This window comes from Vipera berus (assembly GCF_964194415.1).
Source record: "Vipera berus genome assembly, chromosome: 3".
Classification (NCBI taxonomy): Eukaryota; Metazoa; Chordata; class Lepidosauria; order Squamata; family Viperidae; genus Vipera; species Vipera berus.
Window position 1 is genome coordinate 175,416,356 of NC_138204.1, and position 144,179 is coordinate 175,560,534.

Here is a 144,179-nt window from a genome sequence, read left to right on the forward strand (position 1 = left end):
TTATAATGAATTAAAGAAAGTTTTGAAAAAACACATTCATTAAGAAACCAGAAGCCTTCTTATTGGGTATAGTCGGAAAAGAAATTCCCCAAAAAGATGTTACTTTCTTTCTGTATGCCACAACAGCGGCGAGAATTTTGATAGCCAAGAATTGGAAGACACAAGAAATACCAACGGTGGAAGAATGGCAGATGAAAATGATGGACTATATGGAACTCGCTGAGCTGACTGGGAGAATCCGTGACCAGGGAGAAGAGTTGGTGGAAGAAGATTGGAAGAAATTCAAGGACTATTTGAAGAAATATTGTCATATTAACTAGTTTGAAATGGACTTGGCAGTGTTTATAGGTTATAGTTTTAGAGTTTAATGTTTAGTATTAAGGATAATATGAAACAATGATTGTTAAATGATAAGAAATTAAATATAGATAGATATTAAATATGATTTAAAATTATGAAATAGAAATTGCTAATGATGATTTACGATGAAACGCAGATAGGGGGGGACTTGAGAAAGTCACCTGAAAATGATTAGAAAGATTAGGAATAACGGAAGTTAAGTATTCTTTTTGTATTTTTGTTGATTGTATTGTTTATGTTATGTCTTGTTTTTTATATGCATTTTTTTTGTTTAAATATATGTTTTCATAAAAGCAATAAAAAAAGAAGAAGCTTCTTCAATTCTGAATGAGCTTCTTGGATGAGAAGTGAAATGTTTTCAAAGAAAAAACGAAGAAAGTCCAGCTGCCTTTTGAAAAACATCTTTGGGACAAACATGACCTGGAATATTGAGAATAGGCATTTAGCGAGTATTTAATGAATAACTATTGGGATACCTCAAATTTGGGCATCTTTCACCTTTGCTATTTTTTTTCTGTAATGAAATATCTTTTTTCCCTTCTTTTAGACAATTATCTCTTGGTGCCATAGCACATGGATTTCAGGACTGCGTGTGAAGAGGTAGTGCAATTTTTTCTAACTTAAGTATGCACAAATGTGCTTATTTTGTTTATTCTCATGATGAATATTGTGTGGATTATATGAATTATTAAATGGAGGTTTGCATATTTAAAGATAAAGCAAAACTTTATCAGCTTCACAGCCAGGGCAAGGACAGGCGGCTTCTTCCTTTCTTCAAATGTTTTTGTGTTTACAAAACAAGCTTCACACAAATGTAAAGATGATTTTAATAGGGAAATACTTCACTTAATATCATAACTACCGCTATAAACATGCATATATAAGAAAACAATGAACCATAAAAAACTGTTTATGTGTTCATGGACACATTTATGCATGCATTCTTTTTATCCCTTTTAATTCCATGCTGACCATTGGACTATGAATGTGGTATGCAAAGCCTTTATTTTTCATTTTATTTACCTAGCTTTTTCTACATTTGTCTCCTAATCTTCCACTTCCTTCATTTTCCATAATCTAGCATCATTAAGCACTAATTATAAATAATGCTAGAAAATAAAAAAGTGTTAAGTATAATAATGAATTTATTAGCATTAACCCCAAACAAAAGAATATAAGCTTTAATTTATATGAGGCTCATCTGTCAGTTCCCTCTATGGGGAATTGAACTCATGGGTCATTGCTCTGTTCATGTGATTATATACAGTGCATTAGTTTTAGATGGTCTGTATGCTCTGGAGCTCAGGGGTGTTAGTGGAAGAAACATATAGAGGCCACTTTTAAAATATTCTACATAGCATACTTTTTTCCCTTAAACTTTCAGACCAGAGGTACAGGTATTAGGTCATGCTCTTATGTATGAGGTACGTGTAGAGAGAAATCCATTTTGATCTCCCATAAAGAACAGAACTCATAAAACCTTATACATGAGGACATGATGTAATACAACTTCCATATCTCTCTACTTTAAGAGTGTAAGAAAAAGGAAGTGTTATAATGGATAAATTTGAATAAGAATGGAATAAGATGATTAGAAACTATTCAGATAATTGCAAACAGTTTTGAATAAGCAAGCTACCATAAAAGGTGAAAAGAGACAAAAGCCCTGGATGTGTTCTTCTAAACATCTCTGAAGTAGTGTGTATTGCAATGTTTGAAAAGCCAAAGTGGGATCAGAAATTGATGCTACTGATAATTAAATGTCAAGGTCAAACTTCATGATAATATATATCACCATGAATTATTGTAGATCTGAAATAAATTAGAATTCTATTCATTCTAAAAGCGAAAAGCTCTTATTTATATACCGTACTTCACTGCTTTTTAAAGTCAAAACTGGAATAATAGTTTAAGGATGTATTGTATAGCTGCAACTATTGTACTGTGAAATATACTACAGGGGTTCCTATCACTGAATTGTGTTTGTGTGCTTGCTGGGATGTGTTTCATTTTTGCTTTTCTCATGCTTGATTTCCTTATTCATTCTGAATAAGTTTTGCCTGTTTGCATCCCACTGCTCACTCTTATTTTAATTTCACTGTGGTGCTTAATTAGGCCTACTGTATAGTTAGATGTTATTTAATTCTTGCCCTTAGCTTTTTTCATCCAGCTTTTTAGGAGATTTTATAAGGTAATTAGCCAGGAGCGGAATATAGTCAAATAACACAACATAACTATATACATTTTTTCCCCAAGAAATGTTATCCCAGGAAACCATCAAATGAATTAGGAACTGTTCTTCCAGAATACAGATCAACACATGTGTGCTATCCAGCTAACCTTATTTGGTGGAGATTAATAGAATTAAAATGTCACTCTGTATTTGTTTTTCATCATTCCTGTTTTTCCTTTCTCCTGAAAACCATATTTATTCTCTAGATTGAAAACATAGCATTGATTCCAGGTCTGCACACAATGCTCAGATATGAGCTTGCTGGAATTGATGAAATTTAATACTTATTCTTAATATTTAATATTTATTTGCTAACATAATGACTGCATATTTCATAACAGCCCTCCTGTGGTATTGGACTACTTTTCCTAGTATTTAAAGCCAGACTGAAGGCTGGTCTGGTTGAGAAAGGGTACTAGAATATAGAATTAACTTAAAAGGCTTACAAAATTTGTTCCTTGTTTCAAGAAACAGTTAGTTTCCAATGGGATTTCCATAACTGGATGTGTATGCACTTGGCAATCCCCCAAAGAGGTTGTAGGATGTTGGGTATCTCTGTCTTGGATAATAAAATTTGGGGAATAACTGAACTAGAATAACTATCCATGTGTTAATACTACTTCAGAGATTCCAGAAAGGAAAAGGGGAATGAAGCCAGAGATCATTGCACCCTCCAAACATATAAATTGCCCATCTAGAAAATCTAACGTGTCTTTAAATTCCAATGAAAGGAAGGTAAACATCAGCAAAATAATTAGTCAACTTATTTTGGGGGAAAGTGATAGAAAAGTTTTGAAGTAAAAAGTCTATAACCTGTTGTAGGTTATACAACATTTCTAATAGCCATAGTGGCCTTGGTCTTTCCAGAATAGCTGTGGATTGATTTTAATTTATCAATAAATTCACAAATATAGGCTACAGGCTGAAGAGCACTTGTATTGAATTTGTTTCTGTACATTGAAGAGTTATTTACTGGATTATAATAATAAAACAGAATTATCATGACTGGAACCTTTAGTGTTTCTGTGATCCTAGTTAAGGTCTTGGTTGTTGAGTAATCCTAATATTGTTGATTAGATAAATCAAATGCTGTTACTTTAACGTAAAATTATCAGTTGAGTACTCTACCAAATAATGTGCAAGTTGTATTGTAATGTGCATATGTAGGATACTGAAACATTAGCCCTGCTATTTCAAAAGAGCTTTTTAGTTTATGATCACATTTTAGACATTTTAGTCCGTAATCCATTTACAAAGCCCAGATACATACAATATTTAAATGTTACTTAATGTCTGAGTTTCCAAATTTCTGTTAGTAATGTTTGCTATGCATGTTTCAGTATTTTTAGTTACTTCTGATAATTGGTGGAATTTTAATGGGTACATTTGAGGATCATTTGAGATCATTTATTTTATTGGTTTTCCTGAATATTCCAATTAAAAACTAAGGAAACTATTTTTGATCTTTTAGAATAAATAGTCTATAAACAATTTGAGAACTAAAAACTTTTTTTCTTCTGCCTTTTAAAGTCAAAGACAGGGATTTGTTTGCTACAGGATGGTAATCAGGAGCCTTTCAAAGTGCGGCTGCACTTAGCCAAAGACATTTTGACAATTCAAGAACAAGATGTCATCTGTGTGTCTGGTGAACCATTTTATTCTGGAGTAAGTAGCATGCTTTATAGTAGCTTCCAGATTAAATCTGTTATATATTTTGAACTTTCAGAGTTGTTTTTCCACAGAGAAATATCAAATGAAGTTATATGTGTGGAATTCAGAATGAATATTTTGTCTTAAAAAACAACAACACTCAGGGAGATAAATTAGGAAGACTTCATGTTTCTTTCTTCTGGAATAAGATCCCTTGATCTTTGGTTTCAGGCTTGCATCTGGCTTCCATTTTCAGTTCTGATTAACATCTTGTTCCATGACTTCTTCTTAATTTTATATTGTTCCCCCACAATCTGATGATTGCAGATAGTTAGTATAAAAATATATTCTTAGCATAGTGTCATTCAAAATAAGCCGTCATTTTAAGCACCTTTTGTAAGAATGAAATGGAGTAATTTTATTTTTTATTTATTTATTTTAATTCCATTTATATCCCGCCCTTCTCCGAAGACTCAGGGCGGCTTACAAGCTTAGCAGTAGCCTTCATTCTATGTATATGCCTGCTTATTAGGGCTTTCACACACACCCCCAAGCGGCATTATTACAAAGTCAGCTTAATTGCCCCCAACAATCTGGGTCCTCATTTTACCTACCTCGGAAGGATGGAAGGCTGAGTCAACCTTGAGCCTGGTGGGATGCGAACCTGCACTAATTGCAGGCAGCTGGTGTTACTTAAGGAGGCATTAGCCCACTGCTCCACCAAGGCAGTGGGATAATAGTTAATAATAACTTTGCTTTAAGGTTAAGAAGTCAGGGAAAATATTTTCTTAAGAATACACTGAACAGCACTAGATGATTGATTAAAATGTTGATTAAGCAAGTAAAGATAAATAAGGAGAATTTAGGAAGAGAATTCATGTCTTCTCAAGAATTATCCTATTAAATATATCAATAGAAGCCTTTTACCAAATTATATCTGATTTTACACATTAAAAGTTCCACAATTTTCTCTAATAAGCTAGAACATCTACTGGATATATTCTGTTGAACATTTATGAACACATTAACATTATGTGCAATTCATTACCTAATTTATATCCCTTAGATAATGGAATTTACTATTTTTATCAGAGAAATAGCTCTAGGATTTTCTTCCTCTGAAGCTTTTTTATATGTCCAAGGTAGGGGGAATAATTTTAAACTTCACCAATATACCTCTTCCAATGGCTTCCCAGTTTTGTTTTGTTTTGTTTTGTTTTGCTTTGCTTTTTTAAAAAATGAAGATAGGCTGGCACTACTCTCCAGCTGGAAAGTTCTTCATCATTCCATAAAGGACCAGTCTCTTAAGGAAAATCAGAAAAGGTGCTTTGGGTTCCCTTATCTAAAACAGAGAAATAAATACTATAACAAACTTGAAATACCAGGGATAGCACTCCCACCATGTAGCTTTTAATTTTGAAGGAGAAATTTCCTTAAAATAACACTCTGGATAGAAATGTATTGGGATATAAGAAGAACTGGAGAAAAGAACCAGCACACACAGAATTCCAAACAAAATCTACAATTTCAGTCTAACTAAACAAGTTACACAGATGCCAATAAGATCTTGGACCCAAAAATATAGGCAAACCTCACTGCAGTCAGGATGGTTCCAAATGAACCTTTTGCAGGAAGATGCTTAATTCAGCTAGTTTCCCCTTGTTTCTTCTTTAACTTTGTTTTCCTGTTGAGCTATAATGTAAAGGATGTGTAGAAATCCTGGCCTTTTGGGGGGGGGACATATTATTGTTTGAACAAATTGATCAAAACACTCAGTTTCGAATGTCTGAAAAAATAAACAAAACAAATCATGAATAATAAATAATAAACCTTTATTGTCAAAGTACATGTGTACATTGAGATTAGCTGACCCTCCCCCCGTGCTCTCTCCCCCCAACACACAGTGACAACAAACCCTCCATCCTACCACACCATGTGAACCAACTACATCACACACCGGCCTCCCAAGTCAATTCTGCATAGGTTCACAGAGATTATGTCCCATTTAAAAGCCTAACAGCCCATGGATAAAAGCTATTTTTCAGCCTGTTGGTACGGCTGGCTATACTCCTATATCTCCTACCGGATGGTAGGAGAGTAAAGAGATACCGTCCAGGGTGTGAGTCATCCCTGAGAATCTTCCTCACCCTTCCAAGGCAGCGAGCCCTGGCAATGTCATCCAGTGGTGTCAGGGAACAGCCCACAATGTCTTGTGCTGTGCTCACTACCCTCTGTAATACTTTCCTGTCTGCGGCTGTCAGACCAGCATACCAAACCACAATACCATACGAGTGTATGAAATAGGCTGTTGTGCCAAATCAAAATATTGAATTTGTCACATCTCTTTATAATATTTCTTTTCTTTAGCATAAGGTAAAGGTAAAGGTTCCCCCGCACATGCGTGTTAGTCGTTTCCGACTCTAGGGGCCGGTGCTCATCTCCGTTTCAAAGCCAAAGAGCCAGCGCTTGTCCGAGGACGTCTCCGTGGTCATGTGGCCGGCATGACTAGCACGGAACACTGTTACCTTCCCACCTTAGTGGTCCCTATTTTTCTACTTGCATTTTTATGTGCTTTCGAACTGCTAGGTGGGCAGAAGCTGGGACGAGTAACAGGCGCTCACTCTGCTACGCGGCACTCGGGATTTGATCCACCAAACTGCCGACCTTCTGATCGACAAGCTCAGTGTCCTAACCCACTGAGCAACCGCGTCTTTAGCATAGGATCCTAAAAAAACACAATATTCACCCTTATTCATCTTTGTTACCTACGCAACCCCTGCCATTTGACAACAGATTATTACCAAATACCAAATTATTCAGTAGAGTGAAAGCTAAAAAGTAACTGTGAAGAGTTCCTGAAAGACTTTTAACTGGGTGCATGGTCAACCAAATAACATTATCTATGACTGTTTAAATAAGTCTAAAGTGATACATGTTGGGGTATAAATCTTGACTTTATATATGCACTTCATATTTGTCTCTAACTATCCATGAAAAATAATATAATTCTGATGTGAAAAAATCCCTTTTGAATCATGGTGGAGAGGTCATTGAAGATATGATCTAAATGTATGACAAGTACAAAAAAGGCAAATCCATGCTAAGGATTATTAAGATTCAGACTGAAAATAGAACTGCCAGCATTGTATTGCCTCAATACAAGTCTCTAGATACACTCTGGTTGCTATGTTTGAAAAAAGGATATATAAGTGGAAGAAATACAGAACAGAAAAAAGGATATGTAAGTGGAAGAAATTCAGAACAGGAAAACAAAATGGTTAGGAAGCTTGAACCCTCATTATGAAAGCATTTGGGTCTCTTAACACAGAAAATTGTAGAAATAGTCAAAGCTATATAATACCATGGATACTATGAAGACAGTGAACAGATCCCTCAAAATGTTAGGAAGTGTGATTCAAGGAAGCTGCTGGCAAGATTTTAAAAAGATGTTTTACATTGTTCTCCATACAGAATATAATTAATCGGTGGTGATGGGTATTAATTTGGATAACTTTAAAGAGGATTATCTAAATTCACAGAATGCAGGTCTATCATCTTGAAGTGTATTATACTTGGACAGTGGCAAATTGTCTACAAATGCCTGCTACATGGGAACAATGTTAAAATGTAAGAGCTACTTTCTGTGATTTTGTTCAATTTCCTTTTAAAGCTTTCAATATTAATGGCCTCAAGTTAATTAATCCTGTATACAACTGATTGGCTCCTATAAGAAACAAAATGCTGAATTTATGCAGATTTTGGCCCAATGCAGCAAGGCTATTCATGGACTTTAATGCTGATTTTAAAAGAGATTGCCTTACATTGGTCAACTGAACATTTGAGAAGACCTAATGCCTAATCACGGAGATTTAGATATTGAAAAATGACTGCATATATATATTTGTGTTATGCTTTTATAGTTGAATCACTTAGAATTACAGAAAATAAAAAAAAATATCACTTAAGTACAGTAGTTCTCAGTTAATGAAACTGGAATTTCCATTGCTAAATGATGCAGTAGTAAAGCATGACATGATGTGACCACATTGCTTAGGGATGGTAATTCTGGTGCTTCCCATTGCTGCTGTTAAGCAAGGATCAGAGGTTATTTAGTGGGTATCTCCTGGCAAATTCCTGCTGCTTCCAACAGGCAAAGTCAGTGGGAAGCTGGTAGGAAATTAAAACTCCCAGACTGCTCACAAGCAGGCTGGTGGGCAGGTAAGTGGCTGCTGCTGCCTACAGGAGGGTATGAGAATGGCCAAGTGCTACAGTACAAGCATAGTGAAGCTTGGGGTGGCTGCTGTAACGTGTAGGGTGAGGGAGAGCCCAGCGGGTCACATGTGGGTGAGATAGGGTTGGTTGCTGCAGGGTGCAAGATGCTGGCATAGTGCAAGCATGGCAGGACTTGTGGCTACTGCAGAGTACATGAGAGTGCACAATGGGCCAGCGAGGCATGATGCAAGTGTGGCAGGACTCTGGGTGGCTGCTGCAGTATAGAGGAGGCTTATCCACATGATTCACAACCTTCTATGGTAGCTTCCCCATTGACTTTGCTTGTGGAAAACTAGCAGGGAAGATTTCTAATGGCAGTCACATGTCTGTGGAAACCTATGGGAACAAACTCACTGCAACTGTATGAGTGTAAGCTGGTTGCCAAGCACCCAGCTCTTCATCATATGAGAGAAGCTGGGATGGCTGGAACTTTGAGGGCAAGTCACAAGTATTACACTACCACACTGTCATAATTTCGAACTGTCACTGAAAAAGTGGCCATTAAACCGAGGACTACCTATCACCACTTTAGGTAAATATGTTTTGCAATATTATATGTGACAATACATATTTGAAATTCAAAACTCCAGAATGGTTATATAGCACAAAGCCAAAAAAAGTCAATGCAGTGTGATTGTGGTTGTTTTTAAGGAAATGTTTAAATCTGATTTATTTTTCAGGAAAGAACTGTAACAATTAGAAGACAAACTGTAGGAGGATTTGGATTAAGTATAAAGGTAGTATAATATTCTTCCTATTGCTATATATATATGTGTGTGTCTGTGTGTGTATCAAGTATGGATTTTATCTTTTAAGGTAAAGGTAAAGGTTCCCCCGCACGTGCGTGCTAGTCGTTCCCGACTCTAGGGGCCGGTGCTCATCTCCGTTTCAAAGCCGAAGAGCCAGCGCTTGTCCGAGGACGTCTCCGTGATCATGTGGCCGGCATGACTAGACGCCAAAGGCGCACGGAACGCTGTTACCTTCCCACCGTAGCGGTCCCTATTTTTCTACTTGCATTTTTACGTGCTTTCGAACTGCTAGGTTGGCAGAAGCTGGGACGAGTAACAGGCGCTCACTCTGCTACGCGGCACTCGGGATTCGACCCGCCAAACTGCCGACCTTCCGATCGACAAGCTCAGCATCCTAACCCACTGAGCCACCGCGTCCCTTCACCGCGTCCCTTATCTTTTAGGGAATATATTTAATAAGATCAGTGGGTTGCCATTGTATTGTATTCTTTGTCCATTTATTGAATCATGAAAGCTTTTATTAGAGATTTATTTACTTTTACAATTCTGTAGACAGTCACTCAAACTGTGATCTTAAGTGGCACTTAAAATGGGTATTAATAGAATATGAATTAAAATAGCTGTCACATTACAGCCAATGAATAAATCTACAATTTTGCATTATTCCAAATTTGTTTGCTAATAAGACTGAAAATGTTATTTTGGTATTATCAATTTTGCTATAAGTAGATATGTTAAATTATCCAATTATCTTAGAAATGATAAGATAGAAAATATGTTGAGAATACCATACTGAAATATGAGGCAATGGGCATTCCCTTATTCCATTATTATATTAAAAAATGTATGTTATAGAGTGCTGCCCAAAATTGCATTTTACTGTCCTTTCATGCAGTGAGAGATAAATAAAAATCATGAATATATTGTCCCCTGAAATAATTGCATAAAGCCTGAAATAGAAAATATATAAACAGTTTGCTCTCAAATGCTTTTGATATCCATCTTACTTTACTAAAAAGTTGCAATCAAAACATCAATATTTACTGATGGTTTTTTTTAGCAAATTAGGAAATTAACTTTTGTAGTTTCTGCTTCTTGAGTTCTTCTAATCATTTTCCTCTATTATATTTTTCAAACCTAAATGTGTGATATGAATGGCCGACTATCACAAAATGGAAGCTAAGGGTCCGAGATGCAAAAGATTTGTCTTACCTTTGTCACTTTTTGGAACTGGCCATGATTCTGAAGCCTTATTTTTTAGGGGTTACCTTTGTTTGTTTAATCCAGCAACAAGAAATGGCAAGCAACTCCTCTTTTGTCTGCATTCCATGTCAGACAATCACACTGGTGACATCACAAAGAGCTGGTCTCCATGCATTCAGGGTAATTCTCTGCAGCAGGGAGCTTTGTGTATGGATGAGTGCTTTTACCATCAGAGTTCCAATTCACATTGTAATAATAAGGCTACTCCATGCAGATGACAGCATAAGGTTGTATCTGCATTTATACCATTACTATAATCAGAAGTAGGGAAGAGCTGTTTTCAGATCTTTTCATGTCACATCGAATGTACAAAGACAATGACCAAATGGGCTTATCTCATTAGCTTCTCCATTCTTCTTCCTCTCACGCTTCAGAATAACATTCCTCAACCCCCAGAAATGCATTATCTTCTTCCTGGCTTTAGAATTAACCTCAGTGACCCATTCTCTGAAGGCCTCCATCAAAATCTACCTTTTTTAAATTTAGAAACAGTTCATTTATTGCTGTCTTGATTGTTGCTTTGAGCTTCCGCTTAACTCACACTATCATTTTAAGATTCCATGTTATCAAAATTGGTTCAATCAAACTGTACCAGCACTAAATCTGTTTTTCTAAAGAGGTAAATAATGTTCATTTTCAGAGCCATCTCTAACACAAATTCCCATGAATATTTATTGTAGGTTTGATTGTATATTGCATACAATGCACACAGAATAATTTTATTTTTACACATTAAAAATCTCAAACAGCCAATCAATATTTAAATAAAAATATTTTTTAAAAAAATAACCCCCAAAGTTCTGATGCTTGAATAGTGAATTTTGGTGTAGAAAAGCCAAAGAAGACTGTTTAAAAAAATAAATTAATTTATACTTTCAAAGCCTTCTTCCTTCTTTCCCTCCTGGCAACATAAACCAATGGACTGTTTAAAAAGTAGAGAAATGTGCCTTCAGATTATTTTGCTTTTCCTTTGTTTTTTTACCCCTCAGTGTGAAACAGTCATTTGTTAACTATCTTTGAATTCTTATTTTATTTTATGCCAGATTTTCTTTTCATTTTCTTACTAACCTTTGTGCATATAAGAATGGAAAACAGAAAATCAAAAGTAACCAGGGAATTAGGCCCATTTGCTTTTCACGAAGTGGGTTTGATGGCATAATACTATGAGAAATATGGGAAAACGTGTAATGAATTTGTAATTCCTTTGTCAATAATTTGTTCTTTTTTATATATGCAGAACATCACGATATTGCCAGGATTTTTTTTCCTCCTTGACAAAAGGACTGATTGCATTCATGTGGTCATTAGCAAAAAGAATGATGAAACTGTTATTTTATTCATTTCACATTTTTTTAAAAAAAACCTAAAGCTAAAGAAATGTAGTATTTATAAGTGAAGTTTGATCTCTTTATTTGATAGGGAGGAGCAGAGCATAATATTCCTGTGGTTGTTTCCAAAATTTCCAAAGAACAACGAAGTAAGTTGTTACTCAGTTTGTTTAATAAAATTAACTGTGCGTTTCTTTTTTGGGGGGGAGGGAGAAATTTCATTACAAACGTGAGCACAATATACTTAATATTTACTATGCACCAAGTGACTCAGAATACTAACAAGGACTAAGAGCAGTAGAATTCAAAAAAGAAAACAGTAAAAGCATCTATATAATATGCTGGTTCAGCTCCTGGAAACGAACTAGATGAACACCTGAATCCCATCAGATCAGACATTATTTAATTGCTGGGATGTGGGGCATCTGAAGTCTTTGCAGATTTGTAGGTTAGACAGAGATAATTGGAGACAGTCCCCTTTTTTTTCTTTGTGAACCTATACGCTAAGATTTTTCTTTTAGATTTTTAGAGAAACCAATTAAGGCACTCTGGCAGTGGTGGGATTCAGCTAGTTCACACCACTTCGGCAGAACCGGTAGCTAATTTTTTTGTTGCCCAGGCCCAGAATGGACTTCCAGAAGCAGCATCCACACAGAGAACCAGTTGTTCACATGTTTGAATCCCACCACTGCACTCTGGGTATGGGATAAACCTGCAGTTTATTTTTCAATTATTTTTTATTGTTCTATTTATGTATTGCCCCACTGATACTGCTAGTGGAAAATTATAGAGAAGGCTGAAATGAAAAACGCCCTTCCTTCCTTCCTTCCCTCCCTCCCTCCCTCCCACCCTCCCTCGTCCTTTCTTTCTTTCAGCGGAACTCTCAGGCCTACTGTTCATAGGAGATGCAATTCTACAGGTAGGTAAACAAGTTCTCTTTTAGTCACATCCTATACATTTATTTTTCCTGCATGAAAAGTCGAAGACCCTTTCCTCAAATTATTATTTCTTCCTCAACAGATTAATGGAATTAACGTAAGAAAATGCAGGCATGAAGAAGTGGTGAGCTTTTATAACCTTTTATAACCCATTCCGGTTTCTAATGTAAATTGACGTCGCTGCACTTTTATTAGTTGTTCATTATGCTCCCACATAATTTAACTCTATTTTACTCTGAAGTTGTTAAATGATTATATCTGGATAGTGTACCTTCTTCATTGATGTGACATCACTCATATTGTATTAGGATTTTGTGATTCAATTTTTTTCTGGAGTTATTTTGTATGCACAAAGTTTTGGGGAAACACTGACTTTTGCAAAGTGTGTTCTCCCCCATTAAAAAAATATAGAAATGGAAATAGTTTGTTGAACATATTTTATTTTCAATCCTCTAGGAAGAGGGGGGAAATGGCATTTTTCTGTCACCTGTAACAGTTGAGACTACTTCCTTTTGCCTACTTTGAGAATCTCTTTATGTAGGCCTGGAATATTGTAAGACAAAACTAGACTTTCTCATATAGGTCTCGCTTTAATAAAACAAATGAAGTGTCACTTGCAGGATAGCAATTTATTTTGAAGGATTTTTTAGATGTTATTTTAAACCTTCAGGCTTTACAAGGACATTTAAAATATTTTCTCATGCTTTATCTTCAGAAGATACAAGATAAAAGGGTCAGAGAGACAAGACAAAATCAAGATGAAGAATACACAGTTTTCAACAGATAAAATACATATAAAATCACAAGCTTGGTGTGAAGATTTTGTTTGTGCATCTCATTATAACTATTATTTGAACTGGAAGTAAAATTCTCACTTGTGTCAATAGGAATTTTACTTCAATGTAAATAGTTGGTATGGAAGTCTGGGTCTGGTCTAGTTTGGTACCATAATGGGAGATAAAATGTTAAAGTCTCTCTTATCCCACCAAATTACTGATTCAGGTCAGATTACCGTATATACTGGGGTATAAGCCGAATTTTTCAGCCCACTTTTTGGGCTGAAAAATTCCACTTCGGCTTATACTCCAGTCAACAAAAAAACTTACCGAGGACTTGTGCGCGGCCGAGGCTTTGGTGCTTCCGGGATCGCGCACACCTCTCCCAAGCCACCGCCGTCCGGAGACCTGCCGAAGTTTGGGGAGGTTTGGGGAGGTGCGCGCGCACCTCCCCAAACCTCCCCAAACGTCGGCAGGTCTCCGGACCTCCGCGCCCTGCCTGCCTGCTTCTTTCCGCTGCAGAAAGAAGCAGGCAGGCAGGGCGCGGAGGTCCGGAGAACTGCCGACGTTTGGGGAGGTTTGGGCACCTCCCCAAACCTCCCCAAACGTCGGCAGGTCTCCGGACCTCCGTGCCCTGCCTGCCTGCTTCTTTCCGCTGTGGAAAGAAGCAGGCAGGCAGGGCGCGGAGGTCTGCTTCTTTCCGCTGCGGAAAGAAGCAGGCAGGCAGGGCGCGGAGGTCTGCTTCTTTCCGCTGCGGAAAGAAGCAGGCAGGCAGGGCGCGGAGGTCTGCTTCTTTCCTCTGCGGAAAGAAGCAGGCAGGCAGGGCGCGGAGGTCTGCTTCTTTCCTCTGCGGAAAGAAGCAGGCAGGCAGGGCGCGGAGGTCTGCTTCTTTCCGCAGCGGAAAGAAGCAGGCAGGCAGGGCGCGGAGGTCTGCTTCTTTCCGCAGCGGAAAGAAGCAGGCAGGCAGGGCGCGGAGGTCTGCTTCTTTCCGCTGCGGAAAGAAGCAGGCAGGCAGGGCGCGGAGGTCTGCTTCTTTCCGCAGCGGAAAGAAGCAGGCAGGCAGGGCGCGGAGGTCTGTTTCTTTCCGCTGCGGAAAGAAGCAGGCAGGCAGGGCGCGGAGGTCTGCTTCTTTCCGCTGTGGAAAGAAGCAGGCAGGCAGGGCGCGGAGGTCTGCTTCTTTCCGCAGCGGAAAGAAGCAGGCAGGCAGGGCGCGGAGTTCCAGAGACCTGCCGACGTTTGGGGAGGTTTGGGGAGGTGCGCGCGCACCTCCCCAAACCTCCCCAAACTTCGGCAGGTCTCCGGACGGCGGCAGCTTGGGAGAGGTGCGCACGATCCTGGAAGCACCGAAGCCTCGGCCGCGTGCAAGTCCTCGGTAAGCTCCGGGCGGTCACTTGCTTCGCGTCTCCTGAGGGAAGGGGGGTGACTGGAGCGGGCGTGTTTCCTCGCCTGCTGGGCGCCACGATTTGCCCGGGGTACGCGCGGGCCCCGAATGGCAGCGTGGAGCGAGGAAGCGGACAGCCAGGGCTTCCCCGAGAGCCGCGGCCACACAGGGTATTCCTGTGTATTCAGGCTTGCAAAATGGCGGATCGAGCCTCTGCTGGCGGCAGAGGCTTGCAAAGCACGGATCCAGCCTCCGCCGGTGGCGGAGGCTTGCAGAGCGCGGATCCAGCCTCCGCCGGCGGCGGAGGCTTGCAGAACGGCGGATCGGCTTATACTCGAGTCAACAACTTTTTCCAGTTTTTGGGGGTGAAATTGGGGGTCTCGGCTTATACTCGAGTCGGCTTATACTCAAGTATATACGGTACTTGTTCTTGTTAAGGTCTCATTGCCTGCTTGGCTCTATTTTAGTTAGCTATTTTTAATAAATGGGGGGGGGAGTTTATAACCAAGGAATTTAAGAATGTATTAAGGAGGTTCAAGCTGAGAATCAGTCAGGCTGAGAACCTCAAGTTTGAGATTCTTGAGTGGATTTTAAATTTTCCTGAACCCATTGAGAGAAAATTGTTATTTTTTTTCCATCCATTCTAATATATATTCATTTAAATTCTTAGAAAGAAAGCAGTTTAGTATAAGAATGTAAACAAGCATGCACACACAAATACACATGTATAAACACGGATATATGTATGTTATTTGGTTACAAAGTCAATTCTATTGCCTTCAGTTCTATTAACTCACCCTTCGTTTACCACATCTAGAATACCATGAGGTCACCTACCATATAGTCGAAATGGACTGTATTATGTGTAGATGCTTGGGTTAGTTCTCTAATCAGTACAATACCCAAGTGTCCTAGGATTTATGATTTTGCCCAGCATATTTGTTTAGCATTTCTTTTGATGTCTGATTCATTTGTTCAGTAAAACCATTATTTGATAATGATATGCAGCACTGTGGGAAATAATTTTTTAAAACAAACATCTACAACCTAACATTTCAATCTTTCAAAAATTTTTTTTATGGGGATGCATTTATTTTCTTTCAACTGCTTTGAATATATTACTCAGCTTATATATGAATTATGGTTGTAAGTCATTAAATTATACGTTGAGGCATCACATGATAAGAGCTGATTTTTGACATTTTTTGCAGAAGTTATTAAGCAAATGCTATGGTTGTTAAGCAAATCTATTTTGTCCAGTGGCAGGGGTTTTTCCTCTGCAAACCAGAAATAAATGCCAGAAATTGGCAAAAAAAATGTCAAAAATTACAGTCATGCGACTGTGGAATGCTGAAAACGGCCATAAAGGTAAGCTGATTGCCAAGCATCCAAAATGCAATCACATGACCACTCTTGTGGGTGTGGGTGTGGGTGTGCAACCATTGTAATTTCAAAATCCAGTCATACATAAATAGATTTTGGGGGGGTCTGCTGTAACTCTGAATGGCTGTTAAGCAACTGTTGTAATATGAGAGTCATTAAATAAGAAATTCTTTCTTCTATGAGACAAACAATATGTAACTTAACATACGTTATAGATACAGATAACTATAGGTTATTGTTGCTTGTTCCCCTGGTAGAGGATTGAGTTAATTTTTAAAATATAATTTGTAAGAATTTGAGAGCATTCTAGTGTAGGAATCTAAATAAGAGTACATGGGAAGAAAATAAAGTTCTAATTGTAAAGCAGTTTGATGGCTTACAGATTTGATATCCCTGAGGAATGTAATTTTATTCTCTACTTTAATTTTCTTGATCAATAAAGGTTTGATTCTATTAATATGTATCTTTTAAATGACAGCTGTTGGATATGAGAACGAGATACTGTTTTCATCAAATTTTTTAAACTGAACATATTCTTTACGGTATCATATTGGTAAATTAGTATCATATTGTAGTTTTCTTTCAGTACCATCTATAAAACTTGTTAAATATCTCATTTTAATAATTTCAAAATTCCTGATGGATTTTCATGATGGAGCAATCCATTTTTAATTAGTTGACAAAAGCTATTTTTAAAGCCAGAGTAATTTGAAAGTCTTTAGGGGTATATCCCATAATTTTTATTTTAAATATTAGATTTAGGATGTAGTTTACCAGCATGTAAAGTATATTTTTGTATCCAGCAAAGTTTCAATCTATTTCCCTTTCACATTTTTCCCCACCCCCCCAATAAAATTAAAGTTAACCATAAAGATGCTTATCCTGGGAGAAAGTGATGAGAAGATCTATTGAAAACCTCTCAAAAGACACCTTTTCCAATCTTCAAGGCTCCATATATACTTTAAATTTTTAAATGCAAAAATCATATTTTTGCTGGAGGCTAAAACATGTGATGAATGATTGCAGGAATTGAGTATGTTTAGTTTGATGAAAAGAAGGACTAGGGTGACATGATAGCAGTGTTCCAATATCTAAAGGGTTGCCACAGAGAAGAGGGAGTCAACCTATTCTCCAATGCACTTGAAGGCAGGACAAGAAGCAATAGATGTAAAACAATCAAAGAGAGAAGCAACCTAGAACTAAGGAGAAATTTCCTGGCAGAACAATTAATCAGAAGTTGTAGGTGCTCCTATACTGGAAGTTTTTAAGAAGAGATTGAACAACCATTTTTCTGAAATGGTATAGGGTTTCTGGCCTGAGAAGGGGGTAGGATTTCCAAGATCCCTTCCAAATCTGTTATTCTATTATTCTGTTATATCTACTTGTGTCTTTTTCTAAAGCTTTTCTTTGATAACAGAAAGAAGCAAGCTTTGATTTAGAGTCCTCTGAGAAGATACCCTATTCAAAGAAACATAAATTCTGTTTTTAAAGTACACTTGTTATATTTTAAGTGGAGGAAATGGCATAAATGTTGACAGATGACTTCTTAAGTATTTGGATTAATTTTCAAATCTTGGCTAAGTTTTCAGAAAGTTCTGAAAACCTTTGTTCAGGCCAATTAAAAGAGCATAATGTTTGGAGATATCTTAATTCAATTCTGGAATAAAGTACAACTGTCAGATGGAATCATCACGTCATAAATAAGAAAGGCTTTGCTTGTTGTTCCACAGAGATAGGATTCACCCACACCTTCATGAAAACCATCCTGTAGCTTTTTTCATGCCTACACTATTTCCTAAAGAATGTGACAAATGCATACAGCCTCCAAGTGACCTAGCAGCATGGAGTAGTGTTTTATCAATTTTGTAGAATTGTTTCATTTTACTAAGGATCTATTTTTTAAAGGTAGCATTGCTTGTTTTTGAAGGAAATGGCCAAGGAAACTTTTAGAAGAATATAAAGAAGTTTTAATTGCTTACCATTTATGTCAGCTGTGATTTGAAAATGTTTGACCAGTTATCTTCTGAAACTGATGTGAAATAATTTCAGTGTTGTCACTTCATAGTGTCAGCAACATTCTGTTTTCCTTGTGACCTAAATTTAATTGCTGCAGTTAAATATTTGTTTATGTTTATTATGCAGTAATGTAATAATTTTAAATGTAGACAGAGTATGTAATGGAATGCAACCAACAACCAACACTTTCCTCTGTAAAGTCTAAGTGCTATTGTTACTGCTACTATACTCAATCCTGTATAGGGATACAGTTAATTTAAGAGTAACCCCCCCAATAAAATAAATTATTTCATTGGAAATAGATTCAGTAGAAAAATATTTATAATGGATTCCTCAAATTTTAACTTATAATGGATCACTCACAAGGTGCTCATGTTCTGATTCTGGAATTCTGACGGTTACCACCACCCCATGTTCATGTGGCCTTTTGCAGCATCTCACTGTCATGTAACCGTGATTTATGTTTTTGATGAAAAACAGTGTTTATTTACAGTTTTCAGCAAAAAATGTCCCATAGTGAACAATGCATTTGCTTAATGACTGTGCCTTCACTTAACAACCATGATGGTTCACTTAAGAACTGTTGCAAAACCCTAATAAAATCAGGCTGTTCCCATAATAACCAGTTTTATGACCATCATAACCTACAACCATAATAAGTAGGGTCTAGTTTGGTCGTAAGTCAAGGACTACCTGTACTTTAATCTATATGTCAAATAAACTATGATATAATTTTATAACTTTATAAAGTAAAATCATTTCATTAGAAATAAGCAAAAGGAAAACAATAACATTTAAAGCCATATATTTAATTAGAAGTATAAGCCTGCTTACTTTTATGAAATTCTTAAATTTGACATTCACTTTGAAGGTAATCTTATTCTAGTAAATCAGGAAAAAATGGTATTTGTTTGGCTTAAATCAGCTTTTGTTAAAATGCTGCAACTTGCAGAACAATGGCAGGATGTAAATTGCTTGTGACTTTTCTTTCAGCATACCGAATTAATCAACATAGCCTATTTTCTTTCCATCTGTTCTTTTTTCTCCATCCATTGTCATTTTTTCTGGGTAGTGAATGTTAGGTCAGATGGTTAGAGCTTTGCATAAACGCATCAGGCATGATTGTTCTTTCTTTGAGAAAAATGTAGTTTTCTGGAAAAAAACAACACTTGGGTTTCATATAGAATTTTGGAACCATTGGATGCTTTGCATTTATACTTTGTCAATTAAACTGCTCAAAAATACATGTAAGGAAGGCATTTCCTGGGTCTTCTTGCAAGAGATTGTGGTCCACATTTTGAGAAATGTTAAGTATTGTTGTATTCTTTTGCTTTGGCTTTTCTATTGAGGGATTATTTTTTTTATTTAATCAGCAGAGTAAATAGGTTTGCGTGTTTTTCAGTACCTTTTTCTTGTTTCAATCTGATTTCCACATAGTTGCCTTGTTTTCAATTTCTGTATCAAACAAATACATAACTTTATTCTGATAAGCCATCTGTTACTTCTCCAATACAAAGCTAATATAACATAGTTCTGTTATTTTGATCCCTGTTTGTCAACAATAAGTTAAATATCTCGCACTAAAAAAGCATATGTATATTAAATCATTTGTCATTTCTGTCACATAAATTAATATAGTGATGGTTACATAAGAACAGTGAGTGGTTAATCCACCTTGAAAAACTAGCAAAATATAGAAAACTCTATTATGAATTACAGCTTGATATGTAAACAGGATTTTTTAAAATTAATCCAAGTCTCAAAAGAAAAATAGCTGTTTTGCAGACAAGATGTTGCATAAAGTGAACTTTACCTAAAAGAGAGCCAGTAGTTAAGGCACCAGACTAGAAAGCAGGAGACTTTGAGTTAATTCAACTGGATGGCCTTGGGCCAGTCACTCTCTGTCAGCCCAACTCATCTCACAGGGTTGTTGTTACAGAGAAAATAGGAGGAGGAAGATGTGTTGGATGTGTTCACCACCTTGAGTTATTTGTAAAAATAATAAAGGTATGATAAAAAATCTAAATAAATAAAAAATGAGGCTGCACAAAACCACTCAGAATGTTGCTTTGTTCTCTTTACAGAACAGCCTTCTATACATAATGTTTGAAGCATCAAAATACTACAAGTAGTCTTCACTTAACGACTGTTTGAAGGTACAACGTACTTTCCCAGAGCTACTTAAGTCTTGATTTTGAAGTTCCAATGGCCGCACATCACAGTTACATGATCATATTTTAGGCACTTAGCAACTCTCTCACATTTACAGCTGTTTGCAGCATCCCATAGTCACATGACCACTATTTTTGATTTCCAGCAAAAACACCCATTGAACAAATTGGGTTTGCTTAACAACCAGAGTGTTTAACAGAGGTGCTTTGCTTAATGACTGCAGTGTCTGGTTAACTACTGCCAAAAAAAATCCTTGTAGAATTGGGCTTGGTCATGTAACCCATTTAATGACTGGGGTCAGTTATGGTCATAAGTCAAAGTCTACCTATATACATTCATTTCCAATTAGGATCATATGTAGGAGATGACCAAGCTGACCCAAGGGAGGGATTAAACATGTCATCAGTCTTAAGCCCCTTTGTACCCACAAGAGATCTAAGTACAGCTCACCTTGAATTCCATTGACTCCAATTTGCTTGGATTGTTAGTAGGTCAGATTCTTGTAGAGAACTTAAGCTTGCAATAAAACTTTATATTCATTTGAACTGCCTGGGATTTCATGATTTCTCACACTTGACATCATATTTTTTATTCCATGCTAGGCAGTCAATTTCTACATGGAATAAAGATGAATTTCACAGTGCAAAAAAATCTCAAAAAAAATCCCATTAAATGTGGGTTTGGGGCCTGGTTTCTTTCATATAAACTTTAAAAATGATTGACCATTGCTGTGGTTCCAAATTCTGTCCTATCCTACATATCCTGTAACAATGTCTTTAAATAAGACTATTCTAAATATGTTGATGTAGCCAAAAAAGGGGAAAATGGCATAGAACTGGTCATATTAACCAAAAATGTGCTGAAATCCATTTGGATATAATAATAATCCTTAACTTTAATACACTTGTGTAAAATATATATTTCAAGATACTTTGAATAAGAAGAAATTCACTATCAACTGTCCTTTATAGATTCTCAAATGTTCATAATAGTCTGATTTTATAATTCAAATATTAATACCAACTATTTTATGTAAAACTTGTTGATAAAGTGTTAAAAAATAAGCTGGGTTAGCTATATTTGAGCAATCTAAAATAATTAACAAGCAATTTTTAAATAAATGAACAGCTGGGTGCTTTTATAATTTAATGTAAACTTTATAAGCCATGATTCATTAATATATTGAATGAAAGTCTTTAGTGCTGCAGAATAATGCAGATAGTAGAAATGTTATCCATCTGTCCATCCATATGTGCACTCACACATGTGTACGCACAAATACACAGACATATTTGAGCATGACTGCAAAATGTATAGTTAATTAAAGCTACTGCATTGTAAACTGCCCAGAGTCACTTGAGATAGTGAGATGGGCAGCAAATAGATTTAATAATAAATAAAGTTATAGATAGTTCCAACTGGTTTTGAAAGATGTGCACAGCATTGTTTTTATATACTGCTCAAAAAAATAAAGGGAACACAAGATAAGACATCCTACTATTAAATACAGTACATTGTGTTGTTTAAGTGTTCCCTTTATTTTTTTGAGCAGTACATATTCTGTTTCAGCATAAAATATTTCTATATTGATGAGTACTTTTGCATTTTTTTCCAAGGAAAACAATCCTTATAATATATTTAGAATTTATAGACAGTTTACACAAAAGGGTTTACCTGGACATTTGTAATGTTTCTTTTTATAGTTAATGAGATATTTTTAGTCTCTCATAAACTAATGACTATTCTGATAAAATTGTTAAGTAGATAAGTATTCTGAGATGCTAGACTCCAGATACACCTAGATCCTGAGAGTGCAGCTCCTAAACCTGGCTTCTGACCTTGCTTGCTGAAGAATTTTGGAACTAATTTCATAATGCATGTAAAGAGTATCAAGGCATCTTGAGCTGGTCTATGGAATCATTTGTCAATTATTGCAATGGTGCTTCAAATATCATGCTAGCAATTTTTGTACTACTGAAACCATAGAATCTTGTCTAGGGGAAAATGATAGCTGAAATGATTCTCTCTGCCTCCAATAGAAATCATAGCCTGAATATTAATTAAGTGCTGTCAAGGGTATCTTTTACTAAGAATATTTTCTAATTAGGAATATGAAATGGTAGTAAAAGAAAAGCCGCAATGGGACAAAATTAAAGATAAATTCTAAGAAAAAAACTATAATATGGTTGGTTTTGGTTTTTAATTACCCTGTAAACCGCCCTGAGTCCTTTGGGAAAGGGCGGTATATAAATGTAATAAAATAAATAAAATAAATAAATAAATATCCAAAGAGTGCAGTGGCCATGCAAATGTCTTCATATGTTCTGCTTTATCTTCAAATGGTTTGATCAATAAAAGCTAGTTAGATTTAGGACTTTTTAAAATAATACTATAATGCTGATCTAATAGCTTGCGTTTTTATAATTATTTGTCAATCTTCAAATCTATTTGTCAATCTGTGCTCTATGCAGGATAATGCTCATATCCCCAGATTACAATAGTTTTTGAATTACAGCTCCCATCGTTCTGTTAAACATGATTATGGGCATTATAATCTATAAATATTACCAGTTAGGATTAATCCTGCACATACAAAAGAAAAGTGATTCTTCTTTTAGATAAATAAACAGGTTGATTGAAAGATGACATAAGTTTCACTCTAGATACAAGTTAGTAGAAAGTATTTCAACATCACAGTTGCTTTTCCTTGATATGCATTAAATGTTTTAAACTGCAGTTCAGTTCATCTTTAATGTTTTTCCTAATAGAAATGGAGCTAAAAATAAATTTATGAGATTCAATGTGTTGCTGATATAACTGCTTACAAATGTGCAAAACGTATGTGAGAGGAAGCAAAAACTACTTTCAAGAGTCTTACCATTCATGCACCACAAATGCAGTGCAATTATTCATCTGTATATGAAAGGTATCATGATGTGGATGGATTTAAATAATCAGGAAAGCAAATTTCATATGGTTTGCAAGTGATACACTATTTTTTTACTGCAGTACAGAAGTATCTTTCTCAACAGATACTAAAGGCTGAACAGCTTCTACTATAAACCAAGATAGCTTCAAGTATTTATTAGAAGGATTACTTCAGAAAAAGATCTGTCAAAGGATTTGAGTTTATGCCATTGTCAAGTTTTGAAGAACTAAGCTGGGGATGAGGTGAAAGTTCATTGACGTTCTATAAGAACTTTTTGAATTTGCAAAACTGAATTTCAAGATTAGTTTAGGAAGTGGCTTATAAGTAAAGCTGACTAATATATGTTAATCCAAACAATCCCATTTTGAAAACAGTGATAGCCAATATTTGGCTGTATTCAGATTCATGGTTGACATCTTTATTAAATGTTTTAAATGTATTCATATTCGGTTCAGTGTCCAAAGAATAAGAAAACTATTTCCAATAGTTTGAGAGCAGCTTCATAACTAGGACCTCTATTCTCTACAGGAAATCCCAGATAACTATTTTATGCTGGAGAAATAATCTGGTGGAAAGTATGATAGTGATTTTTTGCTTCTTTTGTCTGACCAGGGATATATTCTCTTGAGTTTTTCAATTTTATGTTTCCATAGGTACCATCCATCTTTTCTTGTGATTGAGGAAGTGTGTGCATATGTTTGTGTGTGTTCTATGAAAGCTGTCATGGTGATTTCTCACTTACAGCCAGGATGGAGTTTACTCTAAGATAGGGATATATTGCACCCTGTCTCCGAGCTGATGAAAAATCTGTACAGTATGGTTGTTTGTGAAAGTACCAGTTATTAGATTCTTTGACCCAGAAAGTGCAAGTACTGATTTCAAAGGAGCAAGTGAAAAAAAGAGCAAGCAAAAACTTAACCAGGGTTATAAGTCAGCTTCAAAACAAGCAGAGTAAATTTATTAGAAGGAAACATTAGAATGCAAAGATCATCTGTGAGACTAGGGAGCACATTTAAGTTCATTCTAGATGCTCCTTGAGACACTGTATTTCCAGCTTATGAGGAAAAAAAGAAAAGTTGCTGTTCTGTTCATGATAACTTGGAAAGCAAATTAAATATATCTAATTGCAGTGTTAGCCGAGAGAGGGGGGGGGATCCATCATCATCATTTTAGCCAATGTCTACCCACTGCAGGATGAAGGCTTCTTCCTCATGTTTCCAACCAATGCGATCCTGAGCTTTCTTTTTGCCAATTGGGCCCGCAATACATGCTGTTGTCATTGATCCATCTTGTTTTAGGTCTCTTTCGTGGATGCTTTTTATCAAGTGAGATCCATTCTAGGACTGCCTTGGTCTATCTGCCAACAGTTCTTCTTGCTATGTGATACAAGCACGCCTACAGACACACACAGAGGAGGGAGGGGGAGAGAGAGAGAGAGAGAGAGAGAGAGAGAGAGAGAGAGAGAGAGAGAGAGAGAGAGAGAGAGAGAGAGAGAGAGAGAGAGATTGAGATTAAATTAGAAAAATCTTCAACGTTCAGAACTTTCTATTTACTTTTTTATCTTTTATTTTCATTTCCAGGTTCCTGTGTTATGGAGTGAAATGGAATGCTGTGTTATGGAGTTGTATTGCTAATTAATCTTGATCCTTTCATTTTCCTGTGTGGTAGTATATACAGTATGCCTCTAACAGTATTTTGCTTTTTGTCATGGACACTCAACTGCAAAGGTTATTTCATTCATAATAATGAATGACTCATGTTTTTAATTTACTGCTTCCCAGAAAAATACAAGGAAAAATCTGGTATTCAATAGTTTGTGTAGGCAGTAACTACCTAGATCACAGATTGCTTTCTTTGCTTTAGTGTGATGTGTATTGTAAAACATTCAAGTTGTGAGCTTAATCAACTGAACAAAATTTGGCTTTTAAACTGTTATTTATGAGAGGGGAAGCTAAACTAGATAAAACATTAATTAGTAATGAACTTCTCATTTTACATTTTATAGAAGATATATGTGTATCTATTTCCAAAATGCATTTTGGTTGGTTGTAAAATATATGATGAAAAGTAATTGTTAATGAAATATATAGCAGCAGCAGAAATGTATCCTAGTTTTAAAGAAAAGTAGCAATTAATTCATAAATCATGTCCCGTTGATCTATCTTTCCTATCAGCCATTAAAAGCTTCTGTCAGCCAGTTTTGGAGATTGTCTTTTCACTAAGTCCCTTCCAATCAAACAGCAGAAATTCATACTGTGTGTCACTTTTCCAGTGTGGTTAGAATGCACATATCTCAGATAGAGGCGTTGATGTAATTGTAATGCTGCAGCTGCAAATAGTAGTAAGTAGAGAGTAGTAAGGCAACTACTGTCCACTGTGTGAATGGAAAATATAGCCATAGTCTCACAAAAAAATAAAAATTAAATGAGCTAAAAGGATTGTGCAAGTTATGCAATTAACAAAAAGAAGAAAACAATGATAAACCATAGAAGGTCAGGCCTAAGGTAAAATGAGACAGTGACAGAAGAGGGAGAACATTAATGAGAGCTATAACCACAGCCTCTGAAATGCTCTAGGAAGATGACAGTGAACTGATTTATTGTGGGATACAGATTTTGCAGGAGAGTCACATTAATCTATAGTGGCAAAAAAAATCAGAAGGAATCTGATAGCATCTTTTCTAACACATTTTAATAAAATATATTTTTGTGAGCTGCAGCTTACTCCATCAGAAGTAGCATAGCCAGACTGGTATAGGATTCTAAATTAGAGTAGTGGGGGCAAAAGGAAAGTGAGGATAGATTGGTTGTGTAGATACAGGATTACATGTGAGACAAATTACAAGTAACATACCACTTAACAATTATAATATGTTAAAGCCCATTGTTGAGACCTGAGATTGCCTGAAAGTATGCAAATTCAACAATTTCTCATCCAGTGGTGTTGTAAAGGTCCTGTGTTGCCAAAATACTCTCTTTGAGGTTTGCTTGTAGGGTCCTGAATGATTGAAATGCTCTGATATTGTTCTCATTTTGAGTCTTGGTGTCTCAGATTTGAGGTTTTGCAGACAAGATTTTTATTTTGCTTGGTGACAATTACAGGATCTAGCTTTCTGTAGATCTTATGGAGTTGTGTTGATATAAACTCCATTTTTTAAAATCACATTCTTTCCAAATTACCTACAGTAGTTCAAATCTCTGTGCAATGAAGGGTGGGATTTCTTTGATCAAGCAGAAATTTAGGTTGGACAAATGCTTTAAAAAAAAATTCATTGAAGAATTCAAAAGAAAATCTAAAGATTCAGTCTTACTGTATAGTTTTCTTCTTCAGCTAAATAAGCATGAAAGGAAAGCTAAATCCCAATATTGTGCCAGGAAGAATGTTATTTCAGTTCTTTTCATTTATTTCAGGTCCAAGTTCTTCGGAATGCTGGAGAAGAGGTAACCCTAACTGTGTCCTTTCTCAAAAGAGCACCTGCATTTCTGAAACTGCCCCTTAATGAAGATTGTGCATGTAAGCATATAAAAGGTTTTGAAACAAGAATCTGCTATTCTTAGGAACCCCTGTTTGCAATCATATTTTAAAGGCTGATTTCAATAGTCATTGGTACTTGTCAGTTGTACCAGTATAAAATTTATTAATTTCTTTGGAAAAGCAGGATAAACAAACAATTTAAAAAATGATCCTGTCTTTGGCCTTCTTTTGCTAGGTTTGACATCTATGCAGCCACAGCTATTCTCAGTAGATTTTTTTTTGTTCTCTCCTGAAAATATTATGGTTTCAGAAGGAGCTTTCTCTATCACTTACACTTTATTACAACATGAAATGGAATCTTTGCTTGGAATGTATGATGTTTTCTCATGTGACTAAAACTTGCTGTGAGGACAATTAGACTTTATCATTTGTCTAGAGTTCTTGCACTTTATATGCAAGAGCTATGGTGTTGCAGTGGGAGCCCTGGTGGCACAGTGGTTAGAATGCAGTATTGCTGGCTGACTCTGTATTCCCACTGCCAGGAGTTCAAGTTCAACAGGCTCAAGGTTGACTCAGCCCTCCATCCTTCTAAGGCCAGTAAAATGAGGACCCAGATTGTTGGGATACTGACAACAGCTGAGAATGCTGTAAAACACTATGAAGCAGTATATATGTCTAAGTACTATTGTTATTGCTATGGATATATTTTGATCAGCACTCACAGGGAAGTTGAACTGGTTCTTCTCCACTCTGCAACCAAGGCTATGCTGAATATGTTTCAATGTGAATAGTTGGGTACTTTAAGAGATAGTCCTGTTCACGTGAATTTTTTTCAGTTTTCTGGTACTTCTCTCACAACAATCAGAAAATTAGTGCCTTCTGTTTTATTGACAAATGCATGCTTCATATTTTCATGCCTTCGGGAAAATATTATAGGATCAGGAAATATTTGAAACAATAGGGTAAAGCAAAATGCCCCTTTTATCCTAGTTTGGGATAAACTCCAGAATACTGAGTATTTTATTCCAAACATAATAATACTCCAAATAGCATATCCAAGTTCAGAATCTTATTAATCCCTATTAGCATATCTGGACAATGGATTGGAAAAATATTCTTGATAAATAAAAAAATGGATAAGATGGTTGAAGGGGGTAACTAGAATATCATTCAAAGACTTACAGGTATTGCTAACATTGGTTAATACAGACATTTATCTAAACAATCTCCCAGTAGAACTTAATTAAATAACCAATTAGCATATATTGAATATCAAATTGTATTTAAGCTTAATTATGTTTGCTCATGCAAGCCAACTTTATAACCTACTAGACAACCCATAACCCACTGGGTCATTGTTTGAAAGGTAAGAAATATAATAGTTAAACAGAGAAAGATGACCAAGGACAAAAAACCAGTGGGAGTGGGAGCAACTTCTGACTTCCCTGCCAACTTGACCATGGCTGACCACCCTCTGGCACCTATGGAGGGACTGGTCTACTTTCACTGACCAAAGGAGAAGCTGGTCTACCAGCCTATGGAGGGTTGGGATCGGATCAATCTGCTGAACCTCTGGGTGCTAGTGTGGCAGCACAGCAGTACTGAAAATATCAACATTTGCCAAATTTCAATCCCATGGGAGTCATGGGTCCTGGATATTGGAAGCATTTTGAAGTTAGCCCATTTGAGATACCATGGCTCAAAAATTTTTGCCCTGTGATGCACTGTTTCTCCCAGCTAAGTCATAAGAATTTTGGTAGTATATACATGTCTTGGGTTATTTGAAGTTGGCAAGTATCAGCAAAACCTAGTTAACATGCTTTGTTAAATTTCATTCTAATTTTAACCTAGTCAAAATTAACCATATTTTGTTTGAGTTAGCTAGCATCTATCATCTATCTATCTATCTATCTATCTATCTATCTATCTATCTATCTATCTATCTATCTATCTATCTATCTATCTATCTATCCACATACACATATACATATGAAGGCTATAAGAAGGCTATACCAATCTTCATTCAGATTCCAACTATGCTATAACCAAATTATGTGTGGCTGAAAATGTGGCAATATTTAATGCAAATGTGATAAACTTTCCACTCTGGACTTATTTTATCAATTTTACTATCTTATTTATATATGGTAATACTAATTTAATTTTATTCTCCTTGTTCAAGTTCTTTTAACATTACTGATTGTGTCAACATAGGGACATTGAAGTTAATTATAACTAATGTAAAATGGAATCTCAACATTTCCAAATATTTTCCGGCAAGAGAAGAATGAAATTTAACACAGCACATTACTGCTGGTTGTTCTTACATACTAAATCAAATTTTGCTGCCCTTTACAAATAAAGCAACTCAGTTTTTATTACATATAACACAATAGTATACTAATCAAAATATGCCTTACATATAAAACAAATAAAGGTTGTCCTCAGGGTAGATATATGAGTACTTATATGGTTACTTCATGCTCTTAATGCATTTTACTTTCCTCAGTTGGTTATTTGGGGGAGGGGAAATTTAGCAGATCAGAGATTTTGTGAGCAGATAAAATCCTGGGCCTTCTAACATCATATAGTTGTAAATTATTTTTTTTAAAAAATAATGGTTAAAAGGTCAATGAATGTTGCAGTAGGTTACATTTAATTTTTTAATTTATTAATTTAATTTATTATCATTTCTATACCGCCCTTCTCCCGAAGGACTCAGGGCGGTGTACAGGGCAAGAATAAAACACAGAAATTTACAAAAATTAAAAGATAATTAAATACATGCCCGATTAAAATACAATAGATACATAGTAAAAACCCCAATAAGAATGATAAAAAACCCCACCAATCCCCACCAATCAAATTACATGAGTGTCTTACATGAAATTCTCACACCAAAGATTAGTATCGTTACAATACTTTGCAATGCTCCACAAAACAGAAAATACTCTACCTTCATCTGTTGCTGACTTCTAACCCTACTAGACAAATGTCAGTTTTGACTAGAAAGTCTTTATAACTCAGACATGTATTTAAATAGATTATATTTTTATTAGGTGTTCCTAGTGATCAAAGTAGTGGCACATCCTCACCTCTGTGTGACAGTGGTTTACATCTTAACTATCATCCCAATAATACGGTAAGAGAATGATTTATGAGACTGTCAAGAACTTGAAAATGTTTTTGATTAAGAAGTATGAACACAATCTAAGAGCATGTTAACATTTTACTTTACTTGAATTGAAATAAGGGTTGCTTAATATATACAGTAAATAAAATTGGAAATGTTTTTATCCCAGTGCTGGAAATATTCAGTAAAATAGTAAATAATGAGTAGTGTTTTTACTGTTGGTTAATATACAGTATGAAACTCTATAATTTGACAGCAAATATAAATAAGCCTTCCCCCTTAGCTGTGCTAATTGGTGGATGATGGGATCTGGAAAATTAAGACTGCGAGAGGTATCTACAATGTTTTTTCTCAAGGTTAATACATCATAGTACTGACTGACCCAGAGACTCAAGAAACAACAGCAATCAAAATTCTTTACAGCATTATTATTCAGCATGTTTCCAAAATAGGCTAGATGGGTTCAGTCGGGAATATCTTGACTTTTTTTTTTCTACAACAATTCACTAATGTAGCTTTTCCTGGGGCCTTTGCATTTTTTTCACACTTTGTGTCTTTGGGGCCTCAACACATCCTATTTTTTCCCCCTTTGAACACTAGAATGCATTGGTGTTAGAGGGTGTGCAAGTGTGTGTATGTGTTTCTTTCATGGTGAATACTCAGAATTTTGTTCTTTAAATAAGGAAGGACCTCTGACACTCAGACCTGATTATCATCCCATTGATTGAAACACTTGACCCTACTTTTCCCTTCAAATTAACTATAATCCTAGAAGTTCCCATGCTTTTTCCACACACAAACATTTAGCAAATGAACAAATAGATTTTCTTAACTTATTGAATTATTTTTATCTAGTTTTAGGACTTGTTTGGAGAAGAGATAATTTTAGATAGTTTATGTGGAAATATTGAAAATTTGAATGGATTCACAAACTTTTAAGCATCACTATATATAGTTAAGCTTAAGCTGAAAACAAAGTGTTTGATATGATCTGAAACTACAGTATGAGAATGTTGAGATTAGGCCAGAATGAGTTTTTGCTTCCATTAAAATATTCAACAACCAATTTATTTATTCATAATGAATGAAATGTTGATGGATTGATTGATTCTTGGTGTTGACTCTTGACAGCCATATAGATAGATTTCTCCATCATGTCCCTAATTTGGTCTTTCATGTGTTCCAATGGTGGATTCAAATCATTACTGCAACTGAGTCCATCTACCTTATTGGTTGTTATCTTCTCTTTCTTTCCAGCTTTATCAGCATTAGATCCTTCTCTTGAGGACTAGATTTTTGCACAATATGTCCAAAGTAGGATAATTTGAACCTGGTCATTTGTTCCTCAAGTGAGAATTCTGGGATGATTTGTGTGATGATACATTTGTTTGTTTTCTTGACTATCCACAGTATTCTCAGGAGTCTACTTTAAAATAGTAAAAATTGTTTACTATCAATAAGTTATGTGGTGGCAAAAAGTGCTAGATTTTAATTTATCAGGGTGTACTTAATTTCAATAGGGTACAATGAAACACAGGTTTGACTCTATAGAACTGTTGACAAAACCTAAGGATATTTCAGTTCAGTGGAAAATCTAATAGCCATGCAAGGGCAAGAACAATGAAACAGACTAAATATTTATTAATTGTAAATCCTTATTATAAAGTAATACATCAAAGGTATTTAACATCTGTTTTCAGGATACGCTTTCGTGTTCTTCATGGCCAACATCTTCAGGTCTTAGATGGGAAAAGAGGTGGTGTGACCTTCGATTAATTCCTCTTCTTCATTCAAGGTTTTCTCAGTATCTCCCAGGATCAGATATGTGCAGGTAAGTAGATATCACCTAGCGGTGATGGTGGTTGTTGATGATTATACATCTGCTATTTTGTGATCCAAATATTATGAATGGTGGGTTGATTTTGGATTAACAAGTGTTACATTTTTCATTTTTAGTCTATACATCAATTAAATTGTATGGATGGGCAAGTTGCAAAATTTCCAATTGGCAAACTCAAAGGTTGAGATCTTGAAACATGGTCTTCTTCTGATGCCTACTTAGATCCATTATATTTCTTTAGGCTAAGTGCCCAAAAGACTATTAGCTGAAAACTTTGCATTCATTTTGCTTCAGCATACATAGATTTTCTTTAGAATTCATAATTACTTATTACTTTGTGCCAATAAATCAGTCCACAGTGTATTCTAGCAGTCAGCATAGATGTGCCAGACATAGTGATATGGAACATTTAGATGGCTTCTCCATCCCCTTACATTAATGGATATGTCACAGGTTACCCTTTCATTTCACTTTGACCAAATATTGTAACATGGGAATCCTAAAATTATGGAGCTAAACTTCAAATCCTATAACTCTTTCCCTGATTATTTTTTGAAAAAAATCATCATCGTCGTCCTCATGAAATAAAATTCAGCTCTGCCAGCCAGCTTTAGTTGTTTTATATTATTCAAGCTGGATTGGGTAAGAGACAATTCTTGTGATTTATTTTATTAAGTACATTTTTTCATATAAAATGTGTTAATTGTTTTGTTTTTGCCATTGATGCATTACTATTTACCTGTTTTATTTATACTTGTACTGAATTTTGTAGTTATAAACTTACATACATGCTCATTACTTTATTTCTTTGAGGGTAAGCAATATTATATAGAATACAGATAATAAGTAAGGAACAATAAAAAATGGTAATGTTTCATCTCCCATAGATACGTGGGCTGGTAGCTTTTGCATACCTTGTTACCTTTTCCTTTGTATAGGGCAGAGGTGGTAAACGATGGCCCCTTTACTGCTTGTGGACTTCAAATCCCAGAACTCCTGAGCTGGCATGGTGGGCTCAGGAATTCTGTGAGTGGAACTCCATAAATCATAAAAGGGCCATTGTTTCCCATCCCTGGTATAGGGAAACAGCAATGGCATTCTTCCAAATGCCAGGTAGAGATGCAGTCGTTGCATATTTGTAAAACGTGTCACAGGTACTCCATAATTTATATTTGACATTTCACCGCTTACCCTCACTAATCCTGAAGCATTACCATTTTTCAACATTCTTACCTCATTTGTGATTTCTTTTTAATCATTTATTTTTCTAGGATACAAAGATTTTCAGCTTCCATTCCAATTTTACTGTTTGACACATTGAAATCATTCCCACATTAATTTTCTAAAATATTCCTTCCTGCATTTTCTCACTTAGGTCTCAGCCTAAAATATTTCATCAATTCTTTACAAATAAATATTCCCTTATTTAATATTAGCTTACTTTTGAGGAGGTAGATACGATAGAATGAACATGGAAGCACAATTGGGGTAAAGGCTATTATCAAAACACAAGTCAAGTGCTCTTCAAAGTTGAGAAATGAAAACTCCATTACTATATAAGGACCACAAAAGGAAAAGATAGATTTTAAACCCTGGAGCAATTATATATAGCTGGCTGAATAGCTGGGTTCTTCAGCAGCTGATCTTTATTATTGGGGTTTTTTGTGTCTTCAATAAAAGCACTATTTCTAAGCTGAACCTTGTTCTTGACCCTTTCCACTGTTAGCTCCTGAGTGCTGATTATGCTCTACAAAGAGATTTACTATTGTATCCAGGCTGAAGCTCAGACAATAGTAGTGATTTTAAAACTCTATTTGTATGGCCGCTACAGAATAAAATTAGAAAGCTAGAGAACAATAAGGGGCAACACTAAATTTGGTGCAACTTTTATTCACTGAGACATGTAATAGAATTTAATGTTATTTTTAGTTGCTTTCTACCACCAATTGCATTTTCAGTAATATTAGGTGAGTTATGTGTTTATCTTATTGAATGTCCTGAAGAGTTGGATCTTCCTGCAACATTGGGGCAAAATGAGGTTGAATCCCTACAAATGGAACACACAGCTAGAGGGATTTAAATTATTTGAAAGAAACAGACTAAACAAAAGAGGAGGTAGAGTTGCTCTCTATATAAGAAATAACTTTATCTCTACAGAAATAGAGCACAACAATGATGAAAACTGTAAACTTGAATGCATTTGGGTCAATATAAAAGGGGGAAAAATGACATTACCATAGGTGTATACTATAGACCGCCCAACCAAGCAGAGGAAATAGATGAACTTTTTGCTAGTCAGCTAACTAAGGTATGTAAGAAGCACATCACAATAGTAATGGGGGACTTTAATTACCCTGATATCAACTGGGAGACAAACTCTGCACCAAGTGGAAGATCAAACAGATTCCTGACAAACCTAGCAGACAACTTTCTCTCCCAAAAAGTAGAGAAGGGAACTAGGGGATTAGCCATATTGGATTTAATTCTCACTAACAGAGATGAAATGATAGAAGGTGTCAAAGCCACAGGAACCTTGGGGGGAAGTGATCATGCAATATTGGAATTCAACATTATGGAAGCACAAGCAATAGAACACAGCCAAACTAGAGTCTTGGACTTTAAAAGAGCTAATTTCAATAAACTAAGAGAGACCATGGGAAGAATTCCATGGATGAGAATCCTAAAGGGGAAAACAACTCAAGAAGCTTGGGAAATTTTGAAAAGTGAGATAATAAAGGCCCAGTCTAGCACAATACCAACAAAGAAGAAAAATAACAGCTCTCAAAAGAAACCAGCATGGCTGCATAAAGAACTCTCTGATAAATTGAAAGATAAAAAGGACAAGTATAAGAATTGGAAAGAGGGCACATAACTAAGTCAGAATATCAGCAAATAGCCCATGCCTGCAAAGATGAAGTGAGGAAAGCTAAGGCTCAAAATTAACTAAGGCTTGCGACCAAAGTCAAAAATAACAAAAAATGCTTCTTTCAACATATAAAAAACAAGAAAAAAGTTAAGGAAATGATTGGTCCATTAGTGGGGGAAAGTGGCAAGAAGGTGACAAGCAATAGGGAGAAAGCAGAACTATTTAACTCATTTTTTGCATCTGTCTTTACACAAAGGGAAAAAACCAGTCCAACCTACCAAAACCAGTGCCATAAAAAACAGAATAGAAATGCAAGTTAAGATAGGCAAAAAAAATAGTAAGTGAATACCTGTCCAGCCTAGATGAGTTCAAATCACCAGGACCAGATGGATTACACCCCAAAGTTCTCAAGGAACTGGCAGACGTGATCTCAGAATCACTGAACTATAATTTTCAAAGATCCTGGAGCACTGGGGAACTACCAGAGGACTGGAAGAGAGCTGATGTAGCTCCCATCTTCAAAAAAGGGAAAAAAATAGATCCAGGAAACTACAAACCTATCAGCCTGACCTCAATACCTAGGAAGATTCTGGAAAAGATAATCAAACAACAAATCAGCGAACACCTTGATGCAAACAAAGTCATCACTAAAAGTCAACATGGGTTTGTCAAAAACAGATCATGCCAGACAAATCTTATTACATTCTTTGACCAAGTGACAAAATTAGTGGACCAGAGGAATGCTGTAGATATAATTTACTTGGACTTCAGTAAGGCATTTGATAAAGTAGATCACAACCTACTACTTGATAATATAGAAAAATGTGGGTTAGATAGCATCACCACCACATAGATTCGTAGCTGGCTGACAGGCCGTACTCAGCGTGTGGTCCTCAATGGAACTGCATCTACATGGAAGGAAGTGTGTAGTGGGATGCCCCAGGGCTCTGTTCTGGGCCCAATGCTCTTCAACATCTTCATCAATGATTTGGATGAGGGGATAGATGGGGAACTCATCAAATTTGCAGACAACACCAAGCTGGCAGGAATAGCCAATACTCCAGAAGATAGGTTTAAAATACAGGATGATCTGGACAGACTCAAACACTGGGCGCTATCTAACAAAATGAAATTCAATTGTGAAAAAAGTAAGGTTCTACATTTAGGCAGGAAAAATCAAATGCACAGGTATAGTATAGGTGGTACCTTGCTCAATAGTAGTAACTGTGAGAGGGATCTCAGAGTCCTAGTAGACAATCACTTAAATATGAGCCAGCAGTGTGCTGCAGCTGCCAAAAAAGCCAACACAGTGCCAGGCTGCATTAACCGAGGGATAGAATCAAGATCAAGTGAAGTACTAATACCACTTAACAATGCTTTGATAAGGCCACACCTGGAATACTGCATCCAGTTTTTGTCACCACGATGTAAAAAAGATGTCGAGACTCTAGAAAGGGTACAGAGACGAGCAACAAAGATGATTAGGGGACTGGAGGCTAAAACATATAGGGAACAGTTGCTGGAATTGGGTATGTGTAGTTTAATGAAGAGAAGGGTGAGGGGTGACATGATAGCAGTGTTCCAATATCTCAGGGGCTACCACAAAGAAGAGGGAGTCAAGCTATTCTCCAAAGCACCTGAAAGCAGGACAAGAAGCAATGGATGGAAACTAGTCAAGGAGAGAAGCAACCTAGAACTAAGGAGAAACTTCCTGATAGTTAGAACAATTAACCAGTAGAACAACCTGCCTCCAGAAGTGATGAATGCTCCAACACTGGAAGTTTTTAAGAAGAGACTGGACAGCCATTTGCCTGAAATGGTATAGGGTTTCCTGCCTGAGCAGGGGGTTGGACTAGATGACCTCCAAGGTCCCTTCCAACTACTTCTTCTTCTTCTTCTTCTTCTTCTTCTTCTTCTTCTTCTTCTTCTTCTTCTTCTTCTTCTTCTTCTTCTTCTTCTTCTTCTTCTTCTTCTTCTTCTTCTATTATTATTATTATTATTATTATTATTATTATTATTATTATTATTATTATTATTAAACAAAACTATAATGTATGGGAGAATGTTGTCTCGGGGTGCCAATAGTTTTTATTGTGGTTATCCGTTTCTTAAAATGTTTTAATTGTTTTGTCATCTGGCCAGGTTATGGTTCATGTATGAGCCACTGTATGAGTTTTATAAATGAATCGATGGATTAATTGTACTTAGTGATTATAGATGGTTTGGCTTCCTTCAACTATAACAAAAGATAACACAAAGAATTAAAAAAGCCACATAATTGAAATGTAAATAGAAGAAAATAAATACAAATAAAATATAACTATTAATAAATATAACCAGGCTTACCAACCATACTTCATTCTTGCTTAAGAAGTAATTTGGTATGTTTTAATTTTAGAAATGCAAATTTGTTATTCAGAAATCTATGTAATATTTATGTAGAAAATTATGGTCTTAGTCATAATTAAGATCCTTGCACAAAGTATACCTCTTTACTTGTGGAGAAAGATATGCTGTATAGATCTATAAAATTCCCCCAAAATGCCACAGGTAACTCTGAGCCAGAATCAGTAGACTCAAACTATACCACAATGTCTGAAAAGCACCTTGTACTAGCCGTTACAGCTTCTACAATCTGCCAAACTCCTGCATTTTCCAGCTTTTTGTGTAAGAAAAGCAGCAGTAGAAGCAATTTGTATTCAGCTGATCCTACATGATTTGCCAAGTTTTATCTCATCATATGCCATGTAAAAGTGCTAAATATAGAGAGAATCATATGATAATAGTTTAAAAAAACAATATGTTTGGTGGGTAACGTGTATTATGAGAAGTATATAAGTGGGATGAATTTGTTCTGCAAATATTAATAAACTGGTAATATTAAATTGGCTGTGTTGGATTACATTCCAAGTTAATCTATTTCATGTTTACAGGCAAAATGCATTCCAAGTAGTTGCTGTGGATGGCATTTGCAGTGGAATAATTCAGTGTCTGTCTGCTGAAGACTGTATCGACTGGCTACAAGCAATAGCAATTAATATCTCCAATCTCACAAAGCACAATGCAAGTATATTTCTTAGAGGTTTATCATATTTTCCACATATATTTGATCCCAATTCTCATAAGTGCCTCGCAGGCCAAGTGCCAAATTTTGTGTGCATCAACTCTGCTTAAAGCTTTCCCAGAGAAGTCTACTCAAGTCTATTACCAACTCAAATTCTATGAAAATTTATTGAAAAAAATATCTTCATAATCTATTTTATGATTATTAGTATCGCTTTCTTTTTCACAATACCAAACTAGAGCTGAAAATAAAACTAGATCAAATTTTGCTTCTTTATTATGTAGTCATAGGAGACTGTCTCTGCTAGTAAAGTATAACGTTACATGAGATAGATAATTAGATTTATTTCCTTTACATTGTAAGTTCAGAATAATGCAATAAATTTAAAAACCAGATGAAAAAGTTCATGCTGTATAAACTTTTTCAGTCAATACTATGGAATTGTCAGTTAAAATCAAATGTTTACATTTGATCCATTAGATCCGATACATTATAATGTAAATGGGTAATCGGTAACTATTGGTCAAACTTATCTTGTTTTCTGTTTCTGCTCTCTGCATTGTCATCTCTATTTATTTTCTTTGATCCTTTTCAAGCCCTTCACTTCTCTAATCCACCACCTCTTTAGGTCTTGTTCAATATTCACAAACCAGAAATTTAGAATCTAAAGTAATTGAGTTTCAAACATTTATTTTTCTTAGTCTTTCTTGTTATAATCTTTTAAAAATTCAGCCTACTAATTCTATAAAGGGAAGTATTATTTTCTATATTTTACTTCATTTATTATCAAATGTTCTCTATTTGAAAGCATTTAAAATTAGGTTCAGCTGTAATGGAATCCATTGAGAAATTGTATATTTCATGGAAACATATATCCTTTTACAGAACACTTTATTAATACTGAAAATTTGATGTGTTGTAGAAACATGACAAACATATAATCTGTTTACCATATGCAAAGTTTTATGCTATGCAAGCCAATTACATTATTACTTATTCATCCATATAATGCTGCCTCTATGTATGACTATATATTTCTCTATAACCTTCACAAATGGGAATAATTCTAACCTTTATGCATATGCTAAATAATTTTATGTTATTAATTTTAACTTGTGTTCCAGGCTATTTTTGATATAATAATAACTTTCTCAGTTGTATCTAGCATTTTAAGCCAAATTACAATTGCCTCTGATTAACTCTGTAATTATAACTGCCAGCTGAAATAATGTTTATCACATTGGTCCTAGAGGGTTTATTTTTGCAAGAACATAACTTATTTAGTAAGCTAACATAAATTCAGTGTAAGTTCCCAGTATAGTCTCACTGGTTAAAAAAATGGAAAGAGAGAAGGGAGAAATTAACTTTTATACCATTGCACTAAGCATAGAAGTTTAACTGTTAAGAAACAAGTAATGATCATCTTCCTTACAATAAACCAGTAAAGATTTGTTGTTGTTAGCTGCGAAGTCATGTCTGACCCATTGCGACCCCATGGACAATGTTCTTCCAGGCCTTCCTGTTCTCTACCATCTTCTGGAGTCCATTTAGGCTCACACCTACCGCTTCAGTGACTCCATCCAGCCATCTCATTCTCTGTCGTCCCCTTCTTCTCTTGCCCTCAACCTTTCCCAGCATTAGGCTCTTCCCCAGTGAGTCCTTCCTTCTCATTAGGTGGCCAAAGTATTTGAGTTTCAACTTCAGGATCTGGCCTTCTAAAGAGCAGTCAGGGTTGATCTCCTCTAGGACTGACCGGTTTGATCGCCTTGCAGTCCAAGGGACTCGCAGTAAAGATACGATATAATAAATCCTATCTGTAGAAAAAATTAGGCAATTGGATTAGGTGATAAATGGTTCTTCTGAATTCCCTCTAACTTTTCTTCTCTGTTGAGATTCATGCCATAACATCTGTCCTGTGCACCCTACATTAACTTATTTTCTCAAATGTAATGGATAACACTATCCCAATTGTATCCTTGGGATTAAAGTATATGAAATGGGGAATTTCAATATCTTATTCTTTCTGGGGTAGCAACTTCTCTTTGGTCAGCCTTGGTGCAGGATTACCAGATTTGCACCACAAAAATAGTTCACCCTCACTAAAGGCCTTGGAGAAGAGCTAGGTCTTCAAGCTCTTTTGAAGCATGAGTGGAGTAAAGGCTGTCTAGATCTTGGGAAGAATTTCATGCCAGAGATCAGATGGTGCTACAGAGAAGGTGCACTTCCATCTTAAGGGTTCCTATAGATGGCATTGTTTAATCAAGGGAATTCAGAGTATATTAACCTGCCCAATTGAATTGGCCAGGCAGATACTACCAGAGACAAGTAGTCCCTCAAGTAACCAGGCCCAATTAATTAGCCTTAGAAGCAACTGGCACCTAATATAGCTTGTGAAACATAGATGTTACTTGGAGATACTGAGGCATGCACCTCACTGTCCATGCTGCTACATACCAGACAAGTTGAAGCTTTTGGGTGGTCTCTGATAAGTGACTTTCTGAAAGGCTACCCAATCATGGAAAGAGTGCATCAGATAAAGCTATGCAAACTGTCATTGAGCAGGAGCTTTGAACCCAGGAAGATACTAGAGACTGCATAGCACTCTTGAATAGAGAAGTGCAACCCAACCAAAGTCAGAAATGGATCATACCCACATCTGGAGAGACAAAACACCTGCAGCCACAACAATGATTGTGGATTACTACAGTGAAGAAAACCTAGCATATAAACAGATTAAAGTAATCATTAATTTAAAAAAATCTTAATTAATTTTGGTGAATTAAGAGAAATTGATCTCTAATCTACTTATCAATTTAAACATTAGATGGCAGTAGAAGTAGAGAGCTAATAGAATAATGGATTATATTTAAAGACAAAAGCAATTATTTAGCCACACAATTATAGAGAAAATGCCTAACAACAATTTGGATATGATTAGATATATTTGGTATTCATCTAACTTTCACACGGTAGTGTTAGCACTATTCAAGTTAACCATTTTTATATTTTTTGTTAGTATAAGATAACTCGGTTTAGGTCACTGATTGTGGTTTCACTTGATATGCAGTTTAGAAGTACTTCTGTAGCTATTCAAATAAGTTGAGGTACCAAACAGGATGAACTATATTTGAATCTCATCTTTATTTGCTGTTGGCAATAATGCCATTTTTCAGTATCTCAGAAGTAATAAACTCACCATAAATTTATGGATTCTTGTTCCATTGAAAATTTCAGAATAAATAGATCAAGCTTTTGTAGGATTGAATAATCTCAGCAAGTATGTTGCTCAAAAGCCGTGTCAACATATCAGTCTGGGGTAAAGTTTATAAATTACCACTTAGCTTGACTCAGTGAATATTTTAGCTTGCTGATGTACAGAGTCATGGTGAGATGATGCCAGTTGATGCTGTTTTACTTCATAGCATTTTGATTTGTAACGATGACCAAAAAATAATAGGATAAGAAAAGTTTGTCAAATATCGGGCAGAATTTCTTCTCTCTCTTTATTGCTCAGCTGCATGACTCCAGAAGCTCCTGTTATTTTTAAGAAATAAGCAACACAAAATCATAGTGGTCTGTCATCTAGACTGAATGGTAAATAATCTGAACAGCTGAATTTGAAGGAAGTGTAGAGTAGAGAGAAATCACTTCAGCCACCTTAGGGTAAGGACAGCAGAAACAGTGAAATATTAGATTGTGATGTCAGAGGGAGGTTGGTGGCTGTCAATCTCTGATTTTCTGTCTTCTGCATTATTTCATGGCCATACTCATTTCTAAGAAGCTTCCAAATTCCTGTGCAAGTATGATATGAATGCAAACCAAATGAGTTTATCTCAGTGCAGACTTCCAAATGTAGATACTACTGACATACTAGGTATTATTATGACTAGACATAGCAAGTATGTTGAGCATGATGTATGTGGAAATTGTTTCTCTACAATCTAGCTCCGATTAGTCTTGCAGCCCAGTAATGTATTCATATAAATTATGAAATGCCTTAAAAATATAAACCTAAAATGAGTGCCTTAAAAAATATAAACCTAAAATACCTTTAAGTTTGATCAGTTATTAATATGGGTAAAAGATTAAATGCTTGTTTTAAAGTGAAAATGAAAGTTATTTTAAAATATTACATTTAATCTGATGTATAGACATCTGTATATGCAGTCTAATAGATTTGTCTTAATTATTATTTCTCTTTGTGAAGAACAAACATTTTAGTGAAGCTTTTAATGACCCTCACAATTATTGCAATATAATCAATATCATCTGATATTAAAATGTAGGCATTTGTATGTTTCTCAATCATTAGTCTAAGGATTTTTCAGTTTGAAACAATTTTGGTACAAAATGTAGTTGCACGTTGTGGTGCTGAATGAAGCAGATAGATGTGCCCCACTGTCCTAGGCTTGCCATTTTAAATTAATTTCTACCTTCTTTTGATATCTCACCTCCTGTCAATGCCATGCTCTGAGGAAAGGATTCTTCACAGCAAGCTCTTCAACACTACATTTATCAATGTACCTGGAAGAACTACACAGAGACAGTGAGATTGAGAAAGGAAAGAAAAAAGGAGGTACCTGACGAAAGGCAACATTTCTCCCATCAAGGGAGGTCAAACAAACCACAGAGAGAATAGATTCTGTTGTGAATGTGGCAAGGTAGGAAACTTAGCTAAAGCTTTGCAAAGTTGCCTGTGCAAATAGAGGAATGTTAGAGGGAAGCAGAAAATAATGTTGCCTTTCTGAAAGTGTGGAGGCATGTGAGGGAAGGAAGCTATGTTGCTGTTTGCAGTTGAGAAAAGCAGCTGCAGCTGGGAAGAAATGCTTCCCACTCCCTCCTCCCCAAGGATATCTTCAGCTCATCGCTTCCCTCAAATGACAGTAAAAGTTTACAATCTCAGAAACTTGAGAGAAGATGAGCTCAGTCAGTCAGTCAGTCAGTCAGTCATTCCCTCCCCCACCTCACAGTTCAGTCACAAGCATGCATGGGGGTGTTGCAGGTGTCTGGCTAATGGAGCCATACCAGCATTTTGGGGAACCTGCTGATGTCCATTGGTAATCTCAACCCAACCAGGCCCTTAGCCTACAAAAGTGTGGGTATGTAGAAGAGAAAAGGAGGAACAAAACAAGAAGATGAGAAATCGGGAAGCAATGTCTGGAATGCACAACTACTGTGTTTCCCTGAAATTAAGACCTTGTCTTATATATATTTTTCCTCCAAAAGAGGCACTAAGTCTTACCTTAGGACCACTAGCCAGGCCTCCCACACCTGACACCTGTCACACTGCTGCTTGACTTCTTCTGCGGCCGCTTGCTGCCACTTGCGTCTGGACACCATGGCTTTGGGCCATTTCTGCTACTCACAGCAGGACGCCGGGTGGCTCTTTGGGCTGTGTCTGCTGCTCATGGCAAGAAACCACATGGCACTTTGGGCTGTTTCTGCTGCTCATGGCAGGACACCGCGTGGCTCTTCGGGCTGTTTCTGTATTGTGGCATCCTGCCATGAGCAGCAGAAATGGCCTGAAGAGCCACGCGGCGTCCTGCTGCAAGCAAAGGAAACAGCCCAAAGTGCTGTGCAACCTCCTGCCGGGAGCAGTGGCATTGGCATGATGAACCACATGGCTTGACAAGTGTCAGGGCATGGGAGGCCTGGCTGCGGCGGTCCTACCTGTAAGCTAAGTGAGTGCAGGACACATGGGGCAGCTTCACACTCTACCCCCACCCTAGCTTGATTTTTAGGCGTGTGCCTTTCCCCAGAACTAGGGCTTATTTTTGGAGTAAGGCTTATATTAGGCCCACCACCAAAAATCAAGCTAGGGCTTACTTTTGGGGAAACATGGTATTATAGAAAGCAAGAAGGGTATCAGTCAACTGCCAGGAACACAAGCTATGGACTAAGTATTTATGTAGCTATATCAACTTGCAAGGGTTAGGATTAGGAAGATTGAGTTAGCCCAAAACAACAACCAAATGTTGGGAAAGATGTGTGCCACAATAAAACATTGAGTACAGTTACCAGCTACAGTGTGATATGTCTAGTCTTTGGAAAACAAAGAATTCTCACAATGATGCACTAGTGGATCTTTTAAATAGTTAATTCAATTCAAGTAGATATGAGTAAAAATACATGAAATTCTGAGAAATTAATAGATCATACTTTAGATAAAGTTCAGACCTAGTACACTTGTACTTTACCAACACAGCAAGGAATGTAGATTGTTGTAACATTGTGGAAAGACACCATTATGGTTGACAAAGGACCAACATTTAATATAATGGTTTCCATTTCTATTTCCATCCAATAGGACACTGTTTTATATATATAGCAACATCACTTAGCCTTATACTTTATACCTTAGCCTCTGTAATGCTTTGCAGCACCTCAGGGCTGTTTACACTGCCAGCATATTGCTCCCAACAATCTGGGTCCTCATTTGATTGACTTCAGAAAAATGTAAGCCTGAGTCAACCTTGAGCCGGTCAGGATTGAACTCCTGGCTATGAGCAGAGTTAGCCTGCAATACTGATTCTAACCACTGCACCATATACAGTGTGTGTATGTGTGTGTACATATACTTATATATACACAAACACAAATATATATGCATGCACGCACACACCTATCGGAATGGGACAAGTCACCATGGCCAACTCGCTGCAACCAACTTGCTATAGCCAACTTGCCAGGGCCAAATTTCCACAGCCAACTCACCATACCCAACTCATCACAGGACAACTTGCCATGGTCCACTTGCTGTGGGACAACTTGCTGCAGGACAATATAACAATTCAATTTAACTATTTAAAATAAATTAAAAAATATTTTCAGTTTTGTCATTCACATTTCATTATGTCCCTGTTTTTGCATCCCTTTTTTAATGATTCTGTTCCACCATTTCTTTGACATTAGTGTAACTCTTGTCCCGCTGCGAGTTGTCCTTTGGTGAGTTGGCCGTGGCAAGTTGACTGTGGTAAGTTTTCCTGCAGTGAGTTGGCCATGGCGAATTGTCATAGACCCCACACACATACCTATAAACAAAGCATTTAAACAGAATAACCTGTGTTTTTGTTGTTTTTAATGTTTAGGTGTTTAGAAATAACATTCCTAAAGGAATATTCATGCTGGCCACTGCACAGTCTTTTTTTCTGGGAAAGAACTGTTACTTAACTTTAATTGTGGAAATAAATGTTTATGCCTAACCAATAAATAAATGACCATTTTTATAGTTGTCCTTGGAACATGAACATTCTTCCTCTAGCATTTATCAAGATCCGAAACTATATAAAGTCAAAGGAAAATCATAAATTTCTAGGAAAAAATCATTGTCTGGTGTTATATGATCTATTTTTAAAAGGTACATTCATAAATTGTTGCCAGATCAATGATACACTTGTAAACTTGTGTGTGTGTGTAAACTAAGAAGGTATGTAAATTAGAGGCAATCCTAAAAATTGTTTTCCATCTTTTATGCAATAAGGGGTTTCCAAGATTTGCAGAAGATACCAAAGTTATTTAGGGCACATTTTGCCTTTGTCCTTTTGGTCTATATCACAGAGAGATACCTGGTTTACCAATTGGGATTGCTCCATGTAAGAAACACACACCCCCTTCCATCTTTGTACAAAAGCTAGATAATTAGAAACAGGAAATCATCGAAAGATCTGTAGAGTTAGGTGGAGCTTAGTGTCTTTTACTTTTTTGTTATATATTTGAGTTGTTTACTTTGTATTCTTAGCTCTGTTTTGTTCTTATTGTGCCTTTCTCTGTATGTGCCTAAGGTGAAAGTACTTAGAAGTACATTTTGCTCCAAGAAGACAGTATATTTTTAACCAGAGAATAACGTGGAGTAGAATTGCATTGTGGAGCTTAACAGAGACAGTATCAGAAAATACATATTGACCTAGAATGAGTTCAGATCTATTTTTTATCTCGAATAACATCTTTTGGAGATTTGTTATTTTCTCTTTTTTAAATAGTTTCTGGAAATGTGAAGCTGAGTCACATCTGTTATGTGACAGTATTTTGTTAGCATTCATCTATTCAATATTTACCTCTCAATCTATTTTATTTTTTCTCTGAATAAAAATGTAATTTTTCTTCTAATTGATTATTGCCATACAGAATATGAGATGTTTAGAAAAAGATTATTTAAGAGACATTTACAGAATTAAATTTATATAAAATAAACTGAAATGATATTTTAGTAGAAGCCTGCTTTGCACAATAGCAGTGTTACATTTGATGAGAACATTTAAGTACAAAGTTCAAGAATGACACTTTATCAGCCCATCAAGATAGACCACAGTAGGAAACCAAGCATGTGCATCTTATTTTTTATTAAAAGATTATAGTAACGGAGTGCTGCAAGTCTGGATGAACTTCCCCCTTGCCTTCACGAGAACAGAGGGTGGTCTTGAGATATTTATTCAGGTTTCAGTCTTGGACCAGACTCAAATATCTTTTATCTCACTGTTGTCTTGGATGTAGTTCTTTCCCCTGTTCCCCAAGGTTATTCCTCCTGCCCTTTACACACCTTAAAAATTATTTTTAAAATGAACAACCTATTAATATGTATAAGTTTCACAGAGGAAGTATATAATAATGCCACTTTCTTTCATGTGACTGAATCATAATTGAATCAGTTAATTTCTTAATCTGTTTTTCCTTTTCCTTTTATAGATTAAAAAAATCAACAGGAATTTTCCCGTAAACCAGCAAGTAAGAGATGAATATATATTTTGACAACTTAATTCATAGTTATTCTATATCTGGTAAAATACAGGTAAACCTTAACTTACAACAGTTTATTTAGTGACCATTCAAAGTTAAAACAGCACTGAAAAAAGTTACTAGTGACCATTTTTCAGACTTACAATTGTTGCAGCATCTCCGTGGTCATGTGATCAAATCCAAATGCTTGGCAACTGACTCATACTTATGATGGTTACAGTGTCCTGGGGTCATGTGATCACTTTTTCTGACCTTCTGACAAGCAAAGTCAATGGGAAAAGCAGATTCACTTAACAATCATGTTACTAACTTAACCTCTACAGTTATTCACTTAACAACTGTGGCAAGCAAGGTCGCAAAATGGGGCAAAATTCATTTAACAAATATCTCATTTAGCAGCAGAAAATTTGGGTTGAATTGTGGTTGTAAGTTGAGGACCACCTGTAATATCACTGAATGTATTTTGGGATTAGTAGCATGATTTGTGTGTGAGAGAGTGTCTAAGTGTCATGATTTTCTTGTTATGAATTAATAGATTTGAGTAAACTGCTTATTTGCTATCATTAAACTCAGACTATCATTTATGTCTAACCTTCATAAGCACAATTTAATGTTTTCAGTTTAAGATGTTTTGATAAATGTAACCTTTGTATTAATTGTATGAAGGAAAGCAGCACAATGAATTTCTGTGCAAACACATCATCACAATACCTGTTGTTCTCAGTTCATATATACAGCCAAATATAAATGATGATTTAAATTTGTATACCTCCTGACTCCTAGCAATGCTGGATGATTTACAAAGTAAAGAAAACAGAAAAATAACAATAAAACAAATATAACAATAAAAGCAAAAGAGTAAACTGATGGCAACAAGCAAGTTATAATGAAAAACCTATGCATACTGTTTAGATGGGTCTTCAACCACACTAGCCTAAAGCATAGATCTTCAAGCTGAGGAAGAAGTCCAAACTGGTAGACTGAGGTTTATTTCTGAACATATGAAAATATTTCTACTGAAATCATTGCTACGTGTGAAGTTTACCAAGAAAACCTGAGACAGTCACCATTTGCAATCTATTTCGTGAAGCTGTTGTGAGAGTTAAAATGTCAACAAGAATTGCATATGGCACAAATAGCTCTTTACAGGAAACTGTAATGAAATTATTGAAAGCATATTTTTAAACCTTTGCAATCTGATTTGGAAAAACAAAAGTATTTAACCCCCAAAATTCTTTTCCAGAATTGTAAAATGATCACACTCCTTAGAAAGCTTATCACCTGCTTCTTATACATACTTTTGTAACTTGCACTAAAGTATGGATTTTCAAGGTCAATAATAGAAATTTACTTGAACAATACAAGGCAGATAAGTGGATTCTGCCAGGCAGGGAAGGAAGTGAGGGGGTGTGCTGGGATGCAAGTTAGGAATTGTACATGTGGATCAGTAAGGATGTGTGTGGGTAACAAGAGGGAAGACTCGCAGGGAAACAACAACAATCAGGAAAGTGTTTAGAGGGCAGCATGGAGGAGAAAAGGAACCCTCTCCATTCCTTTCTCCTACCCCTCTCCCCCTCCCCATCCTCTCCTCTCCTTTCCTTTCCAGCAGGCAGGTATGTGGCTGCTGTTGGGTAGAGAGTGGAAAGAGAAATTGAAAAACTGACTGGGATGTCATGGAACATTGAAAATGAAGATCACATGATCACAGCAGTGGCCCAGCAGTGAAACCTGTAACACTGAAGTAGCCTCAACTTTCCCAAAGTTCATTCTTTCGGGAGTCATGGTTCCCAGATTTTGGGTACATTCTTAAAAATACTCCATTTGAGGTACCTTGGTTCAAAAAAATAAAATACCTATGATGCACCATTTCACCCAGCTAAAAGTCATAATGATGAGATTGTGCATATGTGTGTCTGTGTGATATATATATATATATATATATATATATATATATATATATATATATATATATATATATATATATATATATATATATATATATACACACATACATATTCCCTTTGTGTGTATTGGAACACAACAAAAAAAGGGAGGAAAAAAAGCAAATTTGACATAATGTCAAACAAAACTCCAAAAATGGGCCGGACAAAATTATTGGCACCCTTAACTTAATATTTGGTTGCACACCCTTTGGAAAAAATAACTGAAATCAGTCGCTTCCTATAACCATCAATAAGCTTCTTACACCTCTCACCCGGAATTTTGGACCACTCTTCCTTTGCAAACTGCTCCAGGTTTCTCTTATTGGAAGGGCGCCTTTTCCCAACAGCAATTTTAAGATCTCTCCACAGGTGTTCAATGGGATTCAGATCTGGACTCATTGCTGGCCACTTCAGAACTCTCCAGCGCTTTCTTACCATCCATTTCTGGGTGCTTTTTGACATATGTTTGGGGTCATTGTCCTGCTGGAAGACCCAAGATCTCGGACGCAAACCCAGCTTTCTGACACTGGGCTCTACAGTGCGACCCAAAATCCTTTGGTAATCCTCAGATTTCATGATGCCTTGCACACATTAAAGGCACCAAGTGCCAGAGGCAGCAAAACAACTCCAAAACATAATTGAACCTCCACCATATTTCACTGTAGGTACTGTGTTCTTTTCTTTGTAGGCCTCATTTCGTTTTCGGTAAACAGTAGAATGATGTGCTTTACCAAAAAGCTCTATCTTGGTCTCATCTGTCCACAAGACGTTTTCCCACAAGGATTTTGGCTTACTCAAGTACATTTTGGCAAACTGTAATCTTGCTTTTTTATGTCTCTGTGTCAGCAGTGGGGTCCTCCTGGGTCTCCTGCCATAGCGTTTCATTTCAATGTCGACAGATAGTTTGCGCTGACACTGATGCTCCCTGAGCCTGCAGGACAGCTTGCATTTCTTTGGAACTTGTTTGGGGCTGCTTATCCACCATCCGGACTATCCTGCGTTGCAACCTTTCATTAATTTTTCTCTTCTGTCCACGACCAGGGAGATTCGCTACAGTGCCATGGGTTGCAAACATCTTGATAATGTTGTGCACTGTGGACAAAGGCAAATCTAGATCTCTGGAGATGAACTTGTAACCTTGAGATTGTTGATATTTGTCCACAATTTTGGTTCTCAAGTCCTCACACAGTTCTCTTCTCCTCTTTCTGTTGTCCATGCTTAGTGTGGCACACACAGACACACAATGCAAAGACTAAGTGAACTTCTCTCCTTTTTATCTGCTTTCAGGTGTGATTTTTATATTGCCCACACCTGTTACTTGCCCCAGGTGAGTTTAAAGGAGCATCACATGCTTGAAACAATCTTGTTTACCCACAATTTTGAAAGGGTGCCAATACTTTTGTCCAGCCCATTTTTGGAGTTTTGTTTGACATTATGTCCAATTTACTTTTTTTCCTCCCTTTTTTGTTGTGTTCCAATACACAGAAAGGGAATAAACCTGTGTATAGCAAAACATGTGTTCCTGCAATACTTTTCTGTGAGAAATACTGCTTGGTCCCAGACACGGGACAAATCTTATTTCCTGTTTCAGCCTAGCCCAAGGCCATCTACAGGCAGTAGCCACAGCAGTGACAGCTCATATTTGTGTAAAAAAAAATTTTTTGGCTTGCTAACAAAGAATAAAGGGAGCCAAAAAATTTACACAAATATGAGCTGCCACTGCTGTGGCTACTGCCTGTAGATGGCCTTGGGCTAGGCTGAAATAGGAAATAAGATTTGTCCCGTGTCTGGGACTAAGCAAGTGTATTCTGAATGCTTAACAAAAATTTCACACACACACACACACACACACACACACACACATATATAGATATATATATACATACATACATACATACATACATACACACACACACACACACACACACACACACAACCTGAAATGAAAGGCCAGTTAAAAAGGGAAATTTCTATTGTATTCAGAAGAAAAAAGGCTTTATTAGACAACATGAAGGTGACATATGAGGGCTTCTATATTTGGCTTGCCAAGTGAGGACAAAAAGCACAGGTGTGTTAGTTTATCAGTAACTAAAAAGGTCAGCACATGGGAGAAATGGAAGTAGTTGGAAAGGCAGTACATTTGAAAAATTGCCCAGATTTATGTAACAGGCCCTTCAGAATAGAGAGATTCACAACAGTATCAAGCCTAGGCTTCAAATTATCTCTGGCTAAAGTTCTTTTTTGCACTAAGTAGAGCTTCAAATAATGTTTATTACTCATCCACCATCTTGAAATTGATGATAAAGTTTTAACTTTAACCCTGATCAAAAGCCAGTCAATGTGTTTCCATCATTTAAATTTCAGTGTCTGAGATCTGAATGAAAAGTGTCTGTTCTCTTTCCTAACTTCATTTCTTGCTCTTAAAAAGAGAGAAAGAAAATAGAACTTCCGAATATCTTTTCTGAACTGAAAATTTTGTTTTTATAGGTTTTCACATCCTCACTATCAGAAGGTTTATGCTGATAATCTCAAAACATGTTTAAGAAACGGTTTGTCTTTAGAATAAAGCAGTGGCTTAATTATAACTACGGTGGGAACGTAACAGCGCTCCATGCGCCTTTGGCGTCTAGTCATGCCGGCCACATGACCACGGAGACGTCCTCGGACAAGCGCTGGCTCTTCGGCTTTGAAACGGAGATGAGCACCAGCCCCTAGAGTCGGAAACGACTAGCACGCATGTGCGGGGGAACTTTTACCTTTACCTTTACCTTAATTATAACAACTATAATAGCGCTTTCATTTTCCTGGTATTTATTTATGAAAGGAAAAACAGGTACACTGGAAAGCAACAGGAAAACTGAACAAGCAAACACACTAAAAGCTTATTCGCAGTGGCCAACCAACTGCACTAGTCTCCCAAAAGATGAGTCTGAGAAGGAGCCATCAAGGCTATTGATCACTCTGACTTCATGAATTGGTTCAACCCTTTTTTGAAGCTAATGAAGCTGGTATCAAACACTACAAGTCAATTAATTAATTAGGCCTGCAGCATCCAGAAGTGTTGGGGTGGAGAGGGGGATGTTTCAAAAGAGAATAGACTGAAAAAACAGAGGACACGTTCAAATTTTTTGTAAATGTTGATGTTCAAAATTCAAATTCTGCATTCCCAGACTGACATGTATTGAACATCTCCATCTAAAAATACATTTGTCCTGCAACCATCTGTTATCAAAGAACACAGTGATCAGCCTCATTATGAAGAGGAAGGCACAAAGCTGAAACAACAATGCTAAGTATGTATAAAAACACATAGGGGAGTTGGATTCTTGCTATTAAATTAAGCAGAAGTGCACACCAGTGTGTCAATTATGCAGTGATAATTCCTGCATATTGCATTGTCAGCTGTCTGCAACTAAACATTGATTGTTTTGCATAGATCAGAGCTTGGACTGCATTTGTTATAAAGGTTTTATTTATGAAACAGTAGGATTCCTGAAAGAGATTTGGGAGGGGAAAAATGGGAAAAATCATTACCAGTTTAGATTCTTTTGAGAAGCCATATGCCTTCAGTCTGTGGGATTTCTCTGGAGAATGGTTACCTATATTCTTGCTTTTCTAGACTAGTATCCTTTAGGCATTTCTGCACATTGCTGTCTCCTTTATTCTTATTAACATTGATAGTTTCTTAATTGGACATTTATAAACATACTTGGGAAATAGGTTCTCCCCAACTGCAGATTTCAGTACTGGAACATAAAAATGTTGTAGGAGCTGCAATGAGAGCTGTAGAACTAATTTTAGGTTACTGAAAGTATTATAGGTATTTATACTTACAAGTTTCAAATATTATTAACTTGTTTTCCCAGCATTGTTTTTCAGGAGAATATATCTTATAGTTAGTAACCAAAAAATAAAAAAATAAAAGATTTTCAGAAACATCTGCTTATTGGTCATCTTTGATTATTCAGTAGACACTGAATTTATCTATGAAACCAAATATCAGACTCTTATTTATTCTTTAAGATGACTTTTTAAAATATTGGGCTAGAATTACATGTCAGGCAAAACTAACTGAATTTTTTCCTTTGAATTGTTGTCCTTTGTAAGGCATCTGTCTTATATGGTGAAATGTTATTTTTATTTGAAATTTTGATATTGAAGGGTAAGTTCCAGTAAAAAAAGTTATTTTGGAGATAATGTTATTGCTGTATAGGTAAGCTTTTAGAATGCATTAATGAAGAAAAATAATTTTGACATTCTTAATATAGTTTGAAAGCAATCTGGCATTATTTTACTTTCTCTTTATATTAGAGTATTGAAATGCTGTCAAATAATGATGAATACATTCAACCCAGTGCCACAAACCTCCAAATATATAATAGCTGTGCTGTTTATTGTAAGACCTGCAGGATAGAAAAACTATCACTGCCTTGAGTCAAACCAATTTAAAGTCTTACTTATTGACCAGTCTGTGAAATATGGTATACATGCATCTTATAGTTTCATCTATCTTACAGGAATTATGGACTTTAAATTTCTTGATCTTTATATTTGGTCCATATTTCTGCTGAGGCTGGTTTTTTAATCTGACAGTAGAAATGAGATATACTTACGATTAAAGAATCAACAATAATTATTTTCATAAATATAGTTAAATATTGCAGACTGCTATATCTATGTATTTTAAGAACTTTGCTAGAAATGCACAATTAGGCAATGCAAATCTTTAAAGAGTTTCTTCACTTCAGCAAATAATCAAAGAAGCATGCTCTAACAGCTGATTTCTGAAGTAATGTGATTTTCTTGGTTCAGTCTGGCAAAGACAGTCAACCAAGTTGTTTTACTTTGGGCTGTTTGCAACCCTCATCGGCATACTGTGGCATTCCAAGAGTGGAAGAGACTTCTATATATGTGTAGCACTTGTACATAGGTCTCTTCCAATGTTTGTGCTGGTGGAAAAGGTGAGAATTCTCCTTATAGCATTTGCTGAAAGTTAAAGGACTGTAATGATGGAGAAGGCTGGCTATCTCCTCACAAGAGGAACAGCACGAACACCAGGACAATAGAAAAGTACTATTTTAAAGATCAGTCTTCCATTTAAACACCCCCTTCTTTAGAAGGGCTGACCAAAAATAAAATTAGAAAGGAGAACAGAGATTATCAAACTTTCCCCACTCAGGTGAGATCTGTTTTATATTTTGCTAAAATATGGTGACGTTAACAAGATAGAGAAACCAAGCTTGTAACAGATGATTTTGAGTATCCACTCAAAAATAAATTTGGGGAGAAACAGAGGAGGGCAAGGCTTTTTTAAAAAACAAACAAACAAACATTCTTTTTATGTAAATAACTTAATAATCCTGTGCATCTCTTATTTGCCTGGGAAGGAAAGGTACAATAAATATTATTTGTTGATCCAAAATGTTCATAATACAACTCCTTGATTTTTCTGAAACTGGAGAGAAATATTTTCTACTTAAGGAAAATATTGATCAAGAGAAATGTTATTCAGAGTTTATTCCTTGCAGTATGTCTAGGGTAAATGACCTTCTTTAGCTTTTGTTTGTGCAATGGAACAGAAAGTAGTCTATGCATTTGTTCCTAGTGAAAATAGATTCCTTGCACTACACCTCATGTGTTCCGAGGCATGTTTTGCCAAGGCAAGTTGCATTCCCTCTTTGCTTCAACAAAACCTCCATGGTATATAATCTTTATAGAACCCAAGGTAGGCTATTTTGCTCAAGTTTAACAGTGTAGGATTGCTGCTGATTTTCTCTCCTTCCAAATCAATTCCTCTTGCTCTGCTTAAAGGCTTCAATTGACTTTTTATAGAGGTTATATTTTGTCCATTTAATAATAATAATAATAATAATAATAATAATAATAATAATAATAATAATAATAATAATAATAATAATAATAATAATAATAAAAATAAAAAAAAGTTGGAAGGGACCTTGGAGGTCATCTAGTCCAACCCCCTGCTCAGGCAGGAAACCCTATACCATTTCAGGCAAATGGCTGTCCAGTCTCTTCTTAAAAATTTCCAGTGTTGGAGCATTCACCACCTCTGGAGGCAGGTTGTTCCACTGGTTAATTGTTCTAACTGTCAGGAAGTTTCTCCTTAGTTCTAGGTTGCTTCTCTCCTTGACTAGTTTCCATCCGTTGCTTCTTGTCCTGCTTTCAGGTGCTTTGGAGAATAGCTTGACTCCCTCTTCTTTGTGGTAGCCCCTGAGATATTGGAACACTGCTATCATGTCACCCCTCACCCTTCTCTTCATTAAACTACACATACCCAATTCCAGCAACCGTTCCCTATATGTTTTAGCCTCCAGCCCCCTAATCATCTTGGTTGCTCTTCTCTGTACCCTTTCTAGAGTCTCGACATCTTTTTTACATCGTGGTGACCAAAACTGGATGCAGTATTCCAGGTGTGGCCATAAAAATATCATTGGTGTTTTTTTATAAGTTTTATTATTATTTTTTTAAAATTACAATCTTTAGAGCTTAGTAAACAACATGTTGTCTGGGTTTACATATTTAACATTAACTTCTTCAACATAAATCTGTTCAGTACTGCAAAATCCAGTATTTTTTTCTTGATCATCCTTTCTTCCCCATATTTTTTCCATTTTCCCCTCATGAGACAATTATAATTCTTGGTACCATTGATGTATACAGAATTAGATATAGACATCTGCATCATATTTTACTAATATTATACAAATAACAGTAATATCAATTCATAAGTCAATATCCTGTTTTTCACACTCTTATAAAAGTTTGATTTTCCATCAATATTTAAAGTATCTTTGTCATTTATGATTTTCTCAATATTATTTACATTTATATACCGTAGCTAAAAAAATATTCATACCAATCCTCTTATTTTCAAATTTCCCATATCAAAAGAAGAAAAAAATACTATTTTAATTCTAAATCTTATCTTCCATTATAAAAATCTAGTTATATCTAAGGATCATCCATTTTTTAAATCATGTTTAAACAGGTATACTAAACAGAGGACACAAAAAGAAACCATAATGAGACTAAAATAACCTAGATGATATAAATGACCAAATCTCCAAATTGAAGCTACAACTGGAAGGTTCCCAGATAATGACTACAAAGTATGATGATGAGGACCCAGATTGTTGGGGGCAATTAAGCTGACTTTGTAATAATGCCGCTTGGGGTGTGTGTGAAAGCCCTAATAAGCAGGCATATACATAGAATGAAGGCTACTGCTAAGCTTGTAAGCCGCCCTGAGTCTTCAGAGAAGGGCGGGATATAAATGGAATTAAAATAAAATAAAAAAAATAAAAATAAACTAAACAAATAAACCAGAAAACAGAGGATGAAGCAGAAGAAATGGACCTAGAGATGGAGGAGATAGAAGAAGGGAAATATAGAGTGCCATATAAAAATAAAATATTGCATAACAATCTAAATACAAAAAAACCCTTACTCTTTTCTCCAAAATACACCTGAGGACACAGAAAGTGCAGGCACTGCTGTGCCCGCTTCACCAGTTTCTCACTGTTGAGCGACCAAGCCAGCCTACTTAAGTAGTACTAAAAAACTGAAGCATTAATATCTAAATCTTCATTTTTCTTTGGGAGAAAAATATGCTTTATCTAATAGAAAAAGGAATATATTAGTTATCTGGGGGGGGGGGAAAGAGATAGGATTTAGTTTAATTTATCTTTGATTTTATTAAAAAGAATCTCACAACTATGTCATTGGTTATTTATCAGGCTTCAGGTGATGGGCTTCTGTCATAAGAGGAAATATGGTGTTCTATTATAAGATTAATAAAAAAAATCTAAGAGGAAATATATATTAACCCATCCAAAGTCTTATAGTAGTTTCCTTTCTGAATGTACAACTGCCCTTATGCTTTACCCTTAACATTAATACTAATTTAGTTTACCCTCACTGTATGTCAGGCTCTATCTTTCAAATATAAATTTGAAATATATTGTTGATTCTGAGGAAGAAAGATATTATCAAATGTTCAGCTGCCTGTTATTGTCAGGAACATGGGAGAAAGGTTCAATAAGAAATGAAAATAATGTTTTGAGGGGGGAGAATTTAGCTCAAATATTAGAATTGTATTTTCTTTCATGAATAACGGCAAATATAGATGTCCTGGGATAATGCTGCAAAATCCAATTGGTCAGTGGGACCAGAGGTTTACTCTTCAAATATCTTCAAAATATTTTCTTTTGTAGCATTCTAACCCCCCACCCAAATTTATGTATGTATGTATGTATGTATGTATGTATGTATGTATGTATGTATGTACGTACATCTGGGTGGAGCTGGTTCAGAAACTAGCATAATTTTTAAAGAATACATAGAAAAGTGTAAGTGTAAATTAGGGATTTACAAGTCAGAGCTCTCCTAATTACAATTAGGAGACACACTGTAAGCAATTAGGAGTCAGTGTGCATAATTTAAATAAGGAACAATTAAATGGTTGAGAAAACATGTTTTCAGAGTTTTGATGTGCTAGTTACAATAAGCTTCTTTAATTTAAAAAAGACATTTTCAGGTGTAAGCAAGAGGAAATGTATGTATGTATGTATGTATATGAAATATAAAAAGTGTTGGTTTATTTATGAACATGCATTATCAAAAGAAATAATGATTAATGTGATGTCAATAATACATCCAAATTCTAGCTGACTCAAGAATTCTGGAAGTTGAAGTCCATGAGTCATAAAAGAGCCGAGGTTGCCTGCCTCTGGTATAAGAGATAGTACTACTGCTTGCAATTTTAAAGAAATACTTGCTCAGTATTCATTTTGGCATCAGCACTCTGCAAAATAAGAACATTAACTGACAGTGGTTTGGTTTTGTGGTTTTATTTCTGCCCCTTATCAAAACCTCATAGCAACGAATTGGTCACAGTTTACATCTAGGTTTTCTTAGAGGACATTGATGTAGCCTTACAATAAAGTAGTATTAGCTCATCTAATTGTGTTTTCTATTTTATTTTGGTGGGCTGACACTCATAGGTCATTAAGCTGTTTATATAAAACAGTAAAATGAGAGTATATATTTCTCATAATAGCTGCTAATTATACTTAAATTTGTCTCTGTATAATCTAAAGTTTGAAAATTGAATTATATTTCTTAATTATTTTATCATCTTTCAGCTAGAAGTGCTGGTTTTTCTTTATAAGATAAATGATATCTTTTCTGCTGCATAATTATGTTGTCATTTTTATCTTATATCGTTATTGTCAGATTCAATTAACTTTGATGTTTTTGTACCTAGTTCTCTTTTACACAAATTTGAATTTTAAAATATTTGAAGAGGGATATTATAAGATGCAAAACCAGTAGATTTTTGCAGTGTTACTAATCACTGGCAATATGTTTATATTCCCTTGAGGCAGATTTATCTGAGATCATAAACAAATTAATTAGTGTATAGCATCTTTTGTCTATTTCAGAATGCAAGAAAGGAAAACTGAGATTTCCAGAACATACTCCAACTAAGCATTAATTAGACTTAAACTTGAGAACATTTAGCTGGAATTTCTGAGAGTTGTAATTTCATAACAAAAAACACACCTTCTCTCAAACATTAATAAAAATGATTTTAAACTTGATTTTAAGCTTAACTGGAATAATGCACTATGTTAATAGGTATAGCAAAAGCATGAGAGAAAGGATATTTAGATAGATTAGGTGGACACACTGTGAAGATTTGTAACTTCTGAAAAAAATTGAAACAAGTTATTGTGAATGTTAAAGTCGAATAGGTCACAGTGATTAGTTTTCATAGTACAAGCAGTGGCTGAATGACTTGTGCATAAACAAAAAGTTAAGAGGAATAAATAGGTCTTCATAGATCTCAACTGCTTTGTAATATTCATGACTAAATACCATATTTTCTGGCGTATAAGACGACTGGGTGTATAAGACAACCCCCTACATTTCCTGTTAAATTATAGGGTTTGGGCTATACTCGCTGTATAAGACTACCCCTCTTCCAACGCACACCAAATAAAAATTAAAAAAACATCAGATTTGATTTTAATATGGTAATTTTAATTCAAATGCTTATGACATGCAGGTACTTAGTAGGAAAACTGTCACTTATAAACATAAGGCTGTTTGTCATCAAACATGTAAACATAAAACAGTGCAAGTGGATTAAACTTTTCCTAATTCACTCTAAAGCTTTCCCTGCGCAGACCAAATGGGAGATCCGCTCCAGGTTTTCCAGTCAGTACGCCCAGTTCCTGAGTCAAATGTGTCCTTAGAGCTAAGCAGCTGCTCTGACTGCTGCATTCCCCACCTGCCTTTCAAGTTGCGATAGACTGCAGCTGCTCTTCAACTTTAGAAGGAAAGACGCCCAGACCCCAGCCTGTAAAAAGTCACAGACTGCAGCTTCTTCTCCAATTGGTCCCACTTTCCCTGTGCAGACCAAATGGGAGATCCGCTCCAGGTTTTCCAGCCAGCCCTGTCCCTAAAGTTTCAGCACCCGGCGTATAAGACGACCCCTGACTTTTGAGAAGATTTTCATGGGTTAAAAAGTCATCTTATACGCCAGAAAATACGGTAGCAAGCTATTGTTGGTAACTACAAAAGGTGATGCAGTATTATTTAGCTATGCAGACATTGGCTATGGCTTTAAGTGAGTTCTGCAGGAAATTAAACACCCAGGACCCACATCCAAAGCTAGCTATATATCCAGTGCTTAACACTAATAAATTATTTCAAGCTCAGTAAATCTTCCAAGCTTCTGTGTATTCCTGGTTTAATTTATAGTTTGCAGCTATGATTTTTACAATGGAAAACCTTCTGCTATTGATTTTAGAGGAGAATGAGAGGAGTGTACAAAATTCTAATATATGTTAAATCCTGCAATAAAGACTAAAGAAATACAAAGCAAAGACCTTGTAAAACAACTCTTTTGAGATTGAAAAATAATGTTTTATATGCTTGAACAAAATATAGAATTAATTTGAAAGAAACACAATGAGCTTCTACTAGTGGTAAATGAATGATAACATTTATAATTAGAAATAAATTATGTGTTAGGTAATTGAGAAATATTTCACATTCGAAAAAGTTAGATACTTAAAAGTAGATGTATATTAACTTATGAAGATAATGAGTACATCATAAGAATATTGTTTAAATATAAATATTGAATACTGTTATATTGTTTGGGTGGTATAAGATTGTAAGATTCGCTTGTGTAAGATGAGTGCCTATATATGTAAAAATAAATAAATACAATAAAATGTGAAAATCAGGTACATTGCCATAATATTTGACCTACTTTATAATTCCATAGAGGATAAGCATATTTTTTTCTTATATTAGAAAGTCGGGGGTTTGGTTTGGTTTTTATTATATACCATCAAGTCACATTCAATTCTTACTGATACACAGATAGATGTACTCCTGGATGAATACAAGTTTAAAATTTCCAAAATCCACTTAGGCTTTTTTCTTTTTTTAAATGGATAGAATTTCTGGTCTTTTGGAACTACTGGTATATCAAATCATTTGGAAAAAAATATTGTTAGCATGACTGCTATAGGAATGTGATAAAAAATAGTTTATTGTTGTGAAGGTATCATCACTGACAAAAGTTGAGAGCACCTTCCTCTCTGCCTCTCTGGGTTTTATTTCATATACAAGGAAGAAATACAGGAAGAATGGGAAAGAAAGAAAAGAATCGAAAGGGAGATACTGTTTTTCAGTACAGGCTCTTCATCTCTCTCTCCCCCTCCCTCCCTCATCTACAGCAAATTATTGGAGAAAATAACTGTGCAGCCAGAATAGCATAAAAGTTTTCCTGCCACCAACCATAGCTAGTGGGGTGAGAATGCCATCCAGTAATTCTGAAGCTCAAGGATCTTTAGTGGGAGTAACAGAAAGCACTCATGCTCAATTCTATTCCTGCCTCATAAGAGGTAGCTGGTGAAATCCTTTAACACAAAGATTGTGTTAATACATTGGCTAGGATGGCATTCCAGGTATGTACCGTACTTTAAAGCAGTGGCTAATCATGACTCATAAGGAAAAAGTCTGTGACAAGAAAATAGATAAATTGAGGGATACGTCATGCAATAGATATCAGATAGGGAAAAAGTATTGTGTACAAATTTATAAAAGCACTGGAAATGATAAACAAGCAAATAATAGATAGCCACAAAAATGAGCAGTTATGAAACTTGAATTGCATACCAAAGGCAGAATCTCCCAATTTCAATGAAATCAGAAATATTTTGACTAATCCATCAAGATAGAGACTGCAGGGAACCAGTCAACACCTGATAAAGAGTCTATGTAGATTCTTAGTCATGGTTGTCTCAAAGGCGACAACCATGACTTTTTCAAGAGGCGACAGGACTTTCTTGTTTTTCTTTGAGGACATTTCGCTTCTCATCCAAGAAGCTTTTTCAGCTCTGACTGGATGGTGGGGAATGGAAGGATTTATAATCCTTGTAGACAGCTGGTCATTTGCATTCTTTTAGAGAGTCACTGAGGCTACTTGGAGGTTTATCTGTGTCCTCAAGATCAGCCGAATGGTGCAAATGGGTGTGGAGCCTTCTTGAAACTGCTGAAAGGACTGTTTTGTAGACTGGATATAGATGAAGTCATATCCTTCCCCTTCTATTAAGAGAGAGCTGTTCAGTTTTGACATAAATGGCTTCTTTGACCCCTCTTTCAAATCAGCAGTCCTCTCTGTCCAAAATATGGACTTTGCTGTCTACAAAAGAGTCTGTCTTCTAAATGCAGATGGACTGCTGAATCTTGTCCTGATAGCTTTTTTCTCCTATGCCATGTATTTATAAAACGGTTTCCCCCCCCCCCAATCTACAGATCTGCACATGTCTCACTGCATTGTACTGCATATACCACGTTGCTTAGCTTTTGTCTGGGTGTTTTATCCTTGGGGTGGACAAGCTTCTGCCTTACTGTATTATTGGGTTTAAAGTATGTACAAATGTTGTGTGGACTGAAGATCAAAGAAAATCAAGCACATTGAAATCACAGAAAAGGTTAGTAGTGGATACATAGAAAAATGAATTCTTAAAAGTCCAAACTCAGTGGTAGAAATACCATCAAGTTGATTAACTTCTGAGCAAACCCAGTCATTAAATATTCAGCTGAAAAGTGGATTGGACTCAAGCAGAAATAAAAGCCCTGGATAGGAAGAACAGAAGAATAATGATAGAGAATCATTGCACTTCATCCACGCAGCCAAAGGCCATAGATGGGCATAGGATTTTTGCAAGAACACCAAACAGAAGAAAAAAAGGCATTGGAAGAAGAAGAGACACTAAAGCTACTATGCCACAATGGGTTACTGAATACTAAAGAGACTACTCTGGCCTATAAGAAAGACCAAATGAAGAATAGAAGAGAGACATTGCAAGGCAAAGTATTACGTGGCAAGTAACTAAAAAAAACTAGCAGGTCATGCAGATAACTACAAGACCTGACAATGGCTAATAGCAGAAAAGCAAGAAAAAGACAGTTCTTTATACATTAAAAGAGTTTTTACAAACAAATGCATACTGGCTTTGCTGGCTTTGTGAAGACAGAGACAGGAAATGCCTTCACTTCAAAGAAGCTGAAGAAACACCTAGTTGGACCACCTTATTAGCAGCTGCAAGAGAGTGACTACAAACAGTGGCATGACAAAATAGCAACAGTGGTGCATTGGAATAGCTGAAAGAAATACTATTTGCCTGCAAACAAAAACTGGTGGGACCCACAAAACAGAGAAAGTAATAGAAAATGAAGAGGATAAAGTACTCTGTGACATTAAAATTCAAGCAGACAAGCATCTGCCACACAACACTCCAGACATAATAAATGTTGATAAGACAAAAAAGTCTGGATAGTGGACATGGTGGCATTTTTAGACAACAGAATGGAAGAGAAAAAACTGGAGAAAAATCACAAAATATAAAGATCTGTAAATAGAAATAGAATGATTATAGCAAAAAAAAAAAAAGCAAAGATAGTACCAACAGTAAAAAGCACCTTGATTGTAATTCAAAAACATCTGGAGCACCACTCAAACACCATTGGTATTGACAAAATCACCATCAGTTAATTGCAAAAGGCAGCCTTATTTGGAACTCTTTATATCCGGTGGTGGTACCTTCAATATTATTAAGCAACAACGTCTGCTTAACCCAGGTCCTTGGGAAGGACTTGATAAATGGATAAAAATATCAAAGCCAGTCTAAACATTTGGTTGACTGTGTGACCAACCAAAGCAATCCATATACCTAGGTCTCATCATTATTTATTTTGGTCATTGACCAACAAATTCTGTTCAATACTAATATTAAATCCTTGGTATGACACAATGGATCACTGAGTAATTGAAATTCATCATTTTAATAATAGGCAAAATTAATGGGAATCACAAATACAAGGATCAAAACATCAAATCAGAAGTTTCACAAGATTGTTTTTTGAACTGTAATGTATACATTTAGAGATGGAATTATTCTATGATGGAAGTTTCCAGCATAAGAAACTTTTTGGATGATTTTGATGGAAGGGTGGAAGTTAGTGACCACCGGAACCTTAATAGTATTGATGGAGTAGTAACTATGCCTGTGTTCAGTATTCCACATTCATTTCACAATCTGGTGTATAATCCTCTCAGATTATATTTTAGTATTGTAAAATCATCCTGCTGATTTTTAAAAATTGTATTACAATTATTTTGAAGCTATTTTATAGAAACTTTGCATTGAGTGGCCACAATATGAATTTTATTATGGAATAGTAGCAGAAGCTAAATGAAATGTATAGGATTAAATTCCTCATTTGAATTCTTGCTTTAGAAGGAAGCAAATGAATAATGTTTCTGGTATTTTGCATTAATAATTTGACTGTGGTTATGCAGTTTGAATCAGAAGTGCCTTTTGATGTTTATGAATCTTTAACTAAAGAATGAGTTGTGTGTAAAATTGCTCTAATCTCATGATATAGACAGACGAGGGGATAATGTTTCAACCGAAATGGCTGTTAAGTTTCATGAATGCTTTAGTACTGGGGGAAAGTCCTGTACGAAATATTGAATTTAAACAGAATAAAGTGCTTTGTTCTCTTTGATGACTGACAGTAGTAGAAACTTTATCAAGTATCATAAGCTGTTTCAAGGAGAAAACCTAATTAAATGAACAACATTTCTTACTACCATATTAAATAGCCTCTGTTTTTAATTGTTCATTGTTAATTTTACTTGTATGTACTGGGTTACTGACCTAAAATGCCTCTCAAGATTGAGAAGCAGATTCAGTTTTCATTCAGTTTTAATAGGTACGTAAAGGGTTATTATCATTTAACAATTTAATGAATGACAAATATAAACTAGTCAATAATAGTTTCCTATAACAAAGTTGTCACCTTTGCAAGAATCATATACATGGTAATTTAAACCCCACCTGAGCATATTTATTGCAGTTCATCCTCATGGCATTATCCCAGATAAACAAGCATACTTATTTCTTTTCTTTTTTCTTTCTTTTCTTCTGGTAAAAATATCTACTAATCTGCATAGTTACAAACAAAGCTGATGCAAATTCAGAATGTGATTATTTACTGATATAGAATGAGTCTGTACATTCATCATATATTGTATGCATAGTTGGGGATTTTATCCAGTGAATTTCCAGTTTCCTTACGATTATATAAATCATCTGTTAGGATTATAGTCTTGAATATTCAATGTGTGTGTCTTTTATATAAATGATAATCTGTAAAAAGTAAAAATATGTTGTTTTTAATGCCAGATAGTCTACATGGGCTGGACAGAGGAACGGGAACAAGATTCTCTTCAGGACCGAGTGTACACACCAAAGTTTCTTGCACTGAGGGGTTCTTCACTTTATAAATTTTTAGCACCTCCAGTAAGTATCATTCTGTATCTTGCTTCATAATTAAATGTACAGATGGGGGGAGGAGTTTATATTGATTTGGAGGTTTTATGTTAATTCATGTTTTTTCATTCAATATTGTATCAGAAAAATATATAAAAGGATGACAGAGAGAAGGTAATAATGGTGAAAAATCAATAATGGTAGAAATAATAAATGATTTATAAATACAACTTTAATGGAAAACTGATCTGAAAATAAATTCTGCTCATTTAATTTATATTCATATATTAAAGAAAATCTTCCTCCTTTTGCACTTCTTCCATTTTCATCAGGAGCACCTTAAAAATAGCTCCCTTTCTATGTACCAATTTCCAAGAATGGTACACTGAAAGCCAGAAATAATTCATACCAGATAGCTAAAAAAATATCACTGTTTTTTCTATAAATCATAGCATGCCTTCTCGCCATCTCATTGCTTATGCAGGTGTAAGAGGGTTTGCGGAATTGCTTTTCAAAATTGTATGGAAAAATAAGTGTAATTAGTTTTTGTGTATATTTTTACTCAAGGTCACGACATGGGACTGGACCCGAGCTGAAAGAACATTTTCTGTATATGAAATCATGTACAAAATATTCAAGGTACGAAGACTAAAACTAAATTTCATTTAAATAGTAAAAAAGAAGAGTAACATAGATATAAAGCATAGCTGAATTTCCACATAGGCGAGCACTGGGTAGAAATTAGGATTGCATAGTGTAATATGCAACCATAATTTCTTTAAGGTCACGGCAAAATAGCCTTAGTTCAAAGAGAAGGAGGGCCCTAAAACTATTCTGAGCACTCTGCCATTGTAATGCTTTGTGGGAATGACTTTGGGAGACCAGAGGAAGAATCAGATACCAGACAATCATCATGCAAGAGCTAATCCAGCCCACAAAAGCAAGGGGATCTGGGAGGCATTTCAGAAGTGACCCCCCCCTGGTTTTCTGGAGAGTAAAAAGAAGAGGAGAAAATTTCCAGACTTGCAAAATCCTATTAATGTAACCTTACAATAAAGACAGAGCTAGTATTCATAGTTGTGCTTCTTGTCTAGACTGCTTTGAAAGGCTAACAGCCATGAGGAATAATGAGAAATCAAAGCAAGTCTTTTACTCCTTTGTTTTTATCCTAAGGTTATAAAAGTCAGGGTAGTAGGTAGCTCATATCTACATACCATCCAATCCTTTTGCTTCCCAAGGCCATCAAAGCAGCAGTTTTTTAAGTATATGGTCAGAGATGGCTTTTCATATTAATAATATTCAAAAGTACTACACAGGTAGTCCTTGACCCCAATTAAGCCAAAAATTTCCATTGCTAAGCAAGACAATTAAGTGAGTTTTATCCAGAGCTTTTTTTTCCATAGAATGCCCAGAACGGAGTTCTGGCACCTTTTTTTGATGGAACCTTGTAGGGTAGGCAAGGCGGGTTGTATGACATGTGTGAGCTCCAGCACTTTTTTTTTTTACAAAAAAAGCACTAGTTTTATCCCATTGCATGGCCTTTCTTGTCACAGTTGTTAAGTAAATCGTTGCAGTTTTTAGCTCATATCTACATACCATCCAATCCTTTTGCTTCCCAAGGCCATCAAAGCAGCAGTTTTTTAAGTATATGGTCAGAGATGGCTTTTCATATTAATAATATTCAAAAGTACTACACAGGTAGTCCTTGACCCCAATTAAGCCAAAAATTTCCATTGCTAAGCAAGACAATTAAGTGAGTTTTATCCAGAGCTTTTTTTTCCATAGAATGCCCAGAACGGAGTTCTGGCACCTTTTTTTGATGGAACCTTGTAGGGTAGGCAAGGCGGGTTGTATGACATGTGTGAGCTCCAGCACTTTTTTTTTTTACAAAAAAAAACACTAGTTTTATCCCATTGCATGGCCTTTCTTGTCACAGTTGTTAAGTAAATCGTTGCAGTTTTTAAGTTAGTAGGACTGTTTTTAAGTGAATCTGGCTTCCCCATTCACTTTTTTGTCAGAAGTTCACAAAAGATGATCACATGATCCAGGGACACTGCAACTATCATAAATAAATGCCAGTTGTCAAGTTCCCAAATTTTGATTATGTGACTGGGTGTGTGTGTTCTGCAATGGTTGTAAGTGTGAAAATGGTCATAAGTAGCTTTTTCTGTGCCGTTGTAACTTTGACCAGTTCAGCTAAATGAATGTAAGCTGAGGACTACTTATAGTGTTAGTCAAATAAGTTTTAATAGTATCAACTGAGAAGTTCAACTATTCTTATTTGGTAGATGTGTATTTTCTTTTTCCATCTGGGCTTTTGCATTTTGTGAAAACATACTAAACTAGGATTTAACTACATTGTTAAATATATAGACTTAAATCAAGCAAATAGGTAAAGGTAAAGGTTCCCCCGCACATGTGTGCTAGTCGTTTCCAACTCTAGGGGCCGGTGCTCATCTCCGTTTCAAAGCCGAAGACCCAGCGCTTGTCCGAGGACGTCTCCATGGTCATGTGGCCGGCATAACTAGACGCCAAAGGCGCACGGAACGCTGTTACCTTCCCACCGTAGTGGTCCCTATTTTTCTACTTGCATTTTTATGTGCTTTCGAACTGCTAGGTTGGCAGAAGCTGGGACGAGTAACAGGCGCTCACTCTGTTATGCGGCACTCGGGATTCAACCTGAGTTGATTCAACTGCCGACCTTCTGATCGACAAGCTCAGCGTCCTAACCCACTGAGCCACCGCGTCCCTGCCAAATCAAGCAAATAAATAGTAGTAAAGTATTAGGAAGACATTAAACTATTAGCCAGTGTCTATGTGTATGTATGCAAAAGTGCTTCCATATACACCATTTCAGGAATTATTTATGCTGAAGTATAACTGTGCTTCACAATATATTATCCCTGGAATTATATACGAAGAAACTGCTGTTTGGCTAATGTCTTTTACTAAAAGCTGAATTTAGAATAATCTTTTGCTAAATGCCACTTCATGATATCTTGTGCTAGAAAAATAAATTCATATTTATCAAAAAGTTATGATATCTTTACAGGAAGTGCTAGATATCTTTGCAAGTAATTGGAACCTAGTAATTGGTCATTCAGCTCTGAAGTTACTTGTCAGCAACATATTTCTTTAAGCTTAATTTAATATTCTTTCCAATCTTATAAATAGTGTCTAGTCAGTGTCATTTAAGCATGAGATATGATCCTGAGTATACTGTGTGCATTAGAATATTTTTCACATAAAATGTTGCATGAAGGCTATAATTAGTAACAATCCAGTCCCTTTGAATTATGTCAATTTATTGGAGAAGACATAAGCACCCTTATATCCTAAATCTGTTCCTTTGTTTCTCCATTTGGCTTTCTTGTTGTATGCCCTAGCATACTTTTCAACCATAGTCTTTTCCTTTCCAAGTCCTTTCTTTTTTGACAATCTGTCTTTGCCTCCCTAATGATGCCTCTTGGCAATAGCCATTTGATCCACAGTCAACTATACTGATGGCATTATTTCTCTGCTTAACTGAACATTGTAACTGCTGTCAAGGCAAATTTTATATTGGTGGATATGAAAATATTCCAATTCTGTTTTGGAGTTTGCCTGTAACTACCAATATAGAAAAGTAGAATGCAAGTTATATCTGAAAATTATCAAACTGATGTTATCTCTTTTCAAAGAATGATTACTATACAAAACTATTCATACAATGAAGAATATAAAATAATTCAGTCAACCGATGGAATTCTATCAGCCCTTGGTTCTACCTATCCAGTGATCTTGATCAATGAAATAAATCCATAGAAGAAATTTTGTACAAATCTGGGGCCATTCTCTGTCATTAGCTCAAGATCATGATAACTTCAGTTAACTGTACAAAAGTATGCTGTTGAAAATGTTTTGAATATTGTTAAATCTCAATTGTCACATTTTCACAGGGTTGTGAAAAACTAACCCAAATAATTAAAGGCCAGAATATTGATTACTTAATTTAAAATACTAAACTAAATTAGGCCATTTTTAGTTTAGAACAGATGTAAGAGATACAGAGGTACAGATACAAATTTAATACAGAAAAAGCATTCAATGAATGTTGCTCTTGATTTGGAACAGGGGAAAAAAATGCTGGGTTAAATTTTGGATTTTATTTTTATTTTTATTTTTATTTTAATTCCATTTATATCCCGCCCTTCTCCGAAGACTCAGGGCGGCTTACAAGCTTAGCAGTAGCCTTCATTCTATGTATATGCCTGCTTATTAGGGCTTTCACACACACCCCAAGCGGCATTATTACAAAGTCAGCTTAACTGCCCCCAACAATCTGGGTCCTTTTATGGTTCTTATACCAGACAGCATTAAGTTAGGATATTTTGACTTATCTTCTACAGTAGGGGCACAATAGCTTAGCGGTTAAAGATGCTAAGCTTGTCAGCTAGAAAGCTGACAGTCTGGTTTCGAGACCCAAGTACTATGTGATGAGATGAGCTCCCATTATTTGCCCCAGGTCTTACCCACCTAGCAGTTTGAAAGTATGCAAATGCAAGTAGATAAATAGGTACCATTTCAGTGGGAAGGTAACAGTGTATAGTCATGCTAGCCACATGATCATGGAAATGTCTTTGGGCAATACTGGCTCCCTTGGTTAAAAAAATGGAGATATAAGCATGGCCCACTAGAGTTGGAAATGCCTGGACAGGGGAAACCTTTACCTTTACCTTCTACAGTATTTTACCCTACCCCAGGGGCTAAGCAATCATTTCTGTCCCCCACGCACATCCTTTAACAATTCACTCATTCTTTCCCCATTCCCAGGCCAAGTTTATATTCCTTCACAATATAAGCATGTTTTTTAGGATTCTATGTCAACTTGAAAAATGAAGCTTGTTTTTAATGAAAATGAGAAAATGCATATTGGTTTTGGGATTGAGAAGCCAATGTAGACCTAATATCTTCTAGAGAATAGTTAATTTTCTTAAAATAAAGCTGTTTTTATTTGTGTACTTGTATACTCTGTGATCATATAAATTTATTTCTAATCACCCACACAGCAACATTTTCTTTGTTAAATTAAAAGTAGTAGTAAATGTAGAATGAACAAACAAGGTAGTATGAAGCTATCAATTTTAATTGCTCTTAATATATTATTTTTCTAAGCTTCATTTTATTATGACTATCCATTTGTGCTTAAAACCTCTCTGTGTAAAAAATTACAACTGACTTATATAGCTTTTAGCTTTTTCTACTATGGGGATGATGTTACAGAAAAGATTTAGTGTTAATGCACACATATTAATTAGTTGTGTAACTACTATCTGCTGGAAGAGCTGGAAAGACACCACACTAGTCAGAGTGAATCAATTGTCTTTTTATTATAAAGCTGCAGTCTTTGGAACCAATGAAACATTGCCTTGAAATGTGGGCAATCTTAACTGGTTGAATTAAAACCTATCTAGAAATCATGCTTTGACATTGCCTCGTTTTAGTTATTTTGTTTAGAAACATTCTTGAAGCTTTATGCCTTCCCATTCACAATCTGTTCAATCTATCTTTCACAAATGTGAGATTGACAAAAGGTTCTTAGAATATTACAAGTATTAGTATTATTACAATAGAATATTACAAGTACAAGCATTACAGTATTAACATAAATATCTCATATCTACTTGTCAGGTATGAAAAATCTGGACTACTCATGAAATTCTAATTAAACTGATTTATTACTAATCATGCCTATGCAGAAGAATCTACTGAACTAACAGTTACTATTATTTTATTTATTTATTTATTTATTTATTTATTTATTTATTTATTTATTTATTTATTTATTTATTTATTTAGATTTATATACCGCCCTTTTCCCGAGGGGCTCAGGGCGGTTTACAGGGCAAATTAAAACAATACAATATATACAGGTTAAATTTAAATTAAATTAAATAGCCCCAAAATAATTAAAAATTAAAACCTTAACCCAAAACCCTCAGTCCAGGCCGGCAAGCTCGAATAGCCAAGTTTTTAGGTCCTGGTGAAACGAGCAAAGGTCGGGGGCCATCCGGAGTTCCACAGGCAGCTGATTCCAAAGGGCAGGCACGCCCACCAAGAACGCTTTCCCCCTGGGGGCCGCCAGCTGGCACTCCCTGACCAGTGGCACCCTGAGGAGGCCCTCCCTGTGGGAGCACACAGGACGATGGGAAGTTGATGCTGGCAGCAGGTGCTCCCGAAGACAGTCCGGACCCATGCCATTTAGGGCTCTATAGGTCATAACCAGCACCTTGAATCTCACTTATCTTGGCATTAGATAAGGGTCAATGGAATTCAAGAGGTGTTGGACTTGGTATGTCTGTGGCTATGTAGAGACTCTAGGCTTATTTCTTTTGATTCTATCCCCAGGTTCTGTCACTCATTCTTTTGCTAGTATGAGGAGTTTGGGTACTTAAATTAATCATGGAATTTTGGCTTTTTCCTCACATTTATACTCTGCCCTTTTTAAAGGAATTTCAACCATTAAATTATCTTTGGTGGGATAAGTAGTTAACAGCCAAGGCTACACAGTGATAGTGAAAGTTAATTTACTTAGAATTACAGCTCAACCCAGAGATGAAAAAATTGAATAAAAAGCCCAGTTGAGTTGTATATAATATAAATTCAGATGAAGAATCTTGTTGCACTGTGTTTTTTGTTGTGTTGTTCATATGCATCTAGCCAGAGGTAGAAAAAAGATTCTGGACAAAAACAATAAAAGTTTTTGTTTTAAGGGGTACATCAATAAAAATTTCTGAAATGTACAACTTGACTATAAAATTTGATAAACTTTCCTTGTTGCTTTAGAACTTTTTATTTCTATGCTTTTCAAAACACCTGTCCACCAAATCAGTTGAATGAATGTGAACAGCATAGCAAACAGGATTTGCAAGTCATGAAAAAAATATTATTGCAGCTATGGACCTCAACAAGCTGATAATATTATTAAAGCAAGATGAAGGCTGATAGGAAGTCAGTTTATGATTATCAGCTTTTCAAATTTATATCCAGAAAAGGGATAATGGAGCATCAAAATATGACTGCTTAGGGTGTCAAAATGATTAGAGTTGGTCTTATTTATCGCATAAAAGTGGTTTCGTATCATTTTTATCATGATTTTTGTCATCCATGAATGGCAGGCTTGCATCATTCTTAGCTGTTTTGATATTAAAATTGCATTTTTTGCCTTTATTCTGATGTGATCCAAAGACAGTCTCAAGGTACATAAAAATGGTTAGCTTTTGTCAACCTTTACCATAGAAGAAAATCTGAGTACTGCTGTGACTTCAAAGAAAAGCAAGTTAGGAATCAGCAGTGAAGGGAAGTGGATAGTTTTATTCTGACCCAACATTGGATAAAGAATAAAGAGCACCTCAATTCAATTGTGGGAAGGTTTTCTGTCTCAGTATGTTGTGCTGCAATGCACAGGCTAACACTATTGAATATGATGTTGTCAAGTATGGCTGTCAAGATGGTGGCGGGATTGGAAACCAAGTCCTCTGGGGAACATTGCAAAGAATTGTATATGTGTAGTTTGCAAAAGGGAAGACTGAAGAGAAATAGGAAGCAGTCTTTGGTTATGTAAAGCGTTGTCAGAGAGAGAAAGGAATAGACTTTATTGCCTGGAGAGAAATGCTAATGAGTTGAAACTACAGGGAAATAGATTCAGGTTAGATGTTAAGAAAAAATTCTTCATAATAACTGATGTTGGTCAGTGGGATAGGTTGCTTCCTAAAAGATAAGTTCCCCATCACTAAAGATCTTCACATGGGCTGGATAACAATACAATATTTTATATCTGCCCAAAATGCTTCAGTTAATCCTACATCAAGCAGAGGGTTGGACTCACTGACTTTTGAGGTCACATTCTGTGACATATTTTTGTAAAAGAATAACCTGCTAAGCAATGAAAATAATTTAGACAAAAGCTAAAGAATAAAGTTTCCTTTTTTATGAATATTAACAAATATAATAGATATGTTATACCTGGGTAACAATGCAGCTATACCTTTAAATTTGTACTGAGAATGCCTTGTGTGTGAATAAATGTGGATTGTTATTTCCATATTCTCCAGCATCAGAGGCAGTACTTAACCATTGCTGCTTTTGTGATTAAAGTTTTTTATAATGTTTTAATAGACGTTTTATGTACAGTATGTATCTGTTTTATTTGGAAGTGCAACTCAGTAACATTTACAGATCACAGGCTGAGGTTCAGTAGTAATTTCTGTTGAACAAGCTGAGACTTTTTCTGTTTTTAACTCCTCCTGATTTCTAATTTGATTCACAGGCTGATTATTATAATATGTGTTCAAATATGGCTATGATTATCTCCAATCAGCCAAGGCAAAAGAAAGTTGCATTTTTTTTCTGTTTAGGACATGAATTTACCAGTACAGGTATCTAATCTAACCTAATCTACTAAATCTAATCTCTTTCTTTCTACTTTGTTAATTTCCAGGTGACAGCTTTTAGCCAAAGAATTGTTAATTAACAACATCCCTTTTTTAAGGGAGGATATTTTTCATTTTTGTTTTTCCAGACTACAATTTATAATACTTTGACTTAATAAAGAATCATAACAAGGTTGCCTGTGTAAATGAATTCTTACAGATACCTGGGTACCTATGAGATTTTTATATTCCAAAGTGCTAATCCAAAATAAAAGGCCAAAACAACAAGAAATACAAACCCGAACTAAATGTGGTAATATTAGGATAGAGTAAGAGGAAGTAGTATAAAATTATCTTGAGGCAAGAATCTAATGTAAGAAATCTATATGTGGAACTTTATCTAAGGAAGAAGTCATCTTGACTAAAGAAATGAGCCTTCATATTTTTAGGAGAGAGCGTGTAATGACCCTGAAGAGCATGCATTGATACTGAATTTTATTTATTTATTTATTTATTTAATACTATTTCTATACCGCCCTTCTCCCGAAGGACTCAGGGCGGTGAACAGGGCAAGAATAAAAATACAAATTACAAAAGTTAAAACAAGATTAAATAAATGCCCACATACTAAAATACATCATTAAAACCTAATAAAAAACAGTAGCAACCCCCCCCCCCAATCCCCTCATCAGGCCAGGCCAGCTTGTTCAAAAAAGTATGTTTTTAGCTCGCGGCGAAAGGAGCGAAGGTCGGGCGCCGTCCGGAGCTCAACCGGTAGCTGGTTCCATAGCTCCGGGGCGCCCACAGAGAAGGATCTCCCCCTGGGGGCCACCAATCGACATTCTCTGACCGGAGTGACAGGAGTGACATCTCATACTACATTGTTTTGGACTGGGAAACAATTCTTTAGTTGCATCTCACAACTTGCCTTTAAGTATGGATTTTATAATTTTATTAGTATAATTTCAGCTGTAAAGGAGAACCATTGATAATAAAATATATATTTTAGTCAGTTTAATATTCTTAATTTAATTTATATACAAACAGATAATTAAAATAAAGGCATAAAATTTACATGGTATGTGACTCTGTGTAGGTACTTTGTTCTGCATCTATCATGTGCATCAATACTAGAAGAAATTTTAATTGATGTATGCAAGATTATATAACTCCAGGTTTTCATCAGGACAGTGATATACTGGATCGGCGAAAACACTGCTTTGGAGTACAATCTGAAATGGGAGAGGATCTCTACTTCTCTGTGGAATTAGAATGTGATCTCATACTATGGGAAAAGGCCTTCCAATCAGCAACTTTTTTAGAAGTGGAGAGAATACAGGTAAAAAATATGAGATGTTCAATTTAGAATTTTTTTTAACTGTATCATTTAATGTGATTGGTGACAGTGCTAGTACAATTGTGATGGGGTTTTGTTTTGTTCTTAAAGCTAGCTTTGGAATATTGTAATCATAAACCTTTTAATAAGCAGGCCTTCTAATTAGCAAGGTAGTTAAATATGAGCTGGATGAAATGTTTGTTGGTGGATCCACATATCTGTTAGATGGATTTGTATTCAAAGAGTGTCCATTGACAGTTTAATCATCAACTGAAATAAGTAATTAAAAGGGATACCTTTTGAATTAGCTCTTGGTCTTGTACTTGTCAACATTTTCATTCATGACATATGAGGTAGATGGGGAGCTTATAAAACTTGCAGATTATACGAAACTAGGTGAATTAGATAAAACTCTAGAAGACAGAACAAATTAAAAAGAACTTCATAAGTTAGATCAGGGGTTGGCAACCTGAAACATTGAAAGAGCCACTCAGAACCGGTTCCCTCACAAAAGAAAAAACTGGGAGCTGCAAAAAGCATGCGCACATGCGCATGCACACATGCATGTGCGGAACAGGGGGCTTGATTGAAGAGTGGAGCCTAAGGCGAGACATGCACCAGCCCTGCCTCTGCTCTCATTTACTCGCCTTTGCTTGGAAAAGCTTCTCTGTCACTCTCATTCACTCACATTTTGTTTGAAAAAGCTTCCCTCTCTATTCACTCACACTTTTCTTGAAAATGCTTTTCTCTCGCTCTCATTCATTCACCAACTTGAAAGGCCAGTCGCAGTGCCTCCATTGACTTACATGGGGACGCTTGGCAATGAAGGGGCTGATTGAAACCACTCCTGGTAGTGCTGCTAGTACTAGCACTTTTCCACTTGCTCCTTGGTTCCGATGAAACCAGAGAACCCCCAGATGCCACTGCTGGGGGTGGAGGAGGCTGCCCAGGTTTGGCCGTAGTGAAGGCCAATGACAGTAGGGGTGGAGGCGGTGGCGAGAGAGATGCTGGAGGTCCACTGCATCTCCACCAGCCTCCACCTCCCCCACAGAACCAAATTCTCGTGCCAGCCCCCATGGCAGCAGTGGGCCCCAAGGGCTGGGCAATCGTTCTGGCAGCTGCAGCTCCCAGACAACAGCAACAGGAAGGCGGCAGTGCCTGCTGTTGGGGTGGTCTAGTGCCCTTGCCAAGAGACGCTGGAGGTCCTCCAGGCATGGCCTGGGAGCCACCGCACTTGCCATCTTTGGTAGCTGTGGCAGCAGCAGCAGAGGTGTGTCCGGGGAGCACTCCCTGCCTGCCAGGCAGTAGCAATAGGAAAGTGGCAGCGGCTGCTGCTTACACTTATGCACATCCTACTAGTGAACCTGGGCATAAATAACAGGACGGCACCTTACTTACCATCATGTAATTTCTTGGCTTCTCTCTGCAAGGCTATCCCAGAAGCATAGGCTTCTATGCAGCCATGGTGCCCTCGCCGAGAGATGCTGGAAGTCTTCCAGGCCCAGTGTGGGAGCTGCCGTGCTTGCCGTCTTTGGCGGCTGTGGTGGCAGAAACAGCAGTGTGTCTGGGCAGCATCACCTGCCTGCCGGGCAGTAGCAATAGGAAGGCGGTGGTGGCTGCTGTTGGAGTGGCCTAGTGCTCTCACCATGCCTGGCAGGCAGTACTTGGCAAGCGGGCGTGGGTGATGTGCTGGCAGCTCCCATCCCTCCAAGTACCAGGAGGGGCCGCTTCCTAATAAATGCAGCTGATCAGTCTTAGTTTCTTCTGCAAGGAATGATTGGGGGAGGGGTGTGTTTCCTTCACCCTTTCCTCCCCCAAAAGGTTCCCTTGGAAGGAGGAACGTGAAAGGGGTGGCTTGTGGTTTCTTTCCTTCTAACGTACACAGTGGTGCCCAATGGGCATTAGGGAGGGTACAGATCAGGAAAGGGGATTGTATCTTTCCTCATCCAGCAAAACTGGTAAGAGAAAGCTTGTGGGCTGACCAACCAAGCTGCTAAATCCTTTCTTTCTAGCGGACCCTCCTTACTGGGAAGAAACCTTGGCAATGAACAGACTTGGAGGCACCGTGGCTGGCCTTTGGAGGCTCCGCGGACCTCCATTGACTTCCATTGGGATGTTTGGCAATGAAGGGGCTGATTAAAACCGCTTCAAGGATTGAGCTGCAGAGAGATACAAACGCGTCTCCACAGGAGAGGCAGCAAGGGCACACAAAAGTTTGTAGGAATCACAAATTGAATAAAAATTAACACTGTGACATGGCTGTTAAAAAGACAAATGCAATTTTAGATTGAGAGCCATTCTAAAATGGTGTAGTGATTAAGTTATTAGGCTAGAAACTGGGAAATTGTTAATTCTAGTCCTGCCTTAGGCACAAAACCAGCTGGACCTTGGGCCAGCCACTGTTTTTCAGACTAGAAAGACAGCAATGGCAAGCTACTTCTGCAAATTCCTGCCAAAAAAACGACAGAGACTTGTTCAAGCAGTCTCTGGGAATCAGATAAGATGAAACAGAAAGGGGAAAAAAATAGATTGAAACAATCCAAAAGTCTAAATAATAGGGAATACTCATTCCACATCTAGTTTGACCTTAGCTGATCTCAGAAAACTAAGCAGCTAAGCAAATTCCAGGGCTGTAATATTAGACTGGGGAATTAGGGGAAAAACAGAAATCAACACAGATTTCATTCGCATTGGTCAGACCCCACCTCAGGTACTCAGAACACAGTGTTGGTACCGAAAAAGGCAATGTAGGTTCAAGGTTCGATAAATTCAATAAGGAGACACTGAGGGAATTAGAAATGTTTACTCTCGAAAAGAGATAACAAAGCAGGAGATGATAATACTTTTCAAATACCCTGAAAGGAAAAATACATAGAAGAAAGTACCTTTTTATCTCAGAGTGCCAGATATAGCATAATTATTTAGGTTACTGCAAGGCAATTATTAACTTGCAAAAACATTCTTAAATGTAATAAATCTATAGGGGAAAAATTAAAAGGAAAGTGGTGAGTTTCCCCTTCTCTGGTTATATTCAGGCAGAAAGTGAGCACGGCTGTTTTAATTTGGGTTACCGCACTAAGTAAGGGAATTGGGCTTGATGACTTAAAATCTTTAAAATCTCTTAAAACCTTAAAACCTTTCAAATCTCTAAGTTGTTAATGTTATAGTAATGACCTTTGTGTTAAAAAAAGATTTAAATCAAATATGTATTAGCTAGTTCTTGCATCCCAAGACTTCAGATGATGAATGACAGTGTTGGCTCTTTGATACTTTCAAACAAACCAAAGGACAAGTTGTGCTACTTTTATTAGATTTTATTGAGAATGGAAAAATAGACTGTTCAGCAACATTTTTTTTTATTTTTTGGAAACTATTATGTGATAGATTTAAATCTTGGAAACTAACTGAAAACTTACTGAATGACCTTGAGCAAGATATTATAAGGATAACTTACCTCACAAGATTGTTCTTCAACACAGTAATTGCTCTGAATTCATAATGTAACAGATAAAACTCAAGACAGTAAAAATGAATAAAAACAGCAGACTTCTGGGAAACAAAAGTCACTGAATTGAATTGATTTTAGTGCAAGGGGGTGAGTAAACTTAAAGAGCCTGTTTTTTTTAAATGGAAAGTAAAAAAGCCTACTGGGGCTCACAGAAACCTCTTTTAAAAGAAAACAAAAAAATCTCTTTTGTTACAGAATAATGCCCTCTTCTTTACCTAAACTTTTGAGAAGTATAGCATATGCTCTAAAGAGAGAGGATGTATTTGTGTGGTAAACACTCTACATAAGAGTATTGTCAAGTCACATCTGGAAACATCACTAAAATTTTGCCCAACCTAATCAATATATTCCATAGCCATTTTTTTAATATGCATTCAGCCAATGTTATGTCATACATGCCTCACCTGCATTAGATGGATTATTTTTTATGGTATGTGTGTTTAATTTTGGCTATATATGTGGATTTGCTTTTCTTGTTTTGAGCAGTGGGGAGGGGTATGGCTCCCACTGATCTGATTCTTCTTGGTAAACTATGCATCTGGCAGATCATTAAAGCCATAAATAACCATGAGTAACTGAAGGATGGTTTCCATGGATACAATCCTACTGGGTTACATAAACAGAATGAAGAAAAGAATTGTTTGATTAGTAAAATATATTACCTTTTTTCTCTCCACATTACAATTTGCAAGTGGTGGTGCAAAAAAGTGTGTGTGTGTGTGTGTGTAAAGAAAGAAAGAAAGAAAGAAAGAAAGAATCTTAGACAAAGTGCAAAGTAAGAATATTTTTGTATGAATTCAGACATAAATAGCTATAATAGTTCTGTGCTTCTCAAATATGAAAAAATACTTCAACATTCTTCTAGCTAAATCATTATAGTTTGATTTATAGCAAAAAGGCAATGAAACCATCAAATCAAATTGCTATTATGGTCAAAGACCATCATACAATGAAACCAATACAGTGCATAGTATAACATTTTTAAAATAATATATCATTCTAATCCATAATACATTCCTGTTACGACTCCCTATTTTGCATTCTTACTAAGAACGTTTAAAAACTTGATTTCATTTATCCTGTACATGTTTATCTGAATAACAATTACATGAGTTTCTTTTAATTGACATTGATTGCTTTTTAATAGTTTCTCTACATTTTTTTTTCAGAAAAGAGGTCCATTGAACCTTATAGTTTATTATTTCTAAATTTTCACATCTCTTACTAAACAATTGAAACTGCAAATCTTGACAATCAAAAATCATGTTTCAGGCTCTGCTCTTCAAGTGGAACAATTCACAGACTCAATTTTAAGATTCTATATTTTGCTAATGAGTACGACAGAAATATGTTACCTCTTATATAGAAAATCACTGTTGATTTTTTATGTTTTTGCAGTATATGAAGTAGTAATTAAAAGCAAAAAATTCATTCTGTAGGGCAGAAGGTATATTGTAAATTAATTAATTAATTAATTAATTAATTAATTAATTAATTAATAATTACATTTTTTAGCCCTGTCTTAAAACCAAACTCTATGTATAGCCCAGGAACAAAAGCAATATATACAGCTAAAACAAAAACAAAACCCAAAACAGAACAACCTGGTGCTGCAACTACACTTCACTGATGTAGCCAATTACATTCTCACCCTTCCCTGCTTATCTAGAAGGCATGAGGAAAGAGCAAGTTCTCTCTGGAAGATTAAAAGTGTGGAGATCTTTTCCATAGATCAGGGGCTACAAAAGGCTCACATCTGAGGACCTAAAAGGTAGCAGTGTTTAAGGGAAGGGACCTACCTACTCTATCCATTCTGGTGTGATGGGCAGATACTTTCAGGAGAGGTGGTCCATTAAATAATCTGGCCCCATGCCATATAAGGGCTTAAAGTGGGTAGCCATTACCTTGAATTGCGCTCTCGTATTGAAAAGACCTCCGGTATTATGTACTGTCTTGGCAGCGTTCTTATTTTAATTTTGCAAAAGATTAATTAACATAAGCAAAGGAACTGTAGTTGAAATATACCGGTAGCCTAAGATTAAAAGCCATAAAATAAGATGCTGAAAACTGTCCTTTCACCATTTGAGTTATAATCTACATTAAAATTTTTCCACCAATTTATGATAATTGCTCAAACCATCATATTATTTAACCTTTCAATGTTTCTTGGTAGGAATTGTACTTGGCACTGACAGTCTTGTAGGTGAAAACGTACTGACAGAAATACTGTATTGCTTAATTGAGGTAGGTAGCCAATATGTTTAGAAAAGAACTTTCTGATGTATTAAGGATAGGATAGAAGAAGCATCACCTTTGTTATGTAATTTAGTTGAGAATATATAAGTACCACCTATACAAAATCTCCAAGGAAAAAGGCATTTGTCAAATTAAAGAAGAATTCTGGGAATATAAGATGACAACTGTTTTGACTGAAAAAAAACTTATTTTTTTTCTGGCATCTGTGGCATTTAAATCAGGATTAGGAGGAGCCATAAAAATTGAGAATTCAAGTGATAAATCCATTGCCTGTTTCTTAGATAAGCAAACTTTTGAAAATAATGGTAGGTTGCAAAGTGAAGATATTCCTGATATTAAATGTATTACTTGGTTATATAATTTACCATAGGAAAACACATATTGAAAAGGTGCATGCCAAAAAAATATTTTACGATTTGAGAAAGACTATAGGGTTGTCTCAGATTATCTATTTGTTCTACAAATATCTGTCAAACTAAGACATAAATCAATAAGTAATCAATTTGATTAGGAAGAATAAAAGAGAATTCATGTGGAAGCAATTTCAACTCCCTGAGAAGGAAGCTTCAGTTTTTCCTCTTAAGCAACTTATTATGTTTTATATAGACTTGATTAGCAACTTGATATTTTATATAGACTTGTAGGCTCAGTGTAGAAATATGCTAGTAATTTGATGTTGTGAATGCTATGCCTTGTAAATTTGTAATCTTTTTGATATTAGTTTAGGATGTTCTAAGTTATCTTTTAGTAAAAGGCATATGTTTTTCCACATATAACTCCAGTGCAAGAGAAGGTGCTTTCTTATACCCAATTCACTTCCAGGACTTTCTTAAAAAGCCCAGTACTCAGAAATAAACTATTACAAAGAATCAGGACTGCAAACAACAAGGCTTCACTTTTGGAGATACACAAGGGCCTGGAATGAAAAAATGAGGCATACTTTTTTAAAAAATCCAAATCCTATGGGCACCATTCATAGAATACTGAATTGTACACAGTCCTTAACATCTGAGTTAAATCCTTTTCTTTATCTTGCTCAGTAGTGGATAGAGGGTATGCATCATGGAAGATTCTTTTCAAGCAATTATTGTGATGTTAGCTAGGAAATAATCCCATCCCATGCATCGGTCAAGAGAGTTGTTATAAAAAATGAATGACATTCTCTGCATTTCTCTCAAACTTCTTTCTTGACTCAGAAGATAAGTATGATTGGAAAGTAAAAAATAAGACAAAACAACAAAAATTACAGAATACAATAATGGAAAATACTTCCATATTGTTGTCAAAAAAACTGTATGACCCATTCTATAGAATGACCTGCTTATTGGGGAGAAGGCACAGGATTATCTTCCTGGCCATAGTAAGGAATGTTATGAATGAAGGCGAATATATGTGTCCCAGGATAATGTTGCAGAATCCAATCTGGAGCCCATTCCCAGGGAGCTTCACTCTACCAGAATGAGTGCAATAAATACCCTGAGGATAGGGCTCCAGCACGAGTCCAAAAGCTCAGAAGACTAAACCTCTGGTCCTGGTGACTAACCCAGATTGGATCCTGCAGAAATGTTCATGCTATCCGGCAGTCAAAGTCCCTCAGATTTGCTCAGTGTTGGTTGGGATGAAATAGCGGATTAAAGATGGCTTCACATTTTGCAAAGCCAATGATTACAGATAAGAACAAGTTGCCAAAAAGGAGATGAACTCCTTAACCTTTCTGGAGAAAGAAACGAGATTGCTTCATATGGCTGCAAGCATTTTATTGGACTCATTTGTAGAATGTATATTCAAATGTTCAGATTTTCCTTTTTAGCTATAATTTTACAAATTGAACATAGCCAGTAAAATGCCATTTAATATGTTGCATTGTTTTGATTTTTTTTCCAGTGTAAAACATATGCCTGTGTTTTGGAGAGTCATCTTATGGGGCTTACCATAGACTTTGGCATGGGCTTTGTATGCTTTGATGCTGCAACAAAGGTAAGGACAAGAGAATTGTATCCAATTCCAAGAATCACATGGTGGAGTTATTTCACTGATTGATGAATGAAAATAAATGAGAAAATGGTGACTAACCAATATGTGATGCTAGGATAATTTGTACTTGAAGAAGATTATTACCAAAAGGTATCAAGGTGAAAAATGTTGGTGAAAATACTTCTTCTGGTGAGAGATATGTCGAGGAGAAAAAGTTCAAGAAATTGCACCACAAAAAAGATTATAATATGCAGATATTTAAAAAAAAAAAAAACAAAAAAACAATACAATTGTGGATTTATGTTTCTGTAACCTCAACATCTAACTTGTTCTAGTAAAAATAGGCCTTCTGGGACTTCCAGTTTTGGGTCATAGTGACACAGCCAATGGATTGCGGAGCTCCGCACCCCATGGCTGGTTTCTCCCTGCCTGGGGACCCTAAATGGGTGTAAAGTCCCCCTGGAGAGGTGATGAAGAAGGAGGGCCCCCCATTGATCACAGAAAGATGGCAGCCAATCCCATTGATCCAGGGGAAGCCCTCCAACCCGACAGGAGAAAGGCTAGCTGCATTCTGGTAACTAGCCCAAGCTACTGGCATCCAAAGTTCAAAAGCACCAACTAAGAATAACTGAATAGCGTGTTGGAGCTGGGTGAGAAAACTGATCTTCTCTTCTCTATTTTGAAACTGATTTCCTGGAAAAGATCCACAAGAAGCACAATTTATCCCTTTCATCCTCAGTGATTCTTAGAGAATAGCTGGGAATAGAGGAAAGAAAATACTAGGCTATCTATTGAAGAATGAGAAATACAATTGTTATGAAAACTGCTGACTTTTTTGGATTATAAACACTTACTGAGCTGTGATATTCAAGTTTAAGAATCATCTGCAGAGAAAGGAAAACTTTGACTTTTCTGGCTAGTTTTCTAGCCAGAAGATGAACTTAAGAGGAAAAACATAGAAGATTGCATTGATTTTTTAATTTTTGTATTTTGTATTTTTTATATGTGCCCTGTTCACCGCCCTGAGTCCTTCGGGAAAAGGGTGGTATACAAATATAATTAAATAAATAAATAAATAAATATGAATCACCAGGAGTCTGGACCAGTTTCAGTTTACAATTTGGTCAAACTAAAGTGAGCTACATTTCTCATCTTGCTGATTATTTCAATTTACCAAGATCAGTTGCAAATCTATCATACAGTTATGTTTACTCTTTGCTATAAAATTGTAATACAGCAATGGGATGAAAACTATTAGCATGCAAAGCTAACATTTTTGATTTTCGGTGTTCTACTTACAAACAGGTTACGTTCCAGGAGGCTATTTGTAAGTCCATTTTCTTCATAAGTCCAACCAACATTTTTTTAAAAAGAAAAAAAGCAGTTAGCACCTCAACTTCTTCTTACTCCTGACTTTTAGGGGATGCTCTAGGTTGATGTTCTCTCAGCAGTGGGAGAGTCTGGCTTCAAGTCTGGAAGACCTCTCTAGCATTGATCCACTACAGCTTTGGTCAATGGCACCAGAGTGGACTAGTCATCTCACAGGCCATTGGAACTCTTACTAAGGATTGCCAGCAAGACGATAAGGTGCCACCACCCAACACAACTCACAGGCAGAGGGGTGAGGTGCATGCTGGTCAATTGTGACCTGTGAGCAATGGTGGGCAGCCCCACACTATTCTCCATGGGGATAAGTGGGATTGAATATGGTGGGGGCTTCCCAGTAGCACGAGACCCATGGCTCCAGCCCTTTTGGCCATTCTGCCCCATTTTCCCACTGTGAGTCTTTCTGGGGTGTTCAGGGTAAATGTGGGTTTGGAACATCCTTCTGGATGGTCTTAGGTGCTGTGACTCAACTTTTTTCCATCTCCATCCAATTAATTACAGAACTATCATGGTCTATTACATCTGTGCCATGTACGAACATTCATCTATTTACCTGCATTTCATCCCCAAAGGACTCAGAGGGTTCTAGGTATAGGCCACCGTGAGAGGGTGGCTTGAACTTACATCTGCTACCCCTAGAGGTGAGAGCTCTATGGGGTATGCCTTACCTAGAGTGTGTGTTCCAGACCACCCCCGGGAACAGGTTCCGCGACCGTCGTGAGAGGATGGTGGTGGCCTGTTCTGGGGGTTCGCCCAGCTGAGTGGCAGTGAAGCTGGGTGGATGGTCTGGACACCCATCTACCCTCTGTTTGGACCCTCCTAATCAACTAATATGGGACTACCTTCTCCTGGATTTGCTCCTTATGCCTCGTTTCTGTTATACTTGCACGGACTTGCTCGCCCTCAGGGGTGCCCCCCCTTCCTGGGTGCGACCTGCCTTTCTAGCCACTTATAATCTTGAGGAACGGCCCAATTGTTGGGACCCTGAGAGATGGCTGGGCACAGGTAGGGGCCTCCGATATAAATTTAATAAGAGGCCCCTAGTAAATTTCTTAGCTAAATTTTTTGTGGGGTTAGGGAGGGGGGCGGGAATTTCTTTTGGTTGTTTGGAAATGGGGGGTAGTCCAACAACCATTGTTCAGGCCAGGTCCGGAATTGATCGCCGGGGGGGAGCGGGGGTCGGTTGCCTCCGGTGCTCCAGAGCGGGTCATGGGATTACCTATTCCCACGACATTAGGGAATGGCAGCAGGCGCATGAACAGAGGGCCGTATCGACCTTTGGGAAGGCCTCTCTGCTGCTTACAAGCAGTGAGGCACTCCGACCCTCTGTTTCTGCCCTGAGGTCCCGGGAGCGAGGTTGTGCAGCCACCTGAGCTTCGGTTGGTGTACTTGAACACCAGGTCTGTTGTTAATAAGGCTCGTCTCGTCCGGGATCTGGTCGAGGGTGAGCATGCGGACCTGGCTTGCATCACGGAGACTTGGTTGGGCCCAGAGGGCAGTATTCCTCTGGTCTATCTTTGCCCACCAGGTTTCCGGGTGCTGCACCAGCCTCGGGCTCAGGGTAGGGGTGGGGGAGTGGCAGTTGTCATGAGGGAGACCTTGTGTCCGCGGGAGACCACCGTTCTTCAGATAGTCGGGTGTGAGTCTCTCTTTTTGAGATGTGGTCCTAGCGCGCAGTTGGGCTTGCTGCTGGTGTACCTTTCGCCTAGTCACACAGCAGCAGCCCTGCCTGAGCTTCTCGATATCCTCTCTGGGTTGGTGATTGAGTTCCCGAAACTTATAGTTTTGGGTGACTTCAATCTACCATCCCTGGGAGGATCATCTGAGTTAGCTCGGGAGTTCATGGCTTCCATGACGGCCATGGACCTGACGCAAGTAATTTCTGGACCGACTCATGTGGGAGGCCACACCTTTGACCTGATTTTCTTATCTGGACGGTGGTTAGATCTTGGTGGGGGCTCCCCAATTGTTATGCCCCTGTCATGGACCGATCATCATCTCCTGCGGCTGGTCTTCCGTTTTGCCACTCCCCACCGTGGGTGGGTGGAACCAACTAGATGGTACCGCCCCAGGCGCTTAATGGACCCTGAGAGGTTCCAGGCAGCGCTGGGATCCCCACCTGCCTCCTTCGCTCACAACTCGGCGGATGCCTTAGTGGAAGCCTGGGAAAGGGCAGCCACGGAGGCTCTCAACCGAGTTGTACCATTGCGGCCCCTGACCCGGTGCAGATCCCATCGAGCTCCATGGTTTTCCGTGGAGCTTCGGGAGATGAAGCGTCGGAGACGGGGCCTAGAGAGCTGTTGGAGATCCAGCCAATCCGAATCCAACCGATTGCAACTAAGAACCTACATTAGGTCTTATCTCGCTGCGATAAGGGTGGCGAGGTCTAATCACTTCGCTACCCTTATCGCGTCTGTAGATAATCGCCCGGCCGCCCTGTTTAGGGTGACCCGCTCCCTCCTTAATCAGGAGGTGAGGGAGGAACCCTTGCAGGGTCGTGCCGAGGAGTTTAACCAACATCTGTCGGACAAATCGCTCGGATTCGGACCGGTCTGGACTCTGACTGGGCAGAGTCTGACGATCAGGACACGGGTGGTCTTGTCGATATTATCTGGGAGGAGTTTGATTCTGTGACTCCAGAGGAAGTGGACAGGATTATGGGGTGGCTGAGCTCCACCACATGTTTATTGGACCCGTGCCCTTCCTGGCTGGTTTATGGTGCCCGGGAGGGGACACGAGGCTGGTTCCAGGTGGTTATATCTGCTTCTTTGAGTGAGGGTAGTTTTCCCGCCGTCTTGAAAGAGGCGGTGGTGAGACCTCTCCTCAAGAAGCCTGCCTTGGACCCAGCTGTGTTGAATAACTTTCGTCCGGTCTCCAACCTTCGCTTTCTTGCGAAAGTTGTTGAGAGTGTGGTGGCGCATCAGCTCCCTCTGGTTCTGGATGAAGCGGATTATCTAGACCCGTACCAATCGGGTTTCAGGCCCGGGCACAGCACGGAGACGGCATTGGTCGCTCTGTTGAATGATCTCTGGAGGGCTCGGGACAGGGGACATTCCTCTGTCCTAGTCCTATTAGACCTCTCAGCAGTGTTCGATACCATCGACCATGGTATCCTGCTGCGGCGTCTCAGAGTATTGGGAGTGGGAGGCACGGTTTTTCAGTGGTTCTCCTCCTATCTCCTGGGACGCTCGCAGTCGGTGTTGGCAGGGGGGCAGAGGTCGACCTCGAGGTCTCTCGTTTGTGGAGTTCCTCAGGGGTTGGTCCTCTCGCCTCTCCTGTTCAACATCTACATGAAACCGCTGGGTGAGATCATTCGTGGTTTTGGAGTTGGGTATCATCAGTACGCCAATGATACCCAGCTTTTCATTTTGACCCCAAACCACCCCAGTGATGCCCTCGACGTGATGTCCCGTTGCCTGGAGGCGGTTCGGGTCTGGATGGGGAGGAACAGACTTCAACTCAACCCCGACAAGACTGAGTGGCTTTGCATACCGGCATCCCGGGATATTCAGAACATTCCATCTCTTTCCATGGGAGGTGAGCTATTACCCCCCGTAGATAGGGTTCGCAACTTGGGAGTCCTTCTAGATTCACGGCTCACTTTGGAAGACCATATAGTAGCTGTGACTAGGGGGGCCTTTGCCCAGGTTCGCCTGGTGCGCCAGTTGCGGCCCTATCTAGACCGGGATGCTTTATGTACGGTCACTCATGCGCTCGTGACCTCTCGTCTGGACTACTGCAACGCTCTCTACATGGGGCTGCCCTTGAGGACCACTCGGAGGCTCCAACTGGTACAGAATGCAGCCGCGAGAGTTGTGTTGGGAGTTTCCCGATACTCCCATGTCACACCTCTGCTCCGTGAGCTGCATTGGTTACCAGTTGTCTTCCGGGTGAGATTCAAGGTACTGGTAATGGTGTTTAAGGCCCTACATGGCATGGGTCCGGAGTACCTCAGGGAGCACCTGCTGCCGGCATCAACTTCCCTCCGCCCTGTGCGTTCCCACAGAGAGGGCCTCCTCAGGGTGCCACCGATCAGAGAATGTCAATTGGTGGCCCCCAGGGGGAGGTCCTTCTCTGTGGGCGCCCCGGAGCTATGGAATCGGCTGCCGGTTGAGCTCCGGATGGCGCCCGACCTTCGCTCCTTCCGTCGCGATCTGAAGACACTCTTATTTGAACAAGCCGGCCTGGCCTGATGGGGCATGGGTTGGGTTTTATGGTCATTCTTAATATTTGTATTTACTGTTTTTAGTCGGGCATATGTTTAATTTTCTTTTAACTTTTGTATTTTTGTATTTTTTATATATTTGCCCTGTTCACCGCCCTGAGTCCTTCGGGAGAAGGGCAGTATATAAATAAAATTATTATTATTATTATTATTATTATTATTATTATTATTATTATTATTATTATTATTATTATTATTATTATTATTATTATTATTATTATTATTATTATTATTAATCACAGACTCCACAAGCTGACTCTCCCAAGTTTCTGTTCACACACAGCACAATTCTTCTCCCCTTTGGCAACCCTCTTCCTTCCCAAGGACCATCTTTCAGGTGGGTCTGTACCACCTCCACTCTCTTCAGGTATAAGAGCCAGCCATCCTTGATGAGAGACTTGTGCAATTGTGCTGCCAAGTGTATATATGCAGTGCCTATCGTCAGGGAACTTCTTTCTCACAAAATGACACATTATGGTAAGAGAAAAGTTTCCCTGAGGATGGATTCCAGCATGAGTCCAAAAGCTAAGAAGACTAAATTTCTGGTCCCAGTGACTGACCCAAAGAGGATCCTGTAGCTTATATTTTGTGTCTCCTTGTGCTTCTTTCCTATAAAATCAAAACCAATAACCACCTAGAGAAGCTGTTTTCTCTGATATAATCCAGCTGATGTGAAACTGCATGAACAGAGAATATTAATGTAATTTTGGGTTCATAATTATATCTTTGTAGCAGAGAAAACTTAACACAACTGCATTAATCAAAATGCCCCACTGGCACAATGTATTGATTAAAGAGAAATACCAGCGGCCCTAGCAGACTGTAACCATTAGATTCAAACTCAGTCCTTGAAATACTTTTTCTAACCTTGTGGCAACATACTTTGCTTACCCACCTGAAGCAAGTAATTTGTTTTGACAAGTCCATGACATACCCTCCACTCTTGCATTACCATGATTACTGCAAGCTTGATCAGTTCTTTTCCGCTGATTTTGCCTCTCCAGAAACATGCTTCAGGTCTTGTCAGGCAATACTACTAATTCTTCTAAAGTACTTACCTGACCTGAAGACTAAATTTAGTTTGGGGCACACTCTATTCCATTTCAACAGATTGTGTGTATTCATGTCAGATTAAGTTTGTTTAGAGCTGAGTTTTAAGAATTTCAGTTTCCATACTGAAACTGCATATTTGGTAAGTGCTTCTGTCAAATCACTCAGCGAAGTATTTTTCACTCAACGTTGAACATTTTTCTAAAGGAATAAAGCTTAAAACATTTAAATTCTTCTCTCCCAGGGGATAATGGACCACTTGAAACAAGTACCAGAAATAGGCCTAAGTACTATCTACCAGACTATGAAATACTACCTAACCAGTCAGCCTAGAAAAAATGGCTAGTGTGATCTAAAATTTTAGTAACATTTAAACTTCATAAACAGAGCTAAGTGTGCTATTTGCAGCTGAGTAAGAACAGAACACAATCAACAGTAATAAACATGGCTTTATTCCCCTTGTAAATGTATTTGACATTAAACCCATCATTTTTCTTAATATTTGTATTCCTACATATTTTCCCTAGTCATTAGAAGAAAAAAATTATTCACTGTTAACATATTATATGCTAAATCAAATTAAGTCAATTACTTACAAATCATTTCATTTATCTCATAATTACTTACAAGTAGCTCAACAAATTATTTAAAAATTGTCTTTCAGTTAATTTGCAACTAGCTATTTAATGGGTTTCAACATACTAATTATTAGTGAGCTTTAATCAATTTCCAGACACTTTGGTTAAATTATTATATTTCAAGGATAAAAAAGCTAATTAAAGGTCATGTTCAAATGTAAATAGTTTACAGCTTACAAACTCATGAAACTTCTATCTCCCATTCCATATATCTAATACTATAATTGCGTAGGAGGAATATCGATCTATATTCATTAGTCTACTGTCACAGCCCAATATGTTGTCTTCCTTATATTTAGGGATATTCAGAACATTCCATCTCTTTCTATGGGGGGTGAGCTATTACCCCCCGTAGATAGGGCTCGCAACTTGGGAGTCCTCCTAGATTCACGGCTTACTTTGGAAGATCACATAGTGGCCGTGACTAGGGGGGCGTTCGCCCAGGTTTGCCTGGTGTGCCAGTTGCGGCCCTATCTAGACTGGGATGCCCTGCGTACGGTCACTCATGCGCTCGTGACCTCTCATTTAGACTACTGCAACGCTCTCTACATGGGGCTGCCCTTGAAGACCACTCGGAGGCTCCAACTGGTACAGAATGCAGCCGCGAGAGTTGTGTTGGGAGTTTCCCGATACTCCCATGTTACATCTCTGCTCCGTGAGCTGCATTGGCTCCCAGTTGTTTTCCGAGTGAGATTCAAGGTACTGGTAATGGTGTTCAAGGCCCTACATGGCATGGGTCCAGAGTACCTCAGGGATCACCTGCTGCCAGCATCAACTTCCCTCTGCCCTGTGCGTTCCCACAGAGAGGGCCTCCTCAGGGTGCCACCGGTCAGAGAATGTCGTCTGGTGGCCCCCAGGGGGAGGTCCTTCTCTGTGGGCGCCCCGGATTTATGGAATTGGTTGCTGGTCGAGCTCTGGATGGCGCCCGACCTTCGCTCCTTCCGACGCGATCTGAAGATGCACTTATTCGAACAAGCCGGCCTGGCCTGATGGGGGGATGGGTTTGGGATTTTATTGTTGTTTTTTAATATATGTATTTACTGTTTTAGTTTGGGCATTGTATTTAATTCTTTTTTAACTTTTGTATTTTTGTATTTTTATATACTTGCCCTGTTCACCACCCTGAGTCCTTCGGGAGAAGGGCGGTATATAAATAAAATTAAAAAAACAAAATAGAGAAAGAACCTGTGGCTCAGGAAGTTAAAGCAACTGCCTAATATATAATGAGCCCAGGTTCGAATCTCAGAAAAAGGGTATGACTGACTGATGAGAACATAAGAAGTTCGAAATGATCATTTCAGCCTCCCTTAAAAAATTCTTTATTAGCAATTTGAATAATTTACATATATATATATAGTTGATATATAGTTGTTGTTGTTAGCTGCAAAGTCGTGTCCGACCCATCGTGATCCTATGGACAACGTTCCTCCAGGCCTTCCTGTCCTCTACCATCTTCTGGAGTCCATTTAAGCTCACGCCTACTGCTTCAGTGACTCCATCCAGCCACCTCATTCTCTGTCGTCCCCTTCTTCTATTGCCCTCAATCTTTCCCAGCATTAGGCTCTTCTCCAGTGAGTCCTTCCTTCTCATTAGGTGGCCAAAGTATTTGAGTTTTAGCTTCAGGATCTGGCCTTCTAAAGAGCAGTCAGGGTTGATCTCCTCTGGGACTGACCGGTTTGATCGCCTTGCAGTCCAAGGGACTCGCAGGAGTCTTCTCCAGCACCATAGTTCAAAGGCATCAATTCTTTGGTGCTCAGCCTTTCACTGCCATACTTTGCAACTGGGAAGACCATAGCCTTGACTATACGCACTTTTGTTGACAGGGTGATGTCTCTGCTTTTTAGTGTGCTGTCTAGATTTGCCATGGCTTTCCTCCCGAGGAACAGGCGTCTTTTAATTTCTTGGCTACAGTCCCCATTTGCAGTGATCTTGGAGCCCAGGAAAATAAAATCTGTCACTACCTCCATTTCTTCCCCATCTATTTGCCAGGAATTGAGAGGGCCATATGCCATGATCTTGGTTTTCTTAATGTTAAGTTTCAACCCAAGGTTTGCATTCTCCTTCACCCGCAAAACGAGGCTCTTTAGTTCTTCTTCACTTTCTGCCATTAGAGTGGTATCATCTGCATATCTTAGGTTGTTGATATTTCTTCTGGCAATCTTAATTTCAGCTTTTGATTCATCTAGCCCTGCCTTTCTCATGATGTGCTCTGCATATAAGTTAAATAGGCAGGGTGACAGTATACAGCCTTGCAGGACTCCTTTCCCAATTTTGAACCAATCAGTGGTTCCATGACCAGAATAACAGGATAACAGATCTGAAAAGAAACTTGGGGTCTTCTAATCCAACTCACTGCTCAGGCAGGAAACCCTATACCATTTCAGACAAATGGTTATCCAATCTCTTAAAAATCTCAAATGTTGTAGCACCCACAACTTCTGGAGGCAAGTTGTTCCACTGATTAATTGTTCTGTCAGGGAATTTCTCCTTAGTTCTAGGTTGGTTCTCTCCTTGATTAGTTTCCACCCTTGATTACCTTCTTGTTTTGTCTTCAGGTGCTTTGGAGAATAGGTTCGTTCCCCTCTTCTTTGTGGCAGCCCTTTAGCTATTGGAACACTACTATCATGTCACCCCTAGTAATTATACTCATTAAACCAAACTATCCAATTCCTGCAACTGTTCTTCATATGTTTTGGCCTCCAGTTTTCTAATCATCTTTGTTGCTCTTCTCTGCACTCTTTGTTAGCTGAGGACTACCTAAACTATTTGCAAGGAACTAAATGGTAATTTGTAACTAATCAATAAGAAATTTTGTTTATGTACTATATTCAGTGCTTTTTTTGTAAAAGAAAAAGGTGCCGGAACTCACACATGTCATACAACCCACCTTGCGTACCCTACAAGGTTCCATCCAAAAAAGGTGCCGGAACTCCGTTCTGGGTGTTCTATGACAAAAAAGCCCTAATTATATTAAAAGAAACAATTTATACCCTATACCAGGGGTCCTATACCCTATACCAGGCCGTGGAGTGGTACCAGGGTATGGCATGCCAGCAACTGGTCCGCACAAACAAGCAAAGCACCATCCATGGAATGCAGGAAGCACACTATGCACTCTCCAGTCTGTAGAAAAACCTCTCTCCACGGAACCGGTCCCTGGTGCCCAAAAGATTGAGGATCTCTGCCCTATATTATCTGTTCTGATAATATTATTGTCAAATAAAGCTTTAATTGATCATAATCAGCTGGTCCTCTGACTAATACAAGAAAGATAATAAATAAATTAGGAGATAAGTATAAGATCAAGCCTCAATTTAAGAACATTAATATTTGGGGGAGACTAAGCAGCAAGATTTTAAAGTACCTCATAGCCTGTTCTATAGAAGTAGAAGCTCATCTACGTTTTATTTTTTTAATTATTTTTTATTATAAATTTTATTGGTTTTTCTAATATCACAACTACATAATCAAAAAGCAACGTGGCGACTGAATTACAATAATTCAATTACATACAACTTTTAGTAGTAATCTCAACCTAATAGAGTAAATATTTCCTCTCTTTTGCTCTTAATATACACTGTCTCATATTTGAAAATACAATTTTTATTCTAATAATCACACAGAAGCAACTTTTACATTTTATCAATAGTTTTTAGTGTGGCAAAGGTGAGGTCGACTACTACCAGGTGGAAGAGGATATTTACAGAATTCTTCTTTGTGAGCTCAAGTTGGCATACATGGGCTTCTCAATTATATTTCTCACTTCCTAACATAAGATGGGCTGAGCTGACTAGATCATGACTTGGTCCGAGCTACCTAATGAATTCCATAGCTCCAGTGTTCAACATTTCCACACATTATTAGACAAAGATAATAAATTATGTATTTCATAAAATATTTTTTATTCCCATCAAAGGTAAAAAATAAAAGCAATATTCCACAAAGTAGAATATTTTCATATAATATTTTGCATAATCTGCAAAATTGCAGACCAAAAATATTCAATTGCTGGACAATGCAGCCTCACATGTACTGCAATCTACTCTGCATCTCCCCCTCCTCATCCTTCCACTCTCCAAGAGGGCAGATAGCAATTTTGTAATTCAGGGAATGATACATATGACTTTAACCAAATTTTCTGTGTATGATCTTTACATAGAGATAGATTTAATAGGGGAGAATATTTAGTTGATTCCAGTGTGGAACAACATTTTTTTCTTTTTAAATATTTTACTGAAATAATTTTTAATCCAGAAGAAAGATAGTATTTCTAATATTCATGAACTTTTAAATTTTGCTTCTAGTTAATATTTTTTTAGACAAATATAACTCCTCAAGGGTAATGTTCCATTACATATTAACATTAAGATATAATTAAGATTTGAGCCAAGGTAATTTGCCCTAATGAAACATAAAGGTTTAATTAGATCACTTCGTAATCAATGAGTTTATGATGAAGCAATAAATCTTTAACTCTATCCTTCCTATGTCCAATTAGAAAGACAATATTTTAGTACATCCAGACAGATTTAGTAAAATAGAGATAGTTTCATCCTGAATATGGAAAAGAGGCACCCACAGGTCACAAAATTTATTTTAATTCAGAACCAGCCTGCTTCTGAATAGCACTTGTTTTGCAGTAAACAAACTTAGACACTTGTCTTCATATTGTATTTTTTGGACTCCGCAAGACATTTGGCTGTCCACAGCTAAAATATTACTGGTCTAAATGGGTCTTATTTTCTCAGTGTTGTTGCCTCTAGAATTCAAATAACTTTAGCGCTTCCATATTTTCTGAAATTGGGTCTTATTTAATAGGCATTGAAGCTAATTGTGCAGCTTCCAATTAAAATTAAATAATATGTGTGCCAAGCAAGGGAAAGGGCCCTATAAATAATTACAGCTTCTCGCCATGCCAAACCCAGCACCCAGCAAACTGCAGGCTATTTTTATTCAGGATGAGTATAAAATTGCAGGAAGTGTGGCTGATGCAAGGATGGTAATTCAAGGCACAGCTAAAATGATTGAAACTAATTTTTTTCTTTTTAAATGTTTTCACAGTGAGAAAACCCATTTGATAGAGTAAAAAGAATAAGAATAGGGTTCTTTTGGAACTTGTCATGGGAATTCTTGCAGTAAAAATAAAAAACACACAAAATAGAAAAAAATGCCTTACAAGCACGGTAGCATCTTACCTGATTAAACAGGACTCAGAAGAAGCCATTTCTATTGTTCATTCTTTCTCTACACCACAGTGGACAAACTTGTTTCTACTTCATTCAGTGGGTTCTGGCCTCCTGAATGATAGCTCCTCTTACAATGTAATTTGTTTAGAAGAGAAGTTTTATCTGCTACCATACTTAACATTTGCCACACTTGATACATTAAATCAGTCTGATAATAGAAAGACTGGAGAGTTTGTTAGGCTGCATTTATATGTGGAGTCACATGGAGTAGTGATTAAGGTGCTAGAGTAGAAGTCTGGAGACCAAGAATTATGTGCGTCCCTTAGGCACAGAAGCCACTAAATGACTTTGGGCCAGCTATTCTCTCTCAACCCAACCCACCTCATGGGTTAATGTGGGGGAAAGAATAGGAGGAAGTGTTATATACTGCCTGGAGCTGTACAAAGTAAAGATAGGATATACTGTAAATCAAATAAATTAATAAGCACAGTCTCTACATGCTATTATAGAGTCAAGTTAGCCAATCTTGCACAGTTGTGCAATTATAGCACTTTTGTGTTTTGTTTATTTATTTTGTCTTCTTCAGGCAGTCTGCATTTATTCATGAATGTTGTGGGTTTACTTTATTTATTTCAAGTCACTATATTCTTCAAGTATGGTTCCTATGCATCTTATGTAAGCAATTTATAAAACAAAGACATTTTTTAAAGTTGTGAAAATGCATAATCTGCTGTTTGAAACATTCAAATTTAAAGCTCTTTCTTTAAAAAAAGAAAGAAATTGTCAATTGGTGTCATAAAGATATCAGAATAAGCAGTAAGTGAAGTTTTTTGGAGCAAAGATTTTACAATCTCCATAATGAACCACACTGAAATACCTTTTGTGAAGATCTTAAAATCTGAATAGTTGCAGATCCTTTTAGATTTAGAATGTGCTTTATGTTAGTATCATCTTCTGGTTTCCATGTTTCTTATATGTATAAACAATGCATAAGAATATCGACCAGCATGCACAGAAAAGTATAACTTGCCAGCATCTTATTCCTAAACGCTGGGGAAGTTAGTCAAATTGCATCCTTGCTGCCACTCTAGTCCAGCTCCATGTTTGCTAAAAGTCTATATAAACATTTTGTGACCAGCATTGTGTATGTACATTCCTTCTCCTTATTTGGATCCTCTGCCCATCTTGGCCATTTTTACCCCTTTTATACATTCATGGACTTTTGGTTGCAACAGAACAGTTACCAAAAGGTTGTCCAAGGCAAGTGAATGCTGTTGAGCAGCATTCTCAGCATTCTTAGTCATACACGTACTTTGAAAATCTAATACAAGCCTACAAGCTGCTTTAATCACTAGCCACCAGAATCAATAGTAAGGTTTGTTGGAAGTTGTACATAACCAGACACATTTCCCATCTCTACCTCACAGCAAAAAACAGCAGCAGAAAACATAATATCAGCAAGTCAGGTGGTGCTAAACTGGAAATGAAAGCTGTAATTTCCATAGGATCACTGGAGCAAGAAACATTCTTTAATGGATGTACTTTTCACCATCCGATCTTTTGACATTTGCTCTTCAAGTTATTTCTGTCTCTCCCTTTTCAGTTTAACGGAGCAATATTGCTCCTTAGGTTTAATAAAGGAATATTAAACTATAGAGAGGGCATCAGTGTTCTGTCTCTGAAAACCCTTCTGAAACATCACTGATTTAATACCACCTAATTAATGTTGATTTATAATTATATTTAAAGACAACTAATTATTTTAAAACTTTTAGAAATCTAATACATGCAAACATTTATATAATTCACATATTCTGCTGGTTTGATTGAAATGACATGTTCATTTCCAAGAATTTACTTGGAAGACTGGAGCAGTGGCTGGAGTGTGCATACATACATCCCCACTCACATGAGTAGCAGGCGAGTGTGGGCACACATGCTCTACTTGTGTGAGCAGCAGGCAGAACCATCTCCTCTCCCTTCCCGCTGGTCTGCAAAGCCAGAAAGGTTGGAATTCTTTTCTATAGCATAGAATTTGTCCTTGCATATGGAGAGAGTTTCTATACCATAAAATTTGTCCATATATATGTTTATGTACGAATATGTACATAATTACCTTTTCTTTGTATTAATTCTTCATTTAATTGTTTTCTTGATATGCTTGGGGGGATAGATAGGTAGGTAGGTAGATAGATAGATAGATAGATAGATAGATAGATAGATAGATAGATAGATAGATAGATAGATAGATAGATAGATAGATAGATAGATAGATTAGGGGAGAGGGAGGGAGCGAAGGAGGAAGGTAGGGGAGATGAGAGGAAGAGAAGAAATAGGACATTAGCTCAAGGATTAACACCAGCAGATAGATATCTGTATCTTATCCTGCCTCTAAGGTTTCATTTTTATATTACTACAGGCAGAATATGGGCCAAAATAGATTGTATCAGCATGTATTTTTATAGCTGAGTTAGATTTTCCATTTTTGATATCTGTCATTACCTATGAAGAAAACAATACCATTTTGATTACTATTTTCCCATATTAATCTACATACAATACCTGTTTAACTTTTGTTTTATGCTAAATTTTGTTTCACCTTTCTTCAGAAGCAGATATATTCTTTATGTGCTATAATCAACCATAGACCCTAATTAGAACAATAGTAAGCATTGTTTAACACCACCACCCCCCCGAACAAACTATTTCACCTCCTCACTTTTTAATCTCAAAACAAAATAGTTTTCTAATTTATTTTCTTGGAAGCTAATCTTATGTAAAGGAAACTGTAACTTTGGTAATTATATTCCAAAAATCTTAGAACCAATTCCCACACCTGGTGTAACATGCTGGTATACTACATAAAAGATTATATGTCTAGTTAACAGGAGAGTTTTCTCTGTTTTTAAGGTTCTTAATCTGTAGTTTTCCAAAACAGGAACAAGCCCTGTCAATCAATGGTTTCTCTTACGTTGTGTCCCTTAAGGAGATTCACTACTTTGTGATTGTATGACATCAACCAAATTGAACAGAGATACAGAACACTTCCAAAATATACCCCCAATTAAAAAATGCAGTACTAAGCTAAAACTATGTTTAATGTATGATAATACATGAAGGATTCCAAAGCTATGTCATATGAGAAAGATATTCAACCCACATACATTGAATTCACATGCACTATGAAACAGGATCACATGATAAGTCCCACTCTGACTTTTGCATATTGAGAACTATGTGCATGTCTAGTTGTAAATATCTGGGGATATCCAAGACGTGTTTGTTAAGTGGAACTTATAGTACTTCATCATTCTTGGTTTAAAAGAAAGGATGAATTGTTCCATGGTGCAGATTTCCATTATAGATGATATTTTAGTTTCAAATGATCTATACATCTTAGTGCTCATTCAGAATTTCTGTTGGTTAGTAACAAGCAGCATCTCTTGAAGTTTTCTTAGTATATCTTCAAATTGCCTCTAGATGGCATTCCTGTAATCCCAGTTTATATTGCCAACAGTTACAAATGACAGTAGTTACTAAATCACTGACTGCACAATGTTTTAGTGATAAAGATGACCAGAAAATAGAGAGACTTCTGGTCCTGCATGGTAGCGACAGGTTGCGGGCTTGCAGACCACCCTACCTCCTTGGCTAATTTTCGTCCTGCCTGGAGACCCTAAGTCCAAGCCACTCTGGAGAGGCAGCGAAGAAAGAAAGGTGCCTCGGAGACTCTGGAATGACAGTGGTCATTCTGTTCATCTTGGGGAAAGCCTTCTAACCTGACAGGAGAAAGGCTGTATTTCACTGATCAGCCCAAGCTACTTGCAACCGAAGTCCAAAAGAACTAACCAGCACAACAGTAAACAGCATGCTTGAAACTGGGTAAGGAATCTGATTTTCCCTTTTCCATTCCATATTTAATTTCCTGGAAAAGATCCCCAAGAAGCAAAATACCTCCAAAAGTGAAGGAGAAGGACTTCTGCCCACCCTTATACTAACGGAAGTGGCGAATTAAAATTTCCATGGAGAATCAAAATATGTGGTAGTGAAATAAATTTATAAACTTGTAAGCTAAAATTTAATTTTGGACAAGTTTAAAATTGTTGAATGGTTAAGACTCTCATTCTAAAGACCATTGTTCATATTGAAAACTAAATAGATGCTGACACCTAGTGGTGGATGAAGAATGTTAGGCATATGGTGTTAGCCTACAATGTTGGGTTGAAAATATATTAACCATGATGTTATGTCTTTAAGATGCTAATTGGCCAATGGGTGTGTAAGTGTTCTCATGGCCATAAGAGGGAGCTAGTAACGTAGCTTCGAATAGGGGTTTTAAGGTGTCGCAAGCCAGTAAAATATCTCAGTTATTAAAGAGATACAATATGGAAATGTGTAAACCAGCAAAAACTCTGATGGCTATGGATTTTAAAGACACTAATGTTGAGAGTCCTGTATTTGATAAGACTATGTACCAATCTTTGATAGGAAGTCTTATGTATCTGAGTAATTGGACTAGACCTGATATTTCTTACTGTGTAAACCAATTGGCTAGGTACAACAATGAACCTACTGTTAGACACTGGCAATCAGCTAAACGAGTATTAAGGTATTTGAAGCAGACTATTCACTACTCGTTATATTTAGAGCCAAATCGTGAGTTAATCCTTACTGCATATGCAGATGCGAGTTTTGCCTCTGATACAAGCACTCGTAAATCTACTTCAGGATTGGCTATAATGTTGGGTGATTCTTTGATTGGATGGAAGTCCATTAGGCAAAAACACATAAGCTTATCTACAATGGAGGCTGAATTTTCATGTCTATCAGTGTTATGTACAGAACTGCTAGTGTACAAACAATTATTGTTAGATATGGGTTTAACTGTAAAAGATCCATTCATTGTATATGAGGACAATCAAGCTGCGATAAAAATGGCTAATAATGCTGCAGTAAGAACAAGATTTAAACATACTGATCTTCGTTATTTGAATGTCAGACAATGTGTCAAAGATAAATTAATACAGCTAGAGTATTGTTCATCTGATGTAAATGTTGCAGACCATTTTACGAAGGTACAAAGTGCTGTAAAACACAATGCTAATTGTGAAAAAATGTGCATAAGATTGTAAGGGTTATATATTATTCTACCCAAAGGGGAGAATGTTAGGCATATGGTGTTAGCCTACAATGTTGGGTTGAAAATATATTAACCATGATGTTATGTCTTTAAGATGCTAATTGGCCAATGGGTGTGTAAGTGTTCTCATGGCCATAAGAGGGAGCTAGTAACGTAGCTTCTTTCTCTCTCTAAATTCACTGCTCTCTACTGTTACTGTTTTTGCTCTGTTACTGTGAACTGTGTATTGACATCTGGACTGGTAAGAAGACTTTGTATTTTGGATAGCTACTTGGACTGTTTATTTTTGACTGTGCATTTTTGTTTTTACACCACCTTAAAGTAAACTCCTTTTTGTTTTTACAACTCAGTGTACTCTTGTGTGACTCTTGCTGCTCTCAGTACCTCTTCCTTGTCTGTGCAACTCTTTGGTAGCACAAGGAGACCTCTGCACAACAAATTACTTAACAAAGAGTATGACAGTTATGCTCTCCATAGAGAACTTGACAAAACCTGGGAAAAGCTAGTCTATGTTTGTGACCTGCAAAGCTTTAATAACAAAGAACAGCTGTGACAAAAAAAAGACAACAATCTGGGCTGCAGACAGAGAGAGAATTATAAACTTTAGGGGAAAAAAATCTTTTTTTAACTCTTTGGATTACAAATATCTATTTAACCAGGATTCTAAATGTATTTGCAGAAAAGAAGGAAAACTTCAACTTTTGGCCATCATGGATCAGAGACATGTAGATAGAACACACCAAGAAAACATAAATACCTCTCAGGAGGAGATATATAGTTTACTGCAATTAATTCAAACAATAATGAGTTCAAATCATGAAGAAATCCAAAATAAATTTGAAAATATAAATCAATCAATTTCTAAGTTAACTCTACAACAAAAAAACTTCCAGGAAACAACAACAGAGAAGGAGCAGACAAAACAAGTTGACATAAAATTGAAAATAAAGACTCAAAGATGGAATTTAAGAAAACATGACCAGGTGGTTCTGCCCCAGGCGCCTGATGGACCCTGAGAGGTTCCAGACGGAGCTTGGGACATCTCCTGCTTCCCTTGCCCACGACTCTGCTGAGGCCCTGGTGGCAGCCTGGGAGAGGGCTGCTGCTGGGGCCTTGGATCGAGTTGTGCCTTTGCGGCCTCTGACCCAATGTAGATCCCGGGTAGCCCCCTGGTTTACCGAGGGACTCCGGGAGATGAAGCGCCGGAAAAGACGCCTAGAGAGCTGTTGGAGGTCCAGCAGATCCAAATCTGATCGAACACTGCTAAGAACGTATCTTAAGTCTTACCTAGTGGCGATGGAAGCAGCAAAGCGTGCTTACTTTTCCGCTCTCATTGCATCCGCAGATAACCGCCCAGCTGCCCTGTTTAGAGTGACCCGCTCACTGCTTAACCAGGGACCGAGGGATGACCCCTTGCAGGGTAGGGCTGAGGAATCTGTACAGTATCTGCAGGATGATGTGGACAGGATTATGCATAAACTGAGCACTACAACCTGTTTACTAGACCCATGTCCCTCCTGGCTGGTTTCAGCTGCCGGGGAGGTGACAGGGGGCTGGCTCCAGGCAGTTGTCAACACTTCATTGATAGAGGGTGTCTTCCCTTCCGCCTTAAAAGAAGTGGTGGTGAGGCACCTCCTCAAGAAGCCTGCTCTGGACCTGGCCTCATTGAATAACTATTGTCCTGTCTCCAACATTTGCTTTGTAGCGAATGTTATTGAGAGTGTTGTAGCGCGTCAGTTCCCACAATTCCTGGATGAAGTGGACTATCTGGACCCATAATAGTCCAGTTTCAGGCCTGGCCACAGCACGGAAACGACATTGGTCGCACTGGTTGATGATCTCTGGTGGGCCCAGGACAGGGGCTGTTCCTCTGTCCTGGTCCTACCTGACCTCTCAGCAGCTTTTGATACCATCGACCATGGTATCTTGCTGCAACGGCTCGAGGGGTTGGGAGTGTGAGGCACTGTTTTATGGTGGTTTTCCTCCTACCTCTCGGGCCGTTCACAGTTTGTATCGGCAGGGGAACAGAGATCTACCCCAAGGCCCCTCTCTTGTAGGGTGCCTCAGGGGTCAGTTCTCTCCCCCCTCCTGTTTAACATCTGTATGAAGCTGCTGGATGACATCATCCGTGGCTTTGGGGTGAGGTATCACTAATATGCAGATGATACCCAGCTGTTCACCTCCACCCCTAGCCAACCCAATGATGCCCTTGACGTGATATCCTGGTGCCTGGAGGTGGTGAGGGTCTGGATGGGAAGAAACAGGCTCAGGACTAACCCCTCCAAGACCAAGTGGCTGTGGATACCGGCATCTCGTATGGTTCAACAAGTTCCATCTCTTTTGATGGGGGGGAGGCACTGCCCCCCTCAGAAAGGGCCCGCAACTTGGGTGTCCTCCTGGATTCATGGCTTAATTTGGAAGATCATCTAACAGCCGTGACCAGGGGGACCTTTGCACAGGTTCACCTAGTACGCCAGTTGTGCCCTTTTGTGGACTGAGATGCCCTATGCACGGTTACCCATGCCCTCGTCACTTCTCGCCTGGATTACTGCAATGCTCTTTACATGGGGCTGCCCTTGAAGTGCACCCGGAGGCTTCAGCTGGTGCAAAATGCGGCCGCACGGGTGTTTATGGGAGTATCTCGATACTCCCATGTTACACCACTCCTCTGTGAGCTGCATTGGCTTCCAGTTACCCTCCGGGTGCGATTCAAGGTGCTGGTAATAACCTTTAAAGCCCTATATGGCTTAGGCCCAGGGTACTTGCGAGACCACCTGCTGCCATTATCAACCTCCAATCCCCCGGTTCGCTCCCACAGAGTTGGCCTCCTCAGGGTGCCATCGGCCAGGCAATGCCCTCTGGCAACCCCCAGGGGGAGAGCCTTCTCTGTGGGCGCGCTGACCCTCTGGAATGAACTGCCTCCGGAGCTGCGGATGGCCCCTGACCTTCGGTCTTTCTGCCATGACCTGAAGACTTGATTATTCCAACAAGCGGGTCTGGACTGACTATGTTTTTTAAATTTGTCTTTTATTGAGTTAAATTGTCATGTATTAAAAATTTATTGTTTAATTCTTTTTTAAATTTTGTATTCCATGTTTCTTAAATTTTTTGTTGTGAGCCGCCCTGAGTCCTTAGGGAGAAGGGCGGCATATAAATTCAATAAATCTAAATCTAAATCTAATCCTAGTGGGGAAAAATTCACAAGAAATGGAAAAAAAACACCTCATCCCTTAAGACTACAAAATAAATCTGAAGAGAAAAAACCAGATTGGATAAAATGGAGTGTAGAGTTGTTGAAAACATCAGAGAGAAAGGAAGTGATAAGAGAAGCAGAGAAGAAAAAGCAAAAGATTTTCAAGAAACATGGAAAGGCAAAAGTCTCATACAAATGCACTCTATTTGATTTATTTCTTATAACTACAGTAATAGTCATGAATATATAGAAAAACTTTTTGATTCAGCAAAACACATTGATCAAGAAAGATACTGGTCAAAGGAAAAAGATTAAAGTGAAAATTAAGAAAATAGATGATGGGATCAACCAGAGAGAATATTTTAAAAAGAAACATTTGCTTCAATATGGTTAAAGAAATAGAAAGGATTTTGAATACATATGTCAGAGGGATGAATTCCTTAAATAATACTATATGCTTTTCCTCCCTTTTTTAGTTTATTTCTTGATATAAGTAATATAATATTGTTGAAATGGCTTAGATGAAGGAAATGTTTTAGATAATTAAATGTGTTTGAATTTAGGGAAATTACAATGTATAAAAATGTTTTGAATAAGAGTTAATGGATTAGATGACTAGACACATTGAATGGAATATTTAAAGATTAAATATATTTTTAATTATGGTTAAAAAGAATAAGAAATTTTGGGAATGAATATATATTAGCTTAGGAGGAATATATATTTTAAGTGCTATTTTACTTTTTATGTTTCTTTACTTTTGTTTATTGTTTTTACCTATTCTTTTTAAGAAATGTAAAAGTGTTGAGATGGTTTATATGGGAAAAATGGATTTAATTTTTTAAATGTTGAGAAGATCTTAACCAGCAAGAATATTTTGAACTTTATGGGAGAAACAAATGTAAATAAGGACTATAACAGGCTATAAGATGAGGCAACCAGAATGATTAGATAGAAAGAAATATTATATTGATGTGATCATTATTTCTAGGAATATTGGGTAAAATCATATATGTAACTGTTATTTTTTGAAATAATAAGAACTGTATTAATTCAAGGTTTGCAAAGAAGACATTTTGGGGAAAAGGGGAAATCAACTAAATGTACTATGTGGATTATGGATTATAGAAACCAATTGTTAATGATTTTTCTTTACAAATGTAAACCCAGAAAACACACTGCTTACCAACTATTAAGTGATTTATATTTTAAAAAAATCAATAGAATATATGGGGGGGCAGGAGAGATGACCAGAAAACAGAGCCAGATTACTACACTGACCATTCATTTAACAAAATGTAAATAAATAACTCATTTTTTCTTCCTGATATCTCTCTTCTGTTATTAAATAGGATCACTGAAGTTAAAAATTTCACTTCAGATAAGAGAAAAATGTATTTGCTAATATCGATATCATTGGTAGATTGAAAATTTCCCAGATATACATTTTCCTCTGTAGCAGTTTTGAACATTAATGTATATATGTGTTTTTGTTGTTTGTTTCCTTTAGGCTGTACTATGGCGGTACAAGTTTTCCCAGCTTAAGGGGTCTTCAGATGATGGCAAGAGCAAAATTAAATTTTTATTTCAAAATCCCGACACTAAGCAGATTGAGGCAAAGGTAAAGACAAGAACACAATTCCTTTTCCATTATGAAATTATTGGTAACCAAATAGCAGGATGTACCAATTTGTCTGAATTCAGAATTGGCACAGCCAGAGCATTGTGTGCCGAGTTCAGAACTGGCACAGCAGTTTGACTGTGGCTAACTAAGAGAAGTAAAACAGCTTGGTGTAGTGGTTAAAGCATCAGGCTAGTAACTAGTGAACCGTGAGTTCTATCCTATATTCAGCCTGAAGCCTGCTGCATGACTTTGGGTAATCACTCTCTCAGCCCTAGGAAGGAGGCAGGGGCAACCACTTTCAAAAATGTTTCCAAGAAAACTGCAGGGACTTGACCATACTGTCACTGGGAGTGAAAGCTAACTCAAAGGTTAGCTTTGAGTTAGCGAACCACAGAGTAAAGTAGGAATAGCAGTCCAAAAAAAGTAGAAAAGTAGAAAAATCACTTGTTTCTCTTTTAAAATATCGGACTGATAGGGGCCAATGATGGTACATGCATTGTGTCATCACATCATAGAGGTAGTAACTGCTGCTGCTGTAAAGTGGGAGATTGGAGGCTTGGAGGAAGAATCCCTAAAGTTCAATTTTATTTTTTCCTCATTTTTCCTATTCAGTAGAGATACATAGGATAAAATCTATATTTCAAAAATGAGTAATTTGCAGTTTGTAATACTGAGAAATGTCTCAGCGGGTTATGTTGTAAGGCAAAGGTCTTCAAACCCCTGGTTGGCTGAGGAATTCTGGGAGTTGAAGTCCACAAGTCATAAAAGGGCCAAGTTTGAAGACCCCTGTTGTAGGAGCTCCTGTTTTGATTTGTAATGACCAAAATAGGGATGTGCTTGAGGAATAGTCTGGCTAAGAAATGCAGAAAAAAGCTCTTTATATACAATATTCTGATATTTTGTACTTCCGACACACAAAGTCTTGAACACAGAGATTTTAACATTTGTTACAATTTTATGATCAGAAATGTTCTATTTCTAAAAGATTGATAAAAATGAAATACAAAAGTATGTGAACTAAAATTTATTTTGGACTATTTAAGGACTATACCCATCACATAGTACCTTTTTTATTTAACACTCTTTCCCCAATTATTTGGAAATGTAAAATAATTATAGTTAAAAATTTATATTCTAAAATTATAAAAACTGTGAGTTTAGTAAACTGGATATAAAGAAAGTAATTTTGTAGTAAAACAAAAAAAGTTTAGCTTTCAGAGAGAATAATAGAACTGTGTGTATTATGAGTATATTTGATTTTCCTAAGCCTTTGTGTTTATGACTGCAACTGCTACTTGGTCATTTTATCACAATACATGATAAATAAATTGGTTCGTCTCTCATATCTGATCATTTTGCTTTCACTTTCAGGAATTGGAATTTTCAAATTTATTTGCAGTTCTGCATTGCATCCACTCATTCTTTGCAGCTAAAGTGGCATGTTTGGACCCACTCTATGTTGGTAGTCAAGCCACAACTGCCACTACTTCTGCTTCTGTTGCTTCATCTTCTTCTTCTTCTGCTACTACTACTGCCACCTCATCTGGCAGTTGCAAATTAAAATATATGACTTGATAACTCCCAGTCCTGCACTTGTATTCTTCCACAAGTATGTACAACTGCTGTATAAATATTTATCAACTTATTCCTTGGAGTACAGCAAGCATTACAACCAACTCAAGAAAATGTGGCAGCTTTCTGCAGAATATGGTCACATGGGATCATAAATTAAATCTCAGTTTTACAAAGCAACAGTACACAATGAAGTTGAAAATCCCATTGTGGACCAATATCTTTTTACTATAATTTCATTGTGCTTTGACAGCATTCAAAGAAAAACCAACAAAAATAACTGATACATCACTATGCTTAAGCATTTAATACAATTTTCAAAACTCAATAACAGAGCAGTATCATTTCCTGGGTTTCCAAATGTTTTTCTATGACAATTTACTCAGCTCTGTATTTGAAGTAACATTTTCTTAATAGACTATATATGAAAGAATGACAAGCAAAAGGCACAGAGCGTGTAAGAACAATGAACTGACCATGGAAAGTGATAACTCCTTAACAAAGAAAAAGAAAGCACCTTAAATACCATTACAATTTTGTGTCATTTGGAACTAAATTCATGGTCATTTTTATTTTGCTTTCAAGCCATTATCGTGATGCTCAACATATAGCCATATTAGGCTAACAGTTTTAAAATTAAATATTGAAGCCATTTACAGTTGAAATCTACAATATAAGCCAGTTAGACTTTGTGTTCACAGAGAGCAGGAAAGGATTTATGTGGGGGGGGGGATAGAGGGAACTTACATAATTGTGTGTTCCTCCTACACAGTTGTTGCATAAAAAAACAAAATGTGTGAATGCTTGTAGCATTTGTCAGAATGCCCCAATATACTTTATTTTTGTCTGTATAAAATGTTGGTTTACAAACAATTGAACAATGTGGGGAGTTGTCATTCTCTGTTTTTCCCCTGGATTCATAGTGGTTAGACTTTTCTTCTTTTTGGTTTCATTTTAAGTGTTTCCTATTGCCTGTTTTTAGTGATCACAACTGGAAGAGCTCAGGGCTAACTATTTGCAAATTCTGCTGTATGGGAACTATTTTCCTGCTATAATAAGCTATGGTGTCCCCTTTCAGTCAATCTAAAAAATATGGGCAATTACAACATCTACCTTTTCTGAAACTTAAAATTTTATTCTGGAGTACGATATTGAAACTGAAGTATTAGAATGAAACAGTAGTGACTTAAAATTATTAGCTTTAAATCAGATTGCTTTTACCTGGCAACTCTTAATATACAAGGACAGCAGCTTCCAGATGCAGGTGTCTACTCTAAGGCACGCTGACATCATATGCATTATTGTGCCAAGGACATGAATTATACTGATGCAAATTACATAATGAATGTCACTTGCATAACAACATCATAAAACCTGTGCTTTCTCTTGCCTTCCTGTATGCACACCTCCTTCCAACAGCATTCTGTAGAAAAAAGTTTCTATCTCAGTACATTTGGGTTCATTAGTTTAGGGAAGATTGCCTTAAAATCACAAAGTATTGTATTTCTAGATATAGATTTGATTTCTTGAGGAAATCTAGTAATCAGAGTGGCTTTAATATGGCTTAATTAGAAGATAATGTTAAATTATGTCTCCTGTTATTACATTTTATAAAGAAATTTCTTATAATCTGCCAGATTTGGTTCTCAATTCCCAAACACACTGATTAACAATAAAGTCTTGTACAAATTTTACTTTTTAAATGCAATTTTCATATTGCCTGCCAAAAAAAACCCCTAAGAAATAAGTTTCTTATTTCTTATAAGGGACTTTATTTACACTTTGTAGCTTAGCTAACAATTGTTAAAAATGACCCCACAATGAACAAGTTTTTATTCTCATAGTAGTTACCAAAAGAATTGAGAAGTTCTTAAAAAAACTAAGACTGGAATTTTTATCATTCCAATCCAAAGCATATAATAATACCTTTTCAGATGTGTTCAACTATAATATTTATAGACTGCTTATAATATACTCCTTATATGAGAAATATCAAGTGTTTGGAAAAGCATGTTTCTGAGTATGCAAATAAGAACCCTTTGCTTATAATTTAAGGGTTGAGCAGATCCTTCAAAAGAAGTGGTTCATAACCCATGGTAGGAAAAGGCATGGGCAAATGGCTGTTCATACATTCAGGGGTAGCTGAAAGCAGGGAGCAGCCATGTCAATCTGAAAAAAAAAGACATGACTGCTTTAATAGGTGTGTGTTTTGTGTGTGTGTGTGTGTGTGTGTGTGTGAGAGAGAGAGAGAGAGAGAGAGAGAGAAAGAGAGAGAGAGAGAGATTTTCCTTCAACTCATATTTGAAAGTGCTTACAGTATTTCAACACATTTGCATAATCTGAGTAAGAAGAGTGTTCCTCTCTGACAATAAAGTGATCGTTCTAAATACATTAGAAGAGCCAGCCACTGTGATATAACATTTTCTGTGTACTATGTGCACATACACAAAATATTTGAAAGTTATATACATGCCTTTTAAATTATTTTATGGTGAATGTTGAGATGAAATTATAAATTCTGAACGATTATATGAGTCAATAATACGCTAGGGTTCTAGCAAAGAATTATGGTTTACTTTTCATTAAATAAGCTTAGTTATTCATCATGCACAAATTTAGGATGCATAAACAAAGTTTAACTCAGTGTAACCAAATTGAATGTACAATTCCCTATTGCCATTAATCAAAAAATGCACAGGAAAAATTCAGTTCTCTCCAGAGCATTCCATTTTTTAAATTATTTTAATTTCCACCAAAGGTGGTTCATCTCCTACTTCTTTTGCCCAATCATAATTTAATACAAAAAATGGGATGCGATTTTCCACAATCTGTGTGCCAACTTCTGCACAAAGCTACAGTAGTTCTTTAGATTAATACATGTATTTGTATGCATGGACAAAAACAGTTTAGAATAGAATAGAATAGAGCTGGAAGGGACCTTGGAGTTGTTCTAGTCCAGCCCCCTGCTCAAGCAGGAGAACCTATAACATCTCAGACAAATGGCTGTCCAGTCTCTTCTTAAAAACTTCCAGTGTTGGAGCATTCACCACTTCTGGAGGCAGGTTGTTCCACTGGTTAGTTGTTCTAACTGTCAGGAAGTTTCTCCTTAGTTCTAGGTTGCTTTTCTCTGTTCAGTTTCCAACCATTGTTTCTTGTCCTGCCCTCTGATGCTTTGGAGAATAACATGACCCCCTCTTCCTTGTGGCAGCCCCTCAAATATTGGAGTACTGCTATCTTGTCACCCCTGTTTCTTCTTTTTTTTTTAGACTAGCCAAACCCAAGTCCTGCAGCTGTTCTTTGTATGTTTTAGTCTCCAGGCCTTTGACCATCTTAGTTGCTCTTCTCTGAATTTTTTCCAAACTCTCAATATCTTTTTTGTGATATGGTGACCAAAATTGGCTGCAGTAGTCCGGGTATGATCTTACTAGGGTTTTATAAAGCAGTACTAATGCTTCGTGTGATTTTGATTCTATGCCTCTTTTTATACAACCCATGCTGGCTCATAGTCAAGTGATTGTCCAATAGGACTCCAAAGTCCCTCTCACAGTTACTGTTTTTAAGCCAGGTCTTGCCCAAACTGGACTTGTACCTTTGATTTTTCCTGTCTAAATGTAAAACTTTGCTTTTCTACACAATGAAACTCATTTTGTTGGATAGGGCCCATTGTTCAAGTTTGTCAAGATCTTTTTGGATCCTGAGTTTTTTTGTGGGGTGTTGGCTACTCCTGCCAGTATGGTATCATCTGCAAATTTGATGAGTTCCCCTTCAATTTCCTCATCTAAGTCATTTATGAAGATATTGAAGAGTACTGAGACTAAGACGGAACCTTGTGGTACCTTACTGCTTACTTCTCTCCATGTGGATATAGTGCCATTGAGGACTACTCATTGAGTACAGTTTGCCAGCCAGCTACAGATCCATCTGGTGGTGATGTTGTCTATTCCACCTTTTTCTAGCTTACCAAGGAGTAGGTAGTGTTCTACTTTATCAAATGCCTTACTGAAATCTAAGTATACTTCATCCACAGCGTGTTGCTGGTGTACTAATTTAGTCATTTTATCAAAGAATGAAATAAGATTGGTTTGGCATGATTTGTTTTTAACAAACCCATGCTGGCTACTAGTTATAACTTTGCTTCTAATTGTTTGCAGATCTGTTTTTTGTTTATCTTTTCTAAGATCTTCCCAGGTATTGATGTTAAACTGATTGGTCCATAGTTTCCTGGGTCCATTTCCCCCCCCCCCTTTCTTAAAGATGGAAACTACATCAGCCCTTTTCCAATCCTCAGGTACTTTCCCGGTGCTCCAGGATTTATGAAAGATGTGGTGCAATGGTTCTGAGATAACATCTGCCAGCTCCTTCAGAAATCTGGGATGTAATCTGTCGGGTCCCAGTGATTTATATTTGTCATGGTCGGATAGATGTTCTCTTTTATTGCTTATTTTAATTTTTGTTTCTAGTTTGTCTTTTGCAGTGGTTTTTTTGGTATGTTGGACTATAGTTTCTTTCTGTGTGAAGACTGATGTAAAATATGAGTTAAACAGCTCTGCTTTCTCCCTGTTGCCCGGTATTTTCTTGCCATCTTCTCTCTTTAGCGGGCCTACAGTTTCCTTGACTTTTTTCTTTTGTTAATATGTTGGAAGAAACTTTTTTTTTATTATCCCTGATTTTTGTTGCAAGTCTTTGTTCATTCTGAGCCTTTGCTTTACTGACTTCATCTTTGTATATTTTGGCTGTCTGCTGATAATCGGCCTTAGTTACGTGCCCCTTTTTCCATTTTTTATATTTTGTATTCTATTGCTAGTGTTTGCATTATATTAAATTCCAGTATGACATGGTCACTTTCACCCAAGGTTCTGGCAATTTCAATTCCCTCTATCACTTCTTCTCTATTAGTAAGGATTAAATCCGGTATAGCTTTACATCTAGTTACCTCCTACACCTTTTGGGTGACAAAGTTATTGGCTAGGTTGGTTAGGAATCTGTTTGATCTCCCACTTGCTGCAGAGTTTGTCTCTTAGTTGATATCTGGAGAGTTGAAGTCTTCCTATTACTACTGTGGTATACTTCCTACAGACGTTTGTTAACTGATTGGCAAAGAGTTCATCTATTTCTTCTGATTGGTTGGATGGGCTGTAATATACACCTATGGCAATGTCACTTTTTCCCCCTTTTATATTAACCCATATAATTTTTGGAGAGATTTTATCTTTGATCATGTGCATTTCTGTAGATATGTAGTGTTCTCATACATATAGTGCAACTCCCCTCCTCTTTTTGTAGACCTGTTTCTTTTGAACAATTTGTATCCATCCATCAGTCCATTCCATTCATGGGTTTCGTCCCATGAATGCCAACTATGTCATACCTTCCCTCATTTACTATTGCTTCTAGTTTGCCCTGTTTGTTCCCCAAGCCTTGAGCATTTGTATATAAGCATTTTAAGACTTTTATGCCTGCCTGTGGGTATGTTTCCTGCATCTCCTGATTGTTGCTTGAGTTTTTCTTTGTACCTCATTGTTTGATTTGTTTTCTTGGGATTTGTGATTGGTTTTGGGTTCTAGAGATTCTAGAGATTGGTCACCCTTCCCCCTCAATTTTAGTTTAAAGTCCTCCTGATGAGTTGGGCCAGTCTTTTTCCGAGTATATTTTTGCCTGTTTTTGTGAGGTGCAGCCCATCCCTTGCCAAGAGTCCTTCGCATAGGAAATGCAGTCCATGATCCAGGAAACCATTTAAATATATTCACTTTACAAAATTGGCTACCTAGAAAATTGCTTATCTGAATTTTGATCAAATGTAAAGACATAGCACAAACATAATGTAAACTAGTAGCCTATTTTTTTTTAAAAAATGTTTATGCTATTTTTAGTTACTTATAGTCTAATTATTTCTAGCTATCATTAAATTAATTTGGAAGGAATATATTTTAACTCCTAGTGAAAAATCACCAACATTTCATATTATAGCTAGACTAGCATATCTTGATTTGAAATTTTTAGCAGTAAATTTCATACCCCATGTCTCCCCATTTAAAAAGTAAAAAGAAAACTTTTTTATGCTTCAGTTTACATTGTGTAATGTTACTTGCACAATTGCTCTCATCTGCCTGCTTTTCAAAAATTGGGAAGATTATTTAGCAGTGACCCTGATGTACAAGATTTACACAATTTCCACATATCATGAAAGTTACAGTACATTTTGTAAAGCCAACAAGAAAGATTTCCAAGGTGAATGTCCTATCTTGCTCTATGAAATATATCAAAACAAGGCAAAATCTTCAAAGAAAATACTTTAAAGTTTAAAGATTTATAGAGGTATTGGTATTAACTAAATAAAATAATATATTTTATAGTCAGGAAACTGTATCATGATTCTTATATATGCTGTACAGTAAAATACAAATTCTGTTAAATAGGAATATTGTAATATTTTGCCAGGATGTTACTTAGCAATGTAATGTGTGATGTATCAAAATATTTTCCTTGTACATGTATCACATTGACGTAAAGAGAGATAGCCTATGACATAGCAAAACAAAGCCAAGTTTCACTAGTATCTACCATTTGATGCAAACACAGCCATTTGTAGAAAATTTATCATAGCATTTAGTGAAATTATCCCATATTGTTGACAATTACAAATTTATTTATTTATTTATTAAATTTTTATACCGCCCTTCTCCCGAAGGACTCAGGGCGGTGTACAGGGCAATAAATATTAAAAACAAAGTACAAAAGTTAAAAAAACAATTCAATAATTTATGCCTGATATATACAATAGTTAAAACCATATTAAAAAACCCAACCCCAAACCCATCAGACCAGGCCGGACTGCTCAAATAAATAGGTTTTTAGATCCCGCCGGAAGGAGCGAAGGTCGGGGGCCATCCGGAGCTCAACCGGCAAGCAGTTCCACAGGTCTGGTGCACCCACAGAGAACGCCCTCCCCCTGGGGGCCACCAGTCGACATTCTCTGATCAGAGGCACCCTGAGGAGGCCCTCTCTGTGGGAGTGCACTGGACGGAGAGAAATTCATGATAGTGTCTGACAGAATGATCTATTAGTCATTGGCTCTTATCATTATGTGGAATATCTAAATCAAGGAATCAATATTTTGACTCATTATATAAATTCACAACTGCTGTCTTTGGGGAAAACCAATCTAAATATATATAATTGAAACAAATAAATATTTGTTTAATAGAAACAGTGAAAATTCAAGTAAATGTGTAAAGCGCAATTACATACAAAACAGTTACAGTTATTACTGAACTTGTAATTCATGGAACAATTAATATTCATTAATTGAAATTATCTTGATTGTGCCTTAAAAATGCCACTCTTTACATGCTGCACAATTATAGTTTAATTGCAATATATTAATTTCTTACAGTTGTGACCAGTATACCTGGTCATATGTCCCAAATTGGCTATTATGAAATTATGTTAAAAGCCATAAAAGAACATAACATTCAAATAGATCTATTTGAATGACATATCCAAATAGAATTAAGGGATTAATTATATGTCATCATAATTCATTCATCTAATGATTATATAATTTGTTGATATGAAAAATGTCTGAAAAATGAGACATTGTCATTTAAAACTATCATATTTAAAAACATTGATGAGGAAAATGATTATATAATTTTTAAAAAATCTCTTCATTATTATTTTAACTGGTTGTGCTTTATTAACTTTCATAAAATGAGGAGGCATTACACCATAATCAATAAAAACATATTTGGTGTCATATTGTATGCCATGATACCATTAAAAAATGAATTTCATATATGTAGTTGAATTACACATAGGTAATACCATGCTCTTACTGTATCTGTTTTCCACCAGACAGTTCTTTTGGTAGATTTCTTCTCCCAGGGATATAGATTATATTAGCATTAAATTTGAAATTATATGTAGAAGGTCTGTGCTCAGCCCTGCTCAGTTCAATAGTAATCCTAACTCTTATTTTATGAAAACATCTACTTATGACATGTCTGTTACAAAAGTGTTTTGATTTTGTATGTTGTTTACAGTGTGCTACCCAGATTATCATAAATAAAGGTAAAAATAGTAATTTAGAAGTCATATGAAAGCTCTGAACACACTTGTAAAATTATCATTTATATAGAAAAATATTAAAATTATTCTGAAATTCACCCAGAGAAAGAGTTGTAAAACTGAGCTAAATTTTAGAGTTGCATATACAAATATTTATATCACATTATGGAAATGGAAATTAAACTGCAATCCTAAGGCTGGGTTAAAATTTCAGTTTGATCTCTAATGTTACCACTTACCTGGCGTACACTCTTTCTAAATTGCAGATATGTATTTAAACTCAAACCATAAATAGCAATGGAGGTTTATATCCTGTAAGCTCTATTGAGATACTTTAAGAAGTGTGGACTTCAACTCCCATAATGTCCCAGCCAACATACTCTGCAGAATTCTGGGAGTTGAAGTCCACACTTCTTAAAGTCATTGAGCTTGAGAAACACTGTTCTAAAAAACCTATACAAAGTAGAGAGGAAGTATCTATCGCATTGTTCCAGTGGAGCCTCCAGTCCTCCGAAGTAGCTACCGGGTGAAAAGTAAGAGATAGAAAACCCATAGCAGATGTAAAGACCTTCAATCCCAGTAATAGAATAATAGAAACAGACATGGATAGCTTAAGCTTACAATATGAGTTATTTTCAAAAAAGAGCATTTACATTTAAATGAAATGTCACCTTTCTATTTTAAAAGCCACCACATAGAGCCAATATTGTTCATTTTAATATGAAGATTTAAGATTGTTTCAATAGGCACTTTTGATGTTTAGGTGGTGATGGGAACTATAACTTTTCTTGAAATTTTCAGAGCTTTTGATAATGAGGAGGATCTGTAAGCTACATGGTAACATAGGTAGCATTATTTAACAGACAATTTGCAGTGGTGATATTAAGAGACTGTGAGTTCCAGTCACTCCTTAGGACAAAGTCAGCTAGGTGATCATGGGCCAGTTACTCTCTTTCAGCACTGGGAAGGAGGCAATGGCAAACCATTCGCCCCCCCCCCAAAAAAAAAATAACAAGAAAACTGCAAGGCGTAATCTAGGGAGTCACCAGGAGTCAAAAACTGATTTGCAACCTGAAATCTTGAAAGCTGACACATACATATGTATATACACACACTGTTTAAAGTAGCTCAGATTATTCAGATGTAAAAAACATGGTATTTAAGATGCTAAACTTCCTAATTGAAAAAGATGAAGAGAGCAAGGGAAGAAATGGGATTAATTATTTAATAAAGTCATAAAGGAGCACTCCCCTACTTTTCCTTAAAATTATTATTTTTTCTCTAAAAAAAACCTTTTAAAAAGAGAAGACACAGTATATTACAATTTCTAGAGAACTGTATTTATGACCCTGGCACTTGCAAAGCAAATACTCTGACTATAGTGACTCCAGATTCCCAGATTTTAATATGATGAAGCTTTTGTGTGCCAATTGTTTGCAATTAATCTTCTACTTTATTGAAATCTATAGTATATTATTGTACTGGTCTTAAAGAAGCCTGCATACAAACAGGTGCAAACAATGAAGGCTCCTTCACTTTAGATGATAAAACTAATGGCATAAAGAAGCAAGCAGTCTGAGGCCACTGTTGGTGGTGCTTACAGTAACGTAATGTAATGTATTCTTCAGGTGAATAAAATATAAAGTGTTTTTAACATTTCGTATAAGAGTGGAACAGCGATGATACACCCATGGTATTTGATATTGTGTAACAGAAGCCTCTCAACAACTTTTACCATCCAAGTCAAGTACCTTATTACAACATATTTGAAATACATTATGGTTCCAAATATAACTTTATCCCTGCTAATGGCTACTAGCTCCTTCTTAAAGTATAATAAGACCTCTCTTACAAGTTTTCCCTGGATTCTATTACATGTTACGTTTCTAGTTTCTAGGTTTCTCTTTGATCCTGATTTTGGCCTACTCCCTATGGTGGGATTCAAATATGTCAACAACTGGTTCTCTATGTGGATTCCACTTCCAGAAGTCCATTCTGGGCCTGGGCAACAAAAATTAGCTACTGGTTTTGCTGAACTGGTGCAAACTGGCTGAATCCACCACTGGAATGGAGTCAGTAATGCTTTTCAACAAATTGAGCATTATTTTCTCTACCACTATTATACTACATTACTTAGGATATTCTGTGTTATTGAAGATAGGAGCAAAGGGCACAAGGAAACATTTAAATAAAAATATTGATGGCAGAGAATATTATAGAACGTGGGTGGTCATTTTAACTGAAATAATGTGTTCATTGAGTCTTCTTTTGGAGTTTGCAGACAAATGTGTTAATCTATTTTTTCATGAAAATAATTTGCAGTGCTTTAATAATATTGATCACCCTTAGAAAATGAACCCCTATGGAAATGCTGAAAAGTTCATGAAACCTATAATTTTTATGTTACAAAAGAGAAAATGCTTTGATTTACTTTGATTCAGATATTGGCCTCCAGTTCAGAGATAGATCATTCCTGTTGACAAAGTGTTACATGAATCAGTGTGCACACAGAGTCACAGTGATTGCACTCAGATCAGCGAAGCACGAAATCCCTAGTGTATATCTGCATAGAATGAGGGAATATGTGTAAAGTGTTTGTATGTATGCTTTCTTCCTTTTAATATAAACAGAGCCACTGAATGACACTGACAGAGCGGCAAGCTGAAGTACTGAAAAGTTTTACTTATAGAATTTAATTAGGCATAGGATTATAGCCAAAGTATGTCTCTAAATAACATGAGCAAGAAATGAACAAAATTGTCATTTAGTTATTAATCTATGTGTAACATCCTTGATTTAAAGCAGACATGTCAAACTTGCGACATCACATGATGTCGCACAATATATCGGAGCTTTTTCTCCATTGCCAGCAATGGGGTGAGCACGGTTTTGGGATGACGCGTCCGGCCTCTGGGCCAGCAGTTTGACACCCCTGATTTAAAGTGTTGTCCCATTCAAATATTCTAAAGTTATCATTTTAATCGTTCTTATAATATTAAGTTCTCAGACATTACTGAACAACATGATTAAATTTATTTCTATAGTTTTAAGTGTATTTTACTCTCACTTTATGATATAATTATGTGTATATATAAGTATGTATATATATATATATATATATATATATATATATATATATATATATATATATATATGTATGTATATATATGTATGTGTATATATATGTATGTATATATATATATATATATATATATATATATATATACATACATATATATATACATATATATATATATATATATATATATATATATATATATATATATATATATATATATATATATATATATGGAAAAATGACTATTTTTGCAGGAGATGCAAATTTCAATGCAAAGAATATTAAAATAATGCTAGCTATGTTTCCCCTTATATAAAAATGGTCTGATTTAGGTTTATTCTCATTGCTTTGATGTTGTAATATCTCATAAATTTTAAATACTGACTGGGGAAAATGGCAGAGCAAATGTAAGATAAAGTATTATATATTTTATAAATACTGAAGTTTAAAAGACCTCATGAAATGTTCTAAATATTTATTTTGTTTTTTAGTTACATTTGTGGCTATTTGTAATGTTTTGTGACTCACTATTCATCTAGTTGTGTAAGCTCCTCACTGTACCTCTAATAAAACCTCTCCTCTGTTTCATTTTGTTCCCTTGATTTGTACTCAACTGTAATCAAAACAAAAATAAAATACTTTTTTAAACTATTTCTAAAGCATCTGTTATATATTTACTGTATGTGCCTTCACTGTACATTCAAAGTTTTCTGCTCAGGGCGAGCTCTGGCTAAGAGTGAGAGTAACTGGCCTAGGAGAAACCAAATTTTAGAAAGCACCAATATTGAAAAGACTTCCCAAAACCCGATAAAAATTGAAAAGCTGTGAACATGTATTCTAGCCAGTGTGCCCAGTCAAGGGTTAAATTTAGTTTCATAGTATCGACAGGGAGAAATGTGCACAAAAGTGTAAAGCTTAAAAACTCAAAGGAAAAGAAAGAAAGAAGCAAGATGGGGTCTTTTTTGAATGCCTAAAAAATTGGAAGATGGGCCAAACCAGGGAGCACCAGAATTTGACTGCCTCAGGTGCTAAAATGTCTAGAGCCTGTTTTTGTTGTTATGTAATAAGTGTCAACATTGTGTGTACTATGTACTGGATCTGGTAACATCTTTTAAAGGAGATGTTTTGTATCACCTGGGGAAAAACCCAGCACCCTTTCAACCATTAGAACCTTTTGCATCACTCTGCAGACATACTGAACATTGTACTTTAAAATCTGGACCATCCACTGCTTTCTCAAACTAGTATAGGGTTGCCAAGTTTATTTTAAGCATTTTTATATAATTGAATAAATCGGACCAAAGCTAATATTTTAAAGCCTTTTGTTGAGAAAAACACAGATTTCAGATGTAGTGCAGTATAGAATTATGATTCATAAATGGTTTCTTTGTTAATTTAAACTTTGTATCACACTTGATTTTGTTTTCAAAATACAAAATTATTTTGGACATTGATGTTTAGTCTGCCATTCTTCTAAAGAGGGAATTGGAGGTACGTAATTTCTAATAAGCATAAAGTATACTGGTAGCTATCATAATACTTAGCAGAAAAACAGCTGGCTGGAATAAAGTTGATAGATTAGGTTTATCTCATTCTATAGGACTTTAGTTTTCTGACATTGCCACCAAATATGAAAAGATAGCCCAACCTGATGATTGCATTTTCAGCAAATGTTAAGTATGAAGGACTGATTTTAGCAATCAGCTTTGGAATAACATTCAGGTAGTCCTCGAGATATGACAGGTCACTTAATGAATGTTAAAAGTTATAACAGATGCCTCAAAATTATATATGACCCAAAATTATATATGACCCTGTTTCATCATTACAATGGCTGCAGTAAACTGCAGTCATTTGCCCTTAAAACTAAAACAGGGACATTGCAGCATCTCTGCCTCTCTCCCCTCCCCTCCCACCACATAGGAGCCTGAAGTCATTGGGCCTGCTCCCCATATCACCCATCCACTTGCTCTTAGAAGCTCTCCAGACCTCATTTTGGAAAGGAGGGCCCCACTTGTGCATAACCTCGAAACAAATTGCTTGCTTCCTGGCTTAACAACCTTTGCACAGCACTGCAGAACCTTCAGAATGTTGAGAAAGCTTCTCCAGCACTGTGTGTACCTTGTTAAGGCCCTAAAATGTAGCACTAAATCCCCGGCCATGTGGCGGTGATTTGAATATAGCCACCATTTTGTAAATAGGATAAAATGGCAGCTACTTCCAGAATTATGGCATGCAGTCATGTAATAATCTATTCCAGCCCTCTGGAAAGCCTTGAAAGTCTTCAAAAGGTAAGTGAGGAGGAAGATGCTTGGCCTGATGGGGTGCAAATCATGCCTAAGGCCTGGAAGGATCTGGTGGGAGTGGGAAAAGGCTTGTGTGGACCCAAGGGCTGGGAAAGGGAACACAGGCTGTCTCGCAGGGGAGGAGGTGGGCCTGCAAAAGGCCTCCAAGAGCCTCTCTCACTCCTGAGGCACTGATTAATGACCTGCGTGTTTGTTTAATAATTCATTGAGAGAACAAAGATTGGGGGGGAGGGCTTCACCTAACTATTGTCATGACATGCAACTGTAATTGGCAGGCTCTATTACAGTCATATCTTGAAGATTATATCATCCAAAAAAAAATCTTGTATCAGTTTTCTGAATATACAGTAATATTCACAGTTAGTGTGATATTAACCAGAAATTACCACTCTTAAATTTCATCTCCTAGCTGTATGTTGCTAAAGTGCTTGGCAAACAGATGTTTCAACCAAAATCTCTTGATTTTCTTTGCCTGTTTCTGCTGTTATTTATTTTTTTAATTTTAGAGATTTTTTATTCCCATTCATCTCTATCCATGCTGCATTGTTGTTGTATTGCTTTGAGTAGTTCCATAGCTGCCCCGGAACGTTTTTTTTTCTTTATTAGGTATTGACTGATTCATTGCAGTTCTTTCCATTCATGGAGTGATATAAACATTTCTGATTCAACTGAAATTGGAGATTCTGACTATAGCGTGCAATTTAAACACATCGGCTGATTTTCTTGGCTACAGCCATTATTTGTTGCTTTATTATTTCCAAAACTTTATTGATCTTCCTTGTTTTTCACTGATGCTTCTTGATTAGATATTTTTGGTGTTCTTTTTCAACTTCTTTTATTTCATCTGTTCTAGCTTGCTTGTATCTGAGTTTAGCATGCTAATCTTATTTCCCAACCTTATTTCCATTTTGTTTGGCTTTTTTTCTTGTTTGTTGATTTTTCAACCAACGTATTCAGCTACAACTTCAGCCATGCTGTATATTAGTTGTTTTCTTGCAGTGAGATGCTAGTTGTATTTGATATTAGGATATTGGCATCTTTTAATACTTCTGCTTGCTTTTTTTGTAACAAGCTTCAATTCAGAGAACCTTATTCTGTTGTTTTTGTGTTGTTCTTGATGCTCAGATATTCATTGTTCCAATTCATGTTATTTTTCAGTTAGAGGTCTTTGTTGTTTCAAAGGAGAAGGCAGAGAAGAAGGTGCCTAATTTGGGACTGAAAACGATTCAATAGTAATGCTAACTTCTATATTACCAACTCCCTCTTGTTTGCCTCTACAGTTTGAGCTACTTTTGGCAAGGCTTTGATATCTTTGCCCTGGATAGTAGTTTATCTGAGGCAAGGTCGAGAGAGAGACGATGCCTTCGGTTCAACAATTTATTGAGTTAGCCCGGACAAGAAACAGAACGATACAACAGCCTTATATAGGCAACTGTCAAACAAGACAACGAATCAGGGACGGGTGTTTTCCCGCCGAGGGACCCGGTACCAATAATCAGCTGGCAGCTTTTGACATTTCCCCAGTGATAACGCATGCGCGTTGGGCCGGGGGAATCCTGTCAGCTGGCTGCCCTGGCAGCCGGGGGCCGGAATAATCCAGCCGGCATTTTGACAGCTAGCGCCTGTCAGAGTATGCGGTCTAGGCGCATGCGTCATTTTGACAGCTTCGCGGCTGCCGCCGCTTTGACAGTTCGCGGCTTGGCTGTTTGACAGCTCGCAGTTGCTGGGGCGCATGCGTGGCTTTTGACAGCTGTCAGAGCGGCCGCGTGGAGCGGTTTGACAGCTTGGGGAGCGCGACAGTGCGTGCGCATTTTTCTTTGACAGCTGTCAGTGCGGCCACGTGGAGTGGCCTGTGACAGCTGTCATTTGTATAATATGCTGCAGATAGACCTTTGCAGTTCTTCCAATTCTACTTTTGTGAATACTTTATTTCATATTATAAATCAGTGTTGACCTGCTAGCCTCTATTCTGTTATTTCTTACACTTGATGTTGTTCTTTCCAGAACTGGTTCATTGTTTTCAGATATCTTCATTCTCATTGATCTTTTGTAGCAACCGATCATTATTTCTTTGTTTTCAGTCTTTGTATATTTGCAACAGGTAAACAACGTATCTTCCATTAGTCCTGCATTGCTGGCCTCTACTGAGATCTGTGCAGTATGGGTGAATTTCTGACATAGCTCTCATCCTCCTTGGAGTACATTAAGTCCCACAAGCAGGTCAAGGTAGTGCCTCACTGGGGATTTTTTTTATAGAGAAATTATTTATGCCTTCCTTTTTAAAGAAGAATCTGATTCAGGGTCAATCATTAACACCCATCTCTAACATGCTAACAAATAAGAAACAAAGTCCTCTTTCTCAGATACGCTGCAGCTATTGGAGGATAAAATCACTGATTCTCACGGGAATTAGATAAATAAGGATTTATATCTTCAACAAATGCATGCATATTCAGGGACATCCAGAGGGAAAGCAGAAAAAAAAAGAATGTACTGGCTACACCCTTGCAATTCCTGCCTGATGAACTAAAAAGGAACGAGGCTTTGATTACATGGCTTCAGCTGTTATCTTGACTTTTTTTTATACAGAGAGAGCAGTTTCAAGATTGAGATCGAACTATTATTAAGATCCTTGATTACTATTTTTTCTCCAACCGCCTTTGGCCCTTCCAAGCCTTGCATCAGTACAGGGAACCCTACAAAAATACATGTAGGAATTTTATTTAAACAGAACCATGCATCACTTTGTATCCAAGCTAGTGTGTTTATTCCCATAATGCAGTGGCAATCTGTATTTGTCCTTGCAGCAAATGAAAACCACTCACTAAACTGGAATTCTACACTACACAAATTTGAAAATTTACTAAGAAATGAATCACTTTAATTGTTATTTAATCTGAAACTATACCTAGTAGACTAACAAACTGCTTAATAAAGAACATATTAAACTAATCTATGTTATTTAGGTTTTTATAATGTATCAGTCTTGCCATTAAAACTGAATATATGATTTGTCATACTCTGGATAGTTGTTTCCCATAATCCTATTAGTGCTTTAATGCAATAATATATGACTGGTTTTGGAAGGAATAAATCTTGAAAAATATTTTTAAAATGTATCAAATTAGTTTAGTACTTTTGTACACATTAGCCATCCTGTTTTGCTAACTTGCTTAAAATTGGAACAATCAGGGTACAAAGAATAATATTTTCTCCTTTGCATGTTGGATTTTAGCTGTGGGACTCTCTCTTTTATCATAGCAGTTCAGCAAATGTTCATGTACTACAGAACATGCATTGATTTTCCTTTAGGTCTGCTGTTATTTGTTATTGTTACACACAGGCATACTCAATGCAAATCAGTTGTGCATTATGCTTTCATTTAGCAGTCACATTTCTTTTAAATCTTTTATGTTCATAATACCAAAAAGATCTGTTTGTACAAGATCTGTTTTTTTCATGCAAATAGTCTTCCTATCTGATTAATAATATGCTCCTATCTTTAAACAACATGTGAACATAACTATCCCATATACTTTTTCAACTGAATCCAAACATGGATTAGCTTGTTTATATTATATTAACTGAAGATAAAACTGATTTAATTATTCTTACTTCCCAGAGGATTGTGGAGATTTATCCAGACCAGGGCTAGATAAAAAATGCATCAGAGGAGTTACTGTTGTTGACCTTGAATGATAAAAAAGATTTTTTTTTTCTGGCTGCAATATTTTTGTTATCTCATTTGTTCCATATTTTATTCATACCAAGTAGAGAAAAGAGATAATATCCATAAACCAGTTATGCATTTGTACCATACTGCTACAGTAAATGAATTTATCAAATACAAAGTGTTTATTGTTACTTGCCATTGCTTTATAGGTTTAAAGATGGAGGCTTTTGAACAAAGGTAGAGATTGGTTCAGACTTTGGATACAAAGACCATAGATCTAAACAACTAACTTATTCACTTGTTAAGAAAGCAAGAATGATGAAGAAGATAAAGTAGATATTCATTCATTCATTCATTCAATTTAAATGGCTTCCCGTCCCAAACATATGACTCAGATGGCTAACAGAGAATTAAAAACAAGATCAAAACAATGTAAAAAGCAATAAATACCAAATATAGGAGAAATGACTTATGTGGTTATGTCAGAATCAATTATTTATCAGATCCTCATCTGATGCTAGATATTTCTCTGAATTTTCTCTCACTGTGTTTATCAATATCTGCAATCTTCAGTTGTCTAATAAGATTGGTCATGTAGGTAGCAGGATAATCTATATCAAGAACATTACAGTTTCTCTGTAATGTTTTTACAATTTTATCTAGCTTTCCTTCACTACTATTTCTGTTTGCAGCTTGCATGATAAAATAAAACTGATCAATAAAGATAATAGATGTCTATTCTTGAATTCTGTGGCATCTCTCTTCTGCAGATCACCAAAGTGCTGCCTGAAAACAACCCTAAGAAATTAGCAACTGCAAAACACAGAAACTATTAGAGGGATTATACATGTAAAATAAAATAATTGACATAATACATTTCTGTAAGGCTATTAAAAGAATATACAATTCCAATTCTTCTTGAATGTATTTGTAATGCTTAAAGGGCAAAAGCAAGGAACCGCTTGGCTCTGGGAAGTGATATAATTCCCAGAGACTCTCCCAGTTCTTGGATTATATATCATTTCAGATCACCCAATGTCATTTGGGAATAGTATCCAACTGAAGCTTGCAGAGTGAAAGATACATTCAAAGAAAAGTCAGTCCATTGGTAAGTAATCCCAAAAGTTGGCTAAAACAATAAACATGAGCAAGCAGACTACTCAGTGTGTTAGGGCACCATCGAGAGGACGCTACCCAGAAAAAAAAGAGTCAGAGAACCTTTAAACAATAACATTTTGTTTTCAGATTCACTTCAAGCGAATCTTCAGGCTATGATTTTTACAACCAAGCAAAAACTGAATATTTCTGTGCTATCTCTGAAATGTCCAAAAGTCAGCATTCATAAATCCCCATTTCTACAAAGTCAGTTTAAGATAGATATGAAAAGTCATCCAGTATCAAACTAAGCATTAACTAATTAACATTAACTAATAAATGTATTCTAATAATGAACTATATTTCATGTTATTTACATCACAGAAAATATTGATTCCATCAGTCTTGGTACACTTGTATTTTATAATATTTGTGTTTTTTATTTAAATATATTATGAAAATATTGCTTAAATTACTGTTATGTTTCTAAACCAAGATGTTTTAGCTATTTCAATATTGTGAACAATCATTTATTTCTGCCTAGCACTGCACAGCAGTTTTCCATGGTACAGTATACCATATACTTGACTGAGATTGGTTCCCACTCTCCTGACTTCCCTTTATGTCAGACATGTCAAACACAAATCCCACAGGCCAGATCCGGCCTGCGAAGTGGTTTCATGTGGCCCATGAAGCCATCCCGGAAACAGTGAGGGAATGGCCCCTGCTGCCTTGGCCCCAGCCCAGGCTGGCCAGGAGCCAATGTACAATTTTGTGGTGGCCATCTATGCTGAAACGCATTCAGTCTTAGCTCCACAAGGCTGTCTGGAAACAGCGAGGGACCAGCCCCTGCCATGTCAGCCCCGCCCCCTGGGCACGTACTGGGGAGGTGTCACCCTTTGTGAGGAATGAAGAAATGCACCATCGCTTGGAAGTGGCCAGCAAATGGCACTTGCCTAATTCACATATCTGGCTTGATGGGCTCTGGGGGAAGGGTTTCAGCAGGCAGCAGGGCGCTCTCCTCACAGCGCCGAGAGCTGAGCCAGGTGGCGCAAATCTGATGAGAAGTGCAAAGCTGCCTAGCCCTCAGCCTGCCCAGTTTCAGCAGGCAGCAAGGTGCAAAGCTGGTGAGCTTCGCACAACCTGGCAGGCTGGGGGCTGGGTGTCATCATGCTTCTTTTCAGTTTTGCGCTGGCTGGCTCAGCCTCTTGGCGCTGTGAGGAGACCACCCCACTGCCTGCCGAAACTGGGCAGGCTGGGGGCTGGGTGACATTGCACAGGTAACGCTGAATCTCACACTGCTCATGGTGTCCCCTCCCCCAGAGCCCACCAAGCCAGATATGTGAAGTTGGTGAGGGCCATGTGCTGGCCATTTCCAGGTGATGGTGCATTTCTTCATTCCCCCCCCGAAGGGTGATGCCTCCCCAGCTGTGTTTCTTGACTGTTTTTCTCCCTCCCTCATGTCAAATATTTTCCCAGCACTCTGTTCTTAGGAAGGAAGGAAGGAAGGAAGGAAGGAAGGAAGGAAGGAAGGAAGGAAGGAAGGAAGGAAGGAAGGAAGGAAGGAAGGAAGGAAGGAGAGGGAGGCTCTGAGAGAAGTCCTGCCTTAGTCCTGCCCTGCTGCCCTTTCACCATCCCCTGCAGCTGGCTGACTGCTGCTGGCAGTCAGCAGAATTAGCCTGCAATGCTGTATTCTAAGCACTGCACCACCACAGTGCCTGATGATCTAGCTCTGTCTTGGGGCTGCAATGGGAGGATATCAAACTGGTTGATGGACCAATAAGAGATCCCATCTCCCCCTTCTTCACCATGTTTTAATCATAATCTATATTTTTATTGTGATTAATTATACATACGTATATATTTTATGGTTTTATTGCTTTTAATGTTGTAAGCCACCCAGAGTCACCTTGCACAAGATGGGCAGCAAACAAATTTAACTACATAAATAAACCCTGGGAACCACAGTTGTTTAATCAGAGTTAACTTTGTTTTGAAGATAAAAATATCTTATTCTCTTCTCCCCCCATTCATTCAGATGTAATATGTGCTATTAACCAAAAAAATAAGTAGAAATCAGAAACCATTGGCAAGAAAAAATTTCAACTGCACATTATTATTGTTATTTCCATGCCTGAAATATCCAGCAGTACTGGATAACAATTTGATTGAGAATGGATACCCCCCTACATTTTATAGCATAGAATGTAGAAAATATGACAACTGTAAAACATCCATGGTACAATTAAAAGCAACAATAACATCATATCCCCTCCCAATGAAAACCAGATATAACAAATCCCCAAGCATGATCAGTTAAAGTATATAAGAGGGGGAAAAATGATTAAGTTCCAAAATTAAGAGAATGGTCATTAAAATAAAGGAGTTAGTGTGTAATGTACACACAGCTACGTAAGTGCATAACCTGCTTCTTGATTTCACTAACAATAACAACAGAATTATTGATGCATGCCAACAGATGGGTAATTACTTTAGCCACCTGATGCATGGTCTAGGCTCATTAAAAAAAACAGCTGGTATATACCCCTGCTGCTATTAGTGCCAGATAATATTAAATGTTTATCTGATTCCATGTGACCATTGCATTCGTTCTTTGTATTTTGTCAATGTCCTTTTTTTGCAACAACATTTATTATGTACGATCATGCTGTTTTCTAGATACTTAGATAAAATAAATACTTAAACTAAATATCAATTCTAATGATAAGAAATATTAATTGGATTTTTCTGTCTAACCTTGATTGTATCATTATTTTTGCTATCAAGTTCTGATGAAACAATAATTCCCTAGGAATTGAGTGTGAGCCCCCCCCTTTAATGACCCTGTGAACCCTGTATTTATAGTAGAATCAAGGTGGCTCAATGGAAGTACACATTTACTAGCCAGATGCCCTTTTTGACACCCTAGAGAGAAACATCTGTTGCTACCTAGGATTGAACTCTCAACCTTCTGAGTAGGAGGAAAGCATCTTCATCTCTAGACCACTGAGCCACAAGTGTGAAGGCCTTCTAACTCTCCACAAATCCAATTTGATTTAGTCCTGCATAAATATATTTTTCTTGATGGTTGAGACCATAATATGTACCCAATCTACCAGCCCTAAAGTCAACAGTTCAGTAGGGCTTTTACTGTTTCTTTTTCCATTTGCTCAGAATTAAGGCTAGAATATTTTGTTCAGATGGTTTCTTCCAAATTTAAATGGAATTGCCAAAACTCTATACTCATTGGCTTTGAAAGCTCACAATTGTTGTTGTTAGCTGCGAAGTTGTGTCTGCCCATCGTGACCCCATGGACAATGTTCCTCCAGGCCTTCCTGTCCTCTGCTATCTTCTGGAGTCCATTTAAGCTCACACCTACTGCTTCAGTGACTCCATCCAGCCACCTCATTCTCTGTCATCCCCTTCTTCTATTGCCCTCAACCTTTCCCAGCATTAGGCTCTTCTCCAGTGACTCTTTCCTTCTCATTAGGTGGCCAAAGTATTTGAGCTTCAACTTCATGATCTGGCCTTCTAAAGAGCAGTTGGGGTTGATCTCCTCTAGGACTGACTGGTTTGATCACCTTGCAGTCCAAGGGACTTGCAAGAGTCTTCTCCAGAACCATAGTTCAAAGGCCTCAATTCTTTGGCACTTAGCCTTTCTTATGGTCCAAATTTCACTGCCATACATTGCAACTGGGAAGACCATAGCCTTGACTATACACACTTTTGTTGACAGGGTGTTGTATCTGCTTTTTAGTGTGCTGTCTAGATTTGCCATGGCTTTCCTCCCGAGGAGCAAGCATCTTTTAATTTCTTGGCTACAGTCCCCATCTGCAGTGATCTTGGAGCCCAGGAAAATAAAATCTGTCACTACCTCCATTTCTTCCCCATCTATTTGCCAGGAATTGAGAGGGCCGGATGTCATGATCTTGGTTTTCTTAATGTTAAGTTTCAACCCAACTTTTGCACTCTCCTTCTTCACCTGCAACAAGAGGCTCTTTAGTTCTTCTTCACTTTCTGCCATTAGAGTGGTATCATCTGCGTATCTTAGGTTGTTAATATTTCTCCCAGCAATCTTAATTCCAACTTTTGATTCATCTAGCCCTGCCTTTCTCATGATGTGCTCTGCATATAAGTTAAATAGGCAGGGCGACAGTATACAGCCTTGCTGAACTCCTTTCCCAATTTTGAACCAATCAGTGGTTCCGTGTCCAGTTCTCACTGTTGCTTCTTGACCTGCATATAGGTTTCTCAAGAGACAAATAAGATGGTCTGGTACTCCCATCTCTTTAAGAATTTGCCACAGTTTGTTGTGATCCACACAATCAAAGGCTTTAGCATAGTCAATGAAGCAGAAGTAGATGTTTTTCTGGAACTCCTTAGCTTTCTCCATGATCCAGCGTATGTTGGAAATTTGGTCTCTAGTTCCTCTGCCTCTTCGAAATCCTGCCTGTACTTCTGGTAGTTCTCGATCCACATACTGCTCACAATATATGTTTGTTAATAAAAATTCATGAAACAGCCCATTTTTGCCAAATAATCTTTTTCATATACTGAATGGTAATTTGTTTCTTCCTTCATTAAACTCTCAGATGAACAGATCAAATCTCACAAAAGACTAGTGAGCAAATTAAAATTATACAAAACATCTTCATGACTGGCAGAGCTTGTTAATGCTTCCTTAAATTCTTCAACAAATAATGTGTGGCTTTGTTGAAAAGTGATGAATAAAAGAAATATAAAGTGTAATTTTCCAGTATTTCCAACTAGATATTTCATTTCTAAAAGTAGAATATATGTATTTGGGAACATAACATAACATGTGCTTATTAACATAAATTTGTTGTAATGCAGACATGTCAAACACAAGGCCCGGGGGCCAGATCTGGCCCGCGAAGTGGTTTCATGCGGCCTGCGAAGCCATCCTGGAAACAGTGAGGGAATGGCCCCCACTGCCTTGGCCCTGGCCCAGAGACCCTCCTTCTACCAGAGACCCTCAGATCTGTCCCACTCCTGCCCAGGCCCCCATAGGCACCCTTGATGCGAAGGATGTATAGCTGGCCACACCCACCCAGTAGGCCATATGCACTCTAGCCACGCCCACCCAGTAGGCCATGCCCACCCAGGCCACACCCACCCAGCCTCCTGAGGACAACCACAGTGCTGATGCGGCCCTCAATGAAATTGAGTTTGACACCCCTGTTGTAATGCTTACTTCTGAGAAAACCTGCAACAAATTTGTAAGATGCTAAACTTTTACGATTCTGTTTTAGCCACCAAACTCCAATCTTTAGCTCTTAATTAGAAACAGAAACAATATTCATAGACATTTTTGGCAGTTACTTTTGTATTGTGATCACAAGCAGAACTTTGATTGATCAAATGTTTTTGACTTACAGGTGCTCAGGTTTCTATACAATTTCCCAAGAAAGCAACAAAATACATCCAGCTATTGCTATAAAACAACAAAAGTTTCAGGGAGATGTAGAGGTTTTGCTGCATAGATGTAATTTTAATGTGGTATTTTGTAAATATATTATCACAGTTTATTAGACAAGATGTTTGATTAAGTTTGTGTAAATATGCCACATTAGATTTATGCTTCTGTTATCATGGAAGAGTCCAATGAGCAATTTAGTGGATTAAAAGCTATGCAGGTTAACTCTAATTTTAACACAGCATTTCAATTTTAAAATTTTATTGCCAACATTTAAAAAATTAAAATGAGTTTTGAAGCCAAACAACTCTGTAAAATTCATCAGTTTTTGATTTTCTGTTATTATCTATGTTAAAATAATCAAACTTGTAAGTTTGGCAACTTACGCATTTGCTAAATTTGCTAAAACTTATTTGCTCTAACATTACACATCTCTAAACATTTAATTTTTGCAAAACATCACTGCTTCCATCACATCCATGTGCTCTGCTTTATATATGTATACATATATATGTGTATATTTGCAGTATGTGCATGTGTTTGTAGATATAGATGAGACAGAGAGGGAGGGAGGGAGGGAGGGAGGGAGGGAGGGAGAGAGAGAGAGAGAGAGAGAGAGAGAGAGAGAGAGAGAGAGAGAGAGAGAGAGAGAGAGAGAGAGAGAGAGAGACTTATCAAAAACAAAAGTTAAGGACAATGGAAAATATTGCTCTCAAATATTTCATCTTGCTAGTTTGTAGTTGGGAGGACATGTGATATAATGAATACTCAATGAATTGTAATTTTAGGATTACCATGCTCATTCCTGAAAGTGTCACATCTTTGCTGTGGAGCAAAAAAAAGCCCAGGAGTGTGCAAATGATTTTATTGACATCATCATCATCATCATCATCATCATCATCATCATCATCATCATCATCATCATCATCATCATCATCATTATCATTATTGATCATCGCACAGACAGCCAGATATTAAGACTGGATTTGGCATTTTTGTCTACCCAGGGCTTTTTTTGTCATAGAACACTCAGAACGGAGTTCCGGCACCTTTTTTGGATGGAACCTTGTAGGGTAGGCAAGGTGGGTTGTATGACATGTATGAGTTCCGGCACCTTTTTCTTTTACAAAAAAACCACTGTGTCTACCTATCGAGTCCTTACCAAGGACCTGGGATAGGCAGATGTGGATGTTTGATGGTATTACAGATATCGTCACAGAATGGAAGCAGTTCCTAGTAAGGCCGCCTTTTGCAATTGACTAATGGCAAATTTGTCAATGCCAATGGTGTTCAAATGGTGCTCCAGTTGTTTTGGGATTGCACCCAAGGCGCCTATTACTATTGGTATTACCCTTGCTTGCCTTTGCCACAGTCTTTCTATTTCTATTTGTAGGTCTTTATATTTTGTTATCTTCTCCAGTCCTTTCTTGTCTATTCTGCTGTCTCCAGGCACTGCCACGTCCACTATCCAGACTTTTTTGTCTTTTTTATCGACAATTGTTAAGTCCGGGGTGTTATGTTGCAGGTGCTTGTTTGTTTGAATTCTGAAGTCCCAGAGCAGTTTAACTTTATCATTTTCTATGACTTTCTCTATTTTATGATCCCACCAGTTCTTGGTTACAGGCAAATGATATTTTTTGCAGATCTTCCAATGCATCATTGTTGCTACTTTGTCATGCCGCTGCTTGTAGTCAGTCTGTGAGATCTTCTTGCTGCAGCTTACCAGGTGGGTCCATTGTTTCTTTAGCTTCTTTGCATAGGCGGCACTTACTGTCTGTTGCTGTCTTCTCAAATTTGACTTTGTATGCATTTGTCCTTAAGGCTTGGTCTTGTGCAGCCAGAATTAGTCCCTCAGTCTATTTCTTCAATTTTCCTGCTCTTAGCCATTGCCAGGTCTTGTTATTATCTGCTTTACCAGCTATTTTTTTAATGTACTGGCCATGTAGTGCTTTGTCTTCCCATGCCTCTATTCTCTTCTTCATTTGGTCTTTCTTGTAGGCCAGTTTGGTCTCTCCAGTAGTCAGTAAGCCTTCCTGGTATACTAATTTCAGTGCATCTTCATCACTGTCCTTCAGATATTCTTCCAAAGCCATTTTTTCTTCAACCATCTGATATACTTGCAGCATTCCAAGCCCACCTATTTGCCTTGGTAGATAGAGTCTGTCAATGTCACTGCATGGATGAAGGGCATGATTCATTGAGACAAAGTGGACTTTTAAACAGATGCCAAAAGAGATATCAATTAAGTATCCTAAACTGGTTGGCTGTAGCTTTTAACCAGCACTTCAGTGACAAATTAGTTATTTGAAATCTAAATAATGCCAAAAAAATTCTTAATTCACTTCATTTCTTGAGACACTATGGCTGTGTGTCTGTGTGTCTGCATTTTAAAAAAACATCCTCAACAAAATTATAATTATTGGGGGTGTTGGTGTTGGTCATAGTTTATCCATTAAATTCAAGGTGCTGGTAATGACCTATAAAGCTCTAAATGGCTTGGGTCCGCTCCCACAGGGAGGGCCTTCTCAGGGTACCGCCGGTTAAGGAATGCCAGCGGGTTATTCCCAGGGGAAGGGCGTTCTCTGTGGGCGTGATGGCCCTATGGAACCAACTTCCCACGGAACTCAGGACTGCCCCCGACCTTCGCTCATTTCACCGGGACTTGAAAACCTGGTTCTTTGAGCTGTTTGGCCCAGACTGAGGGGTTTTAACTAATTTAATTTAATTGGGTTTTAGTTTAATTTCAGGGACTGTAATTTAATTATAGTTTTTAACTGCTTTTAATTTTTGTATGCTATGTATTTTAATTCTCCCTGTAAACCGCCCTGAGTCCTATGGGAATAGGGCGGTATATAAATTTAAATAATAAAATAAATAAATAAATTAGGTTTAGGTTTAGGTTTTATTAAATTTTTATACCGCCCTTCTCCCGAGGGACTCAGGGCGGTAAATGTCAGTCACATTGGGTTATGAAGAAAAAAAATATTCAGAAAAAGCACAGTGTTTCTCAGCATGGTATCAAAGGAAGGAAGGACATATCTTGATATACTGCTTTGCTGTTTCAGTAATAAGGTAATTGTTTTACAGGAGAAAACCGAAGAATTGGGCATAAATAGATTAGTCAGTTCTTTTGAGATTGCCAGTTTCATGACTGTCTAAATCTTATTACTGACACCATGATAATATAAGATATTGTTTCCTTTTTCCAACTAGCTGATCAGTGAAGAATTAGTGTAATGGATTTTTTTAAAAAACAAAACAAAAAACAAATGTATTTATGATGGAGTTTTAAAAAATCTGTAAAATATAATTAAAACTTATGTTTAGACAATATATAAAACTATTTTAAATTATATTATGAAGCTGCTGCATTAGTAGGAATAAGTGATTGGATTAATTTGACACAAGAGAGATTATTAAATCTTGAGGGCCATGACTTGTTGTTTGGCTGGCATGCATATTTGTTGTATGATAAGAAGGTAGACAATGTGTTTAGAGTGCATATTTTAAGACAGGCATTGCTGAGAGTCTGGAAGAAGTATAGACATAAGTTAGATTGCAAGATACCACTATGGGCAATTCCAAAACACGCAATAGAAAATATACATGCTGGTTTCAAACATGATGTGACTACGTACAAGGAGATCCTAAGTTTGGAAAGAAATGTCTGGTGTTTGAAATCATATAGCCTCTTGCGAGAAGAGAAGGTTGTTCAAAACTGGTTTCAATATACTCAGTTACGGGCCAGGTGGAAAGAAGACCAGAAAAATGGTTTTACAATGACTGATGAAAATTTGATAAAGCAAATTAGAAATCAGGGACCCGCACATATTAAACGGATATATCTTGCGCTGATAGAGATTGATTCGGAAACAGAACTTGTTAAGGATTGTATGATAAAATGGGCCCAAAACATCCAGGAAGTTATCACAATGGACACGTGGGAAAAGATTTGGGTGAGGAACGTAAAATTCACACAAGCTCAAAATCTAAGAGAGAACTTTTACAAAATGTTTTATAGATGGCATCTAGATCCTAAAAAGCTTGCAAGTATGTATCCGAATTATCAGCCTAAATGTTGGAGGTGCGGTGATGAAGACGCAACATATTTTCACATATGGTGGACTTGTAAAAAGGTTAAGGCTTTTTGGATAAAAGTCTGGTGGAACATGCAGAAGATTTTTAAACAGAGGATAAAGTTTTGTCCGCAACTTTTTTTGTTGGGAATAATTACAGATGCTACAGTTGTGGACACTAAGTTGATGTTGAATTTTATTACGGCAGCAAGACTTTTGATAGGTCAGTATTGGAAGAAAGAGGAACTGCTGACCATAGAAGAGTGGACTTTAAAGGTTTCCGACCTGGCAGAAATGGCGAAGATTTCGGCCTATTTGAAAGATCACTCGCAAGAACGCTATATTATGGAATGGAGAAAATGGATTGAGTTTATCCAGAACAAGTATAGGGTTAAGAAGTTTTATGTAGCATTTGAATGAGTCTTCTTTCTTTTTTTCTTTTTTTCTTTTAGTTTTTTTTATATATATTCAATATTACTAAGGTTTGTTTTATCCTATATAAGCTAGAGAGTGATGGATTTTAGAGTTTATAGTTGTTAGTATATGGTTGTTTATGATTGTTTTTTTTATATACCTTGTATTTAGCTCTGGGAAGTCGGGGGGGAGGGGGGGAGGGGGGAGAGGTAGGGGGGGAGGGAGAAGGGAGGGGGAGGGGGGGTTTAAAAGAAAATTGTATGTTAAAACTTTTCAATAAAAAAACATATATATAAAACTATGAAACATTTCACTTAGCTTAAACAATAGCATAATATAAAATTTAGTTGATGCATAAAAACGTAGGCTTACAGCATAAGAACAAGCTGTGATTTTACTTTAATGGAAGATATTTAACAGACATGATTAAATATGGATATGTGAAAACAAACCAATTATATTATTCAAATTATATAGGAAACTGTATTGAGAGGTTGTCTGTCACCAACCTTTACATTGCCATTTTCAAGCCAAGATGCTATTGAAATCCTGATCCTGTGTCTGGGGCTATTAAGATTTGAATAGGAAGAATAAGCTCAGAGTAAACCCTAGGGAGATGCAGTTACTGTACATCTTACCATACAGATCAGTAATGTCTGTTGACATTGGTTCCTGGTATGCAAATCTTGATGGGCTGAGCTCCTCAGATAGAGCTGTTCTGCATCCTGGACCTTTGCATTGTGGACATAATATGTAGAAAAGAGACCTAGGTTTTCTAGAAGGCTGCTGAGCCTTTGAAACTGGGACCCAAACTTTATCATAGTCACTGACTATTCCTTCCCTTTCCTCAGTATAAAGTAATAACAAATCTGTCATGATGAGTTCTTATTGAGTTCATATTTAACAGGCCAAAGTTCTACATTGGTCAGGAGATGGAGGGGATACATAAAGATTTAGTAATTTCTGTAGGGATTTAACTATAATCATTGCTTCTTTTTATGAGAAGTGCACTTGATAGTACAATTCTAATAAAGGCTTTTTCTGTATCAAATATCAGCAAAGAAGCAGAGTCCCTGTTGATTAAAAATATCTATCATCCTTTTTGAAAATCTATCGACTTAATACATTTTATCTTAGCCAAAAGACCAAGAAGCTATACTTAATAAAATTAGTATAATTCAAAAAAGACAAATAAAAGAAAAAAAACAAGAAAAAAGGTAACAAAAGGAGGAAAAGAGAAAGCAGCAGATAATTTCTACAGTTTATCATCTTTTTGTTTTAGTCAAGGGTATTTATGTAAAAAAATAAATGCTAGAAATTGAAAATAATCAGTTGGACACTTGAATTTTAACATACTGTAGGCTCGATAGTGGACAGTTAAAGTTTTCTGTCTTTCAGTGGAAAATGAAATTTGAAAACTCTTTTCAAAATCCAGTTTTCTTTGCATACTTGGGGAATGAGTCTTACTCTTTCTCCATTAAATGACTCCAGTAGATGAGGCTTTCTTTACTAAGAAACAGTATGTATCAGCTGAATGAAACGGACAGAATTTTCAGCATGTAGACTTTTGTCATGATAAGTACTTCACTTATTAGTATTCTATTAAGAGCACAAGCTGATGCTTCAACTCTTGTTTTGGAAATCCTACTGCACATTTAATGAACCACTAATGTATTAAGTACCTCACTTTATGCTGAAAGCTCTTATTAGATTTTATTAAATTAGTAATACATGCATCAAACTTCTTGTACTCCTTCCACTGAGATAATCTGTTTTCAGTCTCATTTAATCTGAGGCAATTTTGATAACACTGATCTGTATAAATCACGTCTTTTTCAATATAGGTGTCTATTACCTTAAAGATGGAAGATGGTAGGAGAATTTTCTTGAATGCCATCCAAGCAATTAAGAGCTAATCTGTTGTGAAACCAGCCTGCTTTTACAGCACTTCAGACTATTAGCTGTGTTCCAAGCAGACATTCTTAATCAACATTTTCTCTCAGGCATAATCTTGAGCATGTAGCAAAAGGAAAATCTGCTCAGTCCTTCTCCTCTGCTACTTTAGAAAACAAACACAGAAGTTGTGTACCAAAGCTAGGTAAAAGGAGAGAAATTGCATTGTTCCAAAGTGTTGTTATTTACTACAGTATCCACAAGAACCTGGAAGATCAAGGAAGCAAGCAGGAACGGGGTTTTAAGGAGTAGGTAATAACTTTAGCTAAAATATTTTCTAGGGTTACTTTTTTTAAAAAAAGAGTGTTGTTATTTAAACTTTATCACCTCTATTATCTATTGTCTCTACACAAGCTCAGTTATAGTGCATTTTTATGCAGCCCAGAACTTCTTTACCTTAAAGTTACTTCTAAATGGGAGCAAACCAGTATAATATTTTGGGTGACTTAGAAATTTATACTTTCTGTTCAGGGTTATTTTAAGATGCTGTCTACAAGTTCAGTAGTTCAACATTTTTATTTTCTCTATCAATTGCTGTTTATACATTCCTTAAAGTTAAAAAGGAATTTTCCATATTTTCTCTTAAAAATAATGTTTGGTTTTATTTATCTGTTGTTATAAAAGCATTCATCTCTTGATACCTATCTCCCCATGAAGGAATAGAGGCCAATCTCTCTATTCAGTTCTTCACTTTACATGGCCATAAATAATTCTATACAATTTAGTTCTGTCTTGATCATTTCTCTATTTTTACTTGCCAGTATGCACATCCATTGTGAAAGCTTTATTTCTTTCACATGAGAGAATAATGGGGAATAATTTCGGCATCCTGCCAGAAGATACGTGGTTGCACTGAAAACTACAAAGCAGCTAGGAGATAGATCTAGGTGTGTAAACCAAGGTTCTGGGAGAATTGCTTTGAGACCTTCAAGCTTTCATCTTATAACTCAGATCTGTCACAGTACAGATCTTCTCTGATAACAAAAGCAACTCCTTTGATAATGACTTGTTTAATTGGTAGTATAGGAACTGATCAGGTTAGTGAAACTGCAGAAACTGCACCATCTTGCTCTGAAGTCCTAGGGGAAGGGGTCATTTTCATGATGACACATGCTATAAATGTGTCACACATATGTCCTCATTTGGATCCCCCTGTAGGTGGCCATGGGAACAGGGAAGTTAGATTAAAAAAATCTAAACAGAAACTATGAATGCCAGTTGCATTCTTTGTGACAAATTTAGGTTATATATTTTAAGCCTTTCAAAAATTAAACAAATGTCAGACCAATAGTGAAAAATCATCTGTAAGTATACTTAAGTGCAAGCTAGAAATATCACCAGGCAAAAAAAAGTTACTGAAGAGCACAAGTTGAGCCAAATGCTGAAGCTAATATCACAAAGTAGATGAGCCTTTCCCCCTTCCCCAATTTAAATATACTTTCACAATAGTCAGGATCATTATTTTTTTAAAAAAAAATGTACTATAAAAGCTTCTATTTTCTTCTACTGGCTCACTTTTCAATTGATTGGGAATGAGGTTATTTGCCTGTTGCTCATTATTAACTTTTAAAAAATGCCACTGAGGTTTGAAAAAATATCATTTTTTTAGTTTTTAAATGCTTTTTATAGGAACTTTTATTAGATAATTAGATAACACACACATAGAGAACAGTGTTTTGAAATTTTAGTGGCCTTCATTTGTACATAAAAATATTAAAAATTAATTTGCTCCAGATGAAAACAATTTTGAAAACTGAAGAATTCCCAATTAGAAATCTGTTCTAATTTCATTTGATATAACATCTTCTCATTTCTATGGAATTAAGCCTTAATAGTATATGAAGCAAAATAGCAATATATAATATTACTACCTAAAAATCAAATGCCAAGACAATTATCGTGCATAGAAGACCAACATTATGAGTAATTTAAAATATAGTATTAATTAAATAAGAACAGAATAACAGAGTTAGAAGAGACCTTGGGGGTCTTCTAATCCAACCCCTGCTTAGGCAGGAAACCCTATACCATTTCAGACAAATGTCCAAAGTGTTGGAGCATTCACAATTTCTGAAAACAAGTTATTCCACTGGTTAATTGTTCTAACTGTCAGGAAGTTTCTCCTTAGTTCTAGGTTGCTTCTCTCTTTGATTAGCTTCCATCCATTGCTTTTTGTCCTGCCTTCAGGTGCTTTGGGGAATAGGCTAACCCCCTCTTCTCTGTGGCAACCCTTTAGATATTGGAATACTGCTATCATGTCCCCCCCTCATCCTTCTCTTCCTAAAACTAGTCATTCCCAATTCCAGCAACCGTTCTTTATATGTTTTAGCCTCCAGTCCCCTAATCATCTTTGTTGCTCTTCTCCGCACTCTTTCTAGAGCCTCAACATCTTTCTTTACATTGTGATGACCAAAACTGGATGCAGTATTCCAAGTATGGCCTTACCAAGGCATTATAAAGTAATATTAACACTTCACATGATACTTTACTGAATGAAGCAAAAGGTTTCTATTCTGCATCTAGAATATCTCAAGGCTGAGTTTCAATAGGGGGAGAGGACTAAATAAATCTTACTATTTCCTGTAATTTACTGCAACCACTCTTTAAGTTGCTTTTAAAGAAAAATGAAGTAGTATTAAAAGTTTGGGAAGCATTGTATCAATGATAATCATCTTCAAAACTAAAATCAAATTTGATGTTAATCTTGCTCTCCCAACACTCACTTTTTACAGCATGGCTTCTGCCACATGCAGGGCCACCCAAGACAGACAGGTCATAGCAGAGAGTTCTGACAAAACGTGATCCACTGGAGAAGGAAATGGCAAACCACTCCAGTATCTTTGCCATGAAAACCCTATGGACAGTACCAAAAGGCAAAACGATATGACGCTGGAAGATGAGCCCCTCAGGTCGGAAGGTGTCCAATATGCTACTGGGGAAGAGCAGAGGGCTAGTACTAGTAGCGCCAGAAAGAATGAAGCGACTGGGCCAAAGCCGAAAGGACGCTCAGCTGTGGATGTGTCTGGTGGTGAAAGGAAAGTCCGATGCTGTAAAGATTTTTTCTCCATAGGAACCTGGAATGTAAGATCCATGAATCAAGGAAAGCTGGACGTGGTCAAACAAGAGATTACAAGACTAAACATCGACATCTTAGGTATCAGTGAACTAAAATGGACAGGAATGGGTGAATTTAATTCAGATGACCATCAGGTATACTACTGCGGGCAAGAATCCCTCAGAAGAAATGGAGTAGCCTTCATAGTCAATAAAAGATTAGGAAAAGCAATACTGGGATACAATCCTCAAAATGACAGAATGATCTCAGTTCGAATCCAAGGCAAACCATTCAATATCACAGTAGTCCAAGTCTATGCCCCAACCACCAGTGCTGAAGAGGATGAAATTGACCAGTTCCATGAAGCCCTACAGCACCTTATAGAACTAACACCAAAAAATGATGTCCTTATTATCATGGGGGATTGGAATGCTAAAGTAGGAAGCCAAAAGATAACTGGAATAACAGGCAAGTTTGGCCTTGGAGTGCAAAATGAAGCAGGGCACAGGCTGATAGAATTCTGTCAAGAGAATACGATGGTCATAGCAAACACTCTTTTCCAACAACCCAAGAGACGGCTCTACACATGGACATCACCAGATGGTCAACACAGAAATCAGATTGACTATATGCTCTGCAGCCAAAGATGGAGAAGCTCTATACAGTCAGTAAAAACAAGACCAGGAGCTGACTGTGGCTCAGACCATGAGCTTCTCCTTGCAAAGTTTAGGCTTAAACTGAAGAAAGTAGAAAAAAGCACTAGGCCACTCAGGTATGAATTAAATCATATCCCTGTCGAATATGCAGTAGAGGTGACAAATAGATTTAAGGAATTAGATCTGATAGACAGAGTGCCTGAAGAACTATGGACAGAGGTTTGCGACATTGTACAACAGGTAGCAACCAAAACCATCCCAAAGAAAAAGAAATGCAAGAAAGCAAAATGGCTGTCTGAGGAAGCTTTGCAAATAGCTGAGGAAAGGAGGGAAGCGAAAGGCAAGGGAGAAAAAGAAAGATATGCCCAATTGAATGCAGAATTCCAGAGAATAGCTAGAAGAGATAAGAATGCCTTCTTAAATGAACAGTGCAAAGAAATAGAAGAAAACAATAGAATAGGGAGGACCAGAGATCTTTTCAAGAAAATTGGAGAAATGAAGGGAACGTTTAATGCAAAAATGGGCATGATAAAGGACCAAAATGGCAGGGACCTAACAGAAGCAGAAGAGATTAAGAAGAGGTGGCAAAATTACACAGAAGAACTATATAAGAATGAGCTTAACGTCCCTGATAATCACAATGAGGTGGTCACTGACCTCGAGCCAGACATCCTAGAATGTGAAGTGAAGTGGGCCTTAGAAAAGCTGAGCAACAACAAAGCTAGTGGAGGTGACAGTATTCCAGCTGAGCTATTCAAAATCTTAAAAGACAATGCAGTAAAAGTGCTACACTCAATTTGTCAGCAAATTTGGAAAACTCAACAGTGGCCACAGGATTGGAAAAGATCAGTTTACATTCCAATTCCAAAGAAAGGCAGTGCCAAAGAATGTTCAAACTATCGCACCATTGCACTCATTTCTCATGCTAGTAAAGTCATGCTTAAAATCCTACAAGCTAGACTTCAGCAGTATGTGGATCGAGAACTACCAGAAGTACAGGCAGGATTTCGAAGAGGCAGAGGAACTAGAGATCAAATTGCCAACATACGCTGGATCATGGAGAAAGCTAGGGAGTTCCAGAAAAACATCTACTTCTGCTTCATTGACTATGCTAAAGCCTTTGATTGTGTGGATCATAACAAACTGTGGAAAGTTCTTAAAGAGATGGGAGTACCAGACCATCTTATTTGTCTCTTGAGAAACCTATATGCGGGTCAAGAAGCAACAGTGAGAACTGGACACGGAACCACTGATTGGTTCAAAATTGGGAAAGGAGTCCGGCAAGGCTGTATACTGTCGCCCTGCCTATTTAACTTATATGCAGAGCACATCATGAGAAAGGCAGGGCTAGATGAATCAAAAGTTGGAATTAAGATTGCCGGAAGAAATATCAACAACCTAAGATACGCAGATGATACCACTCTAATGGCAGAAAGTGAAGAAGAACTAAAGAACCTCTTGTTGCAGGTGAAGAAGGAGAGTGCAAAACTTGGGTTGAAACTTAACATTAAGAAAACCAAGATCATGGCATCTGGCCCTCTCAATTCCTGGCAAATAGATGGGGAAGAAATGGAGGTAGTGACAGATTTTATTTTCCTGGGCTCCAAGATCACTGCAGATGGGGACTGTAGCCAAGAAATTAAAAGACGCTTGCTCCTGGGGAGGAAAGCCATGGCAAATCTAGACAGCACACTAAAAAGCAGAGACATCACCCTGTCAACAAAAGTGCGTATAGTCAAGGCTATGGTCTTCCCAGTTGCAATGTATGGCAGTGAAAGTTGGACCATAAGAAAGGCTGAGCGCCAAAGAATTGAGGCTTTTGAACTGTGGTGCTGGAGAAGACTCCTGCGAGTCCCTTGGACTGCAAGGCGATCAAACCAGTCAGTCCTAGAGGAGATCAACCCTGACTGCTCTTTAGAAGGCCAGATCCTGAAGCTAAAACTCAAATACTTTGGCCACCTAATGAGAAGGAAGGACTCACTGGAGAAGAGCCTAATGCTGGGAAAGATCGAGGGCAATAGAAGAAGGGGACGACAGAGAATGAGGTGGCTGGATGGAGTCACTGAAGCAGTAGGCGTGAGCTTAAATGGACTCCAGAAGATGGTAGAGGACAGGAAGGCCTGGAGGAATGTTGTCCATAGGGTCACGATGGGTCGGACACGACTTTGCAGCTAACAACAACAATATATATATATATATATATATATATATATATATATATATATATATATATATATATATATATATATGCAATACTTATGAGTGGTGATAGAAATACTTTTATTTAGTTTTGCCTTTTTCTCCTCAACTTCCTGGCATGCAACTCTCTAGCTGAACATTATATGATAAGAAATGCCTAAGCCTTACTTGGGAGCAATTGAGAAATATAGTATGTGCAATTCAGTTTCATTAAACTGAAGAAAGATCCTAGAATTTTCTGATGTTATGTAACTTTACATTAATATTAATACAAACATAGAAGAACTACTATACATGAGTAAACTAATTCAGATTCTACACTGAATTAAGGCTGAATTCTTAAAAATGCAACCTCAATGTGCTCCTTTGCACATTGCTGTTAATATGAACATATCCTTCCTAACTTCCTGATTTTGTGCAATATTCTGTAAAAGGAGCTAAAAAGATCAATTAGATGTTAAATACCACAGCTAAACATGTTTGTTTTATATTTTATCATTACTGACCAGAGATAATTTTATGATATACTCCTACTTTACATTTTTTTTGTACAATTCATGATTTCATTTTCATACATTTGAGGGAAATAAGTCACACTCCTTTCCATTCCCCACATGCCAACTTTCCTCAGCTTTGTTCATGTAAACAAATAAAAATGTTAAACAGATAAAAATGAAGGACCTCATATTTCCACATATTCACATGGAGAGCATTGAACATCACAATTCAGAGATTTTGGAAATATATATTCTATTGAGTTTACATTTTCTGGCAGCTCCTTTCTTGGCTTTTTTTTTTGTTTTTTTAGGGAATGACACCAACGAAATGAGTTTTTCATATTTTTAAAATCTGTTTTGATTTGGTGCTGTCATTTAGATGAGGGTAATATCTAAACAATGTTTTTCAGTAGGTTCCAGGAAACCTGCTGGATGTTTGCTGTATTAAGAAATGCGATGGCCAGCATGAGAGTTCAAACATGGGCCAGGTTTGCTATTAAATTGCGGAACAGTACAGGGAGTGATTATTTAGCGACCAGGCTGAGGAGAAATTTATTTTAATTGGGTTTTTTAATTGTACAGGGTTGGTTTAATCTTTTTTTAAATTGGTTTTTTAACTTTTGTATGGTTGATTTTTAACTCCCTGTAAACCGCCCTGAGTCCTCAGGGAAAGGGCGGTATATAAATGCAATAAATAATAATAATAATAATCCAAAGTTACGATGGGCCTCCCCAGAGCTACTTCCAACTCATTTTCAAAGTTCCAACAGCAGCAACCTCCCATGGTCATAGGATTGCATTTTGGGGGTTTGGCAATCAGTTTTCATTTATGACCATTTGCAGTGTCCTGCAGTCACATTACTCTGAATTTTGGCATTATTATTTTTTTGGTCAATTTCCAGTGTTTACTTCTGATTTCTGGCAAAAACTCCCATTGAGTTTAAGTGTGTTCATTTATCAACCATGGTGTTTGCTTAGTGACCAACACATTTGCTTAATGACTGTCACAAAATAAAGGTTGTAAAACTGGGCATGGTCATGTGGTGACTTGTTGAATAACTACCGTGAACTGTAGTTCTGGGCTCAATTATGGTTGTAAGTCAAGAACTACCTGTATAGAAACACAGAAATAAACAGTGACCTTACACAGGGGAGATGATATTGCCACTGTGTCTTTTCCTGAAAAATTAATGGGGGAAAACTATGCTATTCCCAAAGGCCACCATTCTGGGGTATATCAGTGTAAATAGGAAATTTGCAGAACTGAAAATCCATGGCAGAAAAAAAATTCTTCCCAGTGCTTTCCATTTTAATTTAGATTTTGGGCAGAAGGTGTTCTCTGAGTTTTGTGGAAAAAAATAATATAAGGCAGTAGTTAGTTATTTTGCTAACTAATTTACACATTTTACTGCTGCAACAGTGTACACTCGCATATGATTAACATCTGACTTATGTTTGTGCTGCCACACAAAAACTGCTATGTTTAACTGTATATCCTTTGTAGATACGTTGAAGTTTGAAAAGCAGGCATGAAAGAAGCAGAGGCTGCTTTGTGCATAGGTTTTATCAAGCTGTAGGCTGATTTCCAAGTTCATTAGACTCACTGGTTTGAAAGTTAGCACAGTGACAGTAGTCCTGCCACATCTGGAAAGTAGCAGATTGGAAAGGAAACTGTTCTAATGTTATATTGAAATCTGCATACAGATTTGAGCTGCTGAGAACATCTGTTCTATATTTTAAGAAAAACTAAATACTAGGCATTTAAAAACTATTTAACAACTATTAC

At 37.0% G+C, this 144,179-nt stretch overlaps 1 protein-coding gene across 1 annotated transcript; it reads left to right on the plus strand.

Moving 5' to 3' along the window:
- Window positions 1–933: 933 nt before the first annotated feature.
- Window positions 934–105,889, plus strand: SNTG1 (syntrophin gamma 1; the record flags this gene model as incomplete). Its single annotated transcript, XM_081324678.1, has 17 exons — window positions 934–960; window positions 4,124–4,258; window positions 9,196–9,252; window positions 11,947–12,004; window positions 12,731–12,774; window positions 12,876–12,917; window positions 26,861–26,963; window positions 29,984–30,066; window positions 31,758–31,888; window positions 37,697–37,826; window positions 46,510–46,548; window positions 64,301–64,417; window positions 64,955–65,026; window positions 73,985–74,137; window positions 81,783–81,875; window positions 104,201–104,311; window positions 105,686–105,889. The coding sequence occupies 17 exons, from the start codon at window positions 934–936 to the stop codon at window positions 105,887–105,889; spliced, it is 1,599 nt and encodes a 532-aa protein (XP_081180804.1).
- Between the last annotated feature and the right edge of the window lie 38,290 nt (window positions 105,890–144,179).